The sequence below is a fragment of the Mobula hypostoma genome, chromosome 12 (genome assembly GCF_963921235.1).
Source record: "Mobula hypostoma chromosome 12, sMobHyp1.1, whole genome shotgun sequence".
Lineage (NCBI taxonomy): Eukaryota > Metazoa > Chordata > Chondrichthyes > Myliobatiformes > Myliobatidae > Mobula > Mobula hypostoma.
The window spans coordinates 57,330,478-57,445,868 of record NC_086108.1 but is presented as its reverse complement, the minus strand read 5'-3'; the positions used below and the strand labels follow the sequence as shown (position 1 = coordinate 57,445,868).

Sequence of the window (115,391 nt, the reverse complement as noted above, 5' to 3'; positions counted from 1 at the left end):
CCACCTAATTGTGAATGTGTCGTCTTTACACTATACAGTATATTCAGGACAAATGTTTTAAAAGGTGCACATTTGTAGTTTTCTTAGCAACGAACAAGCTGGTTTATCTGCTTTCAGTCTGAAATTATTATTGAAAATTTTGAAATGAAAATTTAAGAATCTTGATTTGAAACTGACTATATTAATATGATAAAGGGGAGATGATATGCCAGTTGGACCATTTTGATTCTGTTTTAGACCTACTTCTCCAAGTTACTAGTATCACAAAACACTGTCTTAATATCTCAACATAGGATATAATTGTTAATGTGATTATAGTCCAAATTAAAAGTTATAAATTTAAAAAGCCGCTGTGTACATACATCTACTGATGCTTCTGGACACATCTTCAGTGATGTTCCTGGAATCATTGGGTGTTTCGGGTCTTTCAACATCATACACCCTCCTCCAGGTGACCCAGCCGGGGCTGATCAGACACCAGCTTGTGTCCAGGTGGCTAGCTACTTATGACTCCATGGCTCCCCTCTTTTGAGCCACAGCCATCTTGAGGTCCTCTCTGCCACATCGGTCGTACTGCGGATGGCTCTCCTCTTCCTCTCTCCCTCGATGCCCAAATTGCTGAAGGCTCTAACTAAAGAACGGGCTACGATCCCCTACAACCAACCTCCACTGGGAGACACCTCGCTCTCCATCCAGCCTGCTGACAGTTGCTCACCAGTCCTGCGTACTTGGAGAGCTTCCTTTCAAAGGCCTCCTCCAACCTATCTTCCCATGGGACTGTCAGCTCCAGCAGCACCACTTGCTTAGTAGACTCAGACACAAGGACAATGTCTGGTCACAGGTTGGTGGCTACGATATGGTTGGGGAACTTCAGCTGCCCTTGGAGGTCCACCAACAGCTGCCAGTCCCTTGCAGAGGTCAGAATGCCTGCAGATGTTCTTTTGGCAGGTATTGGCTGCTCCCCAGCTCTGACAAAGGCAATGGTCTGCTTGGAGGGTCGGGACCGTTTCGCCCACTCAACTCCTGCGCTGACGGTTTCAGCGATGGTCTTCAGGACCTGATCATGCCTCCATCAGTACCGCAGATAAGTCTGCCTTGCCCAAATTAGTTGAGGTATTTCACATTCATATTTCTATAAACATGAGAAAATCAGCAGATACTATAAATGGTAAAGGATCTCGGCCTGAAACGTCGACCGTTTACTCTTTTCCAGAGATGCTGCCTGGCCTGCTGCGTTCCTCCAGCATTTTGTGTGCACTGCTTGGATTTCCAGCATATGCAGATTTTCTCTTATTTATGACCAGTTAGTAATAATATGATTTACAGTATTAAAATAATGAACAAGTTCCTGTTCATTCAGTAATTTGATTGGTTTGTTCGCATTTCTAATTCAACTGTTTTCCAATTGTTATTTTCCCTGCTGCTTCTGGCTCATCCTTAAACAAAATCAAAATTGAAAGTCGGGCAAGTTGCACTGCTGCTAGTCCTCCATGACTATGGCCTTCAGACAAGTTGCTTTAAGTAATTCAAACTCACCATACTTTACATGGTGGGCTCCAGACGCTGTAAGTGATGCATTTTTGAAATCAGTTTATACACAGAGCAGCATTGCCAATTGAATTTTGTGCTCATCCTGCTTTACAAGCTCAAGTTGGGAGATGTATTAGCTGTTCTTTGTATTCATTACCAGTATTCATACACACCAGTTCAGATACAACACAATCAGGCAGAACCAGCTGGAGAATGTGGTGTCCTGAACCTGTAATTCAGTTGAGAACTGTCCTACGATAAGAATTGCCAGTTTACAAAAATGTTGATTATGATGTGCACACTTGGCCCTTTGTACAGAATTGAATTTCAAAACTCATGAGATTGCTGAAACCAAATGATAAACTGTTTTTAACCCATCCTATTACACCATATTTCTAATATACATCCAGACATTTCAAGTGCAATTCAGATTCCTACTTGAACCACATTTGGTTCTGTTTTGATTTGCACTCATCATGACCTTAATTTCTGTCTTTTTACTTTGGATAAAAGCTCCTTTCCACAACACAAAATATGAGATTAAAGATCTTTGTTTTCCTTCCATGATAGTACATAACAAATTTATTGATAACAGATGTTCCACATTACACAAAAGTTTAAAAATATAATCTTTTGTTGATCAAGGTATCTATAACAAGTTTATCTCCAGTACTGTGGTGTCTGTCTTGACAGAAGCTCTGGTTGCCCTCACCACCTCATCCAACTTGTCATTATGTATTCAAGTCCGATTAGTGAGTGTTGACAGATCCTTGAATTACGACTTGGTGAAAAAGGAAAAAGTAGTGTGATGGAATTGCAGAACCAATACAGAATTCAAATTCCAATGTGGCAAGTGATAAATCTGGATGTGATCACTTTCTGGAGTTCCACCAGGGAATATTACATAAAAGTTTCTAGTCTCTCAAACTTCACCTACTTCACCAAAATCTCTCCTCGGGAATCACAGCACAATCCCACACGAGGTGATTGACTCGTAATATTTTCAGAAACTCAGTTAACAGTATGACTATGACTGCTCCATCCATAACCAGATAATAAATTAAGATAGAATGGCAACTGTGAAAAACAGTTATAGACACGGAATGCCACTTTGAATTAGTACCTTCAACAGGTTTCGCTTAAACTTTAGTGCTATAACTTGTAGTGGAATAACCCAGTATTTCTGTAGTACTGAGAATTCCTTCCTCGGCCCCATTACAATCCTCACAGCTTTGAACCGTACAGAAGAAAATTTGTGAATATTTCAGGATAACTAAGTCATTTTACTGTTGTGATAGCATCATTTCGGAGTATCCAAGATCATTATAAAATGAACTAAAAAGACAGAAGTAACAGTATAGAAGTATTCAGAAATTCTACCAAACAACCATTGGGCTGGTTTACTTCATCTTTACATACATGATCTCTTTGTTAGATCTGCAAAAAAAGAACGATTAGTTTGAGGATAGGAAATGCCAAAGCAGGTCATTAACTTTAGGCATTTGTTACAGTCAAATACAATTATGCTCCATCTTGGACTAAGGTAATTGATGCACACCACATGTAGTTTATTGAAATGATTCCACGCTGCAGACATGAAACCTTCAGCAACCTGAACCAGCTAATTTATTACATGTGCACCTCAGGTAACAAATAAGAATCCTGCAGAATCACAAAATTTTGTTTATTTTGAACCAGGCCCTCAAGTCATATTAATTGTTGTATGCCTTTTCGAAAATTGAGCTTGCTGGCCATCCTTAATCAACAAAAGCATAATTCCAACTCCATTTTTTCTTCATTGGGTCAATTTCCATGTTTACGTTCTCAATATAACCTGCCTTTCTATACGAGAACGAAACCAAGGTTTCTGTTTGAAGATATTTAAACACCGACCAATTATCTGTAATATAGAAACAGCACAATTAGATTTAATAATCAGAAACATAACATTACATTTCCTTCAAAGCCCTGTACCCTATCCCCGTTATATGCGTCGACAGACGATGCAGATTCATTGCTATGCGTCGAACCAATTTCTACCAACTTCTCCTTGTATGCGTCCAAAACTCTCAGTTCTGCGAGGCTGTTAGGATGAGAAGCACCGCTTTCCCGACAATACAAGTCATGTGCGCATGCCTCACAGTCTCACTCCCGCCATTCTCGCATTGGTTTTGGCGTGTGGATGTGCGATCTTGTGCTCTTAAACTTTTGTTGTTATTACCTACGGTTCACTGATTTTGTGCTTGAAATATTTAACTATGCCTCCTTAGCATCCTATGTCAAGTCCTGGGCCATCAGCCAAGCAGCAAAGAACCGCTTTAACACTTGAAAAAAAGTTGGAAATTATAAACAGGGCAGTGTCAGGTGAAGGTAACACAGCTCTGGGATGCTACTTCGGTCTGGGTGAGTCCAAGATCAGAAACATAAAGAAAAATGCTGAGAAAATAAAAAGTGCAGTGATTGATTCATCACAAGTGTCTTCAAAGATTGTTACCAAAGTGCATAACCTGATTATGACAAAAATGGAGAAGATGTTGAGTTTGTACATTGAGCATGAAACAAAGAAAAAAACAACACTCAGTTCTGATCATCTTCGTGTGAAAGCTTTAGAAATTTATGGTCGCCTTTGTTCAGAGGCTAGTGAGGAAGTGTCAAGTGATATTGTTAGCTTTAATGCAAGTAAGGGATGGTTTTCTAAGTTTGTTAATCGTCACGGGCTTCACAACTTAGCTGTGCGTGGTGAGCAAGCTAGTGCTGACCACAAAGCTGCTAAACGCTACCCTTTGCAGTTGCGGGCTATGATAGCTGAGTTAAGCATCACGCCAAAGCGGGTGTTTAATGCAGACGAGAACGGGCTTTTTTGGAAGCGTATGCCGAAACGCACTTACGTAAGTAAGGATGAAAAGACAGCGTCAGGTTTCAAGGCAGCAAAGGATAAGTTGACTCTGCTTATGTGTTCCAACGCCGAAGCAGACTGTAAAATGAAGCCTCTCTTAGTTTACCATTCACTAAACACCCGTGCTGTTAAGGGTTTGAGTAAGAATATGCTTCCTGTTGGTGGGGAAGGATTCTCAGATCTTGAGACTGCTGACGTGGTAGAACTACTGGATTTTCATGATGAAGAAATAAGTGTGGATGACCTTCTGCATTTAACTCAGACTGAAGGTGATAACGATGAAGAAGAAAGTGTCGAGTAGCAGGTGAAGGATTTTACGGTGAAGCAACTGGCAGAATTTTTTAAGGCTGCGGAACACTTGGCACAAATGGTGATGGACATGGACCCAAGTTTAGAACGAAGTCAGCATTTCAGTCATTCCCTGCAGTCAATCCTTCTTCCCTACAAGCAAATTTATGCTGAAAAACAAAATTCTGCCAAGCAAACAACCCTCACCACTTTCTTCAAACCGGTGTCATCTCCTGCTGTCGGCAGTACTGAGAGTTTTATGAGTCTTCCTTCACCCCTTACTGTCCTTGATGATCCTGACGACACACAACCATCCACCTCATCCATGTAAAGCTGCCCGACACCACTGCACATCCACTCATCTCCCGGAGCCAACACACCTGCCACTGTTGGTGAATACCGTACACCCTAGTATGTTAACTTTCTATGATTTATTACATTGAATATTACCTTAAATTGATGAAATATAATATGAATGTTGCCTTGTGGTACTGCTTTTGTGTAATATTGGTATGAAAATGTGAATAAATTACAGATAAAACATATTTAGGAAGCCCTCCAGAATGCATCCCTATTTTCTCTATTTAAATAATTATTCACATTATGCGTTTTCCACTCTATGCGTCGACTGCGAGGAAAGCATCCCCTGCATATAACGAGGATAGGGTGTACTTATTTACTTAGTCACGAAACAAGTGCTTTCAATTTGGCAGAAACTTTGATTCTATAGAATTGGGTGTAGTTAAATGAAACAAATAGGGTAATCTTTAAAACCAAGAAATACACAATGGAACTAGAAAGTTCACGTGACAGAGAGTACATCAGGTTCACCTTTTCAAGCTGCTAATAGACTCATGTATTTATGATATTTGCAGATTTTTAGCAGTTGCATAACAAAAGGACTATGATATTTTTAAGTTGCTAAGAACATAACTGATTTGCATTCAGCATCAATAAGAACCAAGAACTGATTGTGGACTTCAGAAAGGGTAAGTCGTGGGAACGCACCTCAGTCGTAATAGAGGGATCAGAAGTGGAAAGAGTGAGCAATTTCAAGCTGCTGAGTGTCATCATCTCTGAGGATCTATCCTGGACCCAGCATATCAATGCAGCTACAAAGAAGGCATAACAACAGCTATATTTCATTAGGAGTTTGAGGAGATTTGGAAAGTCTGCAAATTTCTACAGATGTTCCATAGAGCACTTTCTAAGTGGCTACATTACCGTCTGATATGGGGCTGAGGCTACCACACAAGATCAAAATAAGCTGCAGAGATTTGTAAACTTAGTCAGCTCCATCATGGACACCAGCCTCTATAGTATCCAGGATGTCTTCAAGGAGCGATGCCTCAAAAAGGTGGAATCCATCATTAAGGACCCCCATCCCTCAGGACATGTTCTCTTCTCATTGCTACCATCAGGAAAAAGGCATACTCTCAGTGATTCAGGAATAACCTCTTCCCCTCTGCCATCAGATTTACGAATGGGCATTAAACCCATAAACACTACCTCACTACTTCTTACGTCTATTTTTGCACAGCTTATTTAATTTAACTATATATCACACTGTATTTCATGTTTTTTTCTTTTTTTATGTATTGTATTGTACTGCTGCTGCAAAGACAACAAATTTCACAACATATGCTGATGATATTAAACCTGATTCTGATTTACAACCAATTCTGAAAGTGAATCCATATTAAATCTATCACAGGTGAGCTGAATGGTTAAGATTTTGAAACTGAATGGAGTTTTACTGCAGGAGGAGGAGGAGGAGGAGGAAAATGTTATTACAAACACAGAAAACAGGAGAAACTCAAACCACAATGCAAACTATACAAAACATAAATGGCTGGAATCATATCAGGCAAGCAATGTTTGTGGAAGAATTGAATTGAATTAGTTGGAACATTCAGGGGAAATAATATTGCAAGTAATTTCTATTTTGAAATGAAATCTTCGGAGTGCCTTTCATCTACAGCCTAATAATGGATGGGAGGATTCCAACATGGAGAGAATATGATTACATAGAAATTCAGCAGATGGATCAATAAAGCAATAATCTATAAACTTGGTTTGTTAGAGGGCATCACCATGTTCATCTTTCTCCTTTCCAAATGTCTCAAATTGCTTTACCTCAATGGAACTTAAATGAACTAAGATGTTCACACAAATCAGAATGTTCAGGGCAGTAATAATTAATCCAGGCTAGTAGAATTACAATTCTGTTTGTGCTTGGATAGTTTATGTAAGCTGCTATAGTAATAATGATATTTCAAGAAGTCTCAGTACCTTTGAGTAATAGAGGGGAGAATAATTCATCCTGTTTATTCATTCTGAGGTGAGTCCCATAGGGAGGATTACATCTGCGGTTAAGTAGGCAGGATCAGTATTTGTCTTGCACAACTGAAGAGTTTGTTACTCTGTGGAGCGACATACACTGACATATGAAGAATGAACTATTTGATTGCAGGAGAACTACAACTGATGCCCTTGGAATAATTTCCTAAGCATGGCCTTGCTTTTAGAAGACAGCAGAAGGGAAAATCATCAAAACTTATACTGCTAGGTTTCATGCTTACTTATTTCCAGACGCACAGATTTACTCTAGTTCACCAAAATACTTCTTCTGTGATATAGATGACATTACATCTGAAGTAAAAATAAAAACTCTCAGGGACAACATTCAGATGATCTCGAAAAAGTCCTGATCTCTGGAAAAGTTAATAAACCTAAGAGATGCAGCTCATTTGCCAGCTTGGAACATAAAATAAAAACACATATTGTAAGTAACCCCTGGGCTATGATACAGAGTGAATCCAGATGCTGCAGGAATATCTCGGCAATGGAAGAAGAAAAATGCAGAAAAGAAACTTTAAAGAAATAGAGGCTTTGGTGAAAGTGCGAGCTTACCGTCCGAGTGTCTGCAGGAAGTATGACGCCATCATCCCAAATCCGAGAGGAAGAGTGAAAAGCGGAGCTCTCGACCTCCAGCCTACAGAAAAGAGACCTATCCAATCAGAAGTTTCTAAGCTTGGTTGAACATGGTGATGAATATCTATTCTGGTACAGTCAATTGAAAACTAATATATCTTAATTCTATGAAAATGAAAAATACGAAGTCTGTATTTCAATCGATGGATGTTTCATATACAGTGATGCATAGTGGATAAATTATTGTGCCATTAACCTGTGCTGAAGAATTTGATTCAATTCACATCAAGGAAGCTGTTAATAAGTATAATTATAAATCTGGAATATAATAAAAAGTATCTGTCTTAATAATAATGACAACAATAAACCCTAATTTAATTCATTAATATCCTTCAGGGAGAATATCTGCTATCCTTAACCATTCTGGCCTGTTTGTTATATCCACAGCAATGTGGTTTACTTTTAAAGTGCAATTTGAAATTACCTTGTGAAGCACTTTGTTCTGGGAAAAGAGTCTCAGGGCGCAAAGCAAACCAAATATAACTTTAACATTTACGTGAAACTAAAACTAAATTAAGTTTGATGGCCCAGAAACAAACCTGCACACTTGATTATATATTAAGTAGATCATTTGCTTTTGTTGTTAATATAAATGACAGATTATTTTTTTCTCCACTCAAACAGACTTAGTACTAACTTTTCTTTCATGATCTTCCACTGTCCTTCATCTGGGATCTCTCCATCATTTTCCAGGAACTTAGAGCAGTAACTGGAGTTAACCAGTCCAATCCTGGCATTAGGCCACAGAAAAAGGAAGTTTGGATCAAACGATCTACCACACTGAAACATAAAATTAAAAATTTCATTGAAATATTATTCATGAGTCAGAGTGTACATTGTATCAGATGGTGGACAATCCAACTTTCTATTAGTTATCCCTCAATTCTTACAGGCAGAAAAAGATCTGTAACAATGGGCTAACATAATGGCAAAACCACCATGTGAGACCAAATCCCATTACAGAGAAGGAAAACCCCTAGTGAGACGTATAGGGTTTGAAGCCATGAAGGCAATGCAGAGCAACCGAATAGAATCCATATAGCATGTAAAAAGCCCAACTCATTCATGCTGACCATGGTAACCACCAAGCTAGAAAAATAACTTGATTTCACCCCCAATGTATGTGCTCCGTTCAGCAGAATGAGAAAAATAATTTGTGCTCTGTTTACTTTCTTGCTTAGTTGTCTGAGAACAATTTAAATATCCATAGCACAATAATGAGCAGCTAACTGATTGAGCACTGAACCCAGATTCTTTCTGCATTGTATAGTTCAAAATTTCACCTGAAATCTTACTGAAGATTTAACCCCAACTCAAAGGGAAATATAGGAATATAAATTACATATTTAACAAAATGAATTGCCAATATATTCATATACCTCAACAAAACATCTTTCCATATAGAAAAGTAATTCACTTATACAAATATCATACAGTAAAACTTCTAGAATATACCATGGCAAAACTTTCACCACCATAGCATCCTCCAATTACAATGGTTATCTTGGGAACAGAGGCACATGCCACAGATGCTATCATGGAGCCTTGGGCCTTAAGTTGGTTTGTAACATCTTCTGCCTATAAAGACAACCATTAAGGAATTTGTCACATTGTACAAAATTAATGTGCACATAAAGCATGATATAATCATTGCAATGTTTAATATCCTTTACTTTAGACCTCCAACAAGACATAAAGAACATATTTTTTCACATTGTGCAAAAGAATACATGCATCATTACTTTTAAAATACTTAGATTATTGTTCATTTCAAGGGAAAGCAGACTTGGAAAATCAGTATTTTCAGTATTAGTAGGTCTTTGATTTCCAGTTACTGTAAAACAAGGATTTAATATACACATTTCCTGTGTTAACTCTTGACCACCTACTACTGATAACCCCAGAGCTAAGCTGTCTTCACACTGACTACAATTTCAGTGTCCTCATCCAAATACTGTGTCTAAGCTGCTGTACATAGAGCCCTCAACCAGAGTCTATGAAATATTAATAATCCTGTTAACTTCACAGACCAGACAAAGAGTGTAAATTTAACTAATTTTCAAAGATTCAAAGGTTCATTTTATTATCAAAATATGTATGTAGAATACAACTCTGAGATTTGTCTTCTCCAGATAGTCAGATAATACTCATGGCCATAGAAGTAGTTGAAAGAAAGACACCAATCACCTCGCACAAAAAGGAAAAAAAGAAACAACAGCTCGAAAACCCCAAACTCCAACCACTCCTTCGCACAAAAACTAACAGATCACGCACATGGAGAAACAACAAGAAAATCAAACTCCAAACTCCTCGCCTGTCAATCGACAACAAGAAAGAATGGGCAAGAACACAAAAAAGAAATAGAATTGAAAGATGCCAATGTGAACTACAGTTAGTTTGAACTACAGTCCAATCCATAAATCCCAGAATTTCAATAACATCTCCAAGAGCATCGACTCGAACCAGCAGCCCCTCCGAGGGAAACAACTGAAACCAGTGGCCGCTCTGACGGCTGTGACTCGAACCCAGCGGCCTCTCCAAGAACTGCTCGCTCTCCTCCACACTTGCCTTAATGTTTCAATCTTCCTTGACGCTTTAATCGGTGAGAAATGTAGTTGATCACAGCCCCTCATCTCGTCTCTGAGCCTCCCCTCATGGTAGCTTGTGCTTGCATTTCTCTCCTGGAGTTTTCTCATGGACAGCAGAATGCTAGCTCACTTGATCGAACTACAGAGTGTAAGTCACAGGCTCCAAGAGTTTCAAAAACAAAATTAAGATAAAAAGAATAAGTAGAAGATGTAGAAAAACTGAAATAATTGACTATCTGGAAGATGTCGCCTGAGGAATCGTTGTTTGCTGGCGCCATCTTGACCGGAAGCTCTTAATCATAAGGTATTTGAATCTTCCAGTGGCATCAGCGCTGGACTTCAGGGCGAGAAGTCCCTAGTTCGAATCCGGCCGGCTCCCTTGCACGCTCTCCATCCGTGCCTGGGTTGAGTGTCAAGCTAACAACTCGACCTCGTAAAAAAAAACCTGGAGAGGGATGGGCTCCGCCAGGTTTCAGATGTCCAAGACACGACGTACGATGAGCATACCAAAAAGATCGGTGCAAAAGCTTGTCATGACGGCACCCTAATGACTCCACCACACACACACATTTGAATCTATTAAGATGATAAATCCTTCGATTTGTGCGCTGTATCTGTATTCATAGGTCCAGACTTCGGTCTAATAATGGCAATCGAACCATATACTCAATTCTTTCCCTAAGTCTGCGTTTGTAATGAAGGAAGGGTTAACCAACCTGTAATGTATACAACACCCAAGATCAAAGAAGTGAGGAAGAGTATTCATAAGGAAACAACTTCAGTCCTAACTACATGTAGAGAGAAAGACAGTCAGTTACCCTTTATTATTGAAACCTCCCCAGTAAAATCCCATCTGAATCTTGGAGTCTTGTAATTTTCATTCTACTGCAGATTTCTCACTAGGTGAATACCCAGTGAAGAGAACCAAGGACTGGGTAGGTGCATACTTTTGTGCTTCTCATGTAGCTGGAATGTTTAAGTGTCTCAGCATAATTATGTTTTGTAAAAACTCCGTCCTTTTATTGTGGTTTTGTCTCCTTCAACAACCTGACCATTCATGTCCACTGCTGCTTAACTACCACTTTCCACATCTTTTTGTTGCTGAGGATAGACTTGGTTAGTGGTTGTCACTCTACTCTCCACCATAACCCAGGCTACATTAGGCCATTCTAAAGCTGAAATAGGCACTAGCACATCACTTGTACCGGAAAAACCTGACAGGTTGAAAAAAATGACATTTTCAAGCATCTATACATACAGTAAAGACATAATTTCTTCAACTTTTCACCATTCAGCTTTCTCTTAAACCTCTCTGGAGGGCATTGACTCAAGATCTGGTACACCATGACAGATCTTCAACATCTGCCTAATGATCACTGCTTAACTGTGAGCTAAGACAGTAAAGATTCTCAGGTTATTTGACTACTTCTTAAATGAAAAAAGGCTACTGAATTTCATGGCACTTTCAACTCTCAGTTATTCCAAGCTGGAATCCAAAATGCAATCCAAATCTTTTCTCATCTTGAGATGGAAAATCATACCTATTCCCAAATCAATTCATTTCCATTCTGCCAGAGATCATTGTTGCAGATCATTGGATTAATCCAGGCTCGAATTGGTCTTTGCACTTCAGGTATATACTAAATATTTTTAAAATATTGGATTAATTTTAACACTAATGTGCTTTACTTTAAAGAATAATCTCCCAAAGCATTAATAAATAAAAATATAGAGATTAACTCTTGATGCTGTTACGTTTGCTAGCTACCAAAATGATTACTCTCACGTTTTCAGGAAAGAAATAGAACCGCAATCCAGATACATCAAATATTACTCTTGTACCTTGGGTATTGTCCCTGCGATTGAAACATTTGGTCTTGTATTCTGAAGAAATATGATAGGAATGCCTCTCTGGTCACAAAGTTGTACAAAATGGCTGCCTTTTAGTGAGGCATTATGAGTGAGTTCTCCGTTGTTAGCCACAATTCCAACAAGGTGACTGAAAACAAAACACATTGTATTCACAGTCAGGTATCACAATGTGCACATAACTGAGCATAAGTAATAACAGTTAACACCTCACTGCAAAAACCAGAAAAGGAATCTTGAGGAGATACATATTTAACAATTAAGCCTCAACAGTTCTTTTGATTCCAAAGATTCACTATCTCAGGGTGAAGAAATATCTTCTCAACGTTGTCTCTAATGATAAACACAAGAGATTCTGCAGATGCCAAAAGTTCAGAGCAACATATACAAAGTACTGGAAGAACTCAGCAGGTTAGGCAACATCTGTGGAAATGAATAATTGACATTTTGGGCCAAGACCCTTTATCAGAACTGGAAAGGAAGGAGAAAAAGCCAGAATAAGAAGGTGGATGAAAAGGAAGAAGTAGAAGCAAGAAGGTAATGATGAAGCCTGGTGGGTGGGGGAGGGGGGTGAAGTAAGAAGCTGGGAGACGATAATTGGAAAAGGAAAAGACTGGAGAAGAAGGAATTTGATAGGAAAAGAGAGTGGACCATGAGAGAAAGGGAAGAACGAGGGGCACCTGGGAAGAAAAGGGAAGGGGAGGGGGAAAATTACCAGATCCTTACCTTCCCTACCCACTCTCCAGTTTCTGCTGGGATTGCTCTCTCTGTGATTCCCTTGTCCATTCATCCCTCCCCACTAATCTACCTCCTGGTAATCGCTACAAGCAGTAGAAGAGCTACACCTGCACACTTACTTCCTCCCTCACCTCCATTCTGGGCTAAATGAGACAACACTATACCTCCAAATCTGTTGGAGTTGTCTACTGTGTTCAGTGTTCAGTGTTCATGGTGCGGCCTCCCCTACATTGGTGAGACCTGTGACGAGAATACACATAGATTAAGATGTTAGCTGTCCTGTGCTGGCACCAGTGGGATCAGCAGTTGGTCTGCCACCTGTCTTCAGGAGAAAGAGAGATAAGGAAAACAATGGAGCAGCATTTGGAGATGTTAATGAAGGGACGGGAGAGTTTAACGGAAGGAGAGCTGTCAAGATCGGCTCCCCCTTTGAACCCTGAACTGTGTGAAGTGATGGACAGGCGATACCCCAGCAGGGGGATAAAGAGGGACAGGCTCGCTAAGGCAAGACGCACACGACACCACGAGGTAACGAGACACTGGAAGCAGTGCGCCTCCCATAAGTCAGTGGGAAGTTTTGGAGGGCTGGTCGCGGGACCAAGCCATAGACACACAGGGTGGAAAGGTACGATCGGCGGGAACCTGGTGTGTGTCCACCCTTACCTGGGTGCTGGGTTCACCGCAGAGAAACGATTGTATCTGGAAACGGAGGGGTCATGGTCGGTGACCTCAGAAGACATCACAAAGGGCTCGCCCGAAAGCTGACTGCGAAGAATATCGAAGGTCTGTGTGGAAGCCGTTTGAATATTCATTCGTTTTGCTCTCTCTCTCCTTCCCCCCACTGTCCATCTCCCACGGCAGTGATTACTGCGAACTGAACTGAATTCAATTGAACTGAACTTTGCGTCACTTTGAAACTGGTCATTTACCCCTAGACGACGATAGAGCTTGATTGATCCTGTTATCCTAATTCTGTGTACATGTGTGTTTATCATTGCTGAACTGTTGCATTTATTATCCTTTTGATTAGAGTACTGTGTTGCTTGTTCCTTTAATAAAACTTTCTTAGTTCTAGTAATCCAGACTCCAACTGAGTGATCCATTTCTGCTGGTTTGGCAACCCAGTTACTGGGTACGTAACAGACCCAAAGTAGATTGGGGACCGTTTTGGCGAGCACCTTCCAATTCCCATTCCCATTTGGACATATCAGTCTATGGCCCCTTCTACTGCTACCACAACGCCAATTTCAAGTTGGAGAAGCAACACCTCATATACGATTTGGGGGCTTTGAACCTGATGACATGAACATCGATTTCTCCAACTTCTGTTACTTTTTCCTGCTCTTCCTTCCCCTTCTCCTCTCCTATCAGATTCCTTCTTCTCCAGCCCTTTAACTTTTCCACCTATCACTTCCCAGCTTCTTACATCATTCCCCAATCCCACCACCTACCTGGCTTCACCTATCACCTTCTAGCTTACACTCCTTCCCTTCACCCCACCTTCTTATTCTGGCTTCTTCCCCCTTCCTTTCCACTCCTGAAGAAGGGTCTCAGCCTGAAAGTCGACTGTTTATTCATTTCCATAGATGCTGCCTGACCTGCTGACTTCCACCAGCAATCTGTGTGTGTTCGTCTTGAATGACTAACTCCCTATTCTGAGACTGTGAATCCAATAGAGACACTAGATTAGAAAAAATATTACATCTACCTTCTTAGGTTTTGTACATTTCAGTAAGATTGCACTCATTTTCAATTGCTAATAAATTTGGACCTTGTCAGCAGTGTCCACATCATACAAAATGAAAAAATAAAAGAAAACTATGTGGTTTAGTACCAAACCATATTCTGGTTGTTACTGCTGCTCCCATGCTTCTCTCAGACTGAGATTCCTAAATGAGAAGCTAGTAACAGATATCTATAGTGCTGGGTATTCCAAATGCATCAAACACAGAAAATCTTCAACTTCCTTCTAACATCAAAGAATCTACAAGCAATGGCAAGAAATTTGCCTCTGTTGCTCTGGATACTCACAAATATATTTTCAAGCCCAATCCACATTTTGACATTTTGGGGATCTTGACGATTCCTAAATCTTTTAATTTTTCCTAAATTAAAGATGCTAACTGAATATTTCTTGCATTGAATCAATTCCTATATATTGCACAGGGATTAATATTATACCCATTAAATGGTAAAGGACTCATTTATCAAATCACTTTAAAAAAAAGAACAAATTTAAATGCAACATTATTCACCAAACCAGAAAACCTAGGTGCAAATATGAACATATCTGACTACTTTTTCATTACATTCCACATGCCAGTGCATGAGGGCAGAAAATGTAGGGTAACTAAGTTTGTAAATCTATACATTACAGTTTTGGATTTTTTAAATTGCGATGTTTTTTAAAGAATTAATAAATGTATATTACTTCATTTTTCACTAATTTTTTTTCTGTTTTACTAAATTTTGCATCCTTGTGCAAGCAAATTATAGGCATCAATAATGAGCTCTCCCACAAATTAAAAAATATATTGCTTCATATTAAAAATTTGTTCCCATTAATTCATACATTTTCTGAAACAATGAAATGTAATCATTTATGTTCATTTTTGAAAAACGTAAGAGAAATGAAAACTTTTACAGCTATATAAGAAATTTTGGCAGAACATTTACACCAAAAAAGGATATCAAATATAAATAATACCAAATCTTAGAAGCAATTCAATATACATCTGCTATTATTTGAATATTTAATATTTATGACTAAGGATTCATTTCTATGCTGTAAATGCAAAGTGTAAATTGGCACGCACATTCACAAAATTTTAATACCAGCTATAATGAGTATGAGAAAAAAATATATAACAGTGTGTTAGTATATGACAGCTTTGTCAAACTGAATTAAAGTGTACTTGTTTTATTGGCTGCTATATTTCTTTCTAGTTCACTTTACTGGATGGCCAAAACAGAACATGTTCAATTTTGGCATCTTTCACTCCAGTGTGCATATATTTTTGATAAAAGGAAACATCAAAATACATTTTTGTTTAACGTCAAAATATATTCTACTTGAAGATTCCATTCACAAGGTTGTTCTTGCAATATTCCAACTTATTTATGACAAATTATTTCATTTTGAATGTACAATGTTTATAAGAGGATGATGCAACTATTTTATGCTGAACTCAGATCAAGAAATTTAACCTGAAAGATCAAGATAGCAGTTCATGTTCTATTGTTTTAAAATATTTTCGGTTTGCTTTGACTGAGATACTGATTACACAACCTAGAATAGTACAATCCAAGTTGAATCACTTTGTGTTAGATTATTGGGCTAGTTAGTGTAGCCATTCTGATTACTGCTTCAGAGCTAGAGAAGTGCAAAAGTAAGCAAAGACACATCTCCAACAACAGCTCAACGATTCAAACTGAAAACTATGTATATAGTGTTGCCAAGAGAAGATGCAATCACATTCTGCTGTAACATATTCCGTGATTGAATGACCTCCAAATGCTCATTATCGCAATTCGCACGTGCTTAGTTACTGAAGAAGAGTTATGGGATTACAATTCAGAGAGATCTGACTCTTTTATGAGACTATTTAAGAAAACAAACAAAATAATTGTGATAATTGTTAAGTGCAACAGATCCACCTAAGGAGCCAAAAAGTATTACAGTTTGTTGTAATGATGATGTGAACGAATTGGTATTATTAGTATGCAGATTTTGTCAGAGAAATAATTGGCAAAAATTAACTGTTAAAGCAGAATTTTCCCTGTTGCCTGACTGATACAAGCTATCCTGCATGATATGATATATTCTGAGAGAAACAAGCAATTGGGCCTTGGAAACAGGCCTCTCTCCACCTATTTGGTCCACGCTGACCAACATTCCTATCTAAGCTAGTCCCACTTGCATGCATTTGATCTGTATACCTCCAAATTGTTCCTATCCATGTGCTTAAACTGTTCCTACCCTTGTCCAAGAAAAGATCAGCTGGTGCTTTCACTCTTGATCGGCATGCGTTGACTTTGGTTAAAGGTGTTAGGGCAAAATTTATCTGAAATATTTCACGCTGTACAGTACTAATCCCTAGCTGGTTCCCATTGCCAAGCTCTTACGTGAATTAGGCAGCATCACATTTTTGAAACCACATCCTCATCAGAGATCAACAAGAAATATTTGTTTCTCTCCTTATTGATGCTACATGACCTGCTGAAAATTTCCCCTCAGTTTGCACTTATTTCAGATTTCCAGCATCTGCGGTATTTTGATTTTCTATTAGGAGAAGCACATTTTTCCTGTGTGATCCTATTTACTAATCTATGCTTGCTTGCAACTGGAAGCCGGAAGCAGTTTAAACTAATTAAATAAGGTTCATGAATTTTGGCACTCAACTCTGGTGCTCATATCCTCTCTTAATTTGCAAATATCTATTACACTGGGATTTTCATGTTATGAAACAGATAATCCTCAACTATTACAAAAGCCTTTATTTACCAAGGTGAAGTGTCAAGAATGACAGGGCAGCGTATAGGCAAACTGAGAAACCGAAGAATGGGTAAGGTCAACTGTGAAAGATGACTGAAGTACCTAGCTTGTGCGATAAACCCCTGAGGATTAGAAATATTAAATAGGGGAAGAAAGTAAGCAGCTCTAATTAATCCTGGGAAAGGAATAAGTTACACTAAGAATCTGTAATAAGTCTTTCCTTGCACAGAGAAGTGTAATAGGGAACAAAAGCAAGTCTAACACACTGCATTTGATATCTATAAAAAATCTCTAAAATATTATTGTCAATACGGAAAAAGATTTGGTACTAATTTATGATTTGTCACAAAGAGGTCTAGAGTATCAGCTGTACTCTGTAACATTCAATTCGGTGAGGAGAAGAAGGAGTAGAAAGGAAAATATTATATCCCCAGTAATACTATTTTTCTTTAATTCTATCCAAGAGCATGTGAGACTTGCTATACGTATGCCTGCAAATAGGAATAATATACAAGTTGTGGATGTGCTTATTTAAAATAAAAAATTGGGCTTGGAACTTGTGTATCACTCTCACTGCTCAGAACATAAAAGCACCATAAGATCAACCACAAGAAACAAGAGCAGGGATCAGCTACTCAGTTCCTCGAGCTGGCTCCACCATTCATCAATTTCATTGCTGATCTTCTATCTTAGTGACACTTTCCTGCACTATGCCTCATCCTTTGATTATCTTAAAATCCAGAAATCTATATTAATCTATCTTTGAATTAATATAAGCTGAGCTTCCACAGCCCTCTAGCATTGAGTATTTTAAAGATTCACCACCCACTGTGCGAATAAATTTCTCCTCATCTTCCCTGCATCCAGCCTGTCAAGCCTGTAATTTAAATCGGATCACTTCTCATTCTGCTACGGCTCAGTCTGCTCAATTGTTCTGCATGCAGCAAACCTGCCACCTCTGGAATCAGTCTGATAAGTCTAGTTTGTACTTCCTATATGGCATGTGCAGACCAAAACTCTGCACAGTGCTCCACAGTGTGATCTTACCAAAGGCTATGCAACTGCTGTAAAATGTCCTTACACCTATGTTCAAATCTTTTCATAATAAAGAATAACATACACTTTGCCTTCATATTTTAATACACACAGTCTTTTCCCAGGGTTAGGGGATCAAGAACCAGAAGGCATAGGTTTAAGATGAGAGGGGAGAGGGGCAACATTTAAAAAGTACTTGGACATAGATAGGAACAGCTTAGAGGGATACAGACCAAATGCAAGCAAGTGGGACTAGCTTATACAGGAGTCTTGGTCAGCATGGATCAACTGGGCCGAAAGCCCTGTTTCCATGCTGTATGGCTCCATGACTCTAATTGCTTGTTGCACCCTCAGTACAAGCATACCGAGATTTCTTAAGAATGTCAACATCACTTAGTATCTTCTGTTTAAAAATACTGTTTTGATGACCTCACATTGAGCCACATTAAATTTCATCTGTCATGTTTTCACCCACTTTCTCAGCTTGTCCATACCCACCTTTTCATAGCTTCCTTTTCCCCCAATTCATTTACTATCATCAACAAGCTTAGAAATATTACACTTGAACACCTCAGCCAAATGGTTAATGAAGGGTGTGAGGAGCTGGGACCAAGCACTGATCTCTCACCAATATCAACCTTCTTGCCAAAGAAGGCTCAATTGATTCTCACAATAAATGAAAATCGGCCTGACCTGCTGAGTATTTCCAGCATTTTCTGTTTTTATCTCAGCTTAATCCTACATTTTATTTTCTGTCCAATAACCAATTTCTACTTTCTGAGAAGTTTGCAAAGATCCAGAATGTCATCTAAAACTTTGACAAATTTCTACAGATGTTTGCTGGAGAGCATATTGACTGTTTGCTTCACAGCCTGGTATGGAAACACCAATGCCCTTGAACGGAAAAGCCTACAAAAATTAATGGATACAGCCCAGTCCATCACGGCTGAAGTGCTCCCTACTATTAAGCACATCTACATGGAGCGCTGTCGCAGGCAAGCATCATCATAGACCCCTACCATCTATGCTATGCTCTCTTCTCACTGCTGCCATCAGGAAGGAGGTACAGGAGCCTCAGGACCCACACATCAGGCTCTTGAACCAGAGGGAATAACTTCACTCACCCCACCTCTAAACTGTTCCCACAACCTACGGACTCACTTTCAAGGACTCTTCATCTCATATTCTCAATACTTATTATTTATTTATTTATTTATTATTATTTTGTTTTTCTTTTGTTTCTTTGTATTTATGTGAAAGCCCGCAAGAAATTTAATCTCGGGGTTGTAGTTGGTTACATACAGTATATGTACCTTGATAATAAATTTACTTTGAACTTTGAATAACCAATCCATATTAGTATTTTCTTCCTAATCCTATGTGTTCTAACCTTGGACTCATAGAGTTACACAGTACAGCACAGAAACAGACCTTTAGCCCATGAATCGTGCCCATCAATAAGCACCCATTTTACTCTCCCCACTTCTCATCAACTCCCACCAGACTGTATCACTGACTGACACACTAGCACAATTTACAATGGCCCGCTAACCTAACAAACTTTATGCCTTTGGGAGAAAACCCAAAGCACCTAGAGGAAACTCACGCTTTTTGGAGTGGCCATTGTGAGATTGCCCAGTATAAAGGTGGAAAGTCAAATCATAAACAAGAGAAAATCTGCAGATGCTGGAAATCCAGGGAACAAACACAAAATGCTGGAGGAACTCAGCAGGTCAGGCAGCATTGTGTGTGTGTTGTAAAGGTGGGAAGTTGAGGCTCTGACAAGTAAGGACAGGTAAGGTTTTATTTTCCTGTTCATCCAGTTTACTCAGTGTAAGCAGGGTGACAGTTAAAGCACTGGAATGCTACTTCTGCAAGATGTGGGAAGTCAAGGACACTCATTAGTCTCCCTGATGCTGACATCTGTGGTAAGTGCATCCAGCTACTGCTCCTGACAATCTGGATGCTGAAAGCCTTACAAATATGATTTTGGAACAACAAAAATGTACTGGAGGAATTTAGCAGATTATGCATCTGTGGGAGGAAAGAAATTGTTGATGTTTCAGGTCAAATCCCTGTTACCAGGACAGTGACAAGCTGACGAAACTTTTACTGAGGTAGTCACATCTAAGGTGCAGGCTTCAGATAGATGGTTGCCCACCAAGAAAAGTAAGGGGATTAGGCAGACAGTGCGGGGTCCCCTGTGTCTATTCCTCTCAGAAACATGTATATGCCTCTTTAAATATTGTTGAGGGGATGTTCTTTCTGGGGCCAGTAGTAGTAGTCAAGTTCCTCGCACTATGAACAGATCTGAGGCTCAGAGGGAAAGGGTGCAGTTAGACTGGGGGAGAGTGATAGGAGACTCAATAGTGAGCTAGTCAGACAGGAAATTCCGTGTCCACAGAAGAGATGCCAGAATGGTGTGTTGCCTCCTGGGTGTGAGGTACAAGGATATCTCTGACTGGTGCAGAACATCCTCAAGCAGGAGGGCGAACAACCAGAGATCATTGTACATATTGGTACAAACAACAAAGGTAGAACAAGAAATGAGGTCCTGCAGTCTATGTACAGGGAGTTAGGCAAGCAGTTAAAAAGCAGGACGTTGAGAGTAGTGATCTCCAGATTACCCTGATGCCTCGTGCAAACAGGGTCAGAAGCAGAAAGAGGCCAGATGAATGCATGGCTGAGGAGTGGAGGCAGGGACAGGAATTCAGGTTCTTGGACCATTATTATCTCTTCTGGAGTACAGGTGACCTTACAAGAGGGATAGGTTGCACTTGAACTGGAGAGGGACCAATATCCTTGCAGGTAAATTTACTGATGTGTCACAGGAGACTGAAAAGCTTGAGCATGTAGATATTAAGGAAGAGGATTTGCTGGAGTTTTGGAAAGCATCAAGTTGGATAAGTCACCGGGACCAGATGAGATGACCCCAGTCTACTGTGGGAGGCGAGGGAGGAGATTGCTGAGCCTCTGGCGATCATCTTTTCATCATCAATGGGGACAGGAGAGGTTCTGGAGGATTGGAAGGTTGTGGATGTTGTTCCCTTATTCAAGAAAGGGAGTAGGGATAGCCCAGGAAATTATAGACCAGTGAGTCTTACTTCAGTGGTTGGTAAGTTGATGGAGAAGATACCGATGATTAGGAATAATCAGCATGGCTTTGTCAAAGGCAGGTCATGCCTTACAATCCTGATTGAATTTTTTGAGGATGTGACTAAACACATTGATGAAGGTAGAGCAGTAGATGTAGTGTATATGGATTTCAGCAAGGCATTTGATAAGGTACCCCATGCAAGGCTTATTGAGAAAGTAAGGAGGCATGGGATCCAAGGGGGCATTCCCTAGTGGATCCAGAACTGGCTTGCCCACAGAAGGCAAAGACTGGTTGTAGGTGGGTCAATGGAGGTCGGTGACCAGTGGTGTGCCTCAAGGATCTGTTCTAGGACCCCTAATCTTCACGATTTTTATAAATGACCTAGATGAGGAAGTGGAGAGATGGGTTAGTAAATTTGCTGATGACACAAAGGTTGGAGGTGTTGTGGATAGTGTGGAGGGCTGTCAGAGGTTACAGCGGGATATTGATAGGATGCAAAACTGGGCTGAGAAGTGGCAAATGGAGTTCAACCCAGTTAAGTATAAGGTGGTTCATTTTGGTAGGTCAAATATGATGTCAGAATATAGCATTAATGGTAAGACTCTTGGCAGTGTGGAGGATCAGAGGGATCTTAGAGTCCAAGTCCATAGGACACTCAAAACTGCTGTGCAGGTTGACTGTGTGGTTAAGAAGGCATACAGTGCATTGGCCTTCATCAATTGTGGGATTGAGTTTAAGAGCCGAGAGGTAATGTTGCAGCTATATAGGACCCTAGTCAGACCCCACTTGGAGAACTGTGCTCAGTTCTGGTCGCCTCACTACAGGAAGGATGTGGAAACCATAGAAAGGGTGCAGAGGAGATTTACAAGGATGTTGCCTGGATTGGGGAGCATGCCTTATGAGAATAGGTTGAGTGAACTTGGCCTTTTCTCCTTGGAGCGACAGAGGATGACAGGTGACCTGATAGAGGTGTACAAGATGATGAGAGGCATTGATCGTGTGGATAGTCAGAGGCTTTTTCCCAGGGCTGAAATGGCTAGAATGAGAGGGCACAATTTCAAGGTGCTTGGAAGTAGGTACAGAGATGTCAGGGTTAAGTTTTTTTAACGCAGAGAGTGGTGAGTGCGTGGAATGGGCTGCCAGCGCGGTGGTGGAGGCGGATACAATAGGGTCTTTTAAGAGACTCCTGGATAGGTACATGGAGCTTAGAAAAATAGAGGGCTATGGGTAACCCTAGGTAATTTCTCAGATAAGAACATGTTCGGCACAGCTTTGTGGGCTGAAGGGCCTGTATTGTGCTGTAGGTTTTCTATGTTTCTATGAGAGTTTAAACTCGATTGACAAGGGTTGGGACTCTGAAAAGGAGAAAGTCATGAGATAAAGCAGTAGCCTACAAGAGTAAGTTTAGTAATTAAGATAGCCAGAGGGATAGTGTAGGGAGGGAAATTAATACTCAGCTAAACTGCATTTATTTCAAAGCACATACTTAACAGGAGGCAGTCGAACTGAGAGAAAGGATTGGGTCTGGGGACTGGGATGTCATAACCATGACAGAAACTTGGCCGAGAGAAGGCAGGGATTGGCAACTCAATGCTCCAGGATACAGACCATACAGACATGACAGAGGTAGAAGTCAGTGAGGAGAGGGTTGATGTCTTTTTGTTAAGGGGGATGTCACTATAGATCTTAAAGCCTGTAGGCCAAACGCAACAAATTGTGACTGGCTGGCTAGACAATGCAGTTAGCTGAAGGGTCTGTATCTGTGATGTATTGCTCTATGACTCTACAGTGTGTGAACTCCAGAGAGATAGCACTCAATTTCAGGACGGAATCCAGTTTGCTGTACTGTGAGACCATGGCTCTACTAGCTGCACCATTGTACTATTTTTAATCGACCAGTCTCCCATAGGAGATCTTCTCAAAAACATTTCAAAAATCCAAATATCAAGAACATTAACACCTGAAGGAAGACAATAGCTAAAGCCATTAGAAATTAGTTGTGAAAGCTGTTGGTTAGATCTGCAAGAGGTGTGAAAAAAAACATCTGTTTCTGGCAGTAAAAGGTTCTAGTTTATTTTGAGAGCTGTGCCTCATTACTACACAGACATCAAACTGTACACCCTGAACAGATATTCTATAGCAGCACACTTACCAGCACAATATTACATGTCACTGGGGACAAGATTGAAAGATGGTAGCTTAGTGCTTTGGGTGTGTAGAAAGCAGATCAAGGAGGAGTGGGTAACAAGGTACCTTTATTTTTTTGGCATTCTTGTTCCTTCTAACACCAATATCATCACAAAATTAAATATTCATTTACGACATGAATTGTCACTTTCTTCTTAATACCACCTCCCCTCTAGCTTCAACTGAGCAAAATAAAATTGGTCCTAAAGAAGGATCTTCACCCAAAGCGTAAACTGTTTGCTCATTTCCATGGACACTGCCTGACCTGCTGAGTTTCTCCAGCATTTTGTGCATGTTGCTACAGAAATTGTGTATACTAACCGTTCACATTCTGTGGAATTGTCCATCGAAATCACCTAGAGGTACTACATAATTCATAGGACAATGATTTAGATAGTGAAAGCACTGAAGGGAATGCTTCCACTTAGCCAGAATGGCGCACAATGATTTATTTCCACTATGCCCCATTTCTATCAGACAAACCAGGTTAATAATCAGTCCCCATTTCTGAACAAATAAAAGGATTGCTGCACCTTTTGATTAATAATCTTCTTTTCACTTGTTTAAATATGCTAGATGATGTAGTTCTCAGCACTGTGTTACGGGAGGAGCATTAAGTACAGTTATTGTTTTTTTCAATAAGATAGGAAGTGAAATCCAGTAGTCAAGAACATCAAATGTAAAGGAATAAAAGAAGATGTAGCGACATCAGATACCTTAGAAGTAAAATGAAATTATTCAGCAAATAATATAACAGAAAAGTCATAAGACGATAAGATATAGGAGCAGAATTAGGCCATTTGGCCCATCGAGTCTGCTCCGCCATTCCGTCATGGTTGATCCATTTTTCCTCTCACCCCAGTCTCCTGCCTTCTCCCCCTATTCCTTCATGCCCTGACCAACCAAGAATTTGTCAACCACTGCCTTAAATATACCTACAGACTTGGCCTCCACAGCTGCCTATGACAATGAATTCCACAGATACACCACTCTCTGGCTAAAGAAATTCCTCTTCATCTCCATTCTAAAGGACACCTCTCTACTCTAGGGCTGTGTCCTCTGGTCTTAGACTCTCCACATCCACTCTATTAAGGTTTCAAGGTTTCTCACCATTCAAAAGGTTTCAATGAGGTCGCCCCTCATTCTTTTGAATTCTAGTGAACACAGGCCCGGAGCCATCAAATGCTCTTCAAATGAAAAGCCATTCAATCCTGGAAATCATTTTCATGAACCTCCTTTGAGCCCTCTCCAGTTTCAGCACATCCTTTCTAAGATAGGGGGCCTAAACCTGCTCACAATTATCCAAGTGAGGCCTCACCAGTGCTTTATAAAGTCTCAACATCACATCCTTACTTTTATATTCTCGCCCTTTTGAATGCAAAGATCGCATTTACCTTTCTCACCACATACTCAAGCTACAAATTAACCTTTAGGGAATCCTGCACAAGGACTCTCAAGTCCCTTTGCACCTCAGTTTTTTGTATTTTCTCCATTTAGTAAATAGTCAACCTTTTCATTTCTTCTCCCAAAGTGCATGACTATACACTTCCCAACACTGTATTACATAAAGTACATAATGCTTGGTTAAATTCAGTATTATTTTAAATAAAAAAGAAGAAAACTGCAATCTATTATTCCTTACCCTTTAATTTGAGCAAAGCCAGTTACCAGCGTGGTCCCATACAAAGCTTTGAACTCCAAGAATTTACTTCCATCCGTCAAACGACTTAGTATCTGTAGAATATTAAAAACTTTTAACATCCAGTATTTCATTACTCAAAATGTGGCTAAATTGATGCTACAAGGAAATGGACATAAATTAATTTAATATAATAGCGAAAACTATGTCTTTTTTCATTCATTACTTCAAACGCAGAAGACAAATGAAAAATAGCATAAGTTCAACATTATGCCATTTTCTTTTCACTTTGATGGGCAGGATGGCCATTCTGCTTGAGTGCTTTGCATATGCAGATTCTGCTCAATCCAGTGAGTTTTTCCAGCTTTTAGGGGTTTTTTTGTTCCAGATTCCAGCATTTGTGGCCCTATTATTTTTATACTATAGTGACGAAATATACTCAATCCTTGCTGTGATTATCTGATCTCTCTTGGTTATTGTTGGGTTATGCTCTTGCTCATTACCCAATGTCTCTTAGTATTTATTGCATACATTCTCCTAGATAAAGTAACACATGTATTGTTAGAAATAACCTCATGTGGTTAATTAATTTGAGAAGTAGAGTACTGGAAAGGAAAACAATTGAGCTAAATAATCTAATGAAGTGCAAAATACATTTTCTGAACGAGCGGTACAAAAAGAATTTCTCCCTCATCATCCTTCGAAGATTGAAAGACCAGTCAACAAGCAAGTGAGGTAATGCAGTGATTAACTCATTCTGAACATAGTAGATATCAGACCAAGAGTTAATGGAGATATGCATATCTGAAGCTGAGTGTTTTTTGTGACTGTACAAACATTCTACCTACTGCTCTTGCTGATCAGTTTGGAGTACAGGGATTCCAGAAAGACCCACATTTACACAAAACTTTCCAGGATCTTAGGACAATCCAAAATATTTATGATCAACTCAATATTTTTTGAAGCATTGTCACCGTTGTAATATTGAAAGTGTGGTGTTTGGTGTTTGCAGAAAAAGTAATGGAGTAATGACCAGATGATCCAAGTTTAGTGATCTAGATGTTCAATATTGGCCAAAACTCAAATGAAAATGTAAGAAAATGTCTCAGGAAGTACAGGAGCAGAATTAGTCCATTCACCCCATTGAGTCTGCTCTACCATTTGATCATGGCTGAAATATTTTCACTCTCAACCCCATTCACCTGCTTTCTCCCTGTAACTTCTGGTACCTTTACTAATCAAGAACCTATCAACATCTGCTTTAAATATACCCAACGACTTGGCTTCCACAGCCAAAGCAGGTACTTAAAGGATGCTCCAAATCATGTTGGCCAGCTACTGTTTATTACTCTGCAAGATTTGATTTAAAATTATGACAACAAATTTTGAATAACTAGTAATTTTCTAATACACCTTTAAACTGCAAAGAGGAGGAAACAAGTTAGTTTCAATCACAGTTGGAATATGGTATGTGACAATGCAATAAAAAGGGATACTAACATTACTCTAGAAATAAATAGGCATGTACTGAAACATTGTCAGCTCATGCCTGTAGAGCAGGGGATCCCACTCTTTTTTTGATGCCATGGAGCCCTACCATTAACCAAGGGGTCTGTGGACCCCAGCTTGGGAACCCCTGCTCTAATGTGACTGGAGCTGATTTGAATCATCCACAATCACTTTCCATCTGTCTATAGAGACAGTTAACAAAAATAATCTGTAACTCAACAGGGAATTACTGATGAAGCAAATGCAGGAAATAAATAATGTAGGTGATCTTAACTGTACGGAAAACAACACTGAGCCCCAGAGAAGTTAGGTAAGAAAAAAACTGACAGGCTAGGAGGAACACCTCCTGACTCAACAAGGCCTTTCCATGACTTACAAGGCACAAGTCAGGAAACTGATGGAATACTTTCCACTTGCCTCTATGATTCAACTTCAATAACCAACAAAAAACTCAACGTATGTCTTTTATTAGGATGTAAGGTGTGCTGACAAGGCCACAATTTACTGCCATTCCCTAATTATCCTTGAGATGATGATGGCAAACTGCCTTCCTCAATTACTTACACAAAGTAACCAACATGTTTGATATTCCAATCACAGTGTTATCAACACTCACTTCCTCCACCATGACTGTGATGTTTATCTTCTTCAGTATGGACTAATGCGATGATTTCTTAGATGGATTTTTCAAATCAATTAACTCAAACACCTACTAGGATATAGATAGCATAGATGCAGGAATGCCACTATGTTCACATTACTTCTTATATCACACATATTGTTACTTTAATACATATCCATTCCATGATGAAAATCCTGGCATTCTCTATCTATACTACCCCACAGAAATACCTTCGCCACACGCACCCCTGTGATTTATGTTGGGAATTTAGCATCTTCTTTTCATGGAAATCTCAGAATGAGCAATAAAATGCTGAGCTTGCTGGGACTGGTCAGATCTCATGTACAAATAAAAATAAAAGATCACTTCTGGCCTGGCTCCGTGCGTTTTTGCGGCATGGAGTTGAGATTCTTAATAGCATCATAAATGCTTCTTTCCCACTAGGTTCTCCAACTTTTAAATCAGTAACTATCTTCCCAAACCGATCTTGCTACCTCTCGTCTATCTCTTGATTTCTATTTTATTTGCTTTCCTGCCCAGTCCTTTAATATCTAAAGATGTAACATATTCATATTCTCACGAAAAAATCTCCCCATATTTGTGATTTTGTACCTGCATCAATTATACTTCATAACTACCAAGAAAAAAATTAAGAACAAGTATTTGAACCCTTATTACAAGCAAAAATATGAATTAGGAACAGGAGTAGGCCACTCAGCATCTCAATCCAGGGCAGCCATTAATAGGATCACAGCTGATCTGATTATAACCTCAACTATTATGCGCTACTCACAATGGCCTTTCACCCCCTTTGCTTTGAAAAAATGTCTCCCGCTACATCTAGTACTCTTTGAAGAAGAGTTCCAAAAAAAATGACAATCCGATAAAGTGGGCAGTACTTTATATTTAAACAGTGACCTAGTTCTTGATTCTCCCAGGAAAACGAATACAAGACTTTCTTGCTAAGTAGTAAATCTGTCTACCAGTGAAGGATAGACAATATGATCTTCTTCTCTTTGTAAAAAGGAGCAACTACTGACCCCTGTTGGATATTGTGTGCTTGTAGATGAGGACGCAAGCATCATTTATGACTGTATCGTGAATTAAAAGCAAACTAAAGTCTATTTTCTGTGAGACTGGGCTCAGTGGCTGCTTAAAGTCCCGTTCTTCAACTCTTACTTATTACAGGGGCTTGAAAACACTTTATCTGTAAGCAGAAGAGAGATGCCAAAGAAAGAACATGGGCAACATGGTAGTCTTGCAGTTAGCACAATGGTATTACAGCTAGGGACACTGGAGTTCAATCCCGGCACCCTCTATAAGGAGTCTGCACGTTCTCCCCATGGAATGCGTGTGTTTTCTCCAAGTGCCCTGGCTTTCTCGCACATTCCAAAAATGTACCGGTTAGCAGGTTAATTAGTCGTCGTAAATTGTCCCAAGGTTAGATTAGGGTTAAATCAGGGGTCGCTGGGCAGAGCAGCTCGAAGAGCCAAAAGGGCCTGTTCCATGCTGTACCTCTAAATAAATAAACACTAAAATATAGTCCGTTTGTTGTGCCCTTGCTTCAATTCTTCCTTGCCTGCCTGCCTGCTTGCTGGTTGTAAGCAAAGGAATATTAAAAGCATGAAATCAGCTTGTCTCTTAGCCATCACGCCGACAACATACAGTAAATTTAAATGGGTTACTGCATTTGTGGTTAAAATTTCTATTGTACATTGACTAATTTTATAGAGTGTAGAATGCTCTACTTAAACTCATGTCTTCCCTTTGTATGTGTTTGTCTTTTCTTACCCATTTCATGGTGAAATTAAAGCAAACTTAAAGGTTGTTTTCTAATACACTCACAGCAACAATTAAAAGAAAAAAATAGAGAATATTTTTCAGAGCAGATTGGTGCTACTGCAAGAGCACTGAATGCTCATGGAAAAGACATGAGTTCACTAATTCCACATCACAGAAATATCAGACCATTCAGGAAATTTCTGGTGTTTCCACTCTGAGCTCATTACCTGACATCTCACAAATTTTGTGAAATCAAAAACCATTCAGGAATGGAAACCTTTTGGGCTTTCAATCCTCACCTATGTATCTGAGTTCAACTCCAGGACATCTAATGATGTACTTTAAGTTCCTGCTCCATACCTCAAAAAGCAGCGCAGTTACCCATTGAACTTCAGAAGCTGGATCATGATCTACATGCTAAATCAGTAGGTTATGGGAGGTGACCGTTTAAGAGCTGGTAAGACATTTTTGTATCCAGTTGGCTAGATCCACTGTGATCTAACCTTCTGGACCAACCTACCAGTTGGTATCCTATCAAGGTCATTCTAAAATTCATGTAGACAACATCTACCACACTCCTTCATTGAGCATCTTGGTCACATCTTCCAAAACTCAATTAAGTTTGTGAGATATGGTTTCCCCTACACTGAGTTAAGCAAAGTATCTATAATCAGTCCTTGACTCTCCAAATTAATTCAAATCTTGACTATGTAATTCTATTTTCACCTTCTATATTGGCAAATACCAGAAAAGTGTTACCAAATACCTGTCAGGAGCAGGTACTCCTACTAAATAAAACAAATCTCTGTCCAGGGCAATGATTTTCAAATTGCTAGCTCAGCCTAGTTCAACTAACTTCAAACTAAAATTGAACCAGGCTCCCTTTGCTGTTTATTTCATTGGATGCTTAAGTACTTGTAACCTCCAACTGCTCAGGCATATACAAACTCACCAATTCAATGTTTAAGGTATGTGCATAATCTTTTGGAGCAAGACCATTTAGTTCTTCAGCTGCATACAGCGGCTCTTCAAAATCAGTTGGCATGTTTGTTGGAAGTTCAAAATTTAAACCGGCTATGATATTCCTGGTACATTTGTATGCTTCTTCCTCCGTAGCTGCAAAATGATCAATGCAACCACTAAACCTGAAAAAAACAGAAAAATCACCAGTTGTATAATTTAAATGATGGACTGAGGAGGGCTAATTAAATTCAAAACATAAGCAACAGAATAATAATAGGATGGGAAAAAGAATGAATTGTAAAATAATAATGAGCAGAATCATGCTGTCTATGCCTGGTGGTTTAGAAGAAAACTGCCAGTTGTCAGCCATTCTCAAGCAAATATATCAGAGATTTAGTGTGTGACAATGCTGTCAACCCCACATCTTCAGACACATGAATTTACAATATGTAGTAGTGCCCCAATGATGGTTTCACTAAAATACAAATATATTATCTCCACTACATTTCTACACGTATGAAATATTGCAAAGGTTTGTCCATTTCTGTCATGTAATGATGCTGAAAAACTAATTTATAGCTTTATATCAAATAGACTGGATTAATGCAATACACTTTTTACAGGCCTTCGAAAACAATTTATTGAGGATCTTCAACTCAGTCAGAATGCCGCTGTTAACTTCTAACTAAAACCAGGATGAGGAAGTATATCACTCTTGTCCTACCTACTCTACAATGGCTTCCTGTAACTTTTAGAATTGATTTTAAAGTTCTCTTACTTGTTTTTAAAGCTCTCAATGGTCTGGGACCAGAGTACATCACAGAATCATTTTCATTTTACAATCCTGCTCAAGTTCTAGGTCTTCTGCCAGTCTCTTAAATTTAAACTATCTCCCTCAAAAGATAATTGGAAGGTGAGTTTCTCTGAACTACACTCCTGAACTATGAATTTAATACATAAAACTGAAAGTGATGCAGACTTAGTTGGTACTTTTAAATGCCAGCAAAGGCTATTTATTTAACTTTGCTTTTAGCCAACATCTTTTTTCTTCTATTTTCTTGTTTGTATATTATTCCATTGAACTATATTATCTGTATGAAAAGTGCACTGTAAATAAGTTATTATTATTATTATTTTACCCTTTTTCCCCATTCTGTTCCTCTTCATCAATCAAGGAAGACTGTTAAAGCTGACCTTAGCTTTTGAAATCAGCAGACAGTTCATGACCCGCTTCAGAATACAGAAAACAAAAATCTAGGCTGCCCTCTAGTGTCACAAATGTATTCCAATGTTTGAGTTAATATTACAGTGACAACCTTGACTGCCTACTCAAGTGAATACAAAAAGAAGAGAATTTTAAAGGGAAGTACAGAAATTTTCCCCGGTTTCTTGGTCAGCATTTATCCCTCAATCAATACGCTGAAGTAGATTACCTGATAATTATCCGATTGCTGTTAATGAACATTTGCTGTGTGGAAAGTGTCATATTTCCTACATTCATGTAGCCACAATACCTTACAAGTAGTAAATTATCTATAAAGTGCTTTGAAGTTTCCCAAGGTGATAAAAGGTGTAGTAAAATAAGCAAGTATGTTTTCTTTCTTTCTTTCAATTACCACCTCACCTTATTGTAATTGTGGTTCATGTACAGACTCAGGTATAATCTATTAAAGGCTTGACCTCTCACTCTGCAAAAATCATCAATAACCAAGAAAATAATGATCTCCCTGTAATTTCCTTTTTTACCATTGTCCACAAATCATTTTCATTATTGTCTATCTAATCAAGAACAGTGTGGAGCTCATTAACTCATCTATTACTAAAATTAAAACTACCTTTTCAGTTGTCTCTGCTCCATCCACCCTTACTCTTACCATCAAGGAAAACCTTCCTCCATCAAACTCCTCTCAGTCAACACTTAAACTGGCCCCCATCTACACTGCTATGTTTCCATTTCCCACATTCTCTTCAGGTTCACCATATCCAGGTGACCTTTCTGCTCCCACAACTTCATTCTAATTAAATAGCTGATCAGACCACATTCCAGCTTGTTCTCAATTTTCTTTTCTTTTCAAATCTTTTTATTGTTATATTATACAGGAAAAATAACATGAGTACATTGAAGTAACAACACTTATGATGCCTCAAAAAAAACATTATCTTAAAGATTGAAAAAAAATTTTGTGATAACAAAAAAAGCCTACTAAGCAGAAAAGTGAGAGAAAAAAAAAAGAACCCATCAGGTGTACAACCCCGGAGTCACGCGTCATACAAAAAGCTTCTAAAAATAAACATCAACCCGCCAGCAAGAAAAGAAAATATACTGAAAAATTTACAATTAGATCGTGGAAAAATTATATCAATTAACTCAAATGATAATAATGAGCAAATGAGCCCCAACTTTTCTCAAAATCAAATAAAGATTCAAAGGTTTGACTTCTAATTTTCTCCAAACTAAGACATAGCATCACTTGAGAGAACCATTGTGACAAAGTGGGAGCTGATATATCCTTCCACTTCAACAAAATGGCCCTTCTAACTATCAATGTAACAAATGCAATAACATGTTGGTCAGACACAGAAATACCATGAATATTTTGAGGAATTATTCCAAAATGCACAGTTAATTTATTAGGTTGTAAATTAATTTTAAGTGCTTTAGAAATTGTTGAAAAAAACAACTTCCAGAACCGTTCCAATATAGAACAAGACCAAAACATGTGTGTCAGTGTAGCTGTCTCAGTTTTACATCTATCACAATGACTATTAACATCAGAAAAGATTTTAGAAAGTCTCTCCTTTGTCAAATGACAACGATGTACAATTTTAAATTGAATCAATGAATGGCTAGCGCAAATTGAAGAAGAGTTAAACAACTTCAATATCCGCATCCAATCCTCCGTCATAAAAGTCAAATTAAGTTCCTTTTCCCAATCCTGTTTAATCTTAGATAAAGGACGCTTATCCCATTGTAATAATAAATTATAAATTCTTCCAATAGAACCCTTAATCAAAGGATTCATACTCATAATAGTATCTGACAGGTCAGCCTCCAATATGTAAGGAAAATTACTTAAATATTTTTGTAAAAAATGTCTAACTTGAAGGTATAGCAGAAGTGTGAGTATGAAAGAGAATATTTATCAATTAATTGTTCAAAAGACATCAATCTATCTTCTTTAAATAAATCCAAAAAAGAATTAATACCTTTATTTTTCCAAAGTAAAAAAATTGGATCACTCAAAGAAGGCTTAAAAAGGTAATTTCGGTAAATTAAACTACAAGGTTTAAATTTTTTAAGATTAAAAAAATTGCAGAATTGGAGCCAAATTTGTAAAGAATACTTAATCACAGGATATAGGATTAAATTAACAACTTTAACTAATTGCATAGGTAAAGGAGCTCCCAATAATGAGGTTAGATAAAACTGTTTTACAACTTTCAGTTCCAGGTCTACCCAAATTGGCCGATCACTCTTATCAACCCAGTATAACCAAAAAGACATATATCACACATTAACAGCCCAATAATACATTCTTAGATTAGGCAAAGCAAGACCTCCATCCTTTTTCAATTTTTGTAAATGACATTTACTAATTCTTGGTCTTTTACTATTTCAAATAAAAGATAAAATAATAGAATCTATCTGATCAAAAAACTTCCTAGTCAAAAAAACAGGAATACTCTGAAATAAATATAAAAATTTTGGTAAAATCATCATTTTAACTATATGAACACGACCAACAAGTGAAAATGTAAGTGGACTCCATCTACGAAATAAATACTTCATAGAGTCTAATACCGGAACAAAATTGACTTTATAAAGATCCTTATATTTTTCAGTAATTATAATACCTAGATATCTAAAAGAGTCTGTAACTTTAAAAGGAGTATTATCATATATAGAGACAAAATCATTTAAAGGAAACAATTCACTTCTAAAAAAATTTATTTTATATCCTGAAAAACCTCTGAATTCATTAAATAATTTTAGCAAGACAGGAATGGATTCGTCAGGGTTAGATATATAATCCCAATAAATCATCAGCATAAAGAGAGACCTCATGCATGATCTCATTCACGAAAACCCCATGGATATTTTTAGCCTCACGAAGAGCAAGGGGTTCTAATATGAAATTAAACAACAAAGGACTTAATGGACAACCTTGCCTTGTCCCCCGTGAAAGCTGAAAAAAAGGAGTCCGACAATTGTTAGTGACAACAGTAGCAATAGGGACTTTATATATCATTTTAATCCAATTATTAAAATTAGCACCAAAGCCAAATTTCTCTAAAACATTGAATAAATATTTCCATTCGACTCGGTCAAATGCTTTTTCAGCATCCAAAGATACAACACATTGTGGAGTTTTAAAAGAGGACGAATATATAATGTTAAATAGTCTCCGAACATTTGAAAAAGAATAGCGACCCTTTATAAAGCCTGTTTGATCTTTAAAAATAATTTTACCCAAAATATTCTCCAAGCGATTGGCCATTATCTTTGACAAAATCTTAGCGTCAACATTCAGTAATGAAATAGGTCTATATGAAGCACAGTCAGTAGGATCTTTATCTTTTTTAAGAATTAAAGAAATAGAAGCCTCATAAAAAGTAGAGGGTAAGTCACCCTTCACAAAATTCCAACATATACGGAGAAAGCAACTTTCCAAATTTTTTATAAAATTCTACAGGATAGCCATCAAGTCCTGGGGACTTACCAGATTGCATTGAAAAAATAGTTTTATGAATTTCGGCTTCAGTAATTTAAGCATCGAGACTTTTTTGATCCTCAGCCGAGATTTTAGGAAAAATAATCTTTTGTAAAAAAGCATTCATTTCAGAGGAATCTAATGGACATTGAGATTTATAAAGCTCAGCATAAAAATCTTGAAAAATCTTATTAATTTCTTCATATTCCTGAGCTAAGGTACCATCTTTCCTACCAATTTTCATGATTTGCCTTTTGGCTGCAGCCATTTTTAATTGAGATGCAAGCAGTTTATTATTTTTATCTCCAAACATATAAAATTGGTTCTTTAACTTAAGCAAATATCCTTCAATGGGATGAGTTAATAACAGGTTATATTGTGATTGAAGTTCCACCCTTTGTTTAAATAAATCAGTATTGGGGGAGATTGTATAGGTATTATCTAAATCTTTAATTTGTTTTGAAATTCTATCTAATTCTGCTTTAGTTTGTTTTTGAAGTTTAGCTGAATAAGAAATAATCTAACCACGTAAAAATGCTTTAAATATATCCCATATAACTAATTTAGACATACCCCCTAAATCATTAAAAAGAAAAAATTCTTTTATCTGGGTTTCAATGAAACTTACAAAGTCAGAATTTTGCAATAATATCTGAGACATGCGCCAAGGTGGGCGGGCAAGAATGACATCATCAAATTCAAAAGACAAACTCAGAGGCGCATGATCAGATATAGCAATAGCGTCATATTCGCAAGTTTTAACACTAGGCAAGAAGCAGGGATCGATTATAATATAATCGATCCTCGAATATTTTTTATAAATATGTGAGAAGAAAGAATATTCTCTATTATCGGGATGGAGATACCTCCACAAATCAATCAAACCAAAATCAATCAAAAAGGAATTAATAAATGACGCAGATCGATTTGGAAGTCGCTGATTGGTTGAGCTCTTATCAATTATAGGATTTAGGCAGCAATTAAAATCCCCACCCATTATCAGCATATATTCATTTAAATCAGGCAGTAAAGCAAATACCTTTTTAAAAAAAGAAGGATCATCTAAGTTAGGACCATACAAATTAACCAAAACAACTTTTCTGTTTTAGATTGTTCCTTTAACAATTAAAAATATTAGGATTAATAAAAATAGACATGCCTTTTGTTTTACTCTGAGAAGTAGAGTGGAATTGTAAATCATTCTACCAACTAAAAAATCTATTTTGATCTCCCGCCCTGATATGTGTCTCTTCAGCAAAAATTATATCAGGTTGGAATCGGTTAATAATTTTAAAAGTCTTTTTTCTTTTATTAGGATGATTCCAACCACGTACATTTCAACTTTATTACATTAATCAGTTTAAATACCATACTATAATTTTATTCTACTTTATACATGCACAGAGCACATACCAATACAGGATGATCAAAAATGGCGGTGATGAAGAATACAACCAGATAAAAAACAACGCATACTCCGGAACCACCCAATGGGAAAAAACTCCTAACTCTAAATCCACCCACACCCGGACACCCGAAAAAGGCAAGCAATCTATGATAGAATTCAAAGTTACAGACTGCCCTGTCTGTGGTTTCTTTCCCTCCCCCCAGTTAGTAAAAAAGTAGAGTGACCTTGTGAAAAAAACAATAAAGTCTCAGCAAAAAAAGGTACTTACATTCCATCGACTAATAAACAAGAAAGAACCAAAATAATATTATCTCTTAGAGAGAAAAACCAGCGCCATCTTCAAGTTTAATATTAATTCCCTATAAAAAGCTTTAAATTCAATTATAAAATGTTATAATAAAACAGAAAAAATATATAAAAAGCCCTATTAGTAGGAAAAAAACTACCAATTAGCTAATTAAAAAAAAGAAACAAACCAAGTATTAAATTAAAGGAACAAATCCCCTTATCTTCTTCTCTCAGTCGTAGAATTTCAGAGATCATTTAGACAGAGATACTTAAGCCATAAATCTTTCCAAAGGAAAACCAACAATATGCAATGATGAACAACTTTCCTTGTCTTCTTTAATTAGTCTCTCAATGAAGTATACAATTGACCTTCATAAATCTTCTTTCCAAAATGTGAATAATATACAGATAGCCAAACAGCCTTTCAGATAGATCATTCGACAGCAGCATCGGTAACAGCGGCGGGTATAGCCTGAACAAAGTCCAGTGCAGCTTTTGAATCAAAAAAAGTACAAGGAGGAGAATTAGCAGGAAAAATTTTAATTCTTGTCAGGTACCTCAAAGACGGAAAAAGTTTTTTATCATATGCTTGTTTCATTACCAGGGCAAACCTTGATCTTTGTTCCATTATCTCTCTTGGATAATCTTCATAAAAGCGGAGCTCAGATTCCATAAATCTAAAAACTCTCTGTATTCTTGCCTGTCGCATTATTTGATCTTTAATTTTAAAGTGATGAAAGCAAATCAGAACAGATCTTTGTTTACTAGAATCCTTCAATTTCGAGATAAACGTCCTGTGTGCCCTTTCTATAGCAGGCGGCTTTGACAGAACGGTAGGAAATAAAGTGTGGAAAAGCTTACCAAAGTAATCCGTTAGATCTCCATCTTCAGCTCCTTCTTGCAGCCCAACAATTCGTATATTCCTTCATCGAGACCTAGTTTCCAGGCCTATAATCTTATTTTGATATCTTTCCAAACAAGTTGTAGCTCCAGACAACTTTTGCTTAGTTATCTTCAATTCCTCTTCATGTGAAATAACTTGAGTTTCCAGGTCTTTAAGTTTCCCAGAAATGACTTCATTTCATTACTATTCTTTTCCAGGTGATCTTTAATTGATCCATTCTGATCCTTAATTGAATTCAGTGTCCGAATGATATCTTCAGCCCACGATGGCATTTCATCAGATCTTTCCTTTTGCACCTTACCTTTCCTATTACCTTTATCACTAGGTTCAGGTAAATTCTTCCCACTTCTTTTAGACATAGACATATTGATCCCCCTCAAGAATCAGCAAGTAAAAATTTTAAATTCAAAGCTTAAACTAGGGGGAGAGAAAGGAAACTAAGAGCAGCACAAAAATACTGCTACTCCATTTGCAGACAGGGGCAGTCCTCCTCGTTCTCAATTTTAGCAGACATATAAAAATTTTTCTTTCTTCCTTTCCACTACACTCCACCTCCTATCGATGCAGCTACAAAAAAGGCACGACAACGGCTATACTTCATTAGGAGTTTGAGGAGATTTGGTAAATCACCAGGACACTTGCAAATTTCTACAGATGTACCGTGGAGAGCATTCTAACTGGCTGCATCACTGTCTGGTACGGGGGGGATGGGGAATGCTGTTGCACAGGACCGAAGTAAGTTGCAGAGAATTGTAAACTTAGTTAGCTACATCATGGATACCAGCCTCTGTAGTATCCAGGGCACCTTCAAGAAGCAATGCGTCAAAAAACAGCGTGCTTCATTAAGGAACACCACCACCCAGGCCGTGCCGTGTTCTCATTGCTACCATCAGGAAGGAGGTACAGAAGTCTGAAGGCACATACTCAATGATTCAGAAACATTTTCTTTCCCTCTGCCATCTGGTTTCTGAATAGACATTGAACCCATGAACAGTACCTCATTACTTTTTTATTTCTATTTTTGTACTACTTATTTAACTATTTAATATACATGTATATACTTACTGTCATTGACAGGATTTTTTCGATTATGTATCACATTGTACTGCTGCTACAAAGACAACAAATTTCACGACACATGCTGGTGATATTAAACCTGACTTTGATTCTTGTGATTCTGATCTCCAGTCTCTTCACCCAGCTATGAGAAGGGCATCATTAAGCTAGAAAAGGTGCAGAAAAGATTCCCAAGGATATTGCTAGGACCAGAAGGTTTTAGTTGTAAGGAGAAAATGGACAGGCTTGGATATTTTTCTCTGGAGCCCGGGGGGGGGGGGGGGGGCGGGTTGAGGAGTACCCTTATAGGCAAATATAAAATCATGAGGGGCATGGATTACATGAGTGACCACAGTCTTCTACCAGGGGATGGGAGTCTAAAACTAGAAGGTACAAGTTGAAAGGGGAAGGATTTAGAGGAGATCTGAGGGACAACAATTTTCACTAAAGCTGTTGGGTAGATGGGAAAATCTGCTAGAGGAAACTATAAAAGCATGCTTAATACCATATTTAAAAGACACTGACAAGTACATGGATACGAACATACTAACTGGTTGGTTGCATTACCATGTGATATTGAGGCTCCAATGCATTGCACAGTAAAAGGCTGCAGAGGGATGTAAACTCAGTCAGCTCCATCACAGGCACAAGCCTCTCCACCATTGAGAACATCTTCAAAAGGTAGCATCCATTAAGGATCCTCAGTCTCCAGGACATGCTATCTTCCGAGGAGCCTGAAAACCCACACTCAATGCTTTAGGAACAATTTCTTCTCCTCTGCCTTCAAATATCTGAACAATTCATGAACGCTACCTCACTGATCTGCGTTCACACAATTATTTATTTTAACTTACAGTAGCTTTTATGTTTGCACTGTACTTCTGCCACAAAACAACAAATTTAAAGACAGTGATCATGAACCTGATTCTTATTCTGACAGAGGCATACGGGCCAAACACGGACAACCTAGTTAGCATAGACGAGTTAGCCCTGAGGACCTGTTTCCATGCTGTATAACTTCGTGACTCAATAGTAGTCAGATTCTGAGTAATGAAGATCACGGTCCACAAAAGCAAAGGACTGTTGGATTTATTTATTAAACCAGCTTCTTCAGAATTATTTGTCAAACTGACTAGTTTTCAGTCAATTATTTTTAGAAAACACAATTAATTTTTCTTTTAATCTTCTTTCCATTTTTTAAGGACTTCTGGCCTGTCATTTCAAATGACTGTTCCTAACATGCAAACACTTGCAGCATCAAATCAAAAACTGAACCAATGCTACACAGGTTTGTGTGCTTTATTAGGTGTTTCTGAAAGTAAGACATATTTTGCACAGGTGATTGAACTAGAAATTCTACAAAATTACTTTGTAGAATCTTTTTGAAAATTCTATTAATTCTCCATATGATTTATTTAATATAATTTTGGTGAGAAATTCATGTTTGGAAAATACTTCTAAGTAAATAACTGAAGCAGCAATTGAAGTTTTTGACACAGATATTTAAAAATTGCTTGCCAGCCCATAATTAACTATTGGCTGCACCTAAATATTGAGGATAAAGTATGTGCAAGTCATGAACAGGTTTTGTTTTTACAGGCATCCGTAAATCAGAAATACACAATATTCACTCAATATGGTAACCATACCCTCCACAGTATTGTAATGAAAAGCATCAACTGCACGCAAACCTGCTAAGAAAGAAAATTACTAAAGGTGGGGGGGGGGGAGAGAGAGAGAGAGAGAGAGAGAGAGACAGATGGTGGGGGGAGGAGGGAGAGAGAACGAATGAGAACTTGTTCTGCCAATTATATGTATGTATGTTGGACTTTTAAATTTAATCACATAATAAGAGCTTATTTTTATATACAGGTGTTTGTAAAGGGTAGTCATAATCCAGGAACGGCCTGCACTTGGTACTTACTTTGCATGTAAAGTTGCACCTCCCAGTTCCTCGGGGGTAGTATCTTCCCCTGTTGCTGCTTTAACTAGTGGAGGCCCAGCAAGGAATATTGTCCCAATCTTGTCCACTATGACTGTTTCTTCTGCCATGGTTGGGACATATGCCCCACCAGCTGTGCATGAACCACACACAACTGCCACCTATAAAGTACATTCAAAAATTGAAATAACTGCATTCAAACTAAATTACATTCCTAATCAGCATATAAATGTTTTATTTACTCCTTTTGTAAATATTCTTCCTTTCCAACTTTCCTGAAGCTGAAAAAAGTGTCCTTGATCAGCGCTGAAAAGTCTTCGATAGTGATTTGTTAGTTAGTTTAAAACCTTATCTGGTTTTATTTTACAATGATTATTAGTTCCTATAAGACAAGGGGATATACAGTAGTTGCATTCTGCAAATTGGCTGGAACATTTCCTTCATCATAAGAACGGCAATGTCTTAAAAGTACTCTATTGACTGGAAAGTACTTTGAAGTTGATCTAGTCATTTACTACTGATTCATAAATCCTTTGCACTACCAGAAAAATAACAATTCCATTCCCATAGAAATGTGATTTTAACTCTTAACCATGTCTGGAAGTGTTAAGTAAAGGGTTAAAATCTTGAAAGCTAATATCGTGCTGCATTCCCAGCCACCCAAAATATAACTACAATGTTTCAATCCATCAAGGTAATGTCAAAGATCTACTTAAAACTGCAACCGCATTACAGCAGCATCTTAACTGCTTGCATCACTGTCTGGTATGGAGGGGCCACTGCAGGAACAGCAAAACAAACTGCTGAACGTTGTCAACACAGGCAGCTCCATCATGGGCACTAGTCTACCCAGCACCGTGGACATCTTCAAAAGGCAAGGCCTTGAAAAGGTAGCATCATCATTAAGGGCCCCCATCGTCCAGGACATGTCCTCTTCTCATTGCTACCATCAAGGAGGAGATACAGGAGCCTGAAGACACATACTCAACATTTCAGGTATAGCTTCCTTCTCTCCGCCATCAGTTTTCTGAATGGACAATGAACCTGTGAATGTTACCTCACTGTACTTTTTTCCTCTCTTTTTGCACTACTTATTTAATTTAAAATTTTAAGTCTATATTTTTATTTTATAGTTGTTTTATTATTACAAATTGCAATGTTCCTCTATCGCAAAACAACAAATGTTATGAGATATGCCCGTGATATTAAACATGATTCTGTTTCTGATTCTGAAAAATAGTGGCTTGAGGACAAAACATCATCAACTCAAAGGTGAAATAAAAGACTTATATAATTAGAATGAAAATGGATAAAACGAAATAATCCAAAGATGGTAGGACTCTAAAACTCAATCTTTAAAAGCTGGGAAAGGAAAAAATCCTCATCACATTTGAAATCATATACATACACACGCAGGATTACTCAAATATTACTGAAATATTAAATGCACAACACTCCTCCCTGCTCAGCTATAAACTCCAATTCAATATAGAATGTGTCTCCATTGGTTGGCATCCGTCTGACTCGAAGGACAATGGGTGATGATCATCACAAGCCTGGGCAGAAGGTAGGAGGCCCTAGGATGCCCAGTTGTAGTCAGAATACTGCCTTTATCACTTTTATGCTTCCTCTGAGCAGCATGGTCCTTCCTTGGTCCAATCTGCTTTCTAACCGGAGGCACAGAGGTTGGCACTAACACCTGTTTGTCCTTTGTTGGGGAACAGCTCATTTGTTCAGCATGAAGACAGTTGTTATATCATCCAGTAGCTTTCTTAATTCGTCTTCAGATGGCTTCTTTGCAGGGGATGCAGCATGCAAATAGTGGATGGATCCCCATCAAGTTCGAGTTGTCTCAGCCAATCATGCCACACAATATACCTTGTTGCCCATGTTAAGTTTTGTCACTCTTTAAACATTAAACTAATTCAAAGGAATACACTGGAGTCTGGGAATAGGGGTCTAGTTCAAGTTTACTTTAAGCAAGGTGCACATGTATCATGCGGTAGCGTGATTACATATGCAATTCATGTATTTATACATATAACCTGTAATGAATTATTTAAACAACCAAAAATGCTTAATCAAACAATACATATATACAAGATTACTCAAATATTATTGAAATATTAAATACACCATAGCCATAAGTCAAGTCCATTCTGGGGCAGATTCACCTGGATCAAATCAATACTGTAACTGGCAGGAAGTTCACACCAACAATAAAATCTGCAGATGCTGGAAATCCAAAGCAACACACACAAAATGCTGGAGAAACTCATCAGGCCAGGCAGCATCTATGGAAAGGAGTAAACAGCCGACGTTTCAGGCTTAGACCCCTCATCAGGACCGGAAAAGAATAGAAGTCAGAGTAAGAAGGTGGGGGGTGAACTACTCTTTTCCATAGATGCTGCTTGACCTGCTGAGTTCCTCCAGGATGGTCACTCACTGCTTTGCGCTACTCAGAGATATGATTACCTGTATTCAAGACAATGTGTGTTGTTCTTTTCTGTGCCTTGTTGCGCATCAGGAAGCAGCCTTGCCATTTCTTCAGCATTTTTGTCTGTTTTTTTTACAAGGCTGAGTTGCTACCTCGATGCTCTACACAGCATGGCTGGAAAGCGTGCAGGGAGCCAGCTGAAATCAAACCTGGGATCAGTCACCATGAAGACTGGTGCAGATGCCACCACACCATCAGCTGGCATATGTTAGATGGGTGGGGGTCAATTGTCTCATGAGTTTAGATCAGGGGAAACTCTTTGAAGGACATCGTGCTCAAACCTAGTAGATGTGTTCTCCAAAATGGGTCTTGGGGAAGGAGCCTGCACTGGAATACAACTGATCTACAAAAGATAAAGGGTATCAGGTGTAGGAACCTTGATTTTCAAGATATTGAGGCCCTAGTTACAAAAAAAAAGGCGCATTGCAGGTATAGGCAGATAGGAACAAATGATGTACCTATGGAGTATAAGAAATGCAAAAAAAAATTAAGAAAAAAATGAAGAGGGCTAAAAGAAGACATGAGTTTGCCTTAGCAGACAACATGAAGGAGAATCCCAAGCAATTCTGCAGTTAAGAGCAAAAAGATTGCAAGAGACAAAATTGGTCCTCTGGAAGATTAGAATGGAATCCATGTGTGGAGCCAAAAGAGATGGGGGAGATCTTAAATGCCTCTTGCATCTGTATTTACTCAGGATATGGATGCAGAGTCTATAGAAGTAAGGCAAGCGGCATCAACTTCATCGACTCTATAAAGATTACAGAGGAGGATTCAAGATGCGGTAGTAAGTTGGATTAGACATCGGCTTTATGGGAGAAGCCCGAGGGTAGTAGATGATTGCCTCTCTGCCTGGAGGCCTGTGACTACTGGAGTGCCACAGGGACTGGTGCTAGGTCCATTGTTGTTTGTCATCTATATCAATGATCTGGATGATAATGTGGTTAACTGGATCAGCAAATTTACAGATGACATGAAGATTAAGGGTGCAAGGAAGACTATCGTTGCTTGCAGCAGGATCTGCACCAGCTGGAAAATTGGGCTGAAAAATGGCACATGGGATTTAACGCAGACAAGTGTGAGGTGTTGCATTTCAGTAGGACCAACTAGGATAGGTCTTATACAGTGAATGGTGGGATACTGAGGAGTGCGGTAGAACAAAGGAATCAGGGAATACAGATCCATAATTCACTGAAAGTAGTGCCATATATAAATAGGGTTGTAAGAAAAGCTTTTGGCACATTGGCCTTCATAAACCAATGTACTGTATTGAGGACAGGAGATGAGATGTTATGTTGAAGTTGTTTAAGACATTGCTGAGGTCTAATTTGGAGTATTATGTGTAGGTTTGGTCACCTACCTACAGGGAAGATAAAAATAAGTTTGAAAGCGTACAGAGAAAACTTACAAGTATGTTACCGGGTCTGGAGGACCTGAGTTATAAGGAAAGATTGAATAGGTTAGGGCTTTATCCCTTAGAACACAGAAGACTGAGGGGATATTTGATAGAAGTATACAAAATTATGAGGGGTATAGATAGAGTAAATGCAAGCAGACTTTTACCACTGGGTTTAGGTGGGACTACAACTAGAGATCATGGGTTAAGAGTGAAAGGTGCAAAATTTAAAATTAATCTACAACCTAACAAATTAACTGTGCTTTTTGGAATAACTCCTCAAAATATCCACGGTATCTCTTTGTCTGACCAATATGTTATTGCATTTGTTACATTGATAGCTAGGAGGGCCATTTTGTTGAAGTGGAAGGATATGTCAGCTCCCATTTTGTCACAATGGTTCTCTCAAGTGATGCTATGTCTTAGTTTGGAGAAAATTAGAAGTCGAACCTTTGAACCTACGTTTGATGTTGAGAAAAGATGGGGTTCATTTGCTCGTTACTATCATTTGAGTTAATTGATAGAATTCCTCCACGATCTAATTGTAAATTTTTGGTACATTTTTTTTTCTTGCTGGCAGTTTGATGTTTATCTTTAGAAGCTTTTTGTATGACGCATGGCTCCGGGGTTGAGCACCTAATGGTTTTTTTTTCTCACTTTTCTTTGCTTTAGTAGGGTTTTTTTTTCTTTTTTTTTGTCACCAAAATTTTTTCAATCTTTAAAACAATGTTTTTTTTCTTGAGACATTGTAAGTGTTGCCTACTTTGATGTACTCTTGTTAATTTTGGATAATAATAATAAAAAAGATTTGAAAAGAAAGAAAAATTTAAGGGGAACATGATGGAAACTTCTTCAGTTAGAGGGCCATGAGAGAATGGAATGAGCTACCAACTCAAGTGGTGAATGCAACCTCGATTTCAATGTTTAAGGTTGGATAGGTACATGGATGGTAGGGGTATAGAGGGTTATGGTCCCAGTGCAGGTCAATGGGAGTAGGCAATATAAATGGTTTGGCAAGGACTAGATGGGCTGAAGGGCCTGTTTCTATGCTGTACTTTTCTATGACTCTAAAGAGCCATGAGACCTATCCAAGTCAACAGGTTGGAAACAGAAAGTTTTTGGATCGAATTTGAAGTCAGCCAAGCTAACTTCTCTTCTCTGTTTTGTATGTTTGTTGTATTTTGTTGAATAAGAGACATGATTATCCCAAGAAGGCAGGGAACTTAAGTCAAGCATCCCTCTACATAGATAATGTTGCCATCTTCTGATTCAACCCACTATCAATCTTCAAAGTTCAAAGTAAATTTAATATCAAAGTACATATTTGACCTTGAAATTCATTTCTTGCAGGCATACTCAATAAATCCATAATATAATAATAGCCATAAAAGAATCAATGAAAGACTAAATCATCTTGGGTGCTGATACTGTAAGTGTTTGTAGCCAGTTAAAAAGGGCATGTTCTTTGGCAACCAATTTAACTGATCCTTTGTACTTTTCACCACCAGGTCAGATTACCTCAAGGTGCTGGAATTGTGCTTCAGGGTAGTTGGGGCATAAGGCAAAAACCACCTGGAGTGAATAGGCAAGATGAAATAGAACACAGAACTAGAGAAAGAGAGAAAATTATACTAATATAGCCTTCATCCTGATTGTCTTCTTTGTGTGTGGTTGTATCAAGCCTGGTTGCTCATATATACAGTTTTATCTATACATGGTGTTGCAGAGGATGGGCCTGGCAATTGTGCCATGGAATGTTCCATTCAGTACTACACCACCTGTCCATCATGGAAAGGTTTCTACTGATAAAGTTGTTTCACCACAAGTCAGTCAGGCAGTGATCTACGTGGAATGACTTTGAAGCTCTTTACGCAAAGGAAGTGCTGGATCTTGAAGAATAATTCCTTGGTCGGATAATCTGGTTAAACGTCTCATCGTTAAACAAGGATCAAGAGCTATGTCTCAGTGAGAAGGCCCTCCAGCACAAACCTCATCCCACCACTGCAGACTGAGAGACGAGCCGTGTGGTAACCACTCAAACATTTCACAGATGGAAAGTTTGAGAATGAAATATTAAAGAAACATTCACCTGTTGTAAATTTTGTAATGAAGTGTAAGGAAATACTTGGCACACTGAATGAAGGTAATGGTTTGTATAATTGTATCATTTAGAAATGTATTGTAGGCAAATAAAAACTGCTTCATTGACTGGCATAAATATGAAGGGCTGAATAGCTTCCTTTGTCATATATTTTCTATGACTCAATAGCAAGTTCAATGTTAAGTCAGGATATTTGTCAGACAATCTGCTGCAGAGCAAAAGGTCCATGATGGAAGAAAGCTACCAGCCAGAAGAGATCATGATTAAAGAAAAAAATATTTTTGCTTCAACACTTTGTTGGTGGGAGTGCTTCAAGCACTCTTTAGAAAATCCCAGCCTCCCACATCAATAAACAATCCCGTTCTCAATTTTGAAATAATTTTGGCAATCTCAAAGGAAACCATTTCCTCTATTTGTGCATCACAGAAGAGGGCAGGGATGAAAAATGAGTTACCTGCGGAATGCCTGCAGCAGACATAATTGCTTCATTGTAGAATGTTCTACCTCCATGGTTCTCATCTGGAAATATCTCTGCCTGAAAAGGATACATGCACAATTTCTTTAATATGTCCAAACTCCAACAAGCCATTGAAGCAGATATCTGCATGTTAATGCATTTTGAAGAACACTCTCCATAACAGTAGTGCCCAAAATGTAGCTCAGAGCCTATCTGTGGGATCCAGTATTCCTGTCTTTTTCTATATTCTTGGACTCCTTACTGACTGTCGCCTGCAACAATGCTGCTGTAATTCAGCACTTGATCCACTGCCCATTTTGTTCTTGAAGGAAAGTAAGATAGAATCAGTGGGAGTGATTATACTTATAAGTCAGAATACAGTGTATTTTATCCAATTTTATTATTTGATACAAAGAAAATCCATTTACACTGGATCTTCCAAGATCTCATGACAAAGTGTCTTACAACCATAAAAAGACATTTTTGTCACTTTAATAACTTAGGAAGTGTTGCAGCCAGTTTGCTAAATGTGTATTCCCACACGCAATGTCATAATGATAGATACACTGTTAACTGGGGCTAGCATTGACAAGGACTGTATACCATAGGGTCACCAGTGCCTTTAGTTAGTAGATGGTGCCACACTTTATTGCCTCATCCAAAAGGCATTATCTTTCCACACTGCACTTAGATCTTTTTGGTACTCAAAACTCTGAAATCAGATTTAATTTCACACTTCCTATGTCAGCAACAAATATGTTTATCTTTGAGTTATCTCTGATAGGTCAATCCTTCACGGATATCTTTTCAGTTTATACATATTTATTTCCTATAATTAGCATTAATAACCCATACATTTTCCTCTCTCAAATGTGGGTACTTTAGATAGGTTCCATTTAACAAATGCCGAAGGAGCAAGCTATACACTTGTGGGTGTATAATCTAATCCCACTATTCTGAGGTACAGAGACCTACAGTAACAAAAGACCTATGACCAAAAATATTCCTCAGCATATAGATAATATCTTGTAAAGCCTCCTGACTGTGCAATCCAAGAAGTACTCTACCTGAAGTGGTAAAAATGCTCCTCCACTGTCCACCAAGTATATGCAAGGTAGTCCATTTTGAATTGCAATGTCTTGGGCTCTCAGCTGTTTCTTCACTGTAACTGGGTAAACTGTCCCTCCTTTGACTGTTGCATCATTCGCAATGAATACACACCAAATTCCACTGACTTTACCTATTCCTATATGAAATCAATGTTGTAAAATAAAAGTTATGTTAACATTTTTACATATTGAAGTTAAGACTGATCTACTGAACTATTTCAAGGATTCAAGACATAATGAAACCCTTGTCTAAACAGAGAGAAGCCAAAATAAGCAAAGTGTTTCGTACAGATACAATGCTGATGTGTGAATATCAAACAAAGAGTGATTTGTGATATTATCACAGTATTCTGGTGATCCTGTTTACTCTTGTAAAATATTCTTTTGGACAAGACAACAGTTACATTAAATATGAAACTACCATTTTATGTATGTTTGTAAGAAAATTAAATAAAATTATTTTTTGGCCTACTGAGCATTTCACACAGAAAATGAGAGATTATTTCAAGATTACCTTGACATGTAGTTATTGTGCACAACTTCAAGCATTAGTTCTTATAAAATAGTTGGACCTTGCACTTTGATCACAGGTGCAATCCAACCTATCCATTATTCCTGGCATACTGCAATTAAGAATTACTTAAGAAGAAGAATGTTGTGTTTAATCAGAATTTGTAACCAATTTGATATTGCCAGCAATGTACATATATTCTGTAGTTCTACCTATGAACTTTGGTAAAAGCTGAATATTTCTATTTACTATGTATTGTTGTTGTTTGTATTGATAACTTTGTTTTTTATTAAATTTTATTTCCTTTTTGGCAATAAACAATATATTTCAGTGAGTGCAATAATATTTTCATGCTTCATTAAATGACTATATGAAAATGAATTCTCCTAATCAGGAGGAATATTGCAGCTCAGTTCAAGTCCACGTCTATTTACACATACTTCAACAAGATTCAGAAATGAATTCAAATGGAAGCAAAATTGATGACACTTTACCTTCTTCAATCTGAAGATACACAGTCTAAACTCTAAATGAATCATCATCAATAGATTTTGGCTATTCAGGGAATCAAATGATAGAGCATAGCTCAGTGACTCCCAAAGGGGCAGTTACTGTCCTAAGGGGGTGTTAGGGAAAATAGAAGCCGTTGAGGGCATTCAAGATTCTTTGGGTGGGGGGTGCAGTAAGCAGTACCCCTAACTTGAGGTAGGAGATCTGACCGACCGTTAGTAGAGCAGGCACTTCCAAACAAAAACAGGTTGAGGCACTGAAACACAGGAAGAACCATAGCTCTGCAGGCGGTGAACACACGTTGTCACGAAGCGTCTGAAATTCGGCAACCTCATCCGACCTTACCAACCAAACAGACAATATTGAGGACGCATAAATTGGCAACCAGGGTGCCCAACAGTTCCCCTTGACTCGTGTCACAAAACAAGTTCATGCAACTCAACAGTTCATGAGTCAAGTACACCCTCTCAACTTTCTCTACAGATCTATGGAAAACAGGTCACACAATGATACAGCACATACAGGAACCAAACAGTGAAATAGAGCCAATCAGTGAACCTGCTGACCTGAGGATTCCACTTGAGGTGTTCAAGAACCATTTTTGGGGAATTATGAGATCTTACATGATTGGTCAATCGTGCTAACTGGAATAGTATAAAGGTAGCTTGCTGAAAACCAGCTCTATCCTGACTAACATTCAGATTCCAATCTGAATCCTTGTGAATGCAATTTTCGCTGTCGTGATCGTCATCTTAGCCTCGCCATTCCTTTGGAGGCCGCTACCATTGTTCCATCCATGTCAACTCACTGCCGTCATCAACATCCAATAGGCATTCCCAGTTTGCATTAATTTTTTATTTTAATTTAGCCCGTTAGTGATGGTTAAATACATACGGCGTGATCTCTATAAGTCTGAAGGTGGTGAAGCCTTGAATTCTTATCCTGCTAAGAAACAGAAACTACAGAAAGTGTGTCAATGCAACATTGCATACCTGGAGCATGGTTTTGTTCTGTTCCCCTCAGATCAGCAACACCCCATGTCAAAACTGTGCTGTCTAATGAAGCCATAATTGCAGGAACACTTCCGTAAAAGACATCCTGAAAAGGCTACTTATGGTATTACTCAGTTCCAGAAGATGAAAGAAGCAATTGAAAGGCATTGCACACTCAGGTCATTTGCCAAGAAAGCTATAAGGACCTTGATAGTGGTTTTGTTACTTCTTATAACATTTCCAAAATGATAGCAAAGTGTGGAAAATTTCATACAATTGGTGAAAGATTAATAACGCCTGCGGTATCAGAAGTGCTCACCACTATTCTTAAATGGATACCAGTATTTTAAAATCAGTTCCTCTAAGTAATAACTCTGTAGCTCGTCATATTAATGAACTGAGTGAAGACATTGAGTATCAGTTATGCACAGAACTACAAAAAACAGCATTAGGCATATAACTGGATGACTCAACTGTGTGAGACAACAAGGCATTGCTAATGGCATATGTACGGTTTATCAAAAATGGTAAAGTTTATGAACAGATTCTCTTTTGTAAAAGGTTAAAAACAAACATCAACAGAAAATCAATCTACAATGCACTCAAAATGTATATTGAGGATAAAAGTATTCCAATTAGGAATATGATTTTTTGTGCAACAGATGGAGTATCATATATGACAGGTCACCATACTAGTTTAGTGGCATTAATGAAAAAAGAAAATACTAGCTTGTTTACAATCCATTGTGTATTTCATCAACATCTCGTAGCCAAAAACCTCAGCCAGTGACCTTTTTCAAGCACGATTCTTGTAATATCTGCTATCAATAAATTAAAGCTCAAACATTAACTAGCAGAATTTTTCACCAGTTATTCAAGATAACAATGAAGAGTTTGAACACTTGCTTCTTCACACTGAAGTGTGTTGGCTGTCAAAAGACTGCTGATTAAAGCGTTTCTTTGATCTTTCTGACACTGTGGTTGAACTTTTGCTCAAAGTCGACAAGAGCTTGGGAAACAAGATTGAACTTCTATGTGGAGATGTGGCATACCAAGCCGATCTGTATGACAAAATGAACATTCTAAATATGAAACTGCAGGGTGGGAATTGCAGCGTCCACTTTAATCAGATAATTGGAAATATACAAGCAAAATATTGGGAGAAAAATGTTCTCACAGTTGCCCTGCATGGAAAGTATGGCACTCTCTTTCACAGACGGCAATTTGCTAGAGTACTGATTACATCTGCAGTCACTGAAGAAGGATTTTCAGAATTGATTCAAGGATTTGAACAATCTGGAAATTCCAGACTGGGTTATTAACTCATTGCTTTGCAAGGTGGAAGAACAGGAAAAGATCTTGCAAGAAGAAATTATCAAAATTCAGAATGATGAAGAAGCAAAAATGCTTTTCAAAAATGTCAACTTTTGTGGTATGTGTCTACACTGTCATACAAAGTCTCCTGGTCTTTGGAGAAGAGCCAAACTGCTTTTCATTGCTGAAAGAGGCTTCGGTGCTGTGAACCACATACTCACAAAAAACAGAAGCCACTTGGACATTGTTAAGTATGGGGACTTAAGGCTTTTGCTGTCACAACTTACACTAGATATTTCAACTCTTGCTAAAACCATCAAGCTCAAGGATCACATTGATATTAAAGCTTCTGTACAGTGCATGGGTACTGTGTAAGCTATGCTTGAAGACAAATAAAAATTTAAAGCAGAATCATTTTTCTCATGTTAGCACATGGTAGATGAGCTTTTATGCTATGGGGACACTGCAAAGTAGATTGTGCCTAAGAGTGGCCTTGGTAAGTATGAAAGTGCTTTAGGGAGACGTTGGGCTAAAGAAGGTTGGGAAACACAGGCATAGTTGATGTAAAAGTTCAGACATAATTTGATTAAATTACAGATAAGGAGCAAGGAGTTGTATTAGCTATTCCTGTTCTTATTTCTTATATTCTTGACTCTGTTACTCCCTCCCTTAAACCAGATACTTCACTTCAGATCAATAACAAAACATTCTTGATCTTTAATCTGTTGATCTGCAAGTACAGGCTATAGGGAGACTGAGAAAAATTTAAATTTGATACTAGCATTGACATGGGGAAATTGACCACATGTTGCTGTCATGGAGAGAAAGAAGATTTCCAAGATATATCTTATAATAACTCTAGCAAGCATGCAACAGCAGTAGGGAGAGAAGCAACTTCTGGAAATACCTTGTCTTTGATTTAAACAGAACAGCCTCCACTAATCTGGACATCATAGGGAAGGCATTAACAAATTACAATGTGATCAATATTGTTAATGGCTGCAGAGGAAACAAGGAAGGATGATAGTTCACCTTGGAGATTTACTATTTACTGAGTGGTTAATTAGCTTTGAAGTGTTTAGGAATATTCTGAAGTTATGAAAGATACATTTTAAATATAAGTATTTCTTTAAAATACTTCACTGCAACTTAGACAACACATTGGAAATTAAAGGGTGGGCAAAGACATAATCAGATTTTAAGGACGAAGGCTATCAAGGCAGACTATTCGTGAGGGGATGAGTAAAAACGTAAGTCTGAAAATGCTGAGGGATTGTACCTACAAAGAAAAAAAATTATGAATAGGAAGAGACATTCGGTGATTTGTAGTTTTGAGTAAATCAGGACATGGGAGCAAAGATTAGTTTTCATATGTTCAAAGAAAGGATGAACAGAGACACAAAATAAAATAGAGAAATGCATAGGATCAGGGTCAGGGAAAATGAACCACCATTACTGCAACAATAATAACATGGGTGAAAGTGAGTAAAGGGTTGACAGGTGCAGTAGTATTATGGCAAAGGTAGACCTAAGGGCAACATGATTCAGAGTTGAAAAGTGAAACTGAAGGAAATTCATCCTTTTAAGATTCACTGGTTGGTTAGTATTTATCAATATATATCTGTAAGGGTAATTGTTATTTCTCAAAATCAATATAGCATAAATAGTGTACCATTAATAAAAAATATTTTTTCTAGTTTGGTAAAAATAGATTCTTGACATGGCCAAACAGCAAGAATGCTAATTATTAGAGCTAGATAAAATAATGCTACTTTATAATCCAAGAAAAAATGACTTTCCAGAGAGAAATCAGACTAATATTTATAATGCTCCTTTGTAAAAATTTGACCTCAATAATATTACCAGTTAAACAGCCTGCAGCAGGAATATCTCCATATGGCATTCCCATTCCAGCAAAAGGAGACAGTTCCAGGATCTCTTCTGTGTCCAGAAGCAACCGTAAACGTTCTCGGACCAATAGTTTTTTATTCTTCTTGGTGTGTCTCAGAATCGCTTTTTCATCTCCACCTTTCTGCACGCGTTTCATCAGCTCCAAATACCTGTTTCATGAAGCATACAATTGAAACAAAGGCTCTCACATCAGAATAGAAGTGCTAAAGAAGGTATGGGGATGGGGAGCAGGAAAGAATAATTGGCCTGGGTTTCTAATCTAGTCTCTTTTACACTTACTGGCAAAAGTCATTTAATATCAGATAGGCTAAAATTGTGTCCATTCACAACATCCCCTAGGTTAAAAAACTTGTCACAACCATTACTTAACCCATAAAGCAAACAATAGATGTTTTTTCAAGTTCCAGAGTCCTTCAGTCAACCTCTGAACTGAATCACAGAAAAGTAGAGGTAAAAGAGAAAAATAAATAAAATAGAAATAGAGATAGAACTGTGAAATTTTACCAAAAATATTTCAGTAAATTATTAATTACAAATTAAGCCTTTCGAGTCATCCAATAGCTATGTTTTGTCACTGAATAGTAGAATGAAACAGGCTCAGTGATCTCTGATTTGGTCCACGTACATTCTCAATTAGTTAATCACCACCTTACCAGCCCCAGTACTGACTTTGAAATCCTTCGAAATGTAATGTGAAATCTAGTAGAGAAAAGTAGAGTGGAGTTCCTGGATGCATTTCATCACCCAGTGATCTTCATTAGAATGGTCATATAATCATAGCTATTGGAGATTATTGCCATGAGCACCATGAAAATGCATAGGTAAAGCAAGTGCTGCATATAATAAATATATTATTGTTTTCTGGTAAGCCCACACAGAATTGCAAGTGGATACCAGCTGAGCATTATTGGTATAAAAACAGTTGTGATAGTAACATTGTGTTTTTAATATTGAAAAATGAAATTATTTTTATTATAAACAATCGATAATTATGTAAAACACTAACTTGGAGATACGTGTTTAATTTTTTTAAACAGTCCAATTTATGAATTATAATATATAACATAACTGATATAAATACTAGCATGTAAAGACTGAAACTTAGCAAGTCCACTAATGCTGGATGCTGAAAATGAGTATCAGAAAATTGAATAAATCCACCTAAGAGAAAATGCCTATTAATTTCAACAAGCAGAAAATGTATGTTAAAATATTTAAATAAAACATCTTGGTATAAAATAATAAAGGAGGGGACCATCAGTTGATAAAATGATAATGGGAATCTAACATATGAAATCAATTACAGCATAAAAGAAACCAATGGCCTTATTGATCTTGTTCTCCTCGGACTTCTTCAAAAGAATGTTGCAGTTTTGTTTCATCCAATAATGTTGATTCCCAGCAACTCACAATATTAAAATAACGTCAATAAATGCTGCAACGGAGACAGAGGCGGAATTAAGATGGCCCTAAACAGCAACTCCTTTGCTTGCATCTTCGGAAACAGCTCTATTTCCATTTTTAATATCTTTATTTTACCCTTTCAGGGTTCTTTTGAAGATCCTGACCTGGAGTTACATGCTGATTTCGGTTCTTTGAGGGAATGGGATCCATTCTCCGGGTTTCAGGACCAGCCGTTGTTTGGCATGCCAAGCGGTCAGCCTGAGAGGCAGCCTAGTGTTTGGAAGCCTAAGATCTCAGAGCTCTGAAGATGGGTGGATCGAGGGTCAGTGTCATGGCAGGAGACTCGTGTGTCGTTGAGGAGGCCGGAAATCTTTCGCTGTGGGCCTGAAGACCCAAGATCTTTGCGAACTTCAGGCACAGAGCTCACAAAAAGCAACGAAATGGACTTTTTAATATCATAAACCAGCGGGTTGTTGTTATGTCTCCCACTCACTGTGAAAATAGGGGACATGTCCCTCTCCCTTATTAAGGGAGAGAGAACCTGTGGGTTACTGAATACCAGATGAAATGCGATAGGCTTTGGGATAACTGCAACATCTGTGTCTTTGCTATTGCTTAGCTCATGCTTGTGCTTGGTAGCAAGTGCGCTTTTTGTTTTGTCGGTGGGGGGATTGTTGCTCACCGTCGCTTACGCATGGATGGGGGGAGCTGGGGGGGGCTTTGGGGTTCTCATGTTTAGCTGTCATTCATTCTTTGGGGCAATTCTCTGTTTTTTGTGGATGGTTTGCAAAGAAAAAGCATTTCAGAATGTATATTGTACATATTTCTCTGACATTAAATTGAACCTTTGAACCCACAAAATAAAGTAGATAGATCCACTTGGCATTCCTACATCTTGTGATCTTTGTTTTTCATTTCTCATGAACTTCCATTGATCCCTAATCTTATAATCACAGGAAAAGTGGAAGAATGCAACCATGACAATGATTAAAGAAGACAACCACAACCACCTTCCATTCAGCATCTGTAAGACCAAGGAATTGATTGTGGGCATAAGGAAGGGGAAGTCAAGAGAACACACACCAGTCCTCACCAAAAGATCAGCAGTTTCAAGTTCCTGGGTGTCATCATCTCTGAAGATCTTTCCTGGGCTCAGCATATTGATGCAATTACAAAAAAAGCACAACAGTGGTAATATTTCATTAGGAGTTTGAAGAGTCTTGGCATGTCACCAAAAACACTTGGAAATTTCTACAGATGCACCATGGAATGCATTCTAACTGGTTGCATTGCCATCTGCATGGAGGGGCCACTACACAGGATTGGAAAAGGCTGCAGAAAGTTGTAAACTTAGCCATCTCGATCGTGGGCATTAGCCTCCCCAGCAGAATCACAATCAGAATAATGATCAGGTTTAATATCACTGGCGTAAGTCGTGAAATTCGCAGCATCATGGACACTTTCAAAAGATGATGTCTCAAAAAGCCGGCACCCATCAATAAGGTCCCTCATCACCTCTTCTCATTGCTACCATCAACGAGGTGGTACATGAACCTGAAGACACACACATTTCAGGAACAAATTCTTCCCCTCCACCATCAGATTTCTGAATGGACAATGAATCCATGAACACTACTCACTTTTTTTTTGTATGTGTGAGTGTACATGTGTGTATATACATAACCAAAACAACAAATTTCAGGACATATTCCAGTGATATTAAACTGTTTACTGCTAGGAGAAACAAAATGACACAAGGGCCAGGCAGGCCCTTACATTCTACATAGGTTTGGGAATTATGCATGGATTAACTCATGGAACATCCTTTGATCATTTCAATAAAACCTCTATTTAGCGAAACATAACTTTACCTTTTACTGTGAATCATACTGTTTTGTAAATTAGATTCAAAGACATGTTGATGAATTGGATGAAGTTTCCCATTTAAAACAGGATACGCTTTTGTTAAATACGTTCTTACCAAACTATTAAACATTAAACTGTGAGGGAAGGAAAGTAACTTCATCCATAGAATTGTTTTCCCAAGAATATGATTTCTGAAACAAATGTTGGCTGTCCATGATCTTCCCACATCAGAAGTGTAATACGTTCGTCCTTTTTTGTAGCTATTACATGTTTCCTGCTGTGTTTTCAGATATTCTTTAAATATGAAACTGGATTTTGGTGTAGATCCTGAACCAAATCGACCTGCAAACCTCCTAGACAGAAAAGAATGAGTACAAATAAAATTTAATAATGAAATTATGGCCTTTCAAGAAGGTCAATGATAACACATTAGAATTACAACTACATAACATCCGCAGCTATCTATATACCTCTTCGATATTTAACTCTTCCACCTGACTCTAGCATTTTGATGTCTGCCTTTAAGAGGATGGACCATTGTCTCATTACTCTTTGACAAATTGTAAATTCTACATAATAATAAATCAGTGCATAATTAACTAATCATACCAAATCCGTTTCCCATCATCAAAAACAGCTGCAAATACTAGCTTAGGGAATGGTTTCCTTATCAACAAAAACACTGCACTTCTTTAAAAAGTGTTGATAGATGTTTAGCTATAGAGGGAAAGAAGAATTATTGAGTTACCTTGGGAATGTGGCACAAAGCTAAAAGACCAGCCATGACCGTTTCAATGACAGAGTAGACACAAGGGACCTAATGACAAAGTCCTGCTTCTGTTTCTTATATTTATGTTCCAGATTTATTAAATACACAGAAATATATTCTGATAGAAAAACTTGAAGTAAGTTTAGACTGAGTTACTGTTTTACAGTCAAAATTCTTGATCTATATCATTTACGGATACATAGCTATTAACAGTATTAGGGAACCATTGATTTTTCAACAAAGCCTGTATTTAAACTCTTCTACAATAAAAGAAGGTTTTAAATTAACTAACACACATAAAAGTTGCTGGTGAACGCAGCAGGCCAGGCAGCATCTCTAGGAAAAGGTACAGTCGACGTTTCGGGCCGAGAGCCTTCGTCAGGACTAACTGAAAGAAGAGCTAGTAACTTACTTTTTTCTGTTCATGGGTAATCAATAGCTAAAATCTAATTTTTATGAGTTTAAAATTGGATTTGCAGCAAACCTTAAATAAAATTTCCAACATATTTAAAAATTGGGTTATGCAACATTTGGAGTATTGTGTTTGCTGAATTACAGGAAGGATGCTATGTGTTTGATATTGGAGCCCTGTTTGGAATGGTCATCGCTGACCGTGTACTGTGGTGTTTGCCTAAGAGTTCATTGATTGGTTCTGTTAAAATGCTAAAATAATTTGATTGCCAACATTTGAATTGAACACTATTTGTTTGGTCTGGTTCGCGCACTTGGAACACGGCATAGTCAACCTGCAAGCAGTGACCTTAAAGTCGGGACAAAAAGAGAAATTAAACTTACTGAGAAAGCCTTAGAGAGTAGAATTGAAAGTGATTAAAAGGAATTTAAAGCCATTGTAAAAAAGATTAAAGATTTAATAGCATCAATTTGAAATTTTATGCAAGAAATGCAAAACACCTCACAAGTGCAGTCTTATTTAGAAGATTTGAAAAATCTTTATGACTCTTATTAATACAGTCACAGCAGAGGCTGAACAATGGCTGAAACAAACATGTAATGTTGAAGCCCATGTTGCAGAAACAAATGAAAATATTTATCAAATTCCAGGGCATGCTTTGACAATATATAAAGCTGATGATTTATAGGATGATGTACACCCAGACAACAGTGCATCTTTTGTGCATGCAGCAGATTCTATTGCTACCAGAACATCCCATGTGTCTGTTATCTTCTCGGCACACATTAGAACGGTAGCTGATTTAGCTGAGTTATGTACAAGGTGACCAATATTGAAGGATAAACATACATTGGAAGAAAAAAATGGAACAGATGGAAGAACCGCTTCGGAAAGGAAAGCAGCAAATGGAAGAACAGCTTCCGAGAAATGAAAAGCAACTTTGGAAAGGAAAGAGGCAGCTTAAGTTACAGGAAGAAATTGCAGCCGAGATGGCAAAAGTGAATGCGCTGAAGGCATCAAGTGCTGTGGGTGCTAGAGGCGTTCCAGAAGGACAGTTCTATGGTGTGAGATCCTATGTTGAGATGGCACTGAGTAAATCCAACATACTCGATATCAATATGGTTACATTTGTTCCTCAGATGTCTATGAGCCACAAGTTAGAACCCCAGGGGGTAGTTCAGGGTGTTCAGCCACAGCCTGTACTAACAAGGCACTCTGAACCTATATCATATCTAGCAGCACAAGGTGCTTCTGGGGACATTAATTTACAGTATAATACCCATGTTTCAGATGATAGTGCTCTGGAGGCGATAAGGATGCAAAAGGAAATAGCAACCTTAGTAGTGCAACAATGCATTGCATCTCTGCCTGGGAGAGATTCTAATCTTTGATGATGATCTACTGCAATATTATGCATTTATGAGGGCTTTCAAGAATAGCATTGAACACAAAACTGGCGATTATGGCCACCGTCTCTATTTCCGCGGAGAGTTCACTGAAGGTCGCCCAAGTGAGCTTGTCAAAACTTGACAGTAAGCAAACCTGGAGCAAGGATGTCTAAAGCCCAAAGCTTTACTGTAGGAACATTTTGGTAATGAGCAGAAAATTGCAGCAGTCTACATGGAAATATTCATCCCAATGATTTGTAAGTGTTAACACCCAATCATCTGTTGTTTCTGAGGACCTCACCATCCTTACCACCAGGAGAGTTCCAAAAGGAAGATGCTTATGCTCATCATAAATGGAAGCAAGTCCAATACATGTCAAACTTTTTTTGGAAATGGTGGGTCAAGCAATATTTACCCCAGCTACAGGAACATCAGAAGTGGTCAAGTATAAGATTCAATTTCCTCCAAGGAGATATTGTGCTATAGGTGATGACACTGCGCCCCGAAACTCATGGATCAGAGAAAGGATCATCCAAGTTTTTTCAGACAGAAGAGCATTTGCGCAGCAGGTACTCATCAAATGAAGACGAGCTGTTTGGATCAGTCTGTAACCAAGACCTGCATTCTACAGGAGGCAGTGGTTTGAAGAGCTACAGCTCTAGAAGCTTCCTGATTCTATCCTGTTGGAGAATGGTGGCAAACAATCACTCTGTACTGGGCTATGTGCTGGTTACCTCTGGCCTAGATAATTGTTGCATGACTTAATAAAGAGGACATTCGTGTGAATGTTAAGCATTCATGCTTCCTATGTTTTGTAGTTACAATTATAGTACTATAAGTAGGGGGCTGGGATGTTGGAGCCATGTACCTGATTTCTATCTGCATTGCATTTTGTGTTGTGCTTTTATAATTTTTAGTAGTTGTTACTCACATGGCTGGGTGCGTGGTAAAAGCATAGAGTTTAGTTATGTCTTCATGCTTTGGTTAGAGTCAGCTAGAGCCGGGTGTGATATCTTTTTGTTGAAAGCATAACTCTGCTTAAGTGGAATCAACTGTCCTGTTGTAGATACTATTTATTATAAATTACTATAAATTGCACATTGCACATTTAGATGGAGAGTTAACATAAAGATATTTACTCCTTATGTAAATGAAGGATGTAAGTAATAAAGTCAACTCAATTCAATTAACTTCTCTTCATTTTGTTTGATTCCATTTAATATCAGTAGTTTTAGTATCATTAGTTTTATCAGTTGAAGACTGCTTGATTTGCTAGTTGCTTAATAAACAATCAAAAACATTTCTTTGACTTTGAACATTATTATTATTATTGGATATGAAGGCGCATCATACAGAACGTGTTTGGTCTTGAACAGCGGTGTTGGTTTGTTCGAGCAGCCACTACATTTAGAAAGAGATAACCTGCAGAGCCTATAAAAAGTATTCGCCCCCTTGGAAGTTTTCATATTTTATGATTCATAATAGATTTAATTTGGCTTTTTTTTGACACCAATCAACAGAAAAAGCCTCTTTCGTGTCAAAGTGAAAACAGATCTCTACAAAGTGATTTGAATTAACTACAAATATAAAACACAAATAATTGTTTGCATAAAAATTCACTCCTTTAATACGACACACCAAATCATCACTAGTGCAGGTTGAGTCAGTGGTGAGGACGGTAAATTAAATGTTAGCAATCATTTCGAAAGGACCAGGATATAACAGCAAGGATGTAATGTTCAGCCTTTATAAGGTACTTTTGAGGCCTCACTTAAGACAATTGTGAGCAGTTTCAGGCCCCTTATCTTAGAAAGAATGTGCTGATGTTGGAGAAGGTAAAAAGAAGGTTCACAAAGATGATTCTAGGATTGAAAGGTTTTTCATATGTGGAGAATTTGATGGCACTGAGGCTGTACTCACTGAAATTTGGAAGTATGAAGGGTTCTCATTGAAACCTAACGAATGTTGAAATGCCTCGATAGAGTGGTGGGGAGAGGATGTTTCCGATGGTGGGGGAGTCTAGACCAGAGGACACAACCTCAGCATAGAGGGACGTCCATTTAGAATGGAGATGAGGAGGAATTTCTTTAGCCAGACAGTGGTGAATCAGTGGAATTTGTTGCCACAGATGGGTCTGGAGGCCAGGTCATTGGGTATATTTAGGGCAGAGGTTGATAGATTCTTGATTAGTCAGGACATGAATGGTTACAGGAAGAAGGCACGAGATTGGGGCTGAGAGGGAAATGAATCAGCCATGATGAAATGGCGGAGCAGATTTGATGAGCCAAATGGCTTAATTCTGGTCCTACATGTTATGGTCTAAATGATAATGAGGGCACTACATTCAATGTTATCTATCTGGATTTAGCAAAGGCTTTTAACAATATCTCACTCATATTGCAGGCCGAACCAAAATCACCAAAGAGATAGGAACCAAATGTTCATAGTATAATTATGTCTGGAAGGCTATTACCAGTGGACTTCTACAGAGTATAGTCTTCAGTCTAATACTTATTTTTGTTATGTATTAATGACACAAACTTAGATCTTGAAGGCATGATAAAGAAACTGCAAGGGTAATACAGTAAGTGAGAAATGTTAGACTGCAGGAATATAGAGATGATCTGGATCAGCTGGTCAGAAATAATTGCAAATGAAATTTAGTACAGAGGTGTATAGTTCGGCTCATCTTTTTTCCTCCAGTCCTTCCGAAGGGTCTCAGACCGAAACATCGACTGTACTTTTTTCCATAGATGCTGCCTGGCCTGCTGTTTCCCCCATAATTTTGTGTGTGTTGCCTACATATTTATTGTTTTGTTTTCATCATTTAAGGCATTTTGGATTTTGGTTAAGCATCAATTTCTGCTGATGAAAGGACCTGAAACTAGATCTCAAGAAAGACTCCAAGATAAGATAACTTTTCTAAAAGCAGCTACAAAATTCAAAGTGCATTTAGACCTCAGTACTGATATATAACTTGTTCAGCTCACTTTCTCTCTCTCACACACACAGATTTTTTAGGCCTCCTTTGACAGCTTAAAATACTTTGACACTTGTTTTTCTTTATTCCTTTACAACAGTAATCTCTCATCTCTTTTCTTGAAGGCACTTACTAATTCTTAAATGAAGTGATATTTCAACCTCCCCTAAGCAGCCTTTTCTTTTCTGCAAATCTGAGCAGCAAGAATTTAAGGTTTTTATAGAGGCAGCACAATCTGTACACAACGTTCACTGGACAAAAACAGGAATGTTGGCAGATTTCCAATTCCAAAAACAGACTTAAAGTCAATTATCTGATGAGCTGTCACCCAGTCAGAGATTAAATGACTCATGAGATCAGACTAGCACCTTCCAGATTTGTGTGACTCACCCATTAACTCACTTATTCAGCCAGACACCAAGGATGTCTTATTGGAAGTATAAAACATTTGGGTAATAACACAGATACACGGCCTGATACACCTTAAATCAACAGAATCAGTGCATAGATCACAAACATTAAAAAAAATTGCAAGATATTCCTGGGAAAGACAGAGGTGACACATCAAGAGTATTTAACATCGGTCATGACTAGAAAGAGGACCTAGAAAATGTGGTAAAGAGCTGGTAGTGATATTAGACAGGATAAAATAAAGAGCATGCCACAAAAAGTTTGGCAATCCTCAAAGCTGAGAAGTCAACTGGATGAAATGCATTCTAGACTATGGGGGAACAGATGGACATTGCTAAACACTCAGCCCCAACGTTATGCTATATGGGTACATGGACCAAGAAGAAAGGAAATGATAACATTGAAGAATCATTGAGCTGAAATTTTATCTCTGCTCCTGTCTCCATATATGATGCCTGGCCTGCTGAGTATATGCAACATTCTCTGTTTTTGTCTCATTGTTACAGATCTATTTCAAAAGGGACAGGCATAACTACCGCGACTGCTGGGCAACCAGCTCAAAGTATCTACTGTGTAAGCAATAACAATTTAGTTAACTTGTGTGTGTTTATATAGGGAAATAAATAAAAGTTGTCAATTATCAAAATATAAATTGCATTGCAATGACTTGTATTTCTGATTAAATAACAGGGAAAGTAATGTGATTGATGGCATTGTGGCTCGTAGGTGCCATTTCATAATATAGATCTGGTAGCAAAATTAAGGCATTGGAAACCATGGCTGTAAAGATACTAAACTATGAGAGGAGAAGGAGAATACTACTTAATGGTTGTTTTTGAGGATGACATTCCGCAGTGTTCTGTGATGGGACGAATGATCTTTTTTCACATATACAGGAAGCCCCTCGGTTACCTGAGGGCTCCAATCCTGAGAACTGTCTATAAGCCAATTTCTCCATAACATCTGTTTTTTATAGCTACACATATCATATCACTCTATATATACTTGCTATAATTCTTTCATTTCACTGAATAATTATCAATAGCAATAGCCACATTTAAACTCATGAAATATATAACATACCCACTCATGAACACCAGTACACGTTATTATTAATAGCTCCAAAAATGCTTTAAAAATGTACATAACATCAGATTTCTGTGTCATATTATTCACAACTTAGGGAACCTATGTATGTTAACAGCATAGAAACAGGCCCATCAGTCTAACTTATCCATGCTGACCAAAATGTCAATCCACTGGAACTGGATGAACTCTGGATCATTCGGGAGGCTGATAGAAAAGTAGTTATACCCAAGGTCCAGGAAGGGGAAAGTCAGTGCAGAGTACCCCTGTGACTAGCCCTCTCAATAACAACACCACCACTTTGGATACTACTGGGGGGAAATGACATAACAGAGGAAAGTCACAGCGGTCAGGTCTCTGGCGCTGAGTCTCGCTCTGTGACTTAGGAGGGAAGGGGGAGAAGAGGTGGGCTGTGGTGATAGGGGATTCATTAGTTAAGAAAACAGAAAGGAGGTCCTGAGGACAAAAACAAGATTCCCAGATGGTATGTTGCCTCCCGGAGGTCAGGGTCTGGGACATTTCCGACTGATTCCTGCAAAGTGAGTTGAAGGAGTTAGGTACTACGTTACAGGACAGGGCCTCCAACGCTGTAATTTCAGGACTGCTACTGCTGCCACGTACTAGTAAGGCCAGAAATAGTAAGATCATACAGTTTAACACTTGGCTAAAGAGTTGGTGTAGGAGGAAAGGTGTAAGATTTTTGGATTATTGAGCTCTCTTCAGGGAAGGTGAAACTTGTACCGCAGAAACAGTTTGTACCTGAACTGAAAGAGGACTAATATCCTACCAGGAAGGTTTGATAGTGCTGCATGGGGGTTAAACTAGAGTTGCAGGAGGATGGGAACCAGAGTGCCAGAGCAGATAGTGAAGAGGTTGTGCAGAAAGATGTTCTTAAGACCTTAAACGAAGTCAGAAACCAAAAGGTTGAGCATGGTGCAATTAATGTTCTGAGCTGCACATATTTCAATGTAAGAAGTATTGTAGGAAATGCAGATAAACTCAGGGCATGGATCAACACCTGGAATTATGATATTGTAGCCATTAGTGAGACTTGGTTGCAGGAGGGGCAGGACTGGCAGCTCAATATTCCAGGCTTCCGGCCAGGCAGCATCTCTAGGAAGAGGTACAGTCGACGTTTCCTAGAGATGCTGCCTGGCCTGCTGCGTTCCCCAGCAATTTTGATGTGTGTTGCTTGAATTTCCAACATCTGCAGATTTCCTTGTGTTTGCATTCCAGGCTTCCGTTGTTTTAGATCCGACAGAGCGGGAGGGATTAAAGGGGGAGGGGTGGTGTTACTAGTCAGGGAAAATATCACAGCAGTGCTCAGTCAGGACAGACTGGAGAACTTGTCTACTGAGATTTTATGGGTGGAACTGAAGAATAAGAATAAGACCACATTAATGGGGCTATATTATAGACTACCCAACAGGATTTAGAGGAACAAATTTGTAGAGAGATCACAGAACTTTGCAAGAAACACAAGGTTATTACAGTAGGTGATTTTAAATTTCCACATGACTGAAACTCCCATACTGTAAAAGGACTAGATGGAACAGAGTTTCCTTACATTGGCCTTTATTAAGTATAAGAGCTGGAATGTTATGATGAGGTTGTATAAGGCATTGGTGAGGCTGAATCTGGAGTATTGTGTTCAGTTTTGGTCCCCAAATTACAGGAAGGATATTAATAAGGTTGAAAGAGTGCAGAGAAGGTTTACAAGGATGTTGCCGGGACTTGAGAAACTCAGTTACAGAGAAAGGTTGAATAGGTTAGGACTTTATTCCCTGGAGCATAGAAGAGTGAGGGGAGATTTGATAGAGGTATATAAAATTATGATGGGTATAGATAGAGTGAATGCAAGCAGGCTTTTTCCACTGAGGCATGGGGAGAAAAAAACCAGAGGACATGGGTTAAGGGTGAGGGGGGAAAAGTTTAAAGGGAACATTAGAGGGGGGCTTCTTCACACAGAGAGTGGTGGGAGTATGGAATGAGCTGCCAGATGAGATGGTAAATGCGGGTTCTTTTTTAACATTTAAGAATAAATTGGACAGATACATGGATGGGAGGTGTATGGAGGGATATGGTCCGTGTGCAGGTCAGTGGGACTAGGCAGAAAATAGTTCGGCACAGCCAAGAAGGGCCAAAGGGCCTGTTTCTGTACTGTAGTTTTTCTATGGTTTCTAATCAGTACATCAAAGTCCCAACAAGAGAGTAATACTTGATCTCCTATCAATGAGACAGGGCAGGTGACAGAAGTTTGTGTAGGTGAATACTTTGCATCTAGGGATCGTGATGCCATTAACTTCAAAGTAAATATGGAAAAATATACGCAAACAACAGGAATTCTGCAGATGCTGGAAATTCAAGCAACATACATCAAAGTTGCTGGTGAACGCAGCAGGCCAAGCAGCATCTATAGGAAGAGGCGCAGTCGACGTTTCAGGCCGAGACCCTTCGTCAGGACTGGCGAAGGGTCTCGGCCTGAAACGTCGACTGCGCCTCTTCCTATAGATGCTGCCTGCTGCGTTCACCAGCAACTTTGATGTATGTTGCATGGAAAAATATACGTCGGGTCCACAGGTTGAGATTCTAAATTGGAGAAAGGCCAATTTTGATGGTATCAGAAAGGATCTAGCAAGTAGATTGAGTCAGGCTGTTTCTGGCAAAGGTGCACTTGGTGGGATTTATCCACCCTAAATGGCCTCAAGGTAAAGCAGCACCAAGATCATTGTCCCTATACAGATTATAGAGGAGGAGGTGTTTGCTGTCTTGAGGCCAATTAGGATGGATAAATCCCCAGGTCCTGAAAGATGTTCCCTCAAATCCTGTGGGAGGCAAGTGTAGAAATTGCAGGGGCCCTAGCAGAGATACTTAAATCATCCTTAGCAACAGGTGAGGTACCAGAGGATTGGAAGATAGCTAATTTTGCTAAGCTGTTCAAGAAAGGCTCTAAAGATTAACCACGAAATTGTTGGCCAGTGATCCTGACACCAGTGGTGAGAAAGTTATAGGAAGGCGTTCTAAGGGATTGGAAATATGAGTATTTGGATAGACATGGACTGATTAGGGATAGTCAGCATGGCTTTCTACATGAAGGTCATGTCTAGCCAATCTTATAGAATTTTTTAAGGAAGTTACCAGGAAAGTTGATGAAGTCAAGGCAGTGGATGTTGTTCACAATGACTTCAGTAAGGCATTTGACAAGATCCCACATGGGAGGCTGGTCAGAAAGGTTCAAACACTTGGCATTCAAGATGAGTTGGTAAATTGGATTAGACATTGGCTTTGTGGTAAAGGCAGAGAATGTCATAGATGGTTGCCTCTCTGACTGGAGACCTGTGAGAGATGGAGTGCTGTAGGGATTGTTCGTCCAGTGTTGTTTGTCATCTATCAATGATCTGGATAATAATGTGGTTAACTGAATCAGCAAATTTGCAAGTGACACCAAGATTCAGGGTATAGGGAATAGCGAGGAAGACTATCAGAGCTTGCAGTGCAATCTGGACCAGCTGGAAAAATCAGCTGAAAAATGTTAGACGGAATTTAATGCAGACAAGTGCAAGGTGTTGCATTTCAGTAGGACCAATCAGGGTAGGTCTTACACAGTGAACAGTAGGGCACTAAGGAGTGTGGCAGTACAAAGAGATCTGGCAATACAGGTCCATAATTAACTGAAAGTGGCAGCACAGGTAGATAGGGTCATAAAGAAAGCTTTTGGCAGATTGGCCTTCATAAAGCAACATATTTAGAACAGGTGATGGGATGCTATGTTGAAGTTGTATAAGACATTGGTGAAGCCCAATTTCAAGAATTGTGTGCAGTTTTGGTCACCCACCTACAGGAAAGATGTAAATAAAAGTTAAAAAGAGTACAAAGAAAATTTACAAGGATGCTGCCAGGACTGGAGCACTTGAGTTGTAAAAAAAGACTGAATAGGTTTGGAACAAGGAAGATTGAGGGGAGAATTGATAGAGGTATACAAAATTATAAAGAGTATAGATAGGGTAAGTGCAAGCAGGCTTTTTCCACTGAGGTTGGGTGGGACTACAACTAGTGAAAGGTTTAAGGGGAAACACGAGGGGGAAACCTCTTCACTCAGAGGGTTGTGAGAGAGTGGAACGAGCTGCCAGCGCAAGTGTTGCATGCGAGCTCAATTTCAAATTTTAAGAGAAGTTTGGACAGGCACGTGAATGGCAGGGGTATGGAGGGCTATGCTCTGGTGCATGTCGATGGGAGTAGGCAGCTTAAATGGTTCAACATGGACTAGATGGGAAGGGCCTGTTTCTGGCTGTACTTTTCTGTGACTCTATGACACTCTGGTCCATTTGCCTGTATTAGGCCCATATTGTTCTAAACCTTTGCTGTCCACATACCTGTCTAAATAACTTTTAAAAACTGTAATTGGACCTATCTCTACAGCTTCCTCAGGCAGCTCATTCTATATACCAAGGACCCTGTGTGTGAAAATATTTTCCCTCAGTTCCCTTAGAAAATCTTTCCTCTCACACTTTATATCAATGTTTTCTGTAGTTGTAGACTCCATCATCAGTACTTTGAAGTTTAAAGGTTTGCAGATGATACAAAACTTGGCAATGTCATATCTCAGGATGATAGGAAAATACTTTGCAAATAAATAGACATGCGACATTTAAGATGCAATGGAGAAAATAGCAACTGGTATGTTTGTAGGAAGAATGAGGAGAATCAATATAAATAAGTGGTACAAGAACAGATAAACATGGGATAATATGCATAGCCAGCTGGGCAAGTTTAAAAGGTTGAATTTTTAAACACTTAACAGGGGAGCAAACAAAAAGCAATGTTGAGGACAACAAAATTATGGTCAAAGAAGGTAGAGGAGCATCTATTGACTGCTTTGAATTTGTGAACTCAAACATATTCTGGGATTCTTCTTCAAATCTGGATGAAAATGCCATAGCTCAATCCGACTTTGTCAAAACCTGCGTGGATGAGTATGTGCCTTTGGGAACAAACCAAGTCTTCTCAAACCAGAGGCCCCGCATGAACCAGGAAATTCGCAGTTTGCTGAGGACTAGATCTATTGGTGTTCGAGAGCAGTGATCCAGAATCCTACAAAAAGTCTAGGTACAACCTATGGATGTCTACAGTGAGAGCAAGAAGACAATTCCATGTGAAGCTAGACACAATCTAAGCACAATGCACAGCAGCTGTGGCAGGTTTGCACACCACTAGTTCCTATGAGGAAGTATCAAACAATATAAATTGTTTTGATACTTCACTCCCTGATGAGCTCAATGCCTTTTATGCACAATTTGAAAGGGCGGAAAATACCATGCCTGTGTGACCCGCACAGCATTTGGAGACCTTGAGATCTCCATCTTGGGGACTGACATCAGAACATCCTTCAAGAGGGTCAACCCTTGGAAAGTGTCCAGTTCCAATGGTGCACATAGCAGGGTACTGAAACTATGTGTCAACCAATCGGCTGCAGTCTTCAAGGACATCTCCAATCTCTTACTGCTGCAGTCAGATGTTCCCACCTGCTTCAAAAGGACAGCAATCATACAGTCAGCTCCCAAGAAGAGCTGGCTCAACATCTATCACATCTACTATGATGAAGTACTTTGAGAGGTTGATCAGTAGTCATAGCTACAATTCACTTTTCCCTGAGCAAGGACCTGGAGCCACTGCAACTTGCCAACCGCCATAACAGGTCTATAGCAGATGCAATCTCACTGCCTATCCACTCGGCTTTGGAGCACCTGGACAACAGCAAAACGTAGCAACACACAAAATTCAGGGTGAACTGAGCATGCCAGGCAACATCTATGGAAAACAGTAGTTGATATTTCGGGCCAAGACCCATCATCAGGGAGTGTCCTGATTGTAATCCTGATGAAGGGTTTCGCCCCCAAAACATCAACTGAACTCTTTTCCATAGATGGTGCCTGGCCTGCTGAGTTCCTCCAGCATTTTTTGTGTGTATGGGGTCTTTCTTTTTTGTTCAATTTAAAATGGCTTCTTTTGTTATGTTATACTGGGGAATGCTGAGAAAGTCTCTAACTAGATTTGGATTTCCAGCATCTGCAGATTTTCTCTTGTTGGTGAATAGCAAAACAAATGTCAGGTTGTTGCTTTGCTGGGCATTCAACACCATCATCTGCTCAGTACTAAATGATAATCTTCAATACCTAGGCCCCTGCACCTCCCTCTGCAACTGAATCCTCAACTTCCTTACTGGGAGTCACAGTCCAGTGCAGATCAGTAATAACATCTCCTCCTCGCTGACAATCAACACAGGCGTACTTCAAAGGTGTGTACTTGGCCCACTACTCTACCCTCTATACTTATGACTGTATGAATAGGTACAGTTCAAATGTCATCTCTAAGTTCACCAATGACACTACCGTTGTTGGCAGAATCTCACATGCTGGTGAGGCAGCATACAGGAGTGGTTGATTGGCTGGCCAAGTGGTGTGTAACAACAATCTTGCACTCAGCATCAGCAAGGAATTGATTACAGGCTTCAGAAAAGGGAAGTCAGGAGAACACACACCAGTCCTCATTAAAGGGTCAGCAGTGGAAAGAGTGACCAGCTTCAAAATCCTGGGTGTCAGCATCTCAGAGGATCTATCTTGACCCAACACAATGACACAATCACCAAGGAGGCATGCCAGTGACTCTACTTCATTTGGAATTTGATGAGATTTGGTAAAGATTCCTGCAATTTTTTACAGATGCACACTGGAGAACATTCTGCCTGGTTTCCTCACAGCTTAGTAAAGAGCTACCAACACACAGGAGCTGCAAAGGGTTACAACTCAGCCAATTCCATCACAGGCACTACGTTCCTGGAGGAGGTGGTACAGGAGCCTGAAAACTCACAACATTTTAGGAACAGCTTCTTCTCCTCTGCCATCAGATTTATGAATTCATGAACCCATGAACATTACCTCAATTTTCATCTTTTGCACTATTTATTTTTGTAACTTATAGTAATTTTTGTCTTGCATTGTACTGCTGCCACAAAACAAAGATGCCAGAATAACAATGTAGGGGAGGGGAAGAAGGACAAGGTTAAGCCAGGTGGGTGGGAAGGGTGATGAAGTAAGCAGGGAAGTAATGAGTGGAAAAGCCAAAGGGCTGGAGAAGAGAGTGGATCATGGGAAAACGAAAAGGTGGAGGCTCACCAGGGGAAGTGATAGGCAGGTAAGAAGGAGAGGTGAGAGGCCAGAATGGGGAATAGAAGAAGACAGATGGGAAAGGGAAATAAATTTGGGGCAACACGGTAGCATAGTGGTTAGCTCGACACGTAATAGTACCAGTGGCCTGGGCTCAATTCCTGCTGCTGTCTGTACAGAGTATGTACATTCTCCCCATGACTGTGTCAGTCTCCTCTGGGTGCTCTGGTTTCCTCCCACAGTCCAAGGGCATACAGTTAGTAGGATAATTAGTCAAATGATTAAACTGGGATTAAATGGGAGGATTGCATGGCACCGAGCTTGGAGGGCAGGAAGGACCGGTTCTACGCTGTATCTCAATAAAATACATTTACCAGAAGCTGGAAGTAACAATGTTTATGCCATCTGGTTGGAGGTTACTAAGATGGAATATGAGGTGTTGCTCCACCAACCTGAGAGTGGCCTCATGGTGACAGAAGATGAGGCCATGGACCAATATGGCAGAACGGGAAAGGGGATATGAATTGAAATGCTCAGCCACAGCAAAATTCTACTTTCTGCAGATGGAGCTCATGTGCTTGACAAAGCCGTCCCCCAACCTGCGTCAGGCCTCACCAATGCTGAGAAGGCTACAATGGGAGCACTGGATACAGTAGGCAACCCCAACAGGTTCAGAGGTGAAGTGTTGCCTCACCTGGAAGAATTGTTTGGGGCCCTGAATGGAGGTGGGGAGGAGATGAATGCGAGGGTGTAGCACTTCTGTCTCTTGCACGGATAAGTGCCAAGAGGGAAATTAATGGGGATGGATGAATTGACAAGGGAATCATGCAGTGAGTGATTCCTGTGGAAAGCGATGAGTGGGCAGGAGTTAAAGATGCGCTTGGTGGTAGGGTTTTGTTGAAGGTGGCAGAAGATGCGGAGAATAATGCGTTGGATGTAGAGGCTCATAGGCGAGGACAAGAAGAATTCTATCCCTGCTAAGGTGGCGAGAAGATGAGGTGAGGGCAGATGTCTGGGAAATGGAGGAGATGCAGGCGAGGGCAGCATCAACAGTGGAGGAAGAGAAACTCTGGTCTTTAAAGAAGTAGAGCATCACTAATATTCAAAAATCAATGTAAATTTATTATCAAAGTACAGATATGTTAACAATTACAACCCTGAGACTCATTGTCTTGCAGGCATACTCAATAAATCCACAATAGAATCAATGCAAGGCCACACGAACTTGGGCATTCAACCGGAGTGCAAAAGACAATAAACTGCAGGTAAAAAAGAAAGAAAGAATAATAATAAATAAATAAGCAATAAGTATCAGGAACATGAGACAAAGAGTCCTTGAAAATGAGTCCAAAGGTTGTGGGAATATTTCGAAGATGGGGAAAATGGAGTGAAACTATCCCCTTTGGTTCAAGAGCCTGATGGTACAGGAACTTTAGGACTCTCACGCACCACCAGGTTCAGGAACAGTTCCTGAACCTGGTGGTGCACGAGAGTCCTAAAGTTCCTGTACCATCTTCCTCATGGCAGCAGCAAGAAGAGAGGATATCCTGGATGGTGGGGATTCGCTGCTTTCCTGCGACTATGCTCTGTGTAGATAGGTTCAACGGTGGGGAGAACTTTACCCCGATGAATGGTGGGGAGAGATTTACCCCTGATGGACTGAGCCTTATCATGACTTTTTGTAGGATTGTCCATTCAAGGGGATTGGTGTATCCATACCAGCCTGTGATGCAGCCAGTCATTACACTGTCCACTACATACATATAGAGGTTTGTCAAAGTTTTAGATGTGATACCGAATCATCTCAAACTCTTAAGTAGAAGTTCTCCCATGCTTTCTTCATAATTGCAGGACAGGTCCTCCAAAATGATAAAACTGAGGAACTTAAAGTTGCTGACCCTCTCCTCCTCTGATCCTCCAATGAGGACTGGCTCATGGACCACTGGTTTTCTCCACCTGAAGTCAACAATCAGCTCCTTGGTCTTGCTAACTTTGAGTTGTAGTTATGGCGTCACTCAGCCTGGATGTCCTGGAAAGGAAAACCTCATCCTGAGCACAGCTATAGCAGACAGAAAGTAACTGAGAAAAGGGAATGACATTTTTTACAGGAGGCAGGGTGAGAAGAGGTATAATTAAGATAGCCAAGGGAATTGGTGGGCTCATAAAAGATATTGGTAGATAGTTTGCCTCTTGTGGTAAAGACAAAAGAGGTTAAGAAAGGGGAGAGAAGTGTCAGAAATGGACCAAGTGTATTTATAGGTAGGGTGGAAGTTGAAGGCAAAGTTGATGAAATTCAAGATTCAAAGATTCAAGATTCAAAAAACTTTATTGTCATTCTAACCGTACATCAGCTCTACAGGGCAGAATGAGACAGCGTTTCCCAGGAGCAGTGCAATCATAACATAACAAACGCAACACTGAATAATAAATATAACAATAAATAGTAAAACACAACAGCCACACGTCAGTTAAAATCAAGTTATAAATGTCCAGTGCAAGTTAAAAGTGTCCAAAGCAGAGTCAGGTAGAGCACCTATTTAGCAGTCTGACTGCCTGTGGGAGGAAGCTGTTTAGTAGCCTTGTGGTTTTAGTTTTGATGCTCCTGTAATGTTTGCCTGATGGCAGAAGAACAAACAGTTCATGCAGAGGGTGTGAGGGGTTTTTAATGATGTACCGTGTCTTCTGGAGGCATCGACTCTGAAAGAGGTCTTGGACAGAAGGTAGGGAGACCCCAATAACCTTCTCTGTCCCCTAACCACCCACTGCAAGGCTTTTTTGTCGACAGCACTGCAGCTGGAGTACCAGGTTGTGATGCTAAAGGTCAGCACACTCTCAACCACACCTCTGTAGAATGTAGTTAAGATGTTAGTGGGGAAATTAATTAACTCAACAGAGGTACATGAAGTAGCACCAATGCTGTCATCAATGTCATGCAGAAAGAGTTGGGGAGCATTACCAGGGAGGCCTTGGAACGTGGACTATTCTATGTAGCCACTGAAAAGGCGGTATAGCTGGGGCCCATAACTATACCTTGAGATTGGAGAAAGTAGGAGGAGCCAAAAGAGAAATTGTTGAGGGTGAGAACCAGTTCCTCCAGACAGAGGAGGATGGCGATGGAGAGGAACTGGTCAGGTCTGTTGACAAGAAAGAAGCAGAGAATTTTGAGGCCTTCTGGATGGGTGATAGAAGTGTATAGGGACTGGACATCCATGGTGAAAATAAAGACAATCAGGACCAGGGAATTGAAAGTTACTGAGGTCGAGAGCATGTGAAGTGTCACAGATGTAGGTGGGAAGGGACTGAACCAAGAGGTTAAACTGGAGTCGTTATGCAGACACAAGTTCAGTAGGGCAAGAGCAGGCAGAAGCAATGGGCCTACCAGGACTGTTAGGTTTGTGGAGTTAGGTTCAAAATTCAGAGCAAATCAGAGGGAAAAATTACATAGTCTGGTTGGAAGAGTGGAGTATGTTTCCTCTTGTTGAAGAAACAGAATTTGGAATCACTGTTTAAAAATAAGAGGTTGCCAATTTGAACAAGAAATGAGGAAAGCTGTTTTATTTTCCTCAGAGGGTCATGAATTTATGAAACTCTTCCTCATGAGCAGTGGATGCAGGATCTTTAAATATTTTTAAGAGACACCAATGCTTGGTAAGTTATGGGGTGAAGGGGTACTGCAGATAGAAGGAAATGCAGAGTTGAGGGAACAATCAGAATAGCTTGCTCGGATTCCAATTCATGCCATAATGTACACAGCAGTTGTAAATATATATGGATCACTGTGCAGGTATGAACCAAAATCAGGTTTATTATCACTGACATATGTCATGAAATTTGTTGTTTTGTGGTAGCAGTACAGCAGAATACATAAAAATGACTATAAATTACAAAAAGAATATACAATAATTAAATAGTGCACAATGGGAACAAAATAGTGAGGTGGTATTCATGGGCTCATGAGCCATTCAGAAATAGACAATAGACAATAGGTGCAGGAGTAGGCCATTCACTGTGATCATGGCTGATCATTCACAATCAGTACCCTTTTCCTGCCTTCGCCCCATATCCATTCACTCCACTATCTTTAAGAGCTCTATCTAACTCTTTCTTGAAAGAATCCAGAGAATTAGCCTCCACTGCCTTCTGAGGCAGAGCATTCCACAGAACCACAACCCTCTGTGTGAAACAACATACATCAAAGTTGCTGGTGAACGCAGCAGGCCAAGCAGCATCTATAGGAAGAGGCACAGTCGACGTTTCAGGCCGAGACCCTTCGTCAGGACTAACTGAAGGAAGAGTGAGTAAGGGATTTGAAAGCTGGAGGGGGAGGGGGAGATGCAAAATGATAGGAGAAGACAGGAGGGGGAGGGATAGAGCCGAGAGCTGGACAGGTGATAGGCAAAAGGGGATACGAGAGGATCATGGGACAGGAGGTCCGGGAAGAAAGACGGGGGGGGGGTGACCCAGAGGATGGGCAAGAGGTATATTCAGAGGGACAGAGGGAGAAAAAGGAGAGTGAGAGAAAGAATGTGTGCATAAAAATGAGTAACAGCTGGGGTACGAGGGGGAGGTGGGGCCTAGCGGAAGTTAGAGAAGTCAATGTTCATGCCATCAGGTTGGAGGCTACCCAGACGGAATATAAGGTGTTGTTCCTCCAACCTGAGTGCGGCTTCATCTTTACAGTAGAGGAGCCGTGGATAGACATGTCAGAATGGGAATGGGATGTGGAATTAAAATGTGTGGCCACTGGGAGATCCTGCTTTCTCTGGCGGACAGAGCGTAGATGTTCAGCAAAGCGGTCTCCCAGTCTGCGTCGGGTCTCACCAATATATAAAAGGCCACATCAGGAGCACCGGACGCAGTATATCACCCCAGTCGACTCACAGGTGAAGTGATGCCTCACCTGGAAGGACTGTTTGGGGCCCTGAATGGTGGTAAGGGAGGAAGTGTAAGGGCATGTGTAGCACTTGTTCTGCTTACACGGATAAGTGCCAGGAGGGAGATCAGTGGGGAGGGATGGGGGGGACGAATGGACAAGGGAGTTGTGTAGGGAGCGATCCCTGCGGAATGCAGAGAGAGGGGGGGAGGGAAAGATGTGCTTAGTGGTGGGATCCCGTTGGAAGTGGCGGAAGTTACGGAGAATAATATGTTGGACCCGGAGGCTGGTGGGGTGGTAGGTGAGGACCAGGGGAACCCTATTCCTAGTGGGGTGGTGGGAGGATGGAGTGAGAGCAGATGTACGTGAAATGGAGGAGATGCGTTTAAGAGCAGAGTTGATAGTGGAGGAAGGGAAGCCCCTTTCTTTAAAAAATGAAGACATCTCCCTCGTCCTAGAATGCAAAGCCTCATCCTGAGAGCAGATGCGGCGGAGACGGAGGAATTCACCCTCTGTGTGAAAAAGTTTTTCCTAAACTCCGTTCTAAATGGTCTACCCCTTATTCTTAAACTGTGGCCTCTGGTTCTGGACTCCCCCAACATCAGGAACATGTTTCCTGCCTCTAGCGTGCCCAATCCCTTAATAATCTTACATGTTTCAATCAGATCCCCTCTCATCCTCCTTAAATCTGATGGCAAAAGGGAAGAAGCAGTTCCTAAGATATTAAGTGTGTGCCTTCATGCTCCTGTACCTTCTCACTGATGGTAGTAAAGAGAGGAGGACATCTCCCGGATGACAAGAGTCCTCCATGATGGATGCTGACTTCTTGAGGCCCTGCCTTTTGAAGATGACCTTGATTATATAATGTTAACTGCCACTACTTCAAAAAGCACAGATGACAAGTGACGGGAGTAAACGTAAGTTTTGAGATAGGGGAGTATAGAAACTTGAGCAAGAAAACCCCTTTCTGAAAAAAAACGTTGATTTTTGTTTTCCCACCATGCATAAGATTTTTTAAAAAGGTTCACAGATGGGTGCTGCCTGGCCAACTAAGAGGGAGATGAGAGAAACCATGACTAAAGGGCATCCCAGTAGATGTTGTCTACATGGACAAGGTGCTGCATGGTAGGTTAGATCTTGGCTGACCTAACAAACCGGAAACAAACTGGGCTTGTGGAAGGAATCAGAGGGGACTGCTGGAGGGTTATTATTCAGATTGAAGGCCTGTGACGAGAAGTGTGTCTCAATAAATCAATGCTGGATCTTCTGTTTGTCATTTATATTAACAATCTGGATGACAATGGTGTTAACCTAGCTGCTGGTGAAGGGTCTTTGCCCCAAATGTCGACTGTCTATTCCCCTCCATAGATGATGCCTGACTTTCTGAGTTCTTCTAGCATTTTGAGAGCTGTTAGCATAGCTAATAAGTTTGCATATGTCACCAAAACTGATGTGGTGGACAATGAATAAGGTTATCTAAAATTACGGCTGGATCTCAATGAACTAGCTAAGTAGGCCAAAGAAAGGCAGATGGAATTCAACCTGGACAAGAGCATGGCTTTGCATTTGCTTTGATCAGTTACACCAAGACAGGACATACATAGTAAATGGTAGGGCCCTGAAGAGATTTGTGGAACAGAGCGACCTAGGAGTACAGGTAGACAAGTGTCTGAAAGTGGCAACACAGGTAGACAGGATAATGAAGAAATGTTTGGCATTTTCTGCACTCTTTAAGCTGGAAAGGGGACAAAACATATTCAACAGCATTTGTTAACCGGGAGGTTGTATAGTCTGGGACATATTCCCCCGTAAAGGATGACGTTATAGGGATACATCAAATAATGAGGGGAGTAGGGAAAGTGGACGGCTGTAGTCTTTTCCCAAGGTAGGGGAGTCTAGAAGAACGCATAGGTTTAAGGTGAGAGCAGAAAGATTGAAATGGGACCTGTGGGGTAACTTTATAACGCAGAGTGGTTAATGAGCTACCAAAGCTCTTGGGGTAGGTATAATGGCAACGTTTAAGAGATTTAGACAGGTACACAGATAGGAAAGGCCTAGAGGGATTTGGGCCAAATGCAGGCAAATGGAACAAGCTACAATAAACATCTTGGTCGGCATGGACTAGTTAAACAAGAATGAGAAGTCCAATGTCAACATAAAATTTACCCAAAATTTAATGTCAACGTGCATATTTCTCGAATGGCTCGAAGTTAAAACGATAGGCAAAGCACTTTTGTGTAAAACAGTTTACTCTACTAAGACGCCTCGATTTGCGAGCACCGACAGATAACGCAGCTGAAGCTCCAACAGGAAAGTGGCCCAGCGGCAGCAGCTCTTCAACTAACGCGGGAATTGGGCCCGTCACTCCACTTACACTGCAAGTTCACGGATCATTTCCACCGACCGCCGACAGATTCCGGTCGTTCCGCCCGCCGCGGGGATAACTGAGCCGGCCGGAGCCGCCGGAAGTCAGCGGGTTCGCCAGCGCAGAGCCTGAACCTGAACCTGAACCTGAACCTTGCCCCGAACCCGCTCAGCCACGAGTGCTGCCCAGTGTCCCGACCCCACGTACATCTGAGATCTGTTCCCGCACAATGTTCGTCCACACCCCTCAAATATTTTCGCCCTAATTACACAAAGGGGTAATTTAAAAGCAAATGACTTATCTCACCAACACTCAGTTGGTTCTTTTTTTTGGGGGGAGGTAACGTTTAATGGTAAATAACAAACCGACATCAAGTACATTACCGCCACCTACTGAGTTGGAGTGCGGAGCAAAGTGACAGGAAATAGACCCACTAAATTCCTCTGCCCAGAAAAAAAATCAAAACGTCTAATGCTTTTCGGAAAGTCAAATATCCACCTACATACATTACGATGGCAGTGATATCCTAATAAACTTTCCATGTTAAACTGTGTCTGTCCCAAAGATCTCAATTTGGCAATTAGATGTTTCCTTTGCACCTCATAGGAACAGCGTTCAAACAATATATGCTGCACCGTTTTGTTTTGACAAGTACACTCCCTACAGGTGCCAGTAATATGCATATTAATTCTGAATAGGTAATTATTTATATCCTTAATTTTAAATGATCGTTTGACAAGAATCATTTCCTCGTTTCCTTCAACCCCAACATGGGCAGGAACATATATGAAATTCATACACAGGCCTCGACCCTGCAGCCTCAACAGATGTTGTCCAGTCGCAAGAAAAAATGTCTGGCCTACAATTTGAAGTACCTGTTTTAATAGATGTCAAGACTGAGAATGAATCAGAGCACAGAAATACATACACAAAAAATGCTGGTGAACACAGCAGGCCAGGCAGCATCTATAGGAAGAGGTACTGTACCTCTTCCTATAGATGCTGCCTGGCCTGCTGCATTCACAGACACCCCACCCTGCAAAAACTCATTTCAGGGAGGTAGCCCCACCATTTCAGGGAGGTAGCACCTCCCCCCCCGCAACCAGATATTCCACCACCCGACACCGTTGACCTCCAAGGGTGTATGTAATATTTTGTTTAGTGACTTTGTCAAATCTGTAAACCAAGTTAGGTATATGCAGCAAATGTGACATTAAAATATGTACTTATATATTGACAATATTCTTGCGGACCGGTGGAGCCGGGGGCGGGGGGGCGCTGGGTGTTAAACGCGACTGGAGTGTATAGATGATAAGTCACTTGTAAGTGGCTAATACACTCAATTTCGTTTCTGAAGGGGTTTATCTAACGAATTTAATATTGAACACACAGCACATATTTTCCTTGCACGAATGTAGTGATAAGTCAATTTTAACAGTGGTCCCAGACCTCCAGGCCACGAAGAATACAGCGGTGGCCGAAACGCCCCCAGCACATCTTTAAGAAAAAAGCCGAAATAAACAAGCTAATTGATTAGGTGCCACCCGGCACGTAAATGTCAGCCCAGATCAGAGGCGATGCAACCGGCAATCGCCTCTGATCTGGGCCGACATTTACGTGCTGGGCGGCACCTAATCAATTAGCTTGTTTATTTCGGCTTTTTTCTTAAAGATGTGCTGGGGGCGTTTTGGCCACCGCTGTATTCTTCGCGGCCTGGAGGTGGGGGACAACTGAATTACTGTATAAGTCACTTATAAGTCAATAGCATCATAACATTTTAAGTAACGTTTGGATATTAAACACACAGCGCATATTTTCCTCATATGAATATATAAAATCATTGCAACATACCAATATCGCTGAGTCAGTGGGAGCCCTGGGCTTATTTCCCTGCAACAAAGATGGTCCCATCGAGGGGTGATGGGTGACAGCAATACTCGAAGGGGGTTCCTTATGTCCAGTCTATTCTACAATTTAGTTTTCATTGCATTCATTGCAGAAAACTCCGCTTCGCAGCGATATGATGTTGGAAATGGAAGCAACGTTTTCAGTGCTTTCGTGGCTATCTCAGGATATTCAGCCTCGACTTTGATCCAGAATGCCGGCAGAGGTGTTATGTCAAATATATTTTTCAGCCCACCGTCATTTGCAAGCACGAGGAGTTGATCTTTTTCCCGTGCTGACATGGATGATTCACGGGGGACATTCACAAATGGGTCACAGACCCATTCCTTTGCACGTCTTGGGTCACTGATGACCTCGTGTGTGTTAAAATTCAACAGTGCGTGACAGGGAATGAGGAAAGGTGCAGCTGACTCGTATCGTTTCATATCGCTAAATCATATTGTTTCCTCATGGCCTGGTGGTTGGGGACCACTCTTAGCACGAAGAGAAACCAATCAGGATGCTCGCTCTCCCTCACAAAAAATCTATTTCCGGGATATTGTATATAATTTCCGGGCATCAAGGAGCCACTATCGATATGTGGGAGACTCCCGGAACTTCTGGGAGAGGTGGGATGTCTGCGTCAGCACCAGCATTTTTTGTGTGTGTTGCTTGAATTTCCAGCATCTGCAGATTTCCTCGTGTTTACAGAAATACATAATCAGGCTGTACTTGTTTGATCCATTCCAAGGCTAAAATGATAGCAACCATCTCAGACATGAATACTGATACTTAGTCTGATAATCTTTTCTTAATAGTTACCTGAAACTTTGCAACAGAAACAGAAGCACCTGTACGACTTGTCACTGGATCTTTTGCACCATCTGTGTAGATATGAAAGAATCCATTATATCTGCCTTGCATTCTTGCTGTGTCATTGATAAGCATTGATCTTTTCCTAAAAGCTCAAATCAACCACAGGCAAAGGTAAAACCATGGAGGAGTTGACAGAAAGGGGTCCACTGGGACCATAATGCACGTTGAACAACACAAGATTTTGTCCCCATTCATTTCCCATCCAGCCAAAACTGAAGGCCTTATGAATACAGTGCTCCCAATACTCTCTTATGTCCTCTTATATTAACCCAATAAAGCAATACTAACTGTAACCTGCGTAGATGTAAAGGTATTTCACCCATTTCTACCAGTTATGCTGAAAGTGGGGATGATTTAATGGCACCACAACATAATCTCACTTCTTGAGCTTGAACTTTATCTAGGGGCTTTAAGACCACTTGGTGAGGTTGACCCATAAGCAACACATCCGTAATCAAAGAAAGATATACATTTATTTAAGTGACCTCCTACTCGCAACCCAATCACACCAAGCTAAGCACCTGAGCACATTAAGAAGTTTTTACACTTCTCCAGAATTTTATTCACATGCACCCTCCATGCCTTTTGTCCATCAGCGATTCAGGGACAGCTTCTTCCCCTCTGCCATCTGATTTCCGAATGGACATTGAACCCATGAGCACTACCTCAATACTTTTTTATTTCTTTTTTTACAACTTATTTTAACAATTATTTAATAGATATATAAACACTTACTGTAATTCATTTTTTCCTCTATATTTATTTATTATGTATTTCATTGTACTGCATTTTCCTAACTATATAATTTATATTCCTGCCTCTCTTCCACACTGCACCATCATCAGCATTATAACGATTTGGAAATATCTGAGCCAATATTTAATATATAATATTAAAAAGGAATGGACTACAAACACTTCCCTGTGAAGTCCCATTCTCTATCTCATACTCCTTAGAGACTGGTGTCCCCACCCTAACTTGTATCTTTCTATCACATAAAAAGTCTTGAATTCATTTGAACATTCTACCACATATTCCCATCTTGTCCAGCCTATGCAGCAATCTTGCTTTCTATAACATATCATAAGCTTTCTCTACATCAAAGAAAACTGCTACCACTCATTCATTACTAACTTTGGCCTGATAAGTATTGGATTCCCAATAACTGTGAATCCATGGTCATTTCCCCATTATAAAATCTAAATTGGTATTCAGCTAATTTTTCACTAGTTCCACAAAATAAAAAAGCCTTGTTATAACTATTCACTCCATTATCTTACAGACATGTGAAGTTAACAAAATAAATTTATATCTGATTGATCCTCACTAGGTTTCAATATAGGGATAACAACCACTAATTTCCAGGAAGCAGGAAGTCGTCCTTCAACCCATATTGTAATAAAGAATTTCAAAACGAACGTTTCAAATCCGATAACTGTGTAAGCATATTATAACAAGTATCATATTCTATAGATGATGCCTGACCAGCACCATTAATAGCCTTTTTAAGTTCAGACAGTGTAAATTTGGCATCTATGCAGGAATTGGAAAATTCCTTTTCCCAGCAATCTGAGGATTGCTTGCCAAAACTGTTTTTCTGTAAGACCTCTCTTCTTTATTTAAATTGACTAAGCACTGACATGTTTTTGCTAATAACTCAGCTCTTTCAGAGTCAGTAACTGCAACCTTCTCGCCACCATACAAAACCAGCAATACATCAAGTTTTCTATCACCCCATTTTCTGTATCATACCCCAAACTCCTCCTACCTGGATCTCTTTCCCAATGCTATCACAATAGGGTCTCCAATACATTTTCTTTGCCCTTCTCACTATTTTTCTAACTATAGCTTGAGCTCTTTTATATTGTATGAAAGATGAATAGGAGTAACATTGCCTAACTTTCCGAAAAGCTCTATTCCCTTCCTTCACAGCTCTTTTATATTCATTCATCTCCCAACAATCTGGGAATTGATTCCTTAGCTATTGAGTTGAGTACAGAGCAAAAGGTACTATTACTCAACTTGATATCCCTCAAAACCAAATCAGGAAGTCTATTTTCACATAAATCATCAAATACATCCCAAGCAACACACACAAAAAATGCTGGTGAATGCAGCAGGCCAGGCAGCATTTATAGGAAGAGGTACAGTAAACGTCGACTGTACCTCTTCCTATAGATGCTGCCTGGCCTGCTGCGTTCACCAGCATTTTTTGTGTGTGTTGCTTGAAATTCCAGCATCTGCAGATTTCCTTGTGTTTGCGTTTTTAAATATATCCCAATTTGTCTTTTTAAAATTTCATCTGGAGAATTGAGAACCTTTGCTCTGATACTCATCTATTTCCATTGTACAGATAATGAGGAAATGATCACTCCCCATTGTTGTATCATTATATACTTACCAATAACACACCATTGCTACATCCTCAGATACCAGTGTAGGATCTATAGCAGAAACGGTGTTGTTAAATAGTCTTATCCTTTTGCTCCTACTATCATTCAAGCTCACCAAATACTTTTCCTCCAGAAAGTCTTCCACCACCATCCCACTTGAATTTGTGACACTACAACCCCACATAGTACTATGAAAATTAAAATCCTCTCACCATATCACCTTATTTTTCCCATTTTCCAATACATCAGCTGTTAACCTTTCACAGCTCTGTGTGCTATCCCATTTTTGACAAAGGTAGCCACTCCTCCTCCAATGCCCATTTTCTGATCACATCATATATCAACATAAGCTTGTATCTTAAAACTTAGATAATATTTCAACAAGCTTTCCTGCGTATATGTAAGATCAGGTTAATTTGGTAAATCTTCAATGTTTTTTAAAACTCTTAGCTAAAAGGCTTCTAGTGTTCCATTGTAGGATTAAAAAGAAACATCAACCCTCCTTTGAAGGCTGAACATTATTTACTCATCCATATAACGAATCATTAATAACCTCTAGAGTTAAGTCTTTAATCTCTAGCTGTTTTTCTGAAACTTTTAATATAATTGTAATTTTCCTGTCCGGCTTTTAGTTTGTACTGTACAAATGACCACATCTGCCATGAAAGTGACAAACTTCAGTTTATCAGCAATCAGTGAATCCTTTGTTATACAATTATGCACTTTACACACTGTCCTTAAAATATCTGTAATCTGTATATGAATATGTCTCATTGACACAGCCTTCTGTACTTTCTGCTGAGCCTCTGCATATAATATGCCCATTTCCACCCAAACACACTGCACTTCCACAGGTTTCTTATATACAGGCACCCTGCATAAGCAGAGCTATCTTCTTCTCCACGGTTGCTACAATTTGGAGAACTACTCTCCAAAATTGTCATAGTCATGTCCTCCACCAGATTTTACCCTTACACACAGGACCAAATTTCTGTCATGGAAATCATCTCAGAGGGTGCGCAAACTATATAACTAGTAACCTAAATTAGCCCTAACTGCAACTCTTTTTGATCAAATTTAATCAATTCCAATAAGCTATCTGTTCCAACCGCACCACAAAACCCTTTTAAATGTTTAGCATCCTCTACTTTTCCCCCAATTAAATTATTTTTAACTTGGTCCATAGATACATCTGGAGGCACTCCTGTGATTACTCCCTAAAGCCACTGTCATTCAATATAATTTATTGGTCTTACTTTCCTGCCTGCCACAGCTTTTAAACCCAAAGCTTTTTCACATTGTTTACTATCTTTACAAAACACTAAGAGTGCTCAATCTCTTAAAGGTTTTGCACCCACAATATCTCCTAATGATTTTTTTTTTATCCTTATCTAATCTAATTGAATTGATATCAGAAACAGGACCACATTCAAACCTCAATAAAACCTTAAACTCTTCCTTCCTTCTTTTATTTAAATTCTGTCTACTGTCTTCATCACTGCACAATAAGCTACTACAATACTCAAATCAAGTCAAGTCACTTTTTAATTGTTATTTCGACCATAAACTGCTGGTACAGTACACAGTAAAAATGAAACAATGTTCCTCCAGGACCATGGTGCTACATGAAACAACACAAAACTACACTAGACTAAGTGAGACAACACAAGGCTACGTCAGACTACATAAAACAACACAGAAAACTACACTAGACTACAGACCTACACAGGACTACATAAAGGGCACAGTGCAGGGCAGTAAAATAGATAATAAACAAGACAATAGGCACAGTAGAGGACAAATTACAATATAATAATAAATGATGTAGATGTCAGTCTAGACTCTGGGTATTAAGGAGTCTGATGGCTTGGGGGAAGAAGCTGTTGTACGGTCTGGTCATGAGAGCCCGAATGCTTTGATACCTTTTGCCAGATGGCAGGAGGGAGAAAAGTTTGTATGAGGGGTGCGTGGGGTCCTACACAATGCTGTTGACTTTACGGATGCCGCGTGTGGTGTAAATGTCTGTAATGGCGGGAAGAGAGACCCCGATGATCTTCTCAGGGGAGCTCACTATCCGCTGCAGGGTCTTGCGATCCGAGACGGTGTAATTCCCGAACCAGACAATAATGCTGCTGCTCAGGATGCTCTCAATACATCTTCTGTGGAATGTGGTGAGGATGGGGGGTGGGAGATGGACTTTTCTCAGCCTTCACAGAAAGTAGAGACGCTGCTGGGCTTTCTTGGCTATGGAGGGACCAGGTGAGACTCTCCGCCAGGTGAACACCAAGAAATTTGCTTTACCTTAATGATCTCAACAGAGGAGCCGTCAATGTTCAGCGGAGAGTGGTCGCTCCGTGCCCTCCTGAAGTCAACAACCATCTCTTTTGTTTTGTTCACATTCAGAGACAGGTTGTTGGCTCTGCACCGGTCCGTTAGCCGCTGCACCCCCTCTCTGTATGCTGACTCGTTGTTCTTGCTGACGAGACCCACCACGGTTGTGTCATCGGCGAACTTGATGATGTGATTCGAGCTGTGTATTGCTGCACAGTCGTGGGTCAGCAGAGTGAACAACAGTGGACTGAGCACACAGCCCTGGGGGGCTCCTGTGCTCAGTGTGATGGTGTTGGAGATGCTGCTCCTGATCCGGACTGACTGAGGTCTCCCAGTCAGGAAGTCTAGGATCCAGTTGCAGAGGGAGGTGTTCAGGCCCAGCAGTTTCAGCTTTCCAATCAGGTGCTGAGGAATGATTGTGTTGAATGCTGAACTGAAGTCTATGAACAGCATTCGAACGTCCATGTCGACTACTTTTCCATTTCCCAGAAACTGGCCATTCGCTATCCTGCATACAACTCCCATCACCCAATACAACTTCCTGTCTTTTACCTCCTTCTTCTCCATTGCTTCCGGCCATCTCTACCCTCTCTTCCTGCCTGAGGGAAAACTCCTAACAGCAGGCTCAGTCCTTCGCTCCAACCCCAATCAGCTTCACCACATCCTCCCTGGATTCAGAACTGCACCTAGCAAGCCCCACTCTTCATCTCTCCCACTCAGTCACTCAGTCATGTAAGCCATTTTAAAGAAGTCATTGGGAGTGGCTGGTATAGAATTTACCCATTGTTTTATGAGACAATCATTCATGATTGAGGATGACTTGCTTCCAAGGAGACTGAAGAGATCGATCTAGAAATAAAGAATCATAAATTAATTGAAGATCATTTTCCAAGTAACCTGTGCAAGTGTTTGTTACATAATGTATACTGATGGCAGGTTATTCTGGAGTGGAGATGATTTAAGATTAAACAGTTTTCCACTTGTGCTGTAGATAAACTTTACTCCAGATGAAGGCTTGGAGACGAGTTGGAGCATTTCATCAAGAAAGATTGAGAAGAGGGTTGATGCTGTGACGAGAATACACATAAATTAAGATGTTTGCTGGCCTGGGCTTGCACCAGTGGCATCAGCAGTGGTCTGCCACCTGTCCTCAGGGGAAGGAGAGATAAGGAACAATGAAGCAGCATCTGGAGATGTGTAATGAAGGGACGGGAGAGAGAGCTGTCTAGAGCGGCTCCCCCTTAGAACCCTGAACTGTTTGAAGTGATGGACAGGCGATACCCCAGCAGGGGGATAAAAAGGGACAGGTTCGCTAAGGCAGGACACACACACGACACCCGAGGTAACGAGACCCTGGAAGCGGTGCGCCTCTCACGAGTTGGTGGGAAGTACCGGACCATAAACACACTGGATGGAAAGGTACGATCAGCGGGAACCCAGTGTGTGTCCACCCTCGCTTGGGTGCCGGGTTCACTGCAGAGGATCGACCGCATCTGGAGGAGGGGTCACAGTCGGTGACCTCAGGTGACATCACAAACGACCTGCCCGAAAGCTGCTTGTGAGCCATCTCGCCGGTCTGTGAGTGGAAGCCGTTTCTGAATGATCAGTCGTTTTCGTTCTCTCTCTCCCTCCCCCCACATTGTCCATCGCCATGGCAACGATTACTGCGAACTGAACTAAATTGGACTGAACTTTGTGTCACTTTGAAACTGGTCATTTACCCCTAGACAACGATAGAGCTTGATTGATCCTGTTATCTTAATTCTGTGCACATGTGTGTTTACCATTGCTGAACTGTTGCATTTATTATCCTTTCAATTACTGTGTTGCTTGTTTCTTTAATAAAACTTTCTTAGTTCTAGTAATCCAGACTCCAACTGAGTGATCTATTTCTGCTGGTTTGGCAACCCAGTTACGGGGTACGTAACAATGCGAAGACACAATCTTGTTTGACTCCTGTCCGCACTGAGTTTAAGTATGTTTATAGATCTGTTGATTTGCATTAAGGCTGTCATGTCATCACATAGTAGAAGTAGCATGTTAATGAGTTTCTCAGAAAGTCCAAACTTTAGAGGTTTTCTGCTTATTCCCTCTTAGTTAAAGTCTTTTGCAAAGTTTGCAAAGGTCTTGTTTAGTGATGGGTGCTGCTGCCTAAGCAACACACCGGAATGCTGGAGGAATCAGCAGTATCAGGCAGCATCTATGGAAATGAATAAACAGTCAAATGCTTTGGGCTGAGACCTGACGAAGGGTCTCAGCCAAAACATCAACTGCTTATTCATTTCCATAGATACTGCTTCACCTGCTGAGTTTCTCCAGAATTTAGTGTGTATTGCTCCGGATTTCCAGCATCCACAGAGTCTCATATCTTTATGGTGCTACTGCCTGACTTTTTTTGTTGGATTTATTGTGCAGAGAAGATCCTGCTTGCAGTACACCTTGATGGACAGATTTTAAATTGTGACTGAGTTCAGTTCAGTTCAGGTCAGTTCAGTTTTCGTTTATTGTCATTTAGAAATGCATGTATTAAAAAATGATACAACGTTCCTCCAGAATGATATCACAAGAAAACACAGGACAAACCAAGACTAAAACTGACAAAACCACATAATTATAACATATAGTTACAACAGTGCAAAGCAATACCATAATTTGATAAAAAGCAGACCATGGGCACGGTAAAAAAAAGTCTCAAACTCCCGATAGACTTATCATCCCATGCAGGCAGCAGAAGGGAGGAACTCTCCCTGCCATGAACCTCCAAGCGCCGCCAACTCGCCAATGCAGCACCATTGGAAGCTCCTGACCGCAGTGGGCTCTGGGTCCATCTGAAAACTTCGAGCCTCCGACCAGCCCCTCTGACGCAGTCTCTCCAAGCACCATCCTCTGGCGAGCACTTCGACCCCGCCCTGGCCGCCGAGCAACAAGCAAAGCCGAGGACTCGGGGCCTTCTCCTCCGGAGATTCTGGACCACACAGTAGCAGCAGCAGCGAAGCAGGCATTTCAGAAGTTTCACCAGATATTCCTCTGTGCTCTCACGTCCGTCTCCATCAAATCAGGATTGTGCATGGCACTACTTGACAAACAACAGACATCACCACCGGGGTGGCCACTGCGAGCTGTGTTACGCCACCATCTTCCCGCAAGAGAGAATGTAATTGAGAGTGTGTGCAATACTTGACCTCCTAATAGTGAAGGAGACAGAGCAGGTGACAGAAGTTTATGTCGGGGAACACTTTTTATCTTGTGATCATAATGCCATTAGTCTCAAAAAAATTATGGAAAAAAGATAGGACTGCTTCTCGGGTTGAGATTCTAAATTGGAGAAAGGCCAATTTTGATGGTATCAGAAAGGATCTGGCAAGTGTGGATTGGGACAGGCTGCTTTCTGGCAAAGGTGTGCCTGGTAAGTGGGAGGCCTTCAAAAGTGAAATTTTGAGAGTACAAAGCTTGTATGTACCTGTCAGAATAAATGGCAAAGATAACAGGTTTAGGGAGCCTCGGTTTTCGAGAGATATTGAGTCTCTGGTTAAGAATAACATGGAGGTGCATAGCCATTATAGGCAGGTAGGAACAAATGAGGTACTTGAAGCATGTAACAAATACAAGAGAACACTCAAGAAAGAAATCAGTAGGGATAAAAGAAGGCACAAGGTAGCTCTCAGAGACAAGGTGAAGGAGAGTTCTAAGGGCTTCTACAAATATGTTAAAAGCAAATTGATTATCTGGAAGATCAGAATGGTAATCTATGCATGAGGCCAAAAGGGATGGGAAGATCTTAACTGGATTTTTTCCACCTGTTTACTTGCAGGACGGACACAGAGTCTATAGAAGTGACGCAAAGCAGCAGCAAGGTCATGGACCCTGTACAGATAAGGGGGGGGGGGGGGTTTACTGTCCTGAGGCAAATCAAGCTGGATTAAGCTCCAGGGCCTGACAAGGACACTTGCATCTCACCTTGCCTCTGTGAGATGCAAGTGTAGAAGCTTCAGGGGCTCTAGCAGAGATATTTAAATCATCCTTAGTGACAGTTGAGGTACCAGAGGATTGGAGGATAGCTAATGTTGTTACGCTGTTTAAGAAAGGCTCTAAAAGTAAACCAGGAAATTATAGGCCAGTGAGCCTGACATCAGTAGTGGGAAAGTTATTGAAAGGTATTCTAAGCGACCGGATATATGAAAGACATGGACTGATTAGGAATAGTGGGCATGGCTTTGTGCATGGTAGGTCATGTCTAACCAATCTTGTAGAGCTTTTTGAGAAAGTTACCAAGAAAGTTGATGAAAGCAGGGCAGTGGTTGTTGTCTTGATGGACTATAGTAAGGCATTTGACAAGGTTCCACATGGGAGGCTGGTCAGGAAGGTTCAGTCGCTTGTCATTCAAGATGAGAAGTCACAGAGTGATAATAGATGGTTGCCCGTCCGACTAGTGGAGTGCTGCAGGGATCGGTACTGGGTCCACTATTGTTTGCCACCTATATCAACGATCTGGATGACAAACAGGTTATCGCACACAAAATGCTGGTGGAACTCAGCAGGCCAGGCAGCATCAATGGAAAAAAAAGTACAGTTGACGCTTCAGGCAAGGGTCTCGGCCCGAAGCGTTGACTGTAAGTTTTTCCATAGATGCTGCCTGGCCTACTGAGTTCCTCCAGCATTTTGTGTGTGTGGCTCGGATTTCCAGCATCTGCAGATTTTCTCTTGTTTGTGACTGGATCAACAGATTTGAGGAAAGCACAAAGACAGGGGGTTTAGTGGACAGTGAGGAAGACTATCAAAACTTGCAGAGGGATTTGGGGCCAGGTGGAAAAATGGGCTAAGATGGCAGATGGAACTTAATGCAGAGAAGTGTGAGGTGTTGCACTTTGGGAGGTCCAACCAGGGTAGGTTTTACACAGTGAATGGTCGGGCACTAAGGAGTGCAATAGAACAAAGGGATCTGGGAATACAGGTCCATAATTCATTGAAAGTGGTGTTGCAAGTTTTTAAATAAAGTTTTTGGTACATTGGCCTTCATAGATCCAAGTATTGATTACAGGAGTTGTGAGGTGATGTTGGAGTTGTATGAGATGTTGGTATGAGAGTGCTGAGTGCAGTTTTGGGTATCTACCTACAGTAAAGATGTAAAATAAGATTGAAAGACTACAGAGAAAATTTACAAGGATGTTGCCAGGACTGGAGGCCCTGAGTTATAAGGAAAGATTGAATAGGTTAGCACTTTATTCCTTAGGCAGTGAAGAATGAGCGAAGATTTAATAGAGGTGTACACAATTATGAGTATAGATCAGGTAAACGCAAGCAGGCTTTTCCTACTGAGGTTGGGTGAGACTATAGCTAGAGGTCATGAGCTAAGGGTAAAAGGTGAAATGTTTAAAAGGAACATGAGGGGAAACTTCTTCACTCAGAGTCTGGAATAAACTGCCAGTGCAAGTGGTGGATTTGTCTAAGAGAAGTTTGGATAGGCATACTGTATTGATGAGAGGGGTATGGAGGACTATGGTCCAGGTGCTGGTCAATGGAACTAGGTAATCAAATGGTTTGGCATGGACTCTATGACAGTGAGAGGAATCATTGGCTATTGGGAGGAGACCTGACGTGTGACAGATAGTGTGCTGTGGAAATGAGTCAGGAACACTCACATTAAATATAGTTTTGACCATGCAGACCTTTGAAATGCTCCATCCATTGAGCACTGACTGCCACTCTGCTCCACACCAATGGTTTTACTCTGACGTGTCTCCTTTCTTGGAAATGGTTTTGGTAATCAGCAGCAACTTCATCTGCTCTAAAAGCCTTGCTGTCTGTCAGCAAATGATTTTTTTTTAAATTTCAAAATGCACTTTATTCAAAAATAAAATTATGTACAATAAACCATTCAATGACTCTCAATCCTTTACAGACGTTTCCATTACAGGCTTTACGTTTGGCTATCAGCAAATGAATGGCCTTTGCAACCTCTTACCATATTGGAGATAATGCTAAGAGTGTGACAGATAGTGTGCTGTGGAAATAAGTCAGGAACACTCACATTAAATATAGTTTTGGCCATGCAGACCTTTGAAATGCTCCATCCAGTGAGTACTGACTGCCACTCTGCTCCACACCAATGGTTTTACTCTTTAGGTGTTCAGATTGTAGGTGGTTTTGACATTGCTGGAATATCAATGCACTTCCTGGTTATTGGCCCATTGCTGTATCTCATATAGTCATTCCACCAACTAAATATTCACTGGATAGTAGCTGGATCTGGGCCTTCAGGTGTCTGCAACCTGTGTGTGTTTTGCCCATGTTGTGTTTACAGTCCAGTTCCGGATGTAACGATACGCTTCATGGACAATGGAGTACCTGAAATATAATCACTGTTAGAGGGAAATTACATTTTATAAAATCGCAAATAAATGTTAATACAGTACCAATAATCAACAAAACTATTACACTCTCAAAAATGGTTCTAAAATAAGTTTGATTATAATAATTATATAAAAATTAGTTGTTACAATTTAGCTACTGTTATGTACAACAAGTGTATTTTGTCCTTATGTTAAGCAATTTCTAAGTCAACCTGCACAGGACTACATAATCTTTCCTTTTGACTTTTTCTTATTTCATTCATCATTTATGGCTCTGTGATAAGGTTGGTCAAAGTCTCCTGACGTTTGTCTGACTTATGTTCAGGGCTCTTATACTCTTATAATTTGGAGTTCAGTATTTCAGTACTTTTTTCATGAAAATGATGTCAATGTGAGGTCCCTCTGTTTGAGATCATTATTATCAAAACAACTGACCTTCAGGTATGCAAAGTCCTAGAGTTATACTGCATTATACTGCATAGAAAATAGGTCTTTTGGCCCATGTCACTCTTTACTTTTCCCATCCATGAACCTTTCCAAATGTATTTTCAACGTTGTAATTGTACCCTTCTCTGTGACTTCCTCCAGCAGGTACTAGCCTACAGAACACCTTTAGGGAGCGGTGTCGCAGAAAGGCAGCGTCCATTATTAAGGACCTCCAGCATCCAGGTCATGCCTTTTTCTCACTGTTACCATCAGGTAGGAGATACAGAAGCCTGAAGGCACACACTTGGCGATTCAGTAACAGCTTCTTGCCCTCCGCCATCCAATTCCTAAATGGACATTGAATCTTTGGACACTACCTCACTTTTTTTTAATATACAGTATTTCTGTTTTTGCACTCTTTTTTAATCTATACAATATACATAACTGATTTACTGGTTTATTGATTATTTTTATTTATTACTATTTTATTTATTATCATTTTATTTTTTTCTCTCTGCTAGATTATGTATTGCATTGAACTGCTGCTGCTAAGTTAACAAATTTCATGTCACATGCCGGTGAACTTGAGACCAGGTATCCAGAGGCTTTGCACATTACAGCCTGGGACTTTAACCAGGCCAACCTCAGAAAGGCGCTGCCAAAGTTATACCAACATGTCTCCTGCCCCACTAGAGGGCCGAATATACTTGACCACTGCTACACAGCAGTCAAGGATGCCTACTGTTCCGTCCCACGACCTCACTTCGGAAAATCGGACCATCAGGCCGTACTCCTCCTCCCAGCTTACAAACAGAAACTGAAGCAGGAGGTCACGGTGTCAAAAGTAGTGTCGTATTGGATGGAGGAAACGAATGAGGTCTTCCATAACTGTTTTGAATCAGTGGACTGGTTAGTATTCAAGGACTCGGCAGCTAACCTCGATGAGTATGCCTCAGCTGTCATGGACTTTATTTGGAAATGCACGGAGGACTGTGTGTCTCGCAAGACGATCTGGGTATTCCCTAACCAGAAACATGTAGAACATAGAACATAGACATCTACAGCACATTACAGGCCCTTCGGCCCACAATGTTGTGCTGACCATGTAACCTACTCTAGAGACTGCCTAGAATTTCCCTAGTGCATTGCCCTCTATCTTTCTAAGCTCCATGTACCTATCCAAGAGGCTCTTAAAAGACCCTGTTGTATCCGCAGTGGTGAGGAGGCTAGTGCCCATGAAGGAGCTGACTGAGTTTACAACCCTCTGCAGTTTTTTTCTGATCCTCCACACCAGTCAGAATGCTCTCCACAGTACATCTGTAGAAATTAGCCAGAGTTTTTGATGACATACCAAATCTCCTCCTAATGAAATATAGCCTCTGGAGGTCTTTTTCGTCTTTACACCAATATGTTGGGCGCAGGATAGATCTTCAGAGATGTTGACACACAGGAACCTGAAACTGCTCACCCTTACCACTGCTGATCCCTCGATGAGGACAGTTATGCGTGCTCCTGATATATCTTTCCTGAAGTCCCCAAATCAATTATTGGTCTTACTGACGTTGAGTGCGATCTTGTTGTTGCAGCACCACTCACCCAGCCAACCTATCCTGCGCCTGTACGCCTCCTCATCATCATCTGAAATTTTACCCACAACAGTGGTGTCATCATTCAATTTATAAATGGCATTTGAGCTGTGCCTAACTGCACACTCATGAGCATAAACACGCAACCTTGAGGTGTGAGAGTGGAGATTGTTAGCAAGGAGATGTTATTTTGGATCCACACTGTTCCTGTCAGTACTGCCCCTCCACCATTGCAACACCTGTTTGTGTTACAACTCTGGTACAATCATGTTTTTGGTCGGTGTACTGTGGTCAGACTCTCAAAGTTGTACAGCAAAGTAACAGGCCACTCGGCCCACCAAATCCATGCCAAGCCTTTTGCCATCTGCACTAATCCCATTTGCCCACAATAAGCCAATATCTTTCTCCGCTGACCATTGTCACCACACGTGTTTTGAACCTGCGTGCACTGCGGCTGGAGACATCAGAGTGAATTTTCCAGAGTTAATCACGCTTTCCCAATTTACCCTAGGAGTGCATTACTGTCATATCCATAGTTGTCTGGTCTGCTCCACACAGTCCAGGCTTGGATCCTGGCACTGGGCTCTGGGTGTGTCTCACCACTCTATATCAGGTGAATCACCACCCTGATTCACCGCCCCAAAGGCTGCTCAGTAGACAGGGTGTGAGGGGTAAACATGTCAGGAGACTTGGATGAATTATGAGGTCAAGTCCCTTTTAAAGGCTAGAGCTATGGCTTTTAGGTCCGGGGATACAGGTGGCTACACGGAATCCAGGCATGAACTCCGGAAGCCCATTAAGGGTGCCAAGAGGCAATATCGAGCCAAGATGAAAGCCCAGGCTAACCAAAGGGATGCCAGTAGACTATGGCAGGGTCTAAATGAGATCACTGGGCGCAAGGAAAAGGCTGGGAATATCAATAACTGTGGCGCTTCTCTTCCTGACGAACTTAACGTATTCTACGCAAGATTCGAACAGAAGAGGAGCGTCCCGCTCCCTCCGGATGACCCGGACCTGGTGGCATTGAGATTCATCGTCACCGAGGAGGACGTTAGAAGGGCCTTCCTGAAGATAAATCCAAGGAAGGCAACGGGCCCAGATGACGTCCCAGGACGGGTTCTTCGGGCCTGTGCAAGCAAGCTAGCTGGAGTGTTTGCTGGCATCTTCAACTGCTCCTTGCTTCAGTCTAAGATCCCCTCGTGTTTTAAGACAGCAACGATAATCCCAGTGCTGAAGAAGAGCAAGATGGCACGCCTGAATGACTATCGACCTGTGGCTCTGACATCAATTGCTATGAAGTGCTTCGAGAGATTGGTTATGGCACACATCAACCACAGCCTACCGGTCAACCTCGACGCTTTGCAATTCGCCTACCGGAGCAACAGGTCAACGTCAGATGCCATCCCTCTGGCCCTACATTCCTCCTTAGAACACCTGGAGAATAAGGATGCATACGTAAGGCTCCTTTTCATTGACTACAGCTCTGCTTTTAATACCATTATTCCAAATAAACTGATTCCTAAGCTCCGGAACCTGGGCCTTAGCACTCAGATCTGCAGCTGGATCTTCAACTTCCTCACAAACATGCTGTAAAAATAGGGGACAAGCTCTCCTCTACAATCACTCTGAGAACCGCTGTCCCACAAGGCTGTGTACTCAGCCCCCTGCTGTACTCTCTGTACACCCATGATTGTGTAGCCAAGTTTCCATCAAACTCAATATATAAGTTTGCCGATGACACCACAATTGTAGGTCGTATCTCGAATAATGATGAGCTTGAGTACAGAGGAAATTAAGAACCTGGTGGCACGGTGCGAAGACAATAACCTATCCCTCAATGTCAGCAAGACGAAGGAATTGGTTGTTGACTTCAGAAGGAGTAGTGGACCACATGACCCAATTTACAACAGTGGTGCGCAAGTGGAACAGGTCAAAATCTTTAAGTTCCTTGGGGTCAATATTACAAATGACCTGACTTGGTCCAACCAAGCAGAGTTCACTGCCAAGAAGGCCCACCAGCGCCTTTACTTCCTGAGAAACCAAAGAAATTTGGCCTGTCCCCTAAAACCCTCACTAATTTTTATAGATATACCATAGAAAGCATTCTTCTAGGGTGCATCACAACCTGGTATGGAAGTTGTCCTGTCCAAGACAGAAAGAAGCTGCAGAAGATCGTGAACATGGCGCAGCACATCACACAAACCAATCTTCCATCCGTGGACTCACTTTACACCGCACGCTGTCGGAGCAGTGCTACCAGGATAATCAAGGACACGACCCACCCAGCCAACACACTTTTCATCCCTCTTCCCTCCGGGAGAAGGCTCAGGAGCTTGAAGACTCGTATGGCCAGATTTGGGAACAGCTTCTTTCCAACTGTGATAAGACTGCTGAATGGATCCTGACCTGGATCTGGGTCATACCCTCCGAATATCCGGACCTGCCTCTCCGTTTTTTTTTGCACTACCTTACTTTCCATTTTTCTATTTTCTATTTATGATTTATAATTTAAAATTTTAATATTTACTAATTTTTATTATTTTTAATATTGTTAATATTTAATATTTGTAATCCAGGGAGTGTGAAGCGCAGAATCAAATATTGCTGTGATGATTTTACGTTCTAGTACCAATTGTTCGGCGACAATAAAGTATGAAGTATAATAAACCTGATTCTGATTCTGATTCCTTCTGTGTGTAAAATCTTGTCTCTCAGGCCCCCTTTAAATCTCCCCTAATATCTCACCTTAACCCTATGCTCTCTTGTTTTAGAATCCCCTACCTCGGGGCAAAACACTGTGACCATCCATCTTTCTATACCTGTTATGATTTAGTAAACTGCTGTACAATGTAGAGCCTTCCTGTGATCATTTGAAAGGCTAAGTTTTAACACAACACTAGTATTTTGAATCCCATGGGATGTTTGCTTTTACACATTAAAGAACTGGAGTGCACACATAACATTACCCTCGTCAGCAGCTGGAGATCATTCTGGCAGAATAACTTATGAGTAGCATAATTATGGATCAACTAAAATGAGAACCAGTCTTCGAGAAATAAAACCTGGACACGATTTTTCTGCCCTGCCGAAGGGTTTCGGCCGGAAACATGGACTGTACTTTTTTCGATAGATGCTGCCTGGCCTGCTGAGTTCCTCCAGCATCTTGTGTGTGTATTTCGGGTTTCCAGCATCTGCAGTTTTTCTCTTGTTTGTTCACAATTTAATTTAACTTCCAATTGATACTCTGCAGCTAGTGAAACCAATCACAGGATGTGGAACATTCTGATTCTGTTGCATTGAAACTACACTGGTGAAGACAATTCATGAATGTTTCTGCTATTAGAACATTATTAAAGGTGCTAATAATTTCATTTAATGCACAGTTCAGGACAGCTCTGTTTTGACATGCATGCCTTCTAATTAGTTGGATATTCACAAAGCCATCCTTTAATTCTGTAACAAAAGGTTTACATTTTATGTGTCTGGAGCTTGTACTCTTTGAAACCAGATTTGAATATTGAAAAGGGTTTGCCTCATTGGGATGTGCTACCATTGTAGATTTATAACCATATAAATGTAGCTCACTATTCAAAATGTTATTGTTAAATAGGTGTTTATAGCAATTGAAACTGTAGTTAATCATTCATTGTGTTGAAGAAAGATAGTGTCAAGAGAGTAAAATTATCTCAGTTTCTCTTGGACGTTCACTGTGTGAATAAAGATTCTTGTATTTCCCAGTTACAACTACTGTGTGGCAGTTTTATTCGGTCCAACAACTGTTGCAAGCAAAAGCACAGATTTAAAACCAAATTTTAGAATAGGGCAGATAAAATTGGTGACAATACACATAATTATCTCTAAATTATATCCATCTGATTTCAAAATTGTAATCTACAAATCCAGAGTTAAGGTGTCATTGTAAACAAAAACGAATGTTGCATTTGAGCTCCTTTAATCTGCTGTTTTGAATTTATTGCAATTTTCCATTCTGAATGAAGTTCACTTGCAGAGAATATAATTTAAGACTTGGTGTCATTTCTTCTTTCGCATTTGCAAAATTATCTCTCACTAAACCTCTAATTCTATGCCTCTCATTTTTCCCTTTGTAATAAAGCCAAACCTATGTAATTTTGGCCCATATTTATAGAATACTGTTGTGATATCTCCTAACTTGGTCATATTCCATTTGTTAACTCTCCCATGAATCACCTTGTTCTATTTCACTACACCAAGGTCACTAAATTAAAAAAGTTGCTGTCAAACTCAAATTTATTTGCCACTATATTTAGAGGGTGCTATTTGTTAATCTTCTGCATGTTTATACAGTATAAAGCAATAGGCCTGTTTACAAAGTGCACAGGAGTCATACAGCATGGAAGTGGGCTCTTCTATTCACCGAATTCACACCATCGAGCACCTATAAAAATCACATTTCATTCTCCCCACATCCTACCATTTACTAACATGCCCAGGGTTAGTTATGGCAGCCAATTAACCAACCAAAATCTCAACTTTGTGATGTGGGAGGAAATCCGTGTAATCACAGGAAGAATGTGTACTTCCCACTAACAGCACTGGAGGGCAGGATTGAATGTGGTTCGTTGGAGCTGTGAGACAGCAGCTGCTCAGCGGTACTCACTGTGCTGCCAACCTCTCAGATCATTTCTATCAACTCCTTTATTATCGTCTTCATCCACTTTTTTCTGTATCTCATCATTTTCTTGTGCAGCTTTTGGGTGCTGGGGTCACTTCAACATTTCAACAGGAAAAAATCTCTTAAGTACTAACTTATTCAACCATGGAAGTGGTCCCACTGATCTCATTCCTCCATTCTCCTGATATCAAAGCATATACACTTTCTGTTGCGATAGCAGTTGGGAGCATAATCCATAGCGGATTATTCCCTCTCCTTCAATTGGGAATATTGTCTTTATTCTGCAAAACTGGCTAAAAGTTCTGAGATGTTGCAAATTCACAATTCAATGTGGAAATCTAAGCATTGTGGATGGTAATACACCACTCCTTCACTGGATATGGCATTGCATTCTTCTCAGATGTAGTCAACATAGAACTAGTGATTTGATGAGATCTACATTTTCTTTGTGTAATGTAAACACCAGAATGCAGTCTAACTGAACTTCTAACATTGTACTGATAAGTGATTAGTACTGAACATCCCCTGCACAAAAAAAGCTAAATATTCTTACAGCATAATAAATACCTTCTATTTTAAAACGCAAACAACAAATCTCTTACTAACTCTTCCGTCATTTAGTCCTGACGAAGGGTCTCGGCCTGAAACGTCGACTGTACCTCTTCCTAGAGATGCTGCCTGGCCTGCTGCGTTCACCAGCAACTTTGATGTGTGTTACCTTCTATTTTAGGTATTTTTTAAGGTTTGTTTAAAAAAAGTTACAACTCCATTATCTTATATGAGCCAATCAATTCCACTTTTTTAAAATTTAAAAAAGTTAAATAAATTAGCATTTTGCAGTCTGGTTGATTATTTAGCTACCTTAATGATTCTACTGTTGCTTTATTCTGCAAATCTCCTCCAGAAAGTGCCTGATTGTGAATCACATCAGAAAGTTAAATCTACGCCATGAAACCCTCTCAATCTTTGTGGATTGGTTTCATCAAAGTTAGTGGCAATTGCTACCTCTTTGCCTCTACCTCGAATTTCCAGGGCATTGCCATCAGCTAACTCACCACAGCTCAAATCTGGACTTCTAAGCCTGCTTCACTCATTTTTTCAAAGATTGTTTGGTGAGGTTAGCATGTGTCTGTTCTGTATTTTATAACCTTGACATGATCTGATAACATAATGCCTCAATTGCTAAGGATACTTAGTGAGAAATAAAGTTCTGTCTACCCCATTTCAGAAAAAGGGTCCGAATCTTAATTTTAATTCAGATTCTGTTCCTACAATGATGTCTGGATTCTTAAGTGTTTTGAACATTTTCTGTTTTTGTTTAGTAAAGTTGGAGATTTGTTTCTGTGTGGTGCTGAATTGCCTAATTTCACTGGACAGTGGTTGGAACATTACCACGAGCCTCTTTGCCAAGGATCAGTGAGAATAAAACTTATGATTGTTATCCATTGATTCTTGTTACAAAATGTAAATGTTATGAGAAAATCAAAACCTGCAGATGCTGCAAGTCTTAAATAAAAACATAAAGTGCTGTAAAATTTCAGCATGTCAGATAGCTCCTTTCACAGATGCTGTCTGATCTGCTGAATGCTTCCAGTATTTTCTGATTTTAAGAATGTCACGTAAGTAGGCTTAACCATGAGTGGCACTCATGAGAGATTCCCGATTGTAATCAAGTGCCAATCCTGAACAGAAGTAAAGAAGAAAAATATCTGTGGGATGTGATGTGTGTGGTGGTGGAGAATCAGGGAGCATGTGATAAATCTGCTAGAAACTATATCTAGGGAAATTTTAATGGAAACAAGGAGATAATGGGGATATGTCTGCCTGTCTCGTGGAAGTAACAACTACATCTGGCTTTGGATATCAGAGCTGCACAAAATTGTAATGTATTCCCACAAAAGATGGCCTAATAGATGAGCAAAAAAAAAGAAAAAAAAACAAAGCAATGTAAATACAGTATGTTGAATACAGAAATACCACTCCGAAGATGGCACAGTTTTTAAAACAATGATCTGATGAGGTATGGGGCCACATGGAGTTGTACTTTCATACAGACTGAAAAGAGCCCACTTCACCCACCATATCCATGTTAATCAGTGGGGTCCCATCAGTATTAACCCAACCTTTTAGAACTTGGCCGACAGGCTTTATGTCTAAGTCATTCAAGTTCTCATCCAGATATTTAAGTGCTACAAGCAACCACATTTTCATCATCCTCCCTGGCAATGCAATCCAGTAATTCCCCACTCTCTATATAAACTGTCATTGTTCAGACTGTGCTGACCAGTCAAAGATAAGGCTCTTGCCACATGTGCTAATTTTAGTAGAAAATAGCTTTCATGCACTGATTGCCCTAGTACTCACTTCACATAAACCAGTTCCACTGAGTTTGCCTGGCACCTTTTCCTTTGTAATAGCAATGGCACTCTCCTGCTCCCTGACACTCACAGACCTCTGGCACACTGCTAGTGCCTTCCACAGTGAAGACTGATGCAAAGTACGTACTAAGTTCATCTGCCATTTCTTTGTTCCCCATTACTACCTCACCAGCATCATTTTCCAGTGGTCTAATATCAACTGTCACCTCCCTTTTACTCTTTATATAACAGACAGAACTTTTCGTATCCTGCTAGTTTGCCCTCATATTCATCCTTTTTGTTATAGCTTTTTTAGTTGCCTTTTGTTGGAATTTAAAAGCTTCCCAATCATCCAATTTCCCACCCACTTTCGCTACCTTACATGCCCTTTCCTTCGCTTTTATCCAGTCCTAATTTCCCTTGTCAGCCATGGCTGACCTCCCCTGCCATTTGAGAACTACTTCTTCTGTGGGACTTATCTATCCTGCACCTTGTGAACTATTCCCAGAAACTTCAGCCATCTCTTCTCTGCCACCATTCCCTGCCAGTATCCTCCTCCAATCCACCTGGGCAAGCTCCTCTCTCAGACCTCTGTAATTCCTTTTATTCCATGGTGATACTGATACATGTCACTTATGCTTCTCCCTCTCAAATTGCAGTATAAGTTAAATCATATTCTGATCACTGCCTCCTGATGGTTCCTTTACATTAAGCTCCATGATAAGATCTGGGTTATTAATCTATTTTCTCTTTTTTGGTATCACTTTATTAGACACATCCATCACTGCCTGTTTAAACTTCAACCAGCTTGGTGTGCTCTCCACAGTCAGAGCTTCAAATCTGTTCTTCACTGCTACAATGTATTTCATCCTCACATCCAATCTTTCAAGTAAGCCAGGTCTAATTTGATATTACCCTTGGACTTCTTTAACAGTCTAAACTTAACCTTCAGCTTGAATATCACTGGAACATGGCCACCCTCACAGTCCACTCCTGAATATGCCTTGGACTGTTGCATAGCATTCCTGAAATGCTTGCTGATTGTGATGTAGTCTATTTAATTGCAGTACCAATTTTCTGGGTTTCTCCAAATCAATAACCCTCTTATGTGCTGCTTGGACCATGTGTTTGATATTATCTGATCACTTGCATGACACCAGTCTATGAATATCTCAATATTAAGCAGATACTACAACTTGCCCAAGGGTGACCCGCAGGATAGCGGAGGGAAGGAGCGCCTTACACCTCCATTGGTAGAGACATGTCTCCAACCCACCACCCTTGATGTATATACCATCACTCTGTATTCAAACCCGCATCAATCCACATCAGTGGTGCATAAGAAGAGCTACCTTTTAATCAGTGTGTCGATCAAGATTTCAAAGACAGAGTTTCACTGCGGATTCTTTGAGTTGAGGAGCGACCAATCCACTAGAGGGATTCGTTAGAAAGGACCAATAAAAAAAGCACAGGAGTGTAGGAGATCAGGCTTGGGTGAGGTAAAGTATCTTGTGTTGCTCTCTCTCTGCTCCTATTTGTTCATTCCTCATCTATTAGTGTACTACAGTGAGAATGGCTCCAGGGCAGTGTTTTGTACTGTGTGTGGGATGTGGGAAGTCTGGGAGATGTCCCGACTCCCAGATAAACACATCTGCACCAAGTGCACTTAGTTGCAGCTCCTAAGAGAGCGTGTTATGGAATTGGAGCTGCAGCTTGACAACCTTCGACTCATGTGGGAGAACGAGGAGGTGACAGACAGGAGTTACAGGGGGGTAGGTACCCCAAGGTTGCAGGAGACAGGTAACTGGGTGACCATCAGGAGAAGGAGGAGAAATGCACAGCCAGTGCAGAGTACCTGGGGCCATTCCCCTCAATATTATTTAACTTATCAGATACTATTGAGGGGGACAGCCTACCGGGGGGAGCAACACTGACCAGGTCTCTAATACTGAGTCTGGTGCTGTGGCACAGAAGAGCAAAGAGGTGAAGAACACTTCAGTGTTGAAAACAGATACTTTAGTTAGAGGAACAAAGACGAGGTTCTGTGGGTGTGATAGAAACACCAGGATGGTATGTTGTCTCCCTGGTGCTAGGATCAGGGATGTCTCAGATCAGGTCCATGGCATTCCCAAGGGCAAGAGTGAGCAGCCAGAAGTCTTGGTGCATATTGGCACCAATGAAATAGGTAGACAAGGTGAGGAAGTCCTGAAGAGAGATTTTAGGGAGCTAGGTCGAAAGCTGAGAAACCGGACCTCCAGGATTGCTGCCTGCGTCATGTGCCAGTGACGGTAAGAATAGGATGATTTGGCAGGTGAATGCGTGGCTGAGGAACTGGTGCAGAGGGCAGGAGTTCAGATTTATGGATCTTTGGGATCTCTTTTGGGGAAGGTATGACCTGTACAAAAGGGACGGGTTACACCAGAACCCGAGGGGGTCCAATATCCTTGCGGGCAGGTTGGCTAGAGTTGCCTGAGCGAGCTTAAGCTAAATTTGCAGAGAGATGGGAATCAGTGACAGTGCTGAGGATGAGGTAGTTGGTTCACACACAGAAGCAATGTGTAGTGAGACTCTCAGCAAGGAGAGGCTGATGATAGGGCAAAATTGCAGTCAACAGGATGAATTGCCATGTTAAAAAGTGAACAACATTGAAAAGGGTGAATACAGGACTAAAGGTGTTATATTTGAACGTGGGCAGTATAAGGAATAAGGTCGATGAACTTGTAGCACAGTTACAGATTAGCAAGAATGAAGTAAACATCACCGAATCAGGCTGAAAGAAGATTATAGCTGGGAGCTTAATGTCCATTGTATTGAAAGGATAGGCAGATAGAGGGGATGTTGTGGCTCTTTTGGTAAAGAACAAAATTAAATCATTAGAATGAATTGGCATAGGGTCGAAAGATGTTGAAACATTGTGGATAGTGCTAAGGAACTGCAAGGGTAAAAACATCCTGACGGGGGTTACATACAGACACCAAACAGTAGGAGTCTTGCCGAAGGGATTTGGCCCGAAACGTCAAGTGTATTCTTTTCCATAGATGCTGCCTGGCCTGCTGGGTTCACCCAGCATTTTATGTGTGTTGCTCAGATTTCCAGCATCTGCAGATTTTCTCTTGTTAGTAGTAAGGATGTAGTTTACAAGTTACAATGGGCGATACAAAATGCATGCCAAAAGGGCAATGTTAAAATAGTCATGGGGGATTTCATCATGCAGGTAGATTGGGAAAATCACATTGGTGCAGGATTCCAGGAGGGGGAATTTCTAGAACGCCAACAAGATGGCTTTTTAGAGCAGCTCATGGTTGAGCCCATGAGAGGATCAGCTATTCTAGACTGGGTGTTGTGCAATGAACCAGAATTGATTAGAGAGCTTAAGGTAAAAGAACCCTTAGGGAGAGTGATGAAAAGATGATCAAATTCACCTTGAAATTTGAGAAGGAGAAGCTAAGGTCAGATGTATCAGTATTACAGTGGAGTAGGAATTACAGAGGCATGAGAGAGGATTTGGCCAAAATTGATTGGAAAAGAACACTGGCAGGGATGAAGTAGAGCTGCAATGGCTGGAATTTCTGGAAGCAATGCAGAAGGCACAGGATATACACGTCCCAAAAAGGGAGAAGTATTCTAAAAGTAAGATGATGCAATTGTGGCTAACAAGAGAAGTCAAAGACAACATAAAAGCCAAAGAGAAAGCATGTAATAGAGCAAAAATTAGTGGGAAGTTAGAGGATTGGGAAGGTTTTAAAAACCAACTAAAAAGTCATTAACAAGGTAAAGATGGAATACAAAAGTAAACTAGTCAATAATATTAAAGAAGGTATCAAAAATGTCATCAGATACATTAACTAGAAAAGAGAGGTGAGACTGGATATCGGACTGCTGGAAAACGATGCTGGAGAGCGAGTAATGGGGGACAAGGAAATGGTAGATGAACTGAATAATTATTTTGCATCAGTCTTCACTGTAGAAGACACTAGCAGTATGGTGGAAGTTCCCGGTGTCAGGTGGCATGACGTGTGTGAAGTTACCATTACAAGGAAAAGGTTCTTGGGAAACTGAAAGGCCTGAAGGTAGATAAGTCACCTGGACTTACAGGTGGCTGAAGAGTTTGTGGAGACATTAGTAATGATCTTTCAAGAATCACTCTATTCTGGAATGGTTCCGGAAGACTTGAAAATTGCAAATGTCACTCCACTCTTCAAGAAGGGAGAGAGGCAGAAGAAGGGAAACTATAGACTAGTTAGTCTGACCTCAGTGTTTGGGAAGATGTTGGGAGTCGATTGTTAAGGATGTGCTTTTGGAGTATTTTGGCCGGCTAGTGGGGTAGTGGTATCGGTGCCGGACTTCGGAGCAAAGGCTCCCGAGTTCGAATCCAGCCGGCTCCCTTGCACGCTTTCCATTCGTGCTGGGTTGAGCGTTGAGCTAGCAATTCGGCCTCATAAAAATAAGAACGCCTGCTAAAAAAATACCGTCATGATGGCATCCCAATGACTCCACTCAGAGTTAAGGTCTTTCTTCTTCTTCTTCTTCTTTTGGAGTATTTGGATGCACATGATGTAATAGGCCATTTTTTTTCTCAGGGGAAAATTTTGCCTGACGAATCTGTTGGAGCTCTTTGCAGAAATAACAAGCAGGACGGACAAAAGACAAAGGTTGATGTTGTGCATTTGGATTTTCAGAAGGTCTTTGACAAGGGGCTACACATGAGGATGCTTAAAAATTAAGAGCCCATGGTATTTCAGGAAAGATGCTAGCATGGATAAAGCAGTGGCTGATTGGCAGGAGACAAAGAGTGGGAATAAAGGGACACTTTTCTGGTTGGCTGCCGGTGACTAGTGGTGTTCCACAGGGGTCTGTGTTGGGACCAATTATGTTGTATGTCAATGATTTAGATGATGGAATTGATAGCTTTAAGGCCAAATTTGCAGACAGAATGAAAATAGGTGGCAGGTCAGGAAGTTTCAAGAAAACAGAATCTACAGAAGGACCTTTAGGAGAGTGGACAAAGAAGTGGCCCATGGAATACAGTGCTGGGAAGTGTATGGCCATACACTTTGGTAGAATAAATGAAAGAGTTAACTGTTTTCTAATGGAGAGAAAATACAAAAAAAAACTGACGCTCAAAGAGACTTGGGAGTCCTTGTGCAGGATTCCCTGAAAGTTGATTCGCAGGTTGAGTCCATGGTGAGGAAGGCAAGTGGAAAGTTAGCATTCATTTAAAGAGGTCTAGAATATAAAAGCAAGGATGTAATGCTGAGACTTTATAAAGCACTGGGGATGCCTCACTTGGAGTATTGTGAGCAGTTTTGGGCTCTTTATCTTAGAAGGGATGTGCTGAAACAGAACAGGGTTCAAAGGAGGTTGACAAAAATAATCCCAGAATTAAACGGCTTGTCATATGAAAAGCGTTTGATGGCTTTAGACCTGTATTCACTGGAATTCAGAAGAATGGTGGTGGTGGGGGGAGTGACCTCATTGAAATCTATCAAAAGGTGAGAAGCCTTGATAAAGTGGATGTGGAGAGGATATTTCCTCTGGTGGGAGCCATGGAAATTCAGAAGACAGAGCCTCAGAATAAAGGAGCATCTTTTTAGGATTCTGATGAGGAATTTCTTTAGCCAGAGATTAGTGAACATGTGGAATTTGCTGCCACAAAAAGCAGTGGAGACCAAGTCTTTACGTATATTTAAGAGGTTGATAGATTCTTGATTGGTCATGGCAAGAAGGGATGCAGGGAGAAGCCAGGCGATTGGGGCTGAGAGGGAAATTGGATCAGTCATGATGAAATGGCAGAGGACACTGGATGGGCCAAATATCCTAACTACACTCCTGTATCTTATGCTCTTATGAGTTCACAGATGCTATTAAATACAAATCTTCCTACTCACATACATTTCTGTTTTCCCATAGTCTCATCTGGATTACAAAAAACTGATGGAGTTATCAGGAATGTCTGCCTCCCCACCACTCCACCAAATATCACTAAAATACCAGTTTTCTTCTTTCAGAGAGATAATTTACAAAAGAGCGTAACCTACCCACATCCTGATTATAAATCCACAGAGGTTCAAGAACATAGCATGAGTCAGATAATGGCATACCGTGCATTGTAATTCTGTGTGGAATAGGGAGAATGAGCTGAGTAATGCTGTCTCTGCTGGCCATTAATCTGCTGGGCCCAATGTAATTGTTTGAAAGTCAGGCATAGATGGAACTGCAGCCAGTTGTGATCGTGTCTTTGTCTAATGGCATGCCGATATCAAGACTCCCATAGACAATGTCCATTCAGCCATGATGGCCAATCCTAAGCAGGTAAAATGTGCGTCATAAATGAGGCAGTGATTTAAAGAAAAAAATACACTTACTAAATAAAATAAAGATCATTCTATTAGTGTTATTAGTTGTTAGTGATTAGAAATATTGTATAATGGTAACTGGACAGCCAACGAAAGGTCAGATCCAAAGATGTGATTTTTTTTAATCTGCACTTGGGAATTTAAATTAATTAAAATAAATCTGAATTAAAATATTTCTGTTATTAATATTGTCCATGAAAATTATAGATGATCATAAAATCTAGTTAACTGATGCCCTTCAGGGAAATCTGCCATCCTTATCTGGTCCAGACTAAGTGTGAGTAAAGTCCCAGTACAGAATTTGAATTTTATCTGCCTTTCATAATAGCGTAGCATGCCACTCAGAAATGGAAAGGGTAAAAAAAATGCTGGGTAATAATGGCCACATTCTGTCAATGAATATATTTTAAGAGAGATTAAAAGGAGACACGGGAGACTACAGATGTTGTACTACAGGAACACAGCGGGTCAGTTCGCATCTGTGGAGTCAACTGAATAGTTGATGTTTTGGGTTGAGTGTAAAGGGTTGATAGCCAGTATAAATAGGCGAAGGGGAGGGGCAGGGCTTACCTTCTCAGTGCTAAACAAAATCATGGGAGGTTTAGTTGAGGTGAATAAAATTATCAGGATAGATGAGATGAAAAAGAAGGAGCTATTTCTTAGTAGAGATATTAATAAGTAGGATACATAAATTTAATTAGTAGATTGCTTGGAATGGATTTGTGGAAAATTGCCTGGAAGAGTAGTGAAGGCAGAATCCCTGATGCATTTTAAAAAATCAGTGTGAGTGCTTGAAAAGCTGCAACCTTGGAACTGAGAGTAGGTTTAACCTACATTAATCCTTTTCCATCGGACGTGCATACCGAGGGCTGAATGGATTCTTTTTAATTCTGTCAGCCTTGTGAAAAATTAAAGAGCATAAATGCTTGTTTACCTTTTATTGATTAGATTTCCCTTTCAACAATAGACTGGATCTTTAGAAATCTCACATTTGTTGTTGTAAATATTCAGTGAATAGATTAACTACAGCTGTTGATGCTTAGAAACATTGACTTTCTGTGATTCATAAGAGTTCTCTCCGTTGTGATTATTCATTAATTGTAAGTATTGCGATGAAAACCTCTTGTACATATTTTCATGCTGATTCACTTCAGCTAAAAAACCGCATTACCCATCTTGTCTCAATTAAATGGATGCTGATTACATCTGTGTCAATTTACTAGGGCTCTCTGGACTGTAGTGTTTTCATGTGTTTGGAACTAATTTTTAAACCATTCCTGCTGTTTGTCTATTTCCATGAACACAGAAGTGATTAAATCTTTTTTTGTTGTTCCTTTATCTTTTGCATTTCCTTGGGGATAGAGCAAGTTAGAATTATTAAATAATAGGAAATGGACTTGCTTGTAGCAAAATTAACAGAACAATTACAGCAGTATGTATTAATATGTCATTCCTTTCTTAACTTGAATAATTTCAGCATTCCATTGTTTTCTTTTAAATTTGCAACATTCCTTCATTTTGCCTTTAGTACTTGGCCCTTGGCAAGGAATCATCTGGACTGATCACATTCAGACATTAAGGACATTTATTTCCTCACTTCATTAAAAACATACTACAAACATTCAATCCTTCTTCAGTCACCTCCATACATTTGAACCAGATATAATAGCTGAAAAGCAGGAAGAAAGAGGTATATTGAGACGATTCCATTGGGATCAGAGTTGGGAGTATTGGAGAAAGTTCTGACAAGGTAAGGTAAGTAGAAACATGCTTGAGAGACAGGAAGGGAAATGAAGTTAACAGTTCCAATAAAGGGTCTTCAACTGATACTTTAACTCCTTCTCTATTCACTTGTTACTTGAACAGCACATATCCAGTGGTAATGTTTTTATTTCAGATGACAGAAAGATTAGAAAGCAGTTGAGAGGAAAGGGAGAAGTAATGGGCTTGGATTCAGAGTGGCAGGTACATTTCCTGGCCAAATCATAAAAGGAATGCTGATTATGTTTTTACTTGCAAAGTGAAGGCACATGCAATCGTGGAGACCAGACAGTATAAATCATTCACAGTTAAGTTCTTGGGCTCTGAGAAATGACATCAAATTGGCAGACAAAGAATCAGCTTGCAATGTCTCATATTCTGGTACATATTTGTTTGTGGAAAGATTGTGGCTATGGAACTGAATATAGGGGATTTAATCCTAGTTGGGTATTATCCAAGAGAGCTAAAAGATTAATGAAGAAGATTTATACATTGACTAAGCTGATATACCTTAGGTCTTGTAAGTAGATATATCAGTTTAGTCAATAATATCAGGTATATCATCGGCTAAATAGAAATACATTCAGTGGCCACTTTATTAGGTTCCTCCAGTATCTAATAAACTAGCCACTGAGTGTATGTTCATGGTCTTCTGTTGCTGTAGCCTTTCTATTTCAAGGTTCAACGTATTGTGGGTACAGAGATGTTCTGCATAGTTATTTGAGCTACTGTCAAATTTCTGTCAGCTTGAACCAGTCTGGCCACTCACATTTACAGGGTGTTTTTGTCTGCAGATCTGCCGCTCACTGGATGTTTTTTAGTTTTTCACACCATTCTCTGTAAACTCTAGAAACTGTTGTGCAAGAAAATCCCAGAAGATCAGCAATTTTTGAGATACTCCAACCACCCTGCCTGGCACCAACAAGCATTCCACAGTCAAAGTCAATTACATCACATTTCTTCCCCATTCTGATATTTGGTCTGAACAACAACTGTACCCCTTGACCATGCTTGCACGTTTTTATGCGTTGAGCTGCTGCCACGACATTGGCTGATTAGATATTTGCATTAACAAACATGCATACAGGTGTACCTAATAAAGTGGCCCCTGAGTGTATGTATATAATGTTGCTGGGAGGATTCTATAAGAAACTTGAAAAATGTGAAACAGATCCATGAATAAACCAAATGGCCCCTCAGACCAACTGCGCCATTCAATATCATGGCTGATGACTTACCTCACTGACGTTCCTGCCTGACTTCCAGATTCTTAATAATCCTGTTCTTTCATTGATAGAAATTACTTATAGTTGCCAAACTACTTAGGAAGAGTTAAAAGTAAATCTTATAGCAGAGAATAAGAATATATGGAGGGAAATAAATAGTCGGTGTTTCGAGTCAAGACCCGCTCATCAGGATTTTCATCAGAGGATTACAGACCCTGCCATCGAGGACATGTCCCCTTTGTGTTACTACCATCTTGGAGGAGGTACAGGAGCCTGAAGATCCACACTCAATGTTTTAAGAATAGCTTCATTCCTTCCGCCATCAGATTTTCTGAAGATTCCATGAATGCAATCCCGTTATTAATCTTTTTCCACTATTTATTTATTTTTGTAGCTTACAGCAATATTTTTTATGTCTATTGTACTGCTGCCACTAAACAACAGATTTCATGTGATATGTCAGTGATAACAAGCCTGATTCAGCTCCACCGTTCAGTGGATCAAGGCTAGTCTTTTATCTCTACACCACTGTACTGCACGAACTCCATACAGTAGCTGCACCTAGACCAGACAAATTGCTGGGAAAGGAGCCTCCCTTCCCTTTTATGATTAATGAATGTCACTTTTCTCACCAGTATCAGCTCGCAAATTGCTGACCAATAAATTGTGCAATGGAGTGATTTGAAACAGGAAGTCAAACAATGAACAGCAAAGTGCCTATATCATTACTAATACTTAACCTTAGCCTATATACAAACACAAATACAAAGGTGATTGTCTAACAATATTAATACATTCTTTTTAATAAATCACCCCTACTTCTCTAAAATTTTTGGTGACATTGAGTGTCTGATCTTATGCCACATCTCCAGCCTTCCATTTAAATTCCTCATTTCTATGACCTATCCATTAACATATAAAAATTTTAATTGGGTTCTCTTCACTTTCCTATCTGTTCCTACTCTCAGAGATTTAAACCTCACTCATAATTCACCTTGCTCTCTAGTTTCTGAGTTTATTAATTGTATTATTATCCAAAATCTCTCTGTGTAACTTCCCCACTACATAGCCCCATTGTTCCCATTGTCTCAAACCCCAGAAACCTGGATTAATAGTGGGAAATGCTTGAGAAATTTGACAAGTTCAGAAGCAACTTTGGAAGGAAAACAAAGTTAATGTTTCAAATTGATGTCCTTCCATCAGAACCGTGCAGTTAGAGATAAACAGAAATTGTGCTGGAGTGAGGGGATGAGAGGCAAGAGCTAAAAAGAAACAATTAGTATCTAAACTTACTGATGAAACACACATAAAAGTTGCTGGTGAACGCAGCAGGCCAGGCAGCATCTCTCGGAAGAGGTACAGTCGACATTTCGGGCCGAGACCCTTCGTCAGGACCTCTTCCTAGAGATGCTGCCTGGCCTGCTGCATTCACCAGCAACTTTTATGTGTATTGCTTGAAATTCCAGCACCTGCAGATTTCCTCATGTTTACTGATGAAACATATTGTTTATTTCTCATTTTAATTTATATTACTTTTCTTTAATTTCAGCTGTCTGCAAGTTTCTCTCCTCCAAAGGAAACAGATTTTTCTGTGATGTTTCCCCTTCCAACCTATGCTACCTTGCACTATCATCTGCTTTTGTCATTTTATCTTTCCTGACTTCCACTTTATCACAGATCTTCCCTCTTTGTTCTTTTTTTTGTTATGTTTTCCCTTCAAGTATAGGTGCAGCACACTTCCCCACCCCACCCCGACATGATGTTCAATCAGCTGCTATTGTGAAGATGTCACTTTAATGTCAACTGAGGTCAATGTTCAACTGTTTTTCAAGGTACAGGCAAAAACCTTGGTTATCTTGCTTTTTTAAAAAATTAATACCTACATGCCTGTGATGTTGCTGCACGCAAGTTTTTCATTGCACCTGCACCTCAACATTCTTGAGCACATGACCACAAATTCAACTTGACTCAATGCTTACCATTTTTGTATTTCAGAAGACATAGTATATTCCAAGCAACTGTTTCCATCTCTCTGCACTTCAATACAATGTAAAATCTGCAATCATATTTGAAGAACAATAACTATCTCCTGAGAGTTCAGATTTTTTTTGTCTGATGAGATCTGACAGTTATAAGAGCAAATCAGATAAACTACAATGTTTCATTCCTCCAATATTAAACAGAATTAAATTAATTTATTTTTTAAAAATTTCTACATTCATAATCAATTAATTCAGCCTTGAACCTAGGATTTCCCTAACCTCACAAGGTCAGTGTTTAAATTTATTCTCTCCTCTTCTGGTATTTCACATTTGTCTTCTCCTGAATACACCTCTTTCAGTTAGCAACACCACCAGTCTTCCACTAGGTTCTCATCATCGATCACTTCTTGCCCATGTTGCCAAACATAGCTATTAGCTCTCTCTCTCTCTTCCCATTTTCACTGCAACTTAAAACTTGTTTCCTTTCTCACTTTCTCTCTTCACAGGAACATCTCACCAAATGGACATTTTCTGTTTTTATATCGTGCGGTATTGATTTATTCACTGGAAAAGGCTCACAAAAAGACAGGATGATAGGACATGAACTCTATGTTCAAAAACAGAGCTTAATCAAAACCATTTGACCTCTTAATACTGTACATGATCTTTTGAAGTGTGGTCAGCTCCAACCTTTGATCTTTCCTCGTGTTCCAGCAACTATTTTCTCCTTTAACCTTTTTTCATTTGAAGACTTCCATTGAATCTGTGTCCACTATCCTAAGGGGCAGCATATTGCAAATCCTAACGGTATTTTAGATAAATCTGACCATCTAGTTATGAGTGAATAACAACAAGATGTTTTTTCTTTATTCTCAAGGAAAACCCAAACTTCTGCAAGCTGCCCTTTTAACAATTTCATCATCCCAGGTTTTATCACAGAATATATCTTTCATCATCCCCTCAAAACTAATCAATAAGCTTCAAGACCTTGGCCTCAATACCTCCTTGTGCAATCGGATCCTTGATTTCCTCACTTGCAAACCCCAGTCAGTTTGATTGGCAAAAGCATCTCCACCAAGCTTGAATATAGCATTGGAGCTGCGCTTAGCCACACAGTCGTAAGTGTAAAGTGAGTAGAGCAGGGGGCTAAGCACCCAGCCTTGTGGTGCACCTGTGCTGATGGAGGTTGTGTCAGAGGCTGTATCAAAGATGGTGATCAATCAGCATATGGGGGGTATTGAAAATTGGGCTGAGTGGAGCCATAATAACAACTTTATACCAATGTCAGCAAGACCAAGGAGCTGGTTATTGAATTCAGGAGAAGGAAACAAGAGGTCCATGAGCCAGTCCTCACCAGAGTGTCAAAGGTGGAGAGGGTCAGCAACTTTATTTTCCTTAGTGTTATTATTTCGGAGGACCTGTCGTGAGCCCAGCACGGAAGTGCAATTACAAAGAAAGCACGCCAGTGCCTTTACTTCCTTACGAGTTTGCAAAGATTCAGCATGACATCTAAAACTTTGACAAACTTCTATAGACGTGTAGTGAAGAGTATATTGATTGGCTGCATCACAGCCTGGTATGAAAACACCACTGCCCTTGAATGGAAAATCCTGTAAAAAGTAATGGATACAGCCCGGTCCATCATGGGTAAAGCCCGCCCCACCACTGAGCACATCTACACGAAATGCCATCGTAGGAAAGCAATATCAATCATCAGTGACCTCCACAACCCAGTACACGCTCTCTTCTCACTACCACCATCAGGAAGAAGGTGAGCTTTGGAACTCACACCACCAGGTTCAGGAATAGTTATACCCCTTCACCACCAGGCTCTTGGACCAAAGGGGATAACTTCATTCATCTTCACTTGCCCCATCATTGAAATGTTCCCACAAACTATGGATTCACTTTCAGGGACTCTTCACCTCATGTTCTCAATATTTATTGCTTATTTACTTATTATTATTGCGCCTTGTAAGGCATGAAAATGCCCGATGCAGGCCTCTCATGGTCTGAGTCGATGTTCCCTACTTATTATTTATTGATTTAATATTTATCTATTTACTTGTTTGTTTATTTATTTTTGCATTTGCACTATTTGTAGTCTGTTGCACATTGGCTGAACACCCACATCAGTGCAGTCTTTCACTGATTCTGTCATGGTTATTATTCTATGGATTTATTGAGTATGCCCACAAGAAAATGAATCTCAGGTTTGTATATAGTGACATATATGTACTTTGATAATAAATTTACTTTGAACTACAAAGTTTAAGCTTTTGCCTTTCCAAGGTTTTCAAGTCTTTTCTAAAGCATGATCCTCAAATATGAGCAGAGTGGTTCAATTGTAATTAAATCAGCATTTCAAAATAGGCTCAGCACAACTTCTTAGTTTTAATATTCTGTGTCTATTCATAAAGACTACTTATCCTTATAATTTATTTATAATTATATTACTATTATAATTTATAATTGCACCTTTAAAACTATGCCCTAAACCCATCCTTCTGTATTAAGGACCAAGACCTGGTTATAAAAAAAAACCCAATGCTGAAATTTCTCTCTGTCATAGACAACCAGGAGATGATAGTAATAGACCAAGAGAACATGCAGGCTTGTAACAGAGAGTTCTAGATAAAATTCAATGCAGAAAAATGTGACACGATACAAGGAATGATGAAAAATTGTATGAGGTAAAGGTAAATGATGAAATCTTGTATCCCGTTAAAATTGTAAGGGTCCTGTACGTTTCCCTGATGGCAGCAGAGAGAAGAGAGCATGGCCTGAGTGGTGGGGGGCCTTGATGATGAATGCTGCTTTCCTGCAAAAGCATTCCTTATAAATGTACTCAACGATGGGGAGGGATTTACCTGTGACGGACTGGGCTGTATCCACTACTTTTTGTCAGTTTTTCCATTCAAGGGCATTGGTGTTCCCATACCAGGCCGTGTTGCAACCAGTCAACATACTCTCCAAGGATGCAGTTCACCTGGAATATCTGGGTCAAACACTAAATTCTGCTAAACTTCAGTACTTCCTCTTTATCCCATTATGTCAAGGAGTAACCTTGAAAAGAAGCAACATTATCAATCTGTTTCCTCTCCTTTTCTCTACAAACTTTTCCTGATGTAGCTCCACAAGGGCATTCTTTGATC

The 115,391-nt window shown here is 39.9% G+C and overlaps 1 protein-coding gene across 3 annotated transcripts; it reads right to left on the bottom strand.

The window, feature by feature from the left end:
* Positions 1-2,093: 2,093 nt before the first annotated feature.
* On the bottom strand, positions 2,094-78,348 carry si:ch211-198n5.11 (methylcrotonoyl-coenzyme A carboxylase 2). Of its 3 annotated transcripts, XM_063064194.1 has the most exons (14): positions 72,715-72,808; positions 56,723-56,960; positions 55,835-55,887; positions 53,290-53,486; positions 48,058-48,236; positions 46,988-47,068; positions 40,525-40,703; positions 30,222-30,414; positions 25,360-25,451; positions 12,139-12,295; positions 9,164-9,286; positions 8,346-8,488; positions 7,628-7,709; positions 2,094-3,430 (listed from the first exon to the last, which is right to left on the bottom strand). In XM_063064194.1, the coding sequence occupies exons 1-14, from the start codon at positions 72,750-72,752 to the stop codon at positions 3,347-3,349; spliced, it is 1,839 nt and encodes a 612-aa protein (XP_062920264.1). In that variant the 5' UTR covers positions 72,753-72,808; the 3' UTR covers positions 2,094-3,346. The 3 variants fall into 3 exon arrangements, with proteins under 3 accessions (XP_062920264.1, XP_062920263.1, XP_062920262.1); XM_063064193.1 differs by lacking the exons at positions 55,835-55,887; positions 72,715-72,808 and adding an exon at positions 78,064-78,348 and having other exon boundaries at positions 56,613-56,960; XM_063064192.1 differs by lacking the exon at positions 55,835-55,887 and having other exon boundaries at positions 56,613-56,960; positions 72,715-72,805.
* Between the last annotated feature and the right edge of the window lie 37,043 nt (positions 78,349-115,391).

Coding starts and splice junctions, on each gene's coding strand:
- si:ch211-198n5.11 (XM_063064192.1), bottom strand. CDS start 72,752: ATGAGCCAGTCCTCATTGGAGGATCAGAGGAGGAGAGG. Junction 56,961..72,714: donor GAGGATCAGAGGAGGAGAGG/GTCAGCAACTTT, acceptor TTTTCTGTCTAG/GAGGTTTGCAGGTCGATTTG. Junction 8,489..9,163: donor GTGGTGAAAGTTTTGCCATG/GTATATTCTAGA, acceptor TTTATGTTTCAG/TGTGGTAGATCGTTTGATCC.